Source organism: Phoenix dactylifera, chromosome 9 (genome assembly GCF_051530095.1).
Source record: "Phoenix dactylifera cultivar Ajwa chromosome 9, Ajwa_hap1_PhDact_Kaust_v1.1, whole genome shotgun sequence".
NCBI classification, from domain to species: Eukaryota; Viridiplantae; Streptophyta; class Magnoliopsida; order Arecales; family Arecaceae; genus Phoenix; species Phoenix dactylifera.
Window position 1 is genome coordinate 2,480,559 of NC_143198.1, and position 129,243 is coordinate 2,609,801.

General features: G+C 38.2%; 9 protein-coding genes, 1 non-coding gene and 1 pseudogene across 16 annotated transcripts; 6 read left to right on the plus strand and 5 right to left on the minus strand.

The window, feature by feature from the left end:
- Positions 1-16,114: 16,114 nt before the first annotated feature.
- On the plus strand, positions 16,115-18,450 carry LOC103704492 (uncharacterized). Its single transcript, XM_008787806.6, has 3 exons — positions 16,115-16,247; positions 16,343-16,606; positions 17,907-18,450. Exons 1-3 carry the CDS (start codon positions 16,211-16,213, stop codon positions 18,122-18,124), a joined length of 519 nt encoding a protein of 172 aa, XP_008786028.4. The 5' UTR covers positions 16,115-16,210; the 3' UTR covers positions 18,125-18,450.
- On the plus strand, positions 18,153-20,375 carry LOC149752778 (fructokinase-like 2, chloroplastic; annotated as a pseudogene). The gene is made up of 4 exons (XR_016396451.1): positions 18,153-18,195; positions 18,333-18,406; positions 18,518-18,982; positions 19,252-20,375. The product of XR_016396451.1 is annotated as a fructokinase-like 2, chloroplastic (transcript).
- Positions 20,376-21,077: 702 nt separating this feature from the next.
- On the plus strand, positions 21,078-38,935 carry LOC103704491 (Mitochondrial substrate carrier family protein). 2 transcript variants are annotated; one of them, XR_603619.6, is made up of 7 exons: positions 21,132-21,396; positions 25,786-26,167; positions 29,756-29,952; positions 31,632-31,773; positions 34,429-34,582; positions 37,230-37,546; positions 38,611-38,935. XR_603619.6 is itself a non-coding variant. In XM_008787804.6 (6 exons), the coding sequence occupies exons 1-6, from the start codon at positions 21,329-21,331 to the stop codon at positions 37,259-37,261; spliced, it is 975 nt and encodes a 324-aa protein (XP_008786026.4). In that variant the 5' UTR covers positions 21,078-21,328; the 3' UTR covers positions 37,262-37,745. The 2 variants fall into 2 exon arrangements, 1 of the variants encoding a protein (XP_008786026.4); XM_008787804.6 differs by lacking the exon at positions 38,611-38,935 and having other exon boundaries at positions 21,078-21,396; positions 37,230-37,745.
- Positions 38,936-40,884: 1,949 nt separating this feature from the next.
- LOC103704490 (Transducin/WD40 repeat-like superfamily protein) lies at positions 40,885-47,456 on the plus strand. Its single transcript, XM_008787802.6, has 14 exons — positions 40,885-41,694; positions 41,779-41,862; positions 41,961-42,085; positions 42,394-42,466; positions 42,903-42,986; positions 43,067-43,153; positions 44,279-44,349; positions 44,523-44,574; positions 44,682-44,739; positions 45,059-45,159; positions 45,310-45,464; positions 46,135-46,243; positions 46,869-46,925; positions 47,016-47,456. Exons 1-14 carry the CDS (start codon positions 41,596-41,598, stop codon positions 47,169-47,171), a joined length of 1,311 nt encoding a protein of 436 aa, XP_008786024.4. The 5' UTR covers positions 40,885-41,595; the 3' UTR covers positions 47,172-47,456.
- A 4,034-nt stretch (positions 47,457-51,490) lies between these two features.
- LOC148700436 (uncharacterized) lies at positions 51,491-53,047 on the minus strand. The gene is made up of 3 exons (XM_089925217.1): positions 52,717-53,047; positions 51,862-52,335; positions 51,491-51,773 (listed from the first exon to the last, which is right to left on the minus strand). The coding sequence occupies exons 1-3, from the start codon at positions 52,951-52,953 to the stop codon at positions 51,606-51,608; spliced, it is 879 nt and encodes a 292-aa protein (XP_089781343.1). The 5' UTR covers positions 52,954-53,047; the 3' UTR covers positions 51,491-51,605.
- A 3,916-nt stretch (positions 53,048-56,963) lies between these two features.
- Positions 56,964-63,998, minus strand: LOC103704489 (small acidic-like protein). The gene is made up of 8 exons (XM_008787801.6): positions 63,774-63,998; positions 63,597-63,679; positions 63,459-63,497; positions 63,318-63,370; positions 63,134-63,197; positions 63,001-63,043; positions 62,838-62,885; positions 56,964-57,400 (listed from the first exon to the last, which is right to left on the minus strand). Exons 1-8 carry the CDS (start codon positions 63,852-63,854, stop codon positions 57,239-57,241), a joined length of 573 nt encoding a protein of 190 aa, XP_008786023.2. The 5' UTR covers positions 63,855-63,998; the 3' UTR covers positions 56,964-57,238.
- A 769-nt stretch (positions 63,999-64,767) lies between these two features.
- On the minus strand, positions 64,768-92,550 carry SIK1 (Protein kinase superfamily protein). The gene is made up of 18 exons (XM_008787799.6): positions 91,489-92,550; positions 90,568-90,656; positions 88,714-88,821; positions 85,428-85,535; positions 82,892-82,982; positions 82,635-82,687; positions 79,557-79,619; positions 76,361-76,405; positions 76,129-76,164; positions 75,292-75,347; positions 74,328-74,409; positions 69,606-69,728; positions 69,401-69,518; positions 67,744-67,897; positions 65,873-66,113; positions 65,526-65,726; positions 65,339-65,424; positions 64,768-65,256 (listed from the first exon to the last, which is right to left on the minus strand). The coding sequence occupies exons 1-18, from the start codon at positions 92,153-92,155 to the stop codon at positions 65,157-65,159; spliced, it is 2,421 nt and encodes an 806-aa protein (XP_008786021.1). The 5' UTR covers positions 92,156-92,550; the 3' UTR covers positions 64,768-65,156.
- A 1,700-nt stretch (positions 92,551-94,250) lies between these two features.
- LOC149752779 (small nucleolar RNA snoR137) lies at positions 94,251-94,382 on the plus strand. The gene has a single exon (XR_016396599.1). It is a non-coding gene; the product is annotated as a small nucleolar RNA snoR137 (small nucleolar RNA).
- Positions 94,383-100,702: 6,320 nt separating this feature from the next.
- On the minus strand, positions 100,703-103,334 carry LOC103704488 (cytochrome P450 78A5-like). The gene is made up of 2 exons (XM_008787800.6): positions 102,299-103,334; positions 100,703-101,653 (listed from the first exon to the last, which is right to left on the minus strand). Exons 1-2 carry the CDS (start codon positions 103,220-103,222, stop codon positions 101,057-101,059), a joined length of 1,521 nt encoding a protein of 506 aa, XP_008786022.2. The 5' UTR covers positions 103,223-103,334; the 3' UTR covers positions 100,703-101,056.
- An 8,909-nt stretch (positions 103,335-112,243) lies between these two features.
- On the plus strand, positions 112,244-119,002 carry LOC103704486 (uncharacterized). Of its 3 annotated transcripts, none has more exons than XM_088703939.2 (11): positions 112,257-112,497; positions 112,796-112,983; positions 113,131-113,260; positions 114,674-114,812; positions 114,897-115,109; positions 115,199-115,343; positions 117,655-117,805; positions 117,878-117,987; positions 118,063-118,160; positions 118,305-118,374; positions 118,614-119,002. In XM_088703939.2, exons 2-11 carry the CDS (start codon positions 112,978-112,980, stop codon positions 118,698-118,700), a joined length of 1,149 nt encoding a protein of 382 aa, XP_088560065.2. In that variant the 5' UTR covers positions 112,257-112,497; positions 112,796-112,977; the 3' UTR covers positions 118,701-119,002. The 3 variants fall into 3 exon arrangements, with proteins under 3 accessions (XP_008786018.3, XP_088560065.2, XP_088560066.2); XM_088703940.2 differs by having other exon boundaries at positions 112,877-112,983; XM_008787796.5 differs by lacking the exon at positions 112,796-112,983 and having other exon boundaries at positions 112,244-112,497.
- A 1,180-nt stretch (positions 119,003-120,182) lies between these two features.
- LOC103704485 (protein SPIRAL1-like 1) lies at positions 120,183-124,527 on the minus strand. Of its 3 annotated transcripts, XM_008787794.5 has the most exons (4): positions 124,381-124,489; positions 123,880-123,924; positions 121,209-121,454; positions 120,183-120,494 (listed from the first exon to the last, which is right to left on the minus strand). In XM_008787794.5, the coding sequence occupies exons 2-4, from the start codon at positions 123,883-123,885 to the stop codon at positions 120,414-120,416; spliced, it is 333 nt and encodes a 110-aa protein (XP_008786016.1). In that variant the 5' UTR covers positions 123,886-123,924; positions 124,381-124,489; the 3' UTR covers positions 120,183-120,413. The 3 variants fall into 3 exon arrangements, with proteins under 3 accessions (XP_008786016.1, XP_008786017.1, XP_026659394.1); XM_008787795.5 differs by lacking the exon at positions 123,880-123,924 and having other exon boundaries at positions 124,381-124,527; XM_026803593.4 differs by lacking the exon at positions 123,880-123,924 and having other exon boundaries at positions 121,209-121,475; positions 124,381-124,503.
- Between the last annotated feature and the right edge of the window lie 4,716 nt (positions 124,528-129,243).

A 129,243-nucleotide genomic window follows, 5' to 3' on the forward strand; every position in this document is an offset into this window, starting at 1 on the left:
TTGCAATGTGGAAGTAAACCATATGACATTCCTTAATATGTCTAGCTCGTCCATTTGCAACATTCACTTTTTGGTCATAATGAAAGAACTTGAACATTTGGATCTCAACTTCAATAGATTTTTGATACTTTCAGCAAACAAATTGCAGATGTTGGAACAAATTTAAGATATTTAAATCATAGCAATACCAAGCTCACCACACATGGAATTTGTATATTGTTGTGCATTATTATTTTGGAATAGCATATTTTGCTTACTAGGGATGATTTAGAAAAACTATTCTCACTAAGCATACTTCATAATCTTAGTCACTTGGAAAGTCAGAACTTGAAGAGACGAGTAAGAGATGAAGCAATCCATCCCTTGGGATTCTTGAGGAGATTGAACTGTTTGTATCAGAAGAGTGATTTCCTAATGGATATCTCTTAACATGCCTAGGCATCTCTGTCAAACTTGAAATTTTTTGGATTCCATAGTACTGAACTGGCCATCTCTAGGTTTCTTCTATATATGCCTCCAATAATATTCCGTGTACTAGATTTGAGGGATGCTGACTCTTAACTAAGGATATTGTATCATCATTTTGGAGAACACACCCCTATATTGAAGTGAGATATGAATCTATTCAAATGATCCACACTACTGAAAATGTTAATTCTAGTTCATCCCCATTCCATAGAACAACCCAAGCACCAAAATTGAAATCAAAAGGGGAAAATATTCTTCATCTGCTTTGCTCTTGTTCTGCATCCTACCTTAATTATAATCATTATTTCTGATAACCAGCCCTAAAGTCGTCTTCCAAAATTTTTCACCATCCATGATGCCCTTACAATTGATCTTCCCCACAATTACACAAAATCTATCTATTACTGGATTTACTTGCAGATGATGAGCTTGAAGACATGGATTACAACATCTACATCACCTTATTCAAAGGATTTTTTAAGAAATTCAACAAGTTTGAAAATGAGAAATGAGAACTGCAAAATATATCTTACATGATAGAGTTGTTTCTTATTCTTGTACTTTGGATTGGTGGAAGGAGGTTTAGATTTGGAGAATAAGGCTTGGATCTGGAGAAATAAGCACCATTTTGGAGCTTTGGGGAGGAAAATCCAATGAAAATAAGCCCTAGACCTCTTTCTGAAGATAAATTCGTGCATGTCAAACCACAAATGGGTAATGGAGCAGAATGGAAGCTAAAGGATCTGACCTTAGGTGGGTTAAGTGCGGCATTTTGAACCATGGGTAGGCTCAGTGAAATTGGGTTTTCCCACATGCTGGTAATCTATAATGATCCCTAAAAAAAAGTAAAGATGATATAATATGTCAAGAGCATGACACTTGATAGGATGAGATATGTACCTTATATAATAGCTTTACAAAAAAACTTGCTACAAAATTGTGTGGCACAATATATATCATGATTTATTTTCTTGTATGCCATTATTTATTTTCTTCATCATATGGAGATATGTGCCATGCTTTGTTTTCTTGAATGTCATTATTTATTTTCTTCACCATAAATAAATATATGCCATAATCTGTTTTCTTATATGCCGGTATTTATTTTCTTCATCAAAAGGAGATATATGTCATGATTTGTTTCCTTTATCATAAGGAGATATATACCATTATTTATTTTCTTTATCATAAGAAAATATATGCCATTATTTATTTTCTTTAAAATAGAAAACGTTATTTTACATTGCAAGTTAGAGAATCAAATTGGGTGATAGGCCCCTATTATTGATGCAAACATTATTCCCACTCTCTCTTGATACCTTCCTCCAAACCATCTATGAGAGATCATGTGCATGTCGTCATGGTAGAGAGGTTGTGTTGATGGTGTATATTACTTATAATATTTGGTTGGCTAGAAATGACCGTATTTTTCAAAGTAATTGTTGGACTCCTAAATTCATTCTCTTGAAAGTAGTCGGTCAAGCATAAGAATACATTAATGCCACTGCCCCTGAGGTATCCTTGATAGTCGGGGAAAATTGTGTCTCTCCTATTGCAGATTCTTTGTTCCCTTATATGTGTTAATTTACTTGGGAACCACCACCTTCTAGTTTTCTCAAGGTTAAATTTGATAGTGGCGTGTTAAATAGTAATGATTTGGGTGGAGTAAGTTTTATTATTAGAAGTGCGAGTGGTGCGTTAGTTGCAGCAGGAGGTGTTACATTGTTGGACACTACTATTCCAATGGTGGCATGGCATGCTGCATAAGAAGGTATATCGTATGTCACAAAAATTTTGAAGGCTTCACATATTATCTTGGAAGAGGACTTCAATGCAGTTATTAGGTGGCTTTCAGCTGGTTCGACTATTTCAGAATTGTTAGAGAATGGTAGCAGCTCGTAGGCCTTTTGAAGTAAAATATATGCACAGAATGCAGCAGATTAGATAGCGTCATATGTTGCTAATCACACATGATCTACATTGTGGTTGGCGGTGATTTTATTTTCTGATCTCGCGAATGTATTTATTCTAAATTGGTTTAATATATCCGTTTTTATCAAAAAAAAAGACAGTTAAAAGGGTCTAAGTTTCTTAACCTTTCCTTGATCGAGACCCAATTAGATTAACAATGCAAAGGCGTATCATCCATCATCAAATCTCTGATTCCAAGTCCAAATCCTCTGCATGCATGGTCCAATAGCTAGTTAGGGATAGGATCTCCATATGTTGCCCATGTATTTTTTTAAGATGGAAGTTTGGCACATCACATGACAGTTTGTAACACAAAAACTTTATGTATGGTAGGGGGCTGGGGTTGGATGTTTAGACCTGGAGCCTTTCGATAATGAGTTGGGGCATTGAGATTTGGGAAGAATAAAGAGTAGATTAGCAACTAAAGGCGATTGAGGTGGCACGTGGTCACCACACCATTGGAGCAAAGAAGAAAAGGTGGTGAAGAAGAAAGAGGGGGAAAAAATGCAGGTCTTCACATGCCTGACTAGTAGATCTGCTTATCGTATTAGACGTACCTTTTGAATACAAGCGAATTTTAATGATAATAAATAAAATTAGGTCCTAGATAATTAGATAAATTCTTTATACTTTCTTTTTTTTAATTCATACTTGAAAATTATTGAAAAATAATTCCTATGCTCTTCTTGATAAAAATCAGATTGAAAATTCGCTTTTAATTTGATCAGAGTTTTTCTCCATTAAAATTGTTCATTCTTGTATAAGTTAAGAATATGTGTATCGACATAAATATTCTAAAAGAGCTTTCCCAAGAATTGTTGTGATTTGTAGAGGAATAAAGATCAACATATTATCTTTTGAGAAGGATGTGAAAGAGCTTTTGAGAAAAGAATTTATATTATCTTTTCCTTATAAGTTTTTATAGTTATTGTTAAATCTATATAGGATTGTCTCTTGCTTAATTAACATATCTTGCTTAAGGGACAAAGTTAATTAGTCCTCCATGAGACCAAATCACGAAGTATCTTTTACTTTTAGCTTCTTCTATAATGAATACTTTTTTAGTCTAAATTCTATAGCTAAAATTGGAGTAAATTATGCTTCAACCTCTTCCTCAATTGCACATTGCTTATCTTGTGCAGTCTGGCAACCCCTTGGGGGTTCAGGGAAAACTGAACTTGGATGGCCACAACAAAGGCTCCGAGCCATGCATGACAAAAGAAGTAAAGGCATGCTAAGGTTTCAAAAAGAACCCACCCATGGATAAGAATGGAGCCTTGAAACTCGGTAATTTTTGGAGCGAGATATGTGAGCTACTAAAGCATCATGCGTTGAGGTGATTTTGTAACTCGGGTTAACAGTTTCATGGTAAAACTTTATTGTAGGTCCATTATACTCTGGTTTGCTTGCCGATTCTACTATCTTTTTGACTTTGCTTGAGAGGAACTGCTTGTCTTGAAGTGTGGGAAAAAAGTTGCTGGGATTGTGACTTTTAGGAGGGCATGGTCCCAAGGAGATCCTTGGATGGTGATTTGGCAGCCAAGATGCTCCTTGCTCTACTTTTCTCTCCTCTTTTTGCATAGGTGTAACTTATGTCACTACGTATTTTAATTGCCAAAGAGAATTAGTAGGCTTACAGCCTCATAGACACAGAAGCTATGGAGCCTCTCTCTCCTCTGTTCTCAATGCATGCATGTGAGAGAGAGAGAGAGAGAGAGAGAGAGAGAGAGAGAGGGAGGGAGGGAGGGAGACTTATGGATGGCTTCTGTGGAAGCATGGGCATGTGGAATTAAGATGGAGAATATTATTAATAAACTTATCAATTTTAGAATGACCAGAATGTTTGTTATGCTTAGTGTTCTATAAGTTAATTATGTTTGTTACTAATAAACTTATCAATTTTAGAAACTATTTCTACTCTTTTAGTGGTTGTGATCTCGTGCAGCACGCATGTAACTAAGAGACTGGCGAGCTATAATTTTATCCTTGGAACAATTAAATGGATGGTTATAAACAATGGTTGAACTATTACCATTAAATTGGACTATAACAAGGGGAGAGTGACTTTTAGAAGGATGACATAGATAAAGAATTCTAGTGCAGCCTGAAATTACGTTAATATTTGAATAAAAGTCATAAGATGACAAGTTAACAATCTTTTCATGCTTAGCGTATCTTAGCGTATCGATATAATAAAACCATGATTTCGACATATGCATGGAAAAAGTTATGTAGAGTTGGAACAGAGTTTTGTCGCACTTAGATATCACATTTGACTTCCTTATGACACCATTAACAAACAAGAGAGAAAATTTAAGCTGGGAATCTCCATTACTGTATGACTTGTCAAACCTTAGAGTCATGACAAGCAGCATGAAGACATTTTGTTTTTTTGGCTACTCTTCTAGTGATTATCCAATACCAACCATGGTCACGTAGCAATCTCATCTTAATTAGGGGTTCAAATTGGACCCTTTTAATTAAGACTCATGACAATGGTATGAATGACTCTTGAGGGTTGATTCATACACCGTCCATCAAGGGAGGGAGAAGAGAAGGTGATATGGGAGAGGGTCGATATGGCACATCTACTCCATGCTCATGATGGAGATGATCGGGGTGGGGTGGCATGGAAAAAATGAGAGAGTGCAGATATCAGATACCTTATCGGAGGAAAAGGATAAAAAGTTCATGTACACGAGGGAAGAATATCCAAGTCCCCACCATGCCTGCGATCCATAAAATTATAATGAGGAAATGTTGGGTATTGCATGAATCTTCGTGGGCCAATCAATCAAATCCCGTTGCACGGGGGTCACTTCTTGTCCTTTTGTGCCTTTTTTATTCCATTTGGTAGCTGTCCTTTTCGTAATTTGGCTAATGCATTTATATGAGTGAGAGAGAGTGGAACATAAAAACCTGATTTCCCATGAGAAAATTTTTCAGCAATATCGTTCACAATAATTTTTTCTCGTGCTTTAACGGATAATTCATAATATACGAATACGAATACATACAATAAAATCAAAAAACACAAACTCGTGAATTACTTATGGCAGCTCCTTCTCTTCTGACCATAGAGTGTACCCTGAATGGTGGACCGCATAAGTAGCCATCCAGTCGTCCGCCTCGTTGGTTTCTCTGTATACATGCTTAGCGTGAAAGGCTATCCCATCCCTTATCATCATCTCTATGTTCCGAATCGGAGGGTGGTCCTTACTCTTGTCTTTCGGTCCTCTTTAAATCCATTCAATAATCGTGGCCGAATCGTTCTTCAGGATGATCGAATTGGCCTGCAGCATCTATTGTACATGTCGAAGATTTGCCCAAGCAGTCCGTAACTCTGTTTTGGATACTGACATGTTTTGGATACCATTCTAGAGTACGGACCATGCTTTTCGCTTGATAGGAGAGAAGATTAATCCCCACGCTGGATCAAGCAATCAACAAGAGACTGGCCGATTGCATGCTCGATTGGCACCTGCTGATAATTTATGATCAAACACGAATCTAAAGCCAACAAGCGATAAAGACAAAGATCCAGTGCTGCACCATTTGTCCTGCTTCCAATCATGACAAGGGGCACAACACCTAAGCATCCAAATGCCATCTGCCAACCACCATCCTAAATGATCATCTTCTCCACTGACGATCAACGTGCCAATCGCATTAATTAGGGGGGATCGATCGGTCCAAGTGAGTTGTGCCCATGAAAAGGACATGGGAGAAGAAGTATGGCAGGGTGGGAATGCGGTTAGGTCGCAGAGACGGACGGATGTAAGAATGGACGCAAGTGCGAGGCTGACTCACACGGTGCGGTCTCTTGTACGGAGAAGGAAAGGAGTTGAGTATAAAGGGACGAAGAGTAGTAGGATGTACATGTACCCGAGGGAGGAACGTCCACCCACGTGGCAATGCGTGCGTTTTCCTTCAATTAAAGCAAGGTGGTCCAATCTAACAGTCACACCCCACCTGCACGAGGGCCTCTCCCTTGTCTTCTTCTTTCCCTTGGACATGTGGGCTCCTCTCTTCTTGTCTCTCTCCCTCTCTCGCCCTTTTCCATCTCTAATGCATTTTAATAAAAGACAAAAAAAAAAGGAAAAAAAAAGTGTGCTTGTGTGTGGATAAATTATTGATTGGGTCGAATCCACCAACTCAGTCGTGATTGGACAAATTTACCAACTCAGCAGCGAACCTGATCCAACTAAAAATTTTATATATGTGTATGTGCATATGTCTATGAATGGACGGTAAAAAAAGCTTCCTTTTCGACTGCCTGTGCCGAGCTCAGAGCTGCTTGGCAGGATATTATCTTCGTGAAGTGTATTATGTGTGCAAACCGCATCATCCTCGAGAGCGACTCGGCTACGGTGATCGAATAACTCCGAAGTTGGAGAGATGTTGTGGAGGGATGGCCGCTGCTCCACGACATCTACAGACTGCTGGGGGAGTGTGAGTCCCACACAACCATGCATTCTATAGAGAGGCAAATGGCGCAGCTGGCTGAATCACGTCCTTTGCTGCCTATTACCTTAGAGATTTTGTATGGGAATTAAGAATCTCTGTCGGGGCTTCTTAGCGAGCTACTGTTTTCTGATTTTATTGGCTACATTCACATCCGTTATGTGTGAGCTGCGGTTATACCAAAAAAAAAAAGAAGAAAAAGTTTGCTTCTCATATATTACAAGTTGCAGCTGGCTAGCGAGAAATGGAAAATATTTGTGGATCGGCAATCTTTTCATTAGAAGAAAGCTTTTTTTTGAAAAAGAAATTATGGTTTAATTTAGTATTTCTGGAGTTGGTAAAAGACTTGATGCATTGTTAAAAGATTCAAGATCGGAGTACATTGAATGGGAGTGTCTATTTGAAAGCCTTTACAAATTAAGCCTGCACCTCATCTATATTATATGGAGAGTTATAGATAATTTCTACTCAGGAAAAACTGCAGCTCTTTGATCTTATCAAATTGATCCATGTCATTAATACTACACCGCATATTTGTTCTAATTAAGTATAGATTTTAGTCCCCATAAATTGCTAGGAGTTTTTTCTGGTTTCACTTTGTTATAAATGATAAAATTATACTATATCTCATGAAACCCCAGAAAATGGGTTTCATATGAGACTTGGGGTCTCACATTTTTCCCTTTAAAACATTAATTCTCAAGTCATTGAGATCTTGTGACCATCCAACCTATTTACTTCAGAAACCCAATATCTTTCTGTTCCATCCCTGCTCTTTCACCTTTCACAACCAGGTATATGTTTATTTTTATCTCTTGTTGTGGTTAAATAAATCATGGTATTAAGAGTATGACTTTGATTTTCATATGATAAGTGTTTTACATTTCCAAAACTACCATTGTAACATGGGTGTCTCAAATAGCATAATAATATAGTTTTTATAAAAAATTATAATGAAATCATGATATATTATAATTTTTTTCTTATATATATATTTTTTTGTTTCAGCATTAGCACAAACATTTTTTCTAGTTTCTTAAAAAAATATTTATCACCCACCTTAGAAAAATATAACCCTTGGTTTATTTTTTCACTCATTACAATAAACAAGAGTATTATCCCAGCTAAAAACTGTTAAAAGTATATAAATATATATAAAAAAAACACAAGGAGGAAATATAGTCATAGTCATGATCTAAGCTTCTGTTATGTGCACTATAACTGCAATCTAGTTGTATTGGATGTAATTAAAGCAAATAAGTGCTCCAACTCAATTCACTTGACATAAATCCAATCCAAAACTAGACTAGATTTAACATGAATAAGTCCAGATCCATTCCCTTTTACATCTTAGGGACCCAAACAATGAGATTAGCTTGGCCAAAATGGACAAAGATGGACTCACTCCCACCTTTCACTGGCCACTAAGCCAGCATCCAACTCCATCCCCATTTCATCTAATTTTGTGGTGCTCGTAGCACCGATGAGATATCTCACTATTTTCTTCCAAAAAATAAAAAAATCTCCTCTTTCATGCAGGTGGAGCCATTTCTCTTAACTATCCAAGTATTTTAGAGATATGGCTCCATAGAATGTTTATGCAAGCAGTAGCATCCGCCATCCATGTAACAACTTACGAAGAAATTATTAGCTGGACTGGATCCACCGTAGATCTAAAATGAAATCATTTTATTTTTTTCCTTTTTTCTTTCTATGTGTAATAGCAACATGATATAGGATGATGATGGACCAGGTCCACTTAATAACTCCTCTTCTCCAATACATAGATGCAATATTGACCAGAGAAATCTTATGGCACGAAGGCGAAGGGCTAGGGGACGAGCACACGTGTGATTCCCACGACCACACGTGCTTATGCTGTTCAGCCTTGGGTTCCCAACCCCCATAAAGTGTGAAGACGATGGGGGAGGTAGGCCGGCTGGGGCCAACCTAGGGAAGCAAAGGAGCACAAATTCCAATAGTTTTCGCCTCTTCTTAGCTTAAAAAAACCTCATCACTTCCCCTTTGTGGAGGGGTCCATCTTACCCTTGATGACATGGGTGACATTTGCCATGGCCCAACTTACTTTGGCTTGTAAGGTGAAGAATTTTTTGGGAAAATAAGTATTTCTAGTATGGATTTTATTTTTTTATGTTTTTTTTATTTTTTTTAAAAGATTCATTGTTTGAAATAGGCACTATACTTTGATGAGAACTTTATAGGAGATGGAATCGGTCTAACCTAGTAGTGGCATCCATTCCAAGTTGATTTTGTCGTGCTCGTGCATGCGGTGGTCTCTTCATGAGGTTTCTCCATCACATTGAGCATCGACATGTCGATTGGTGACCCAAGTAGTTGCGAGACATGTGATGTTTGTCCATTCCATAACAATTATATCTTTTGTAAATAAATCTACATCATGCTTTTATAAAGGATTCTCTGTTTGCGAAGGTTAATTATATAAAAGTATCAATAGTCTAAGCTATACTTGATATAAGACGTATAATTATGAATGATTTAAGATATTAAATTTAAAATACTTCAAATAAAAAATTTCATCATTCATAGTTGGGGAACCTAATGTTTAATGTTAACAGATAAGCATTATCTCATCAAATTATATAGGCCGAGTATGAATCATCAAAGTTTGAGAACATTTTTAATCAATTATTAACTAGTATTCTTTTGAGAACATGATGGTGCCCAAATTTGAAATGACTTCTCAGAGAGAGATGGATAGCTACAGGCCGGGCTAGCATTTGAGGAGAGTAATAAAGGTAATAACTTTTTCATGAAAAAAAAAATCAATTAGATTATAACAAGATCCTGGTTTTGAGTGGCAGGGACACCTACCTTTAGTATTATAATCCAAACTATGTTCTCTAAACTTGTAAAGAGTCCCATGGAAGAAAAAAAATACAAACATAAAATTTTCATATACACACAAAAACAAGTATCTTTGAGACACATATAAGTCAGAGAAATCGAAATTCAAGGTGCAACATCTGCAACGCTCATGATTATGGAGAAGCTTAACACACGGGATCAAGATCGGTTGAGTTGGTAGTATTTGCAAAAATGTAAGCTTGCAGCAAAAGAAGAAATTATCATTGAGAGCACAAGTAAACTAATGGGATTAATGAGCCATCATTTTCTTTTAAGGGCCTTTTATTAAATCTATTTTTTAGGTGATTTAGATATAAAAAATATACTGAAAAAGGAATTTTCAGAAGATAAGATTTGAGAGAATCATTAAAAAGTTTAAATCCATGATAATCAACTTAACATTCTTAAAAACCTTTCTTCTCAAGAAAGGGGGTAAAAAAAAGGAAGTATTGTTCACAGCCATTTTTTTTCAAAATCTAGAGAAATACCAATGCTAGAAGTTTGGACCTTATAGAAGTTGGAACAAGGTTTGTAATGCTTCCAGCCAACAAGTTACCAGAAGATCCTGTACCTGCCTGGTTCCACTGCACAAACACTAGAGCACACCCATGTCTTTAGGGCATCAAGACATTTTTGTGCTGCCAGAGCCCTGACCTTACTGATATTTCTGTTGTCTGCTCTACCTTCTTTTCTTACTAGCTCCATTTTGTTTCCCTTTTCCACTGTGCCACAGTGGGTACTCTTATTGGAACAATAATTAGCCCATTGTGGTGAGGAAAATGAGACCGCAAGAAGAGGATGTAATCCAGCATACAATGAACTCTTAGGTTTCACTTCATAATGCGATGAATTGATAATATTTCGAACATTCTGAGTTGTTGTTCTCCCATCTTACACTAATGGCTGATTTTTGTATTGGAAAGATTATAGACTTGTTATCATACCCAACCTGTTTCTGAAAAGTGATAAAAGTGATCAACTCTGGTCATTCACTTTTTATTGCAAATTATATTTTCTTTTATATATAACCTAATGCATTGCTAATCAGGCAGATACTTTTCTCTGTTTTTTCCCATTTTATTCACATGAATTCTCTTGGCGACGAAAGCTTTTGAAGATGAACCAATTTAACGGTATCTATTTATTGTAGTTTTTTTTGGTACAATCTATTTATTGTAATTTGATGTAATATTTAACTTGTTGAGATTCTAGTTCCAAGATTTATGAAAACAAGAAGAGGTGGTCTCATTAACTAGGCTTCAATGAACTGAGAGTGCAGTTCAAGATTAATTTACATTGAAATAAGCCTCAGATTGTATTACTTTTTCTTCCTCATCTCTGTCACTATTATCCAAAGCAACCTAACTCTTGCATTCAATTTATCCAAGCCATCCAAGCACCACTAAGGGTTTCTTTCTTTCAAAAAGCTTGTGCCTCACCACTCCAACAAGGGCCTATGAATAAACCAAAATAGTAGACCAAGAATCACAATTGGATAGCCATGTGAATCCAAAGCTAAAGCAGCTCAAAATTCTCGCAGTCGTGATTGAGGTAAGAAATCGCTTCTTCTCAAAAGGCAAAGACAACATCATGCCTCTAAATGAACAATAATAAGGTAGCTGAACATATGCCTGGAATTAGGGCAAAGTGCTACTTTAATATGTGCATGTTAGTAAGGATTAAATAATCAAAACTTAGCATAGAGCTAATTTTAAGACCGATCAGCCCTTGTTCTACGCTAATTGTCATTATTCATCCTATATCACTTTATCCATCCTTAAAATCAGCAAAGTCTTCACATGTGAAATAAAATAATGCAGCACCAATCTGAATGAATCACCGAAATCAAACTTTGGCTGGTCCCACTACAATTCTTTTAACACCTCCTTTTCTTTTCATCAACAAATGGTCTTTTGTCTGGTGATCACAGGTTGAAAGTCTCCATCACAATATTTGACTTTTCCTAGAATGTGTAATTAGCCCTGCAGCTTAATCCATGGGAGCATGGTTAACCACCTAATCATGAAATCACGAAGCGCGCTTTATCCGATTTCGATGCTGCTCACGACAGTATCCTCTAGTGGATGACTTTGTGTAGAAACTTTTCTATCTTTCAGCGTCTGAATACTGACTTAGATTTGACTGAAGCTAAGTCAGATACTTTTAGCTTACCTTCCCTCTCTACTAGGGGCCCCAACAATTATATATTTCCATTATAGCTAATAGTGCCTATATAGCATTACTCATTAGAAAATTGAAAAAAATAAATAAATAAATAACCTATATGGTAGGCCTTTGATGACATATGTTTGCATATGGCCAGGCATTAACAGCTCAATCTGCGCTAACCAAACATTGCTTCTGATATGACATTAAAAGAAAAAAAAAGCCTACATTTGCTAGATATAATTATTATTTTGATCTGTTGAGCTAAAGCTAAATGTCAAATGATAAATCCAACATAGATCTAAAGAAGATACCCCATTCCATACTGATAGGATCAGCTACAAGAATTAAGCTTTACAGTTGGTAGTTTGAAGTAGAAAATGTCCTTGAATCACTTTTGGCAGCTTCTATAAAAACCTCCTTAGTCTTTCACTCCTATTTCTTCAGGACTTTTAGGGGCACATTGTTGACTCACTGACACCATCCCTGTCCTATGTTGACAAACTAAGGCTATGTTAATCATTTTCCATTGAATTATCCTATCTGCTTAAATCTTCTATGAGAGAGACCCAATTTTAATATATCGACGACATGCTTGATACCGAACATGATAGAGATCAAGGCTCCCATTGGCTGTGCTGAGGCAATAAACAGAGTTTCTAGTTGGTCTCTGAGCTGTATGACAGATTTAGATCTAATGAAGCTTGCTTCTATGCTGAAAAAGAACTATTTGTGTGAGTACTTGGACCAGGCCTGGCCCAGCCCTTGTGCACTCCCTCTTAAGGACCACATGAGTTAAAACACCATCTCAAATAGATGAAAACCTACCTGACAAAGCACAAGGACCACATAAGATGAAGAAATGAATCTAGAATAGGAGTTTCCACCAAAAAAGGAAGAAAATTTTGCATCTATTTAAGATGTTATGCTGCATTATCTTGTGTTTTAATGCTAACATCGCGAATGAGTTGGCAAAAGTTGGGATCATTTAGACCGGCCTGAGTTCTAAGTGGAACATAATGTCACTCTTCGAGGTGCATCTATCATCCAAGCTGGCTACAAGTAGTAGTAGCTTGTTCTTGGATGTTGACCTTGATAGGAGGAGTATCACCCCACATTCATGCTTGTTCTTTGAGGGAAGATCCAGCGTTCAACCGAGGAAACTAGTGCATCAAGATGGGTCATATAAAATGTCCATGAATTTCTTAAATGGCTTTGGCTTCTTGAATAAAAAGATGGATGGTATAATAAAACTAGACCGCTCAATATTTACTTATGATTCATAATATTTTCATAGTAAGTGATATTTTGTAGTCCAGAGCTGCACTTTCGACGACTTCAAACATTGTTGCAAGCTAAACTTGGTAGATCAACATCACAATTGAAAATTTTGGTCTTCTTTGAAAAAAATGAAAATTTTAGTCAAGCATTCTGAACTTGAATCTAGGCTTATGTATACTACATAATATAACAAACTGATTACAAAAGGCTAGCCAAGGGTTAGATGCATAAAAAAGAGAACTGCACCATTTTATCGCGCCTCCATCAATCACATGGATTCGCACCGACCAAAGGCTAGCATATTATATGCGGTCAAGATACGCCAATAACACGAGCAACATATGCAGTTAGTTTAGAAGGACAAACTCAATGTTTATTTATGGATTTGCTAATATTTTTCATTTAACTAGACTTGTGCAAGTTGCTAAGAACCATTGTAGCAATTGTCAGCATTGCATCTCACAATTTCGACATAATGATCTAGAAATGATTCTAAAGCTATTATGTGAAGACATAAACTGTGGATTGAAGCATAAACAAGGTTTTTATATTTTTCATACACATCTCCAATGGCAACCAGAGAATGCCTGGTAGGTCTTTATATTTTTTGAGTAGAAAACCATCACAGATGTCATTAGTGATGAAATGGGTACAGAAGGATGAAACAAAGAAAAAAGAGAGGAAAACACAAACAAGAAAGAAAGGGAGCCGAGCTCAAAGTGCCCAAAAAAATCAAGATCCAGCCCGAATAACTCCAACCCGTAATTGCTCATGCACTTCAGTAGGCCCAACAAACCATGTACCCAAAGTGTCAGGGATGTTTAGAGGGAGATTTGATTGGTATTTAAAAATGAATCTTTTTGAGTTATACAATGGAAGGGGTGTTTTTGTTCATGGGAAACTCTGCTGGGTTTCTCTTTACCCATTGATGCTTTTTAATCCATTCAGAGAAATGCCATGAACTCTTCTTGCTGTCATTTTGCTATCACCCCACTTTATGAACTCTGTCACACAATGAGCATACGAAGTTTTGCTGTTGATGAGCTGACATTAAATTCTAACCATGATCAGCTTGCCAGAGTTTCTGTTTATATTTGAGATTACCATTCTCTTTATTCTTTTCCTTGTTTTTTCCTGATTCAAGGGAACATCTTTCTCTTTGAAACATCTTTTGGTCTGAACCGACTGGAATAGAGAAAACTAGTATTTTCTAACTTTTAGTTCTCCTCTTTGATCAATAAAATCTATCAGTTTGGAAGATTTTTTGTTTTTCTTGCAAGCATATAGATTGCACAGCCATGTACAAGTCATCTATACTTTCATTGCCAAAAGAACATTTCATTAAATACACACACACACACACACGCACACAAAAGGATGTAAGATGGATGGGAGGGACTCAACTGAAGAGTTTGAAGAAGCAGGCCACTGCAAAAGTGATAGGCCACTGCATTGGGGAGTTAGATCCAATGCCTGCAATCCCAGAGCTTTCTAATCTTTAGGAAGGACCAACCTTCAAAATTTCACCGCCAAGTTTTCAAGCAAGACATTGCAGTACTGGGCCTTCCCAGCAGCCATCACTGGGATCTCAGTGCTTGCAGTCATTTTGCACTCATGCAAGAAGTAATATGGATAGAAAAATTACCACCTTATCTCATTGCACTCCTGAATTAAAAGCACATTGCTCCTTTATTTCAAATGGATTCATCATCTCAATGCAAACTGCGAGTCAAGTGTGATTTTGTGATCAAAGTTAATACATCATTCTCAACAACAGCAATACTACTCAATACTAAACATGTACTCCATCATGCAAAGGACTGTCTGCATAATTATCAAATGCATGCAGCATCTTCCTAGCATGCAAAACATTATATTGGCTTCCTGTTCTCTCATTTGAATTAATGATCTTTCACTTTGCTGAAGACCCTCTTAGCCCTGAGATTGATGTTAGATGTAGAAATGGAGAAAACAATTGCTGCATACTTAGTTGTGTGATGGGGACATCATAGCCGTTCGTTCAGACGATCGAGCCATCAGAGCCGCTCGCTCGTGCCCGCACCAGGGGATGACATCATTATGGCTACGAGAGGATCTTGAGTTGGAGGGATTTTCCGGCACCATCTAATTCTCCATTCACTATATTAATAGTGTATTGGCCTTAATGTACTCGATCATCATTAGATCTTAATATTCAATGCATATTAAAAAATTGAAGTATTAAAACTTTTTATTTGATATATTTGTTATATTATTATAATATATTAAAAAAATAAAAAAAAAGTACCGCATGCATCATGCGAGGCTGATATTACGAATATTGGTATTAATGATGAAAATTTCTACTTGGCTATCATTAAAGTTGATTGCTTAATGTACAATAAAAAATTGGCTATTAAAACTTTCTATTTATTATAATATGTTGCATTACTATATTACATGTTAAAAATAGTTGAAAAAAGAGAGAGACTATCATATCATATGCATCACTTAGGCACATATTAATTCTATTAATATTAATGATGTTAGTTTCTCTACAAAGGCTTAGCTTATACAAAGTTTTTTTTGTTAGTCATATCAATGCTAGTATCAGTAACGAAATTTTTTTTGATTATTGTTAAAATTTATTACTTAATTTGCAATAAAAATTTAACTATTAAAATTTTCTATTTATTATAATTTATTATATTATCATAAATTATAATTAAAAAACAGTTAAATAAAAAGAGAAAAAAATTGAATCGCACAACTATATTAACATTTTTTTAAAAAAAATAATAATAATTCGGAATGGTTTGATTTGGTTCCATGCGAACCGATCCCTGGTCTTCGAATCACGCGCATAGCACGTGAACCATCCCACACCGCGAAATGAAACCTTATGTCACGTGCATATCACATGCGAACCACTGCTTTACAACCCTAGTCGGCCTCGGGGGAGAGGGACAAAAGAAGCCGTACGAGGGAGGACGCCATGAGCCAACCGGTCCAGAAGAACACTCTCTACGTAGGTAAGGCGTTCGATGCTATGCCTCTGTGAGCGAATCAATGGTTTTGTTCTTGTACCTTATTGTTTGTGATTGAAATTTTGAATATATCGACCCAGGAGGGCTGGCGGAGGAGGTGAACGAGGCGATCCTGCACTCGGCGTTCATCCCGTTCGGGGATATCAAGGACGTGAAGACCCCCCTGGACCAGGCCACCCAGAAGCACCGCTCCTTCGGGTTCGTCACCTTCCTCGAGCGCGAGGACGCCGCCGCCGCAATGGACAACATGGACGGCGCCGAGCTCTACGGCCGCGTCCTCACCGTCAACTACGCCTTCCCCGAGCGCATCAAGGGCGGCGAGCAGGGCTGGGCCGCCCAACCCAGTGCGTACTCCTTTCCCCCTTCCGTATCATTATTCTGATTGATTGCATTTGGATCTCTTTCTTTATTTGGATTCAACTCTATTGATAAGTTATTCGATTGACATGCACTATTGCCTTTTTTGATTCTTATACTTTCAACTAAGAAAAAGAAAAAAAAAGCCAGAAAGCTATATATAAATTGTACAGTCTATAGGATAATGATAAATGTTAAACCGGAAATTATAGAAATTAACGAACACTTTTTAGCCAAACCAGAGCATGATACATTGTAGAAGAAATTTAATAAGATTTTGTTATGTTCTTTTGGAACTTGGGGGGGGGGGGAGAGAGAGAGAGAGAGAGAGAAGCCAGTTGGGATAGTGTGAAGGAGATAGAGTGCTGCTGGGGTCAGGATTTCCTATTGAATTGAGGCAATTGTTCAAGAACATATTCTTGTCTTTTGAAAGAGTTGCATATTGCCACCAAGGTGGTAGCCTAGTGGTACTGGGCATAATTTCTATCCTCATTGTCCCAAGTTCGAGTCGCTGCGGCGTTGATTAAAATGTGGCTTCGGCCACTGCTTGGACATAAGGCATAGGAACGCTTCTTGGACCTCTAGTAGCCGGGGTATGAGTAAAACCGGTTGGGGTGCCTAATACACGGCCATTTCTGCCCGCATCGAACATTCTCCTGACGGGGCGGGGGCCTAGTGGGGGCTGCTACGCAGGAATGGGCTTGCCCCTTCCTCCCCCCTTCCCCTTTGTCTAGCAAAAAAAAAAAAAAAGAGTTGCATATTTGTGATGTTTGTGTCAGCTATTTGGCTTAAAAAAAAAGGAACAAAAGCAAAAAAGAGAAAGGGAGCCATGAATAAAAGGTTTCTGGATAATGGTTGGTTTTCTGATTTTGTGGGACTGTCATTTGGCACATTTGGTACCATCTGATTACACTGAAGTTTTGTTGATTGCTTGTAGTTGGTACTTGTGGTACCATTTACTTACCCTTTACTTGGTGCCTCCACAGACTGATGCAAGGTTGATGTTTCGTAAAATGAGAAATATTGCAGCTGGATGATTATGAACAAATTTTATACTATTAATAACATACTTAAATCAATTTTGTCATGGGAGCTTGACCGAACAGTTTATTGCCATTTTACATAAAATGGTATGTGGGTCATCATCAACAATTTACCAACTGAGACAAACTTATCTGGCATAACATACCAATACATTATCCCAGCAACTATGAAAGATTTGATTACTTCAAAGGAAATGATACTCATATTCTAGGTGAGTCTAATTGACATCTTTGTTTTGTTCAGTTTGGGCGGATGCTGATACATGGTTTGAGAGGCAGCAACAAGAGGAGGAAATGCAGCGTCTGCAGGCAGAACAGCAAGCCGCCATGAAAGCCGCAGAGGAGCTGCACAGGAAGAAGTTGGCTGAAGAGCGAGAAGGGGAGAAGGAAGAAGAAACAGAAACAAAGGCAGATCCTATGGCTGTGGCTGAAGCAGAGGCCTTGAAACAGCAGAACACTTGAACTATCTAAATTCACATTGAAGAAGACCATGTGGAAAGATAAACTGCTAAGTGCTTTCTACTCATTAGAATGTACAAAATCGAGACCCTTTTGTGTTTTCTTCCAGTGGGTTCTGTCATTACCTACTGCACATTGTCCTTACTTGCATTTGTAACTTCCATGATGGTGGTTGTTTTGACATAGAAAAGTGAAATTGCTGATTCTGCAGTTGACATTCTGCAGAACTCTGCTTGTGTAACATTGCTTATATTCGGTGACCCTGATAATGGTGTTTGGAACATGGTGGGAAAATAATAGTAAAGCAAAGAAAATTAATTATGAAAAAATACATGGTCTGAGGGAGAATGCTGTGATTCGTTCTGTGGATGTTGTCTAATCTGATTCTGTTTGCAGGCAAAGATGTTTTATTTTAATTCCTCATCGACCAAAGCATGAGATTGAGAACAATGCAAGCAGTCAAGATTTCCAAGAAATTTGGAGGAGCCATATTCTTTGATCTGAACTTCCTACTGCTGCTGTGGAAGTCCAGCAAGGAAACTAAGACATTCATTTGGGAAGCATGGAATGCTGCTGACATCATTGAAGTCACAAATCAGGAACTTGAGTTTCTTTGTGGCATCGAACCTTTGGAGAAATTTGAAACCAAAGATAATGATAAATCAAAATTCATCCACCACAAACACGAAGTGGTCATGCAGCTATGACATGAAAATCTCAAGGTCCTGTTTGTGACAAATGGAACGTCTAAAATACACTATTACACGGAGAAGGATAATGGATGGGTTCATGAAATGGAAGACCGACATATTACTCCATTTACTGGTGACATGTCAGTATCAGGCGATTTTATCATTGCAGGTACGAGATTTCGAGCAGACGACCTTATCAAGTGGCATAGTCATTTTTCTGTTCGAATAAAATTTAGTGAACATGAGGGAAAGAACATATCTCCTACAGGCAGTTTCATTTTGGGTCAGTATAGCTGTTTGTAGAATTGAAGGATCTTCTTGGGTTTCAATTTATAATTTCAAGGAACTGCCATAAGTTCATAAAACATTAATCTGATTGGCAATGAACGGTAATGAAATATTTATTTTGAAATATCTATTTTATTTTTCATATTTCAGCTCTCTTGAGAATGTTAACAGTTCAACCACATCTGCCACTGACAAGGGGTACTTGGAGCATATGATCAAGTGTGCAATAGACTGTGGTGTCATTGACCAGTGGATCCATGCAAGAATTTGTGGTTTCCCTCCTAAAGAAGGGATGGATTTCAGTATCAGGTCCATCACAGAGAGAGAATAGCATACAGTGGAAGAACCTGCTGCTTGATTCAACCATGTTGGCACCTTTTTATCAGCAACTCTCCAGTCCAGCTTATTATGGCCATTTATGAAGGATGTCTCAGAGAAATTTTGAAATTCCTGTGTGTGATAGCAACAGCAGCAGTAAACCTAAGGAGTTATACTAACTGCATGGAGGTATCAGAAAGTGCTTGTAATTCATGTTACGTTGTAAATGTAGTCGAAAAATAAGACGTATTCTGTGGCGTACAACACCTGTAGGTAAATTCATCAGCACCTATTCTTTTATATCTTGTGTGCAAGCCTTTTAGCATCATAAATGAAGTGGTATGTTCAATTACAGAGAAGAACATACAAGCGCTTTATTGCTTGCAAGCCTGTTTAAGTTACAGCTTGAGTTGGTGTGATAATAATTCACAATACCTGGCACAGAGATGTGCAAAGAATACAAAACTTGGTTTCTCTCAAATGTATATCCTCTAAATAGCAACATGTCAGAAAGAAAAATTCAGTCTGAGATCTACCACAAAACCTGCCATCTGTCTCTCTGTATATCATATTCCTGTCAGATTCTTAGCAGCAAGAAGGGCTGCAAAAGTCTTGTTCTAGGGGTCATTCTATTAATCTCCTATATTAATCCCCCCATCTCTCAGCCAGCACAAGTAAAAATTCCCCCAACTACCCCAGAAGAGCAAAAGGAGTCAAGGGACAGGCAGTAAAAGAACATCACTAAAATCCCCTATGTTTACATACAAATGCCCAAACATTGCAAAAGAAGATTTAACAACTGCTTTCGATCAGATTTCTATGGACTATCACCCCATAGAACAAGCTTTGAGGCAGCTGTGGCATCCAAGAACCATACCAACTTGCTATCAGATGTTGATGGAGTTGGCATGCTTGCGAGGCACAGGCATTGCAGAAGAAACAGCACTGAAAACATCAAACTAGATCGAAGATATGTTACCTTTTCATTTTGTAATTGATCTTAGTAAAGTATGTATTTCGTGAAGCCAATGGAGCTGCAGATTGGATGGCCAGTCATGCGGATGCTATCCTGTGGGTTGGAGATAGAAAGTTGTCCTGAGCACTTTGAGATATTCTGTTTTCTGATTTTATTCGATGTATTCGTACTTATCAGGTACGAGTTACCCATCCTAGTAAAAAAAAAAAAAAAAGAGCTTGTTCAATTTGTAGCCCTTAAGAGGATATCTCCTTAATATGATTGGAGCATCATTTTCAGGCAAGTTTTATTGTCATTGAAATATTCCATAATGTGATGGTATATCCATCTTATCAATGTATAACTTGATCTCGAATTCTATTATTATTGCTGTTATCATCGTTATTGCTCCATTGACACTTGACTCTTTGGCTCTCTACCCACGCAATTTAATCTTATTCTATCTATAAATTCGACCATCAAAAAAAATATGTAAATTCTTTTTTGAACATTAAAGTGTGCTTATGTAGTTGCTATCTTTTTTTTTTTCCAATATATATATATATATAATATTATTTATAAATTAAAAATTTTGAAAAATTGGTTTTTTTGATTTTTACTTAAAATAAAAAATTAGTGATCATGTCAAAACGGAACCTTAGGTTCCTCTTCTATATCTAGGAAAACTCTAGAACATTCCACTGGTAATCAATCAAATAGTATTCCCGTACGCCCGATATTCTTTTTCTTTGGGCACAAGGCAAAAAGGCGCCCCAGGGCAAGAACTCGGGAGGGCGGCGTCGGCTCGCGAAAAAGGGAAAACAAAAACGGCGCTCCTTTGAAACGGCTCCGCGATCTCTCCTCCTCCGCGACTTCTTCTTGGTCTCGAGAGGGAAAGTTAGGGGTCTCTCCTCTCCTCCGTTTTCTCTCAGAGCTTGGCCCTGTTTTAAAGCGATGGATTCGAGGGAGATCGCTCGTCCCAAGGTCCCCGCCTTCGATCGAACCGAGATCAATTGGGACAAGTAAGGATCTCTCTTTTTGGATTTTTGTTTCTTTGATTTTCTCGGTAGTCGTTGATCTTTGATTCATCTTTTTGAACCTTTCCTTTTAATTGCATGCTTAATTTATCATCATTTCTTGTTTTCATTATTTCCCTATTTATGCCTCTCCTTGTACGGTAATCTTCATTGAGTTTTAGCGGATATCAAGATTTTGACTGGTTTGGCGGATTGGGGGGCGATCGATTGGGGAAAGAAAGAATCCATCGTGATTTTATCTGTTATTTTCGGTTTTCTTGGTCGCTGGTAACTGCTGATCCGTTTTCTTGAATCTTTTATCATTTATTTAGATTTTGTGCTAGATTTTTCAGAGCGGTAGATTTTCCACTTTGGATCCTTTCTGATCCTTTTCCCTGTACGGTATATGTTTTTATCTTTTATGTTGCACGAAATTAGGATTTCAGTGGTTTATAGAAATTTCATTCATACCAGTTCGCTCATACGATAAAATTCTTATTGCCATTTTTTGAGTTTAAATTTTCTTGTTCGGTATGAAAATCTTGGTTTCGTATGTTTCAGATTGCTTATGCAATAATGCCATTGTTGGTTAGGGTTCGATCATAAGAACAGATTTGTTTTTATTTTTAAATTTTAGTTATCATATACTTTGGATTATAAGAAGTTGCTACTTTGTCGGATTTCAGTGACGATTCTTTCCCAATTTACTTTTCGCTTGATGCATTCGTTTGTTGTTTAAGCTGTCGAGTCTTTCATCAAATCTTATTTTTGTTTTCCCTTCATTGTTTATTCTCTTGTGTCGAGTATCCTGTAAGTGGTATCTTGTTCATTGCTTTGTTTTTTCATTTCTTCACATCTGTGAACCACTAGGCCACCTTTTATACTTGTTTTATTAATCACAAGTGATGAAGAATAATTGAATGCTTTTAGTTAGGTTAGTTAATTGTACTACAAAATTATAAGTTTGCTTTAAGATAAAGTGTCGAGAGCCTGTCCTTTTAAGTAGGAATAGTTGATTAGAAGCAGAGAAGACTTGTAGAAATTTCACTCATCTAATGCTGGTGTAAACTTAAAAATATCTAACTAGCTATTTTCTAATCATTAGGTTCAGCTTTTTGAATATCCATGCTACTTTACCACTTTGAAACAAATTTGAAAATGAGAGTGGGAGAGAGATCATAGGCTATGGAAAAGGCAATGACTACTTGTTGCATGTAAACTTAAAAATATCTAACTAGCTATTTTCTAATCATTAGGTTCAGCTTTTTGAATATCCATGCTACTTTACTACTTTGAAACAAATTTGAAAATGGGAGTGGGAGAGAGATCATAGGCTATGGAAAAAGCAATGACTACTTGTTGCATGGATTCGAAAAAGGACAATAATTATGCCAATAAACTATGATATAAGCATGTTAAACGTAACCAGAAAAAATCAAGGTTAATTTGTTTCAAATAATTGGATAAAATAAGCTCAGAAAACAAATGAAATTAATGAGAGATTTTTAAACTAACCAGATAGTTGCAAAGATCAGTGATGTCCAAAAGACAAAAGCCCTGTAAAGGCAGGCATGCAGAAGCATCTGCAGCAGCTTATTAGGATGAAGCATCTTGTCTTAAATGAAGACCTACTTTTCATCCAGAAAAATGTCTTTTTGAACACACTTCCATCCCTTTTGGCCAAAGCAATGAAATGACACCAATGGTGGTTCATCATAAGTTCAGTGGTCGGTTTCATTTTGCAAGGATAATAAAACAATGTTGCATAGTATGTCCACTTATCTTGTTAATCACTACTCCCTTAGACATCTCCCTTACACCGTCCTAACTCATATCCGAACAAATATGCATTTTTTCAGAATTAACTAAATGTAAGAGTTTTCTTCATTTCTAAACCATGCAGGAAATTTTTATCTGTTCTTTAATCTTTTCTCACCAAATTGTTAAGGAACAGAACTTTCTTCTTAAACTTAGATATTTGTTTTGGACCTTTGGTACTTATTCAAGTTGACCGAACATGGTCATTTGGTGGGTTGAGTCAAAAAGGACCACTTTGCGGTGCTTTTGCTTGAGATTTGACTAACTTGGTTGGGTAAAATTGTGAACCATATCATATGGTGAATCCAAAATTTACCTTGGGGATTGATCACATACATACATACATATATACAGACATGCATACATATGTACGTATACATATACATACATATACATGTATATACACATATATGCACATGTGTTTGTGTGTTTTGATGCTTATTCAAAAAGGAGAAACTTAAAGTTACAAACGCTAAGTTGCTAACAAATATATTAATGGAATGGCCATGAGCTTGCAAGTTGTTTAATTTATTCACTAGGGACACTTGGACTTACTTACTGTGTGTTGAGATACTTAATTGATAACCAACTGTGATACACTTATATTTAAAACATAATGACATTTTGCTTAGAGTGTTCATATAATTATGGTAGCTTTATATTACAAATTATAGTGACTTTTTCTTGAAATATGCATATAATCTTGATAACTTTATATTAAAAACATAAGGATACTCTGCTTGAAATGTCAATAAAACCTTAGGGACACTTCACTCAAAGTGTCTAGCACGTAAACCTAAGAGTTCCTGGCATGACACTCCAAAAAAGGCATCAAATGTTGGACACTTTTTGCTGTTGTTAGCAGGATGCTTCAAAGTGGAGTGTCCAATTGTATTATGTTATGTCACGCCATGTCCATCCAAAAGTGTCAACACTTCCATGTAGCTTAGAAATGGAGTGTCTGGTAATGTAGATTTACACGCACACATACCCATAAGACATATGCTGGTTTTATGACCAATCCTTGCTGTTCTTTGTATTTGGCAAAGGAGCATAAAAAGTTCAAAGGTAGTACAATCTGGAAGATAGAGAATATTTTGTATGCCATTTGTTTGTTGTGTATTTTGTTGAATCTTTCTTCTTGTGTCATGGTCAGGGGCCATAAGCTAATTGTTTAAATGCTGTGATTTTTTTTAAACCCTTTCATATTATCTGACTTTAAGTTTTCGAGACCAAGAGCAGGTGGGTCTATGGGAGCAGGGAAGTGTAGCATTCAATAAGACTCGTGTCTGGTAACATCTAGGCATCCTTTGTATAAATCAATATTCGTTCTTGTAAAATGATGGAGATCTACCTATTTTTGGTACTCATGTTTTCAAAACATAGATGACATATTGATTCTAGAAATGTAGAGCTATGAATGTTATGTGTTAATGTACTAAGATTGCTTTTGAAAGATCCTTGTTTTTAGCAGGGATGGAAGTGTTAGCATGTGGTTGCATGCTCTAGGTACTAGATTTTGGCTACCAAGTACCACATATTTTTCGAAATAGTTGTTGAAGGTATAAACTTGTTGCCTTCTTTTCTCTTTGTGAAGAGTGCTCGATTCATGAGCTTGCTATTTGTAACCAATGAGGTAGATATGACTTCCAACAAACTCATCCATGATGTTGCCCTTCTCTTGCCCAAATATGCTTAGGCAAAGAATCTTTCACCAACTCAAAAATGAGGGATATAGGTTGTGAAATAGGTTTCTCAGACATTCTCCAACCATGACATTATACTTTGTTTAATAGTGCTGATTCTACATATTTGGTGCAAGACTTGGTGGTTAAGGTTCAGCTTATGCTTACAAGTCTCATACTTAGCTGTCTAGAACTGACCTAGTGACTTCATTATTTAATGAGGTTATGCCTGTAGTCATCTTGTTCAAGTTTATATTGTTTTACTGGTTTCGTGCTTAATTTTAAGTTTTGTAATTTCTATAGCAAATGCTCTCTGTAGTTTATAAACTGCTGCGGTGCTGCCCGGTGTAAAACTTCACTTCTTGAGTTAATAAGATCACTTTTAGCTATGCCCTTCTGTTTCATGCTACTTGATGTTTATTTTATATTTATTTTCAAAAGACTATTGTCTCTATTTACCTGTCAACCTTCTAAATCAGTGATTCCTTTCAGCCAAATGATGAAAGAGCTCTATAAATTGGTGAAGGATGTAGGGAATGTTTTTTGATTGTTTAGTTCCTCCCTATTTGAGATTCTGCTCTACTTTGCTTCTTGATGTGCATACTGTTGCGATATTGTTGAGAACAATCAGGAATATCCTCAGTGCTCTATTACTATTTTTATCATATTTTGCTTATTTTGTTGTACTGCCGCTAATAATGAATCTTCACAGAACTAAACTACCACGTAAATACTCTTTGAGCTTATACTATTTATTTAAAGGTCTTCCACCAATATTTAGAATATTTTCTTTATAACTGAAATCAATGTTTATGTCTCTAATACCTGTTTACGTGCAACTTTTGTACTTAAACCAAGTCTATATGCTTACTTATTCCATCCAATCCTGCAGGCTTGACAAAACTAAGTTGTATGTCGTAGGAGCTGGCCTCTTTACTGGTGTTACTGTGGCCCTGTATCCCATCTCTGTCATAAAGACCAGGATGCAGGTTGCTTCAAAAGATGCTGCACAGAAGAACGCATTTGCCGCCATGAGAAATATTCTCAAAGTTGATGGTATTCCAGGCTTATATAGGGGGTTTGGCACAGTTATTACTGGTGCTGTTCCTGCCAGGATCGTTTTCCTCACTTCTTTGGAAACGACAAAAGCGGCTTCACTCAAGCTGGTCGAACCATTTAAGCTCTCTGAACCAGTACAGGCTGCCATCGCAAATGGCATTGCGGGCATGGCAGCGTCTCTTTGTTCTCAGGCTGTGTTTGTTCCTATTGATGTGGTATGAATGTAATCTTTTTGGACAATTATGTGTTTTAATTTGTTTTGAAAATTCCTGAATTTAAGCCAATATTTTGTCTCTCTATCAAGGAAACGTAGCAGGGAAGCTGAAAACCATAGTCATGTATTTCAGCATGAAAACTGATCTCGTTGAATACAAATTATTGTTAGTCTAGTATCATAATCAATTCCTTATCTGCATTTAACTACAAATTGGGGTATATTGCAATCTGTTTCTTGCTGTGCTCAGTAAGTTGTAAATGTGCTGAATCATAGTTTTGATTTTTCTGAGAATGTAGGTTGATTGAAAGCCCCACCTAATAATAATGTGTTGAATCATAATTTTGGTTATAGAATACAAGTAGGCATAGTAGATGCTAGATTGCTTTACGCCTATAATTGTTGTAACCAAAGTCCGCCAAACCGGTACCGGAACCTGTACTGGTCGGCGGATGGGTTGGTACGATACTGAACCTGGTATCGTATCGATATATGGTACACTTGGGCATGCAGATTCCATACCGGCACGCCAATTTTTTTTGGAGTTTTTCAAGTTGTTTTATTTGTTATTTAATCTTTTTAAACTTTTTCAATAATTTTAAGTCTGATTTAGTATTTTTTTTATTTTTTTTAATGTTAAATGATCCTAGTTTAAGCTAAATGATGCTTATTGTTTTAAAATGATTAGGGGTGCAAATGGGTCGGGTCGGGTCGGGTCCTAGGTGACCCCGATCCGACCCGGTTTTTTGTTCGGGTCCCAATTTTGGACCCGGACCCGACCCGGTTGAAGATCGGGTTGGGTCAGGTCGGGTCCGAGTCGGGTTCGGGTCGGGTCCGGGCCTGATTCGGGTCGGGTCCGGGTCCGATCGGGTCTAATTTTTTTGTACTTTTGGGAAAAAATTTGGACAAATCTAATTTGGTCATACCATAATTATGAGGTGCTGGGTGACCCATGACTTGAAAGACTTTGCAATTGAGCTCCAGTCAGAACAGATGACCCATGACTCACTAACTAAGTCGGTCTACAAGCCAAATTTCATATCACACTATTTTTTATCTATATGACTGATTGGACGGAACTCGGTGTCTCCCAGCTCCCCTCTCACGAGGACAAAAAAAAATCCCAGACCTTCTTCCAAAATCCAATTCCATTACAGAAAACTGGCACATGACCCATATTCAGTTGCAGTGTTCCCTCACTTTCTCCCTTCAAAAGTTAAAAGAAACAAAAACCAAAAAACAGAAGGAAAAAAAAAAAGGCAGCTACACACCAGAGGTCTCAACAGTGTAATAGATCGAGAGAGAATCCTGAAGGGCCGACGTTCCTTTGGATTCTGTGAACCTATGCTTCTTGCTAACTTGCTATCCTCCCACACTGACCAACAGTACCACAACCCACGCCAAAAAAAAAGGAAAAGAAAAAGAAAAAGAAAAGACTTTCTTTTGCTTTTCCTCTCTCTCTCTCTTCGAGTCCATTCGGGTCGGGTCGGGTCCGTTTGGTAAACCCAAACCCGACCCAGAAAATGATTCGGGTCCAATTTTAGGACCCGACCCGGACCCGCGGGTCCTAAAATTCGGGTCGGGTCGGGTCGGGTCGGGTCTACGCGGGTCGGGTCGGGTCGGGTCACGGGTTGACCCGACCCATTTGCAGCCTTAAAAATGATACAAAACATAAAATAATTAGTGAGATGTTGCATGCTACAAGAAGCAACATGAAATATCTTCAATCAAGTAGTGTGGTAAAAAATATAAAATAATACAATCAATTATATATATTTAAAGTACAACATACATACCGATATCTAAAATCTCATCGAGTGGCGATGCTTCTCGTAGATATTCGGATCATTAGTATAATTAGGAGACACATCAGCCCACTCCTCTAACCAAGCGGCACAGTTTTGTATATTCATCCCATAAGGATAATTCGCACCGGTTTCGAACGGTTCTGGCCGGTTCCAGGTTGCTTCTGGCCGGTTCGGTCTGGTTCGGGTCTTTTTCAACCGGTTCCAGTCGGTTTGGTACCGGTTCCGACCGATTCGGGGCCTTTCCGTCCAGTTCTGGCCAGTTAGATACCGATTCCGGCCGGTTCAGAGCTGGAACCTTGGTTGTAACCATAGCCTGAATTCCTTCTTTATAATGTACGAATATTCGACTTGCTCATTTTATCCAAGATGCATCCTCTATAACAGCAGTCCTTGACTCCTTGGATTAATGCTTAAAATATTCTGTTCTTAGACATTGCGTTGTATTCAGAGAACATTCCTATCGGGCACAGTAAAAAGATATTATGTTTACATTTTAATTTACAATGAGCTATTTTTATTTGATAAGATGCAAATTATGCCCATACTAATGAGAAAATCTCTTTTTATCCCTTATCATCTTCGAGCAATTTATGAATGTTTATCTGGTTTCATTCTTTCTCAGATTGTGTTCTTTTGTGATGTTCATCTGTTACTGTTCTGCATAACTTCAATTATCAGTGTCTTTGAGAATGGGAGAACATTTTAAATCATTTCTTCTTTTGAAATGGAGGTTTTTACAAATATTGTTTTGTTTCTTATCAAAATGCTTATCTTTGGTAAAATTGTATGAATTATTATTACATTCGAATTTCAATAATCATTGTAATATACTTCCTTTAATTCAAATTGTAAGATAATTATGGCCTACATTTTCTAATATTTAGTATTTTCCTGTTAATCATGGTTCTTTTTTCATAAATGTGTCCCAAATAGTTAAGACAATGCTTAAGGGTTGTCGTTCATTAGTACATCATCTTTTGGCACCTGTTTTCGCATTATGCAACTTTTTTTCCAGTGCAATACAAATTTCTTGTCAAAAATTGTAGGTCATCAATAATTTTCTTCTATATAAAAATATATTGCTGTATCCATGTCTATAACCATTATTAGAAAGTGTTATCCCTGTTCTTGTTTGTACATGCGTACATGCATGATTAAACTAATGAAAATATTTGTTATTCTCTGAGTCCTGACGATGCTGCACCGTAATACTATTGACACTTTTTAACATCAATTGCTACCCAGCCATGTATTGCACATATACTGGATGAGATTTGTTCTGAAAAAGTGGGGCAGCAGATCTGTACATTGTAGAATTTTCCTTTAGATCCTCTTCTCTATGCTTAATGCATGTATCGAATTCTGATATTTGTGCTTGTTATTATAACTCAAAAGACTTATTCTGTAACTCTGTGTATATTTGGAAATTGGAAGCATCTCAATTGCATCTGCATCCTCATAACAACTCAGCTCCTTTAACAATATCTTTAGCCCATTTAGGTACTTCAGGTGCTTCTGACCAGGTTGTAGATAGCTAATTGACACAGACCCTGTTTCTGTAATATGTTCTCACTGGATGTTGTTCTGGAGAAATCAGCTTTAATTATGAGGTGATTTTGTGAGAAATGCTTAGAGAGTTAATGTAACTGGATGTCTGCTAGTTTTTTTAAAGTTGCTTCATTGGGTATTATGACATGTACTGCAAGGTTAATAATATATGGACACAAAAGCACAATTTAGTATTCAAGTACATGTTTGTGATCACGGTGAACTTGTGTTAGGTTAGCCAAAAGTTGATGGTGCAAGGATACTCAGGTTATGCAAAGTATAATGGTGGACTGGATGTTGCTCGTAAGATTGTGAAGTCGGATGGAGTCAAGGGTTTTTACAGAGGATTTGGCTTGTCTGTTATGACATATTCCCCGTCTAGTGCTGTATGGTGGGCAAGTTATGGATCCAGTCAACGTATAATCTGGAGGTAAGACACCGGACTTTCTCTATAAATAGCAAACACCTAAATGGTTGGAACAAGTGCACATGCTGATGTATAGCATATGGTTATAAAAGTTATTTTTCCATTATATACTTGCTGTTCTTGATCATTCATCTACTTCCTTACTGGTTGTTATGATATTTTTGGAAGACGACTGTTTTCACATATCTTGTATGTCATAACATATGAATTTGTGGCATTTTGATAAATAACAAGTGATACCAAAGAAATTTTTATTGGTTTTCTGTTTACAGACATGTTTCCTGTGCTGCTTCCCCTGTCTTCTTATGGTTCTAAGGTCTTATTTAATCGACCAATTTTGTTAGCAACCTTTTTACCAGATATTTGTTTTATGTTCGTGGGAGAAGAATGCATTGCTTGGTTGTTGCTTGGTATAGTATTTATAATCTCTGGATACCTTCGATGCAGGTACCTTAATCATGTGTAGGCTCCGTATTTCGATTTGGCTGTTCCTTTTGTACAATAATTTATTCTTGTAATTTAACCTTAATACAGGGCATATATATCTACTTGGGGCTCATTTTTTGGGAGTTCTACTATCTTAATATCTTGGTATAAAGCATTTTACTTTTTATGGGTATTTAACCATTTTTTCAGTTTTGGATTCTTTCCATGTGGAGAATATCTAATGTAAAATATTTAAACCTGAAGTTTTTTAATGTCTAATCCCGTCAAACCGGCATGAAGTTTAATTTTTTATAGTGTTCTAAAAAGAACATATGGATCTAAGATGATGACTTTCTTTGAAGATGAATAAGATGAAATACTACACTTCCTTGACAAATCAAATATGAATCTTTTTATGACTAATTTGCTAACATTTTTATGCCAGTCACTCTTTGCCATCTTTATCTATGAATATAAAATTTTCTTCTCATTATTCTTTTAGACCTTCCCCTCCCTAATAGTGATCCTTTTACTGAAACACTTCTTGTTCAAGTTGTGTTACTACAAACTTTAATCCTGTGCGGCATGCCTGGTACATGTTTGATGATGTTTTCTGACATCTAGGCATGGTGTAAACTTTGTTTTTAACACAGTAAGATATGAAGTACAAAGCCAAAACATTTATGAGGCATCAAAAGAAGGTGCATGATCAACTTCTTGCTGATAGGTTCTCTGGTTGAAAAATTTGCAAAGATGTGATGCACATAAACAAATATTGTGGTCTAGAACCAACTTAATATGTTCAAACTATTCTTTTATTTTCCTTTCTTCCTCCTCTCCCTCCTCCTCCTCCTAACAAAGTTTTGTAGTTCAATCTCCTAAATTTCTTTAGCTACAAGTTTCATAAATTTACTGTTTTGCAACCTTATTCTGTACAGTGTCGTGGTAGGTAACTGCAATGCCAATCTTATTTGGTGGACAAGGTCAGCTCTAATAGTCAGTCTGATAATTATGTTCCAAACATTAGTAGCTTGAAATATGAATATGAGTAGATGGTGCTGCAAGTTATCGTAATATGGTTTCCTACAAGTGCCATCAATTCCTTTATTAGTATTCTTGTAAATGTAGCTGGCTAGCTGCTGGAGACACTTGTCTCATTAGAGGCTCACAACCATCATTATTTTCAGTAGATTATAACCCTATAGCCTAACTATTGGAAAGCTTCTCACCATAATTCTCTTTATTGTCTCGAATAGGCTCTTAGGCCATGGGAATGATACGGAAACTGTTCCTAGCCAGCAAAAAATAATGTGCGTTCAAGCTACAGGTGGAGTTGTTGCTGGTGCGGTGGCATCTTGTATCACAACCCCTTTAGACACGATCAAGACTCGATTGCAGGTATATGCTTAATCTTTGGCTATCATTGGTTTTGCTCGTTCTCTACTTTCTGCATGCAGTTCCTTTCCTCTCCAGTCTGCATATAGCCTGATGTTTCTTGCATGTTCATTTTGAGCAATTCTAAGTTCATTCTGTTATTGCTGGTGCGGTGGCATCTTGTGTCGCGACCCCTTTAGACATGATTAAGACTTGATTGCAGGTACATGCTTAATCTCTGGCTATCATCTGTTTTGATAGCAGTACAAATATATAACATGTTGGCAGCAAACACGGGGTTTGTATGCTGACATGGATGCCAGTCATGAAAGACTTACATAGAAGACACATTGTTTTAGGGATCTTAGACACTATATTAAAATTGTTCATTTGGATCAAAATGGCCCTAATGGTCTTTGGTTTGGATCTCCGGATTGGGATCAGATTGGATCCTAGACAGAAACCAGGATCATAAGATCCAGATTACGAAGCATACAATTCTGAATTTTAAGATCCATATCTGCATCATGTCATTTTCATGTTAAAGCAATTTGAACATCTGTCCTTTTGATTAATTTAAATTTTTTAAATTTTAAATGAGCAATTCATCATTAATAAGCCTCTGAAAATATTAAAAAGAACCTCTTGCTATTTTAAACTTTCGAAAGTAAAGAAAAAGAGATTTGGAAGCATATGGGCGCATTTTTTCAATTTTTGAAAGTAAACCTATATATGAGTGTCTCACTTATTTGCATGTTCTCATATCTTTGCAACTGTTTTTAAAATCTGCTTACGCTTTTCGACAACCTATTATTTCAAAGGAGAATTGAGTCTATGCATTTGGGGCAAAGGTAGCTTGCTTTGTTCGTTTTTATTCATGATTAGGGTTAAATATGTTGGTAAAGGTGAGAAAACTCATTTGTTGTTGTATAATGTTCAACTGGTGGATGGGGGGGAATTCATTGTTTATTCCTCAAGAAGCAAAAGTAAAAGGGGTTAAATTTGTGTCTCAAATCCAACAAAGATGATGTTGACGATGACAACATATTATTTATACTTATTCATCTTAATCCTATTTATATATATTTTTGGGGGTCAATTAAGATATAATATGGACTTATATGGTGGCTTTTAGTCATATGGAATAACATAACTTTGTTTTCATTTTTGGAAGTGGTAGACATGGGCTTAAGGTTGTTGGAAAGTAAACTCCTTACAACCATGTATGATGGTTTCTTACTTTTAACTCCTTTAAAGTTTTAATTTATTCATGTCCTTACTTTCATAATTTTACCCTTTTTCTTCATCATTTAAATGAAGTTGGAAAGAATCTTACAACCTAAGATCTAATCTACGATCCAATCTTATCTGGTCCACTCTACATTTATGGTACAACTCTATCCTGATAACATTGGTAAGATAGGACGTGTAGAAATATATATGCATGTACATCCTTGTAAATGGAGTAGCTAAATTCAAAAAAAAAAGCAAGATGAAACTAACTTGTCATTATCTACCAGTGCTTGAAAGTCATCGAACCATATTTACTCACTACAGCATCCAGGTCGTGGGTTCCTGACTTGACCATGGGTCCAATTTGACAGGCTCCCACATGAAATGTTCTCCTCCTTCACACTCCCAGCTGCTATTCTCCTACTTCACATATCCTCAAGATCCCAACCAAGCCATCCTACTCCCAGCATCTCCCCCTCCCCCTTCCTTATCAAGCCTTGCTGCTTACTAGATTTTATTACTCTACCTTCGCTGCCCAGTCGATCTGGCCCGATTTGGTCGCTCCGCCTATGCTCCCTCTTGATCTTAGCTGCCTCTACATCACTGCCACCAGAATGGGTTCCATTGTCTCTGATCCCATTGGATCTGGTCATGTCACTGCCAGTTCTAGCTCACTAGTTCCTTTCCTACTAGATGGCTATTTTTTCCACAAGATATAGCTGTGCCACCTCTGTTGAATAGGAAGAGAAGGGAAAGGGAAGGAGAGGAGCAACTGTGAACTTGTTTCTCCACCTTTTCAAGTGATGGTTCCATCTGACCTGGAAGGGTTGACACTGGTTTAATTTGGGTTGTTCAAGCAATACAATCATCTGGGTTAATCAACCTGATCCGCAATAGGTGTCAGGTGGCAGGTCCTCTACTATAGGTACTTGGATGTGGAGGTGGAATGAGAAGATATTATCATCTTGTACTCTTGGGATCTATATGCAGATGGCGTAAGCATTAAAGCTTGTCATTTTTCACAACCTTTCATGTGGACATATATGTTGAGAGGATACTCACTTGTAAGAACCTTGCTACAAGGGGAGGCTCTTTGGTCTGTGAAATAGAATTTTTGTCAATGTTTGTAGACTGTCTTCGCATAACTTATTTGTATCTGTAATTGATCAAGTAGGCTTCTGACTCCCTGTATAAGTGCTATGAACTTTTGGTTCTTAGACTGGAGTCCAGTAATAGGAGGCATGGTTTTTCTTTTTCCCTTTTTGGTGGATGTTCATCTTCTACTTTGTGCATTTTTTCTTTTTTATTTGAGCCCTTAAGTTTTCACTGTAGCTTTGCCGCTAACAAGAGAAAGAAAGGCTGTTTGTCATTATTCTTGGCATGCAAATTTTAATTCTGCCAACTTTTGATTGTCTATTGTTTCATTTATTTATTTTTCGGACGTAGGTTATGGATAATAAACAGAGACAAACTGCAAGACAAGTTGTCAAAAGATTGATTGCTGAAGATGGATGGAAAGGGTTCTACAGAGGATTAGGTCCAAGGTTTTTCAGCATGTCAGCATGGGGTACCACGATGATAGTAGCATATGAATATCTGAGTAGGGAAACTCTTCCTTCTTTACATATAATATGTTACTTTATGTTATCAGTTTGTTGTTTCATTCATCTTTACATGCCTTTGATCTTTATACTATCATATAGTATGTGTCAACTTCCCATTCTATGTAGAGCCGTTGGTTTTCCCTTTTTGTTGAGGTTTACCTTTTAGTTCCCAACGTGGAAATAAAGACGATTCTGTTACATTATAATAAGCAGTGAAGAAAATTGTGTATGAGTGAATACTATTGGCATAACAGGTCTATTCTAACTCAAAAACAGAAATCTTAATATAGTCAGATTTTATATAAGAAATGCACTTTTGTTCTCTGGTTATTCTGAGCAGGAAAGGAAAAGAATTTTAAAAGAATAATAAAACTAGCTCTGCTATACGGCTCAAGTAAACTGAAATGGAATTTTCACATGTATTGAACATGGAAAAAATATGGATGTGGATAAAGATATTTAGCAAAACTAAGGAGGAAGTTAGAAATGAGAACATTTAACTAAGAGAGATCAGTGAGATGCTTCAGTCATTTGCATTCAAAGGTCAGAAAAAGACTTGACAATATGGGGACACTTTTGTTTAAGGGGTCTGAAGAGCATGGATGAACCACCATGATACTTGGAGTGTCGACCCAAATTGAGAGGATTGAATTCTTTTGGTCAAAGTTTTTTTTTTCTTTGATCATTCATATCCTAGGATTCAAAGGGTGTCCACAAAGAACGGAAACCCAGCTGATGCCACTCAAATTAAGCAAGCTCCTTGAGCTTTTTCAGAAATTAATGTTCCCATATAGTTGCTGTGCAGCTCTGCTAAAATTGCTATGCAGCTTATTGATTTGTCAACGTTGCAATGCCTAATACTTGGTTCAACAAACATATGTCACCCCAAATATATATCAACATATATAATGAGTTTGATTAGCTTGGGCATGTTTATCAATGCTAATGTATGTCCTGTTTGCAACTTTCATGTTGAGCTAAGAACAATTCACTATGTAATTGTTTAATATTGACATAGTTATTTTAAGAAAGATTATCTAAGTACATTATTGTTAAGGAGTTATTTATGCCCCTGACAATGAAGGTAAACTCTTTGTTATCTTGAAGCTTCATGGTGGCATCTCAGATAAGCTATTCAGTCTGCATTTGTAGCTATGAGCAAATATGAACTTACACTACCACAGAAGGTTCCATTTTCCCCATGGAGTGAATAGATAAAATTTGTGAGTTCCTGCAATACTCGCGATACATTAGGCATAAATACAATTACGCAGCTGAAAGTATAGGGAACAAATATCGAACATTGATAAATACTATAATTTTGCAATTATAGTATTTATTGCAAAATTACTATAATTTGTGAGGATTTTTTTTCTCCTCTGTTTCCTTTTTAACTTATTTATTGTCAATTCTTGCCCTGCAAAAGATGGTCACAAACTGGTAGGTGGATGACCTTTTGTTTTAAAAAAAAATCTGATAGTGGCATGCTGTCATCATTATTGTATTTATTCTGACCTCCATACTTAGATCGAGATATTGGATATAGAATGCCAATCTTGAAATGAAAAAAAAAGGGTAATCAGCTGTGACACGTTCACTAAAAAAAAATCCTTTTGTAGCTAATCATTTATCGAGAGAAATTGAAAAACTCAACATGAGGGAGGAGAAAGAAATAATTATGAGTGGATTATTCCAGGAACTTACGTAGACATTACCTCCCTAAACCTATTTGCACTGTTAATTGTTAGAGCTAAAACTTCCTAAATTGATCAGTTACTATTTGTTATCATAATTATTATGTGGCTGAAAAAACATAAATGGCTTTCAGAGCTGATGATTATTTAGTATACCTAATTTTGCAAATTATAGTAAGGTTTCCGTTTCATTAATCCTGGCATATACAACCTTAAAGCCAATCTGCTCAACCATTTTTGCTATTAAGAAGAATCAGAGAAGGTGCTAGTTAATAATGAGCTATGGTGTAATAAAAATTAATTGGTAACAGGCGACAATTTTTTGAATGTATCTTATCCTTTTATTAGAGCACTAACTAAAGTAACTGGGCAAGTTACTGCTTCTAAAATCTGGCATAAGGACATTTTGTAGCATGCTCTTTGTTAATTTGTTTCAAACCATGTAGATAAGTATCTGCAAGTTACCAATTAAATGGTCCATGAAAATTCACTTAGTTTAACAAAATTTGTGGATACAAAGCATCATAGAAGAATTTTAAAAAAAAATCATAGAACTCTCTGAATTTCTACTAGAGACAAGAACTGCATATATCAAAGAATTTTCATCATATGACGGCAAAATATACGGCCATCAGGAAGTAGAGATTGTTTGTATGAATCTGTGGAGGTGTTGGACTTATGCTTGTCTAATATGGAGACTCAATTTAATGATAATTCTTAGGTAGATTCTGGAAAGCTTGTCTGATCTAAATTCTTGGAAAACCATGCAATGACTGTAGAATTTTCATGAATATTCTAGCATGTAAACAATTTGCAGTAATAACTCTGAAGGTGCCCGTTCCTTCATATATTTTTTAATAAATTGAATTCTGGGTTTGGTTCATCTTACCTTTTTTTTTTTAACATACTCTGATCTTCTAAATGTACATCATGTGGTCTTCTTTTTCAGAGCGGCTGTGTGCAAAAAGTGAAGAGATTTGATTTCTATATTCTACCATTCGAAGCAGATTTGCAAAACTGCAACAGTTTCCATAAATACCATAATCCATATTTGCAGTGAAGTGTAAATCAGGGAGCCTATTATTCACGCTGAGAAGCCCCATGAAGTGGTCGCCTGGACAGTCAGTGGCTCGGGTCGTTTCAGCTTCTCCTCAGTATTTTGAGGAGAGATGATATGATTCATTATATTTGAGATCACTTTTTATAGAACAGTTATTAAAACAGGTTGCCACTTTTGTTATTTGAAACTCACCATCAATTCTGCAGGTAAGATATTTGACCGACCCGTCCTTTTGTTATATGCCCAAATAGAGTTCGCCATTTTTTCCAGCCAATTGCTGATTCTTTCCTTTTAGAGATGTACTCAGTGGAATAATTCTTTGCATATTCTCATTCATATACACAGATCTGTGAGATAGTTATGTAATACTTATCAGTTAAGGCAAGGGCTTTAGGATTTTCAATATCTTACTGTGGTGATTTTCTATATCTTGTTGATGATGTTGTGCTGATCAGTTTTATGTTACAACCGTGGCGGTTTATAGGAGCACAAATTACTTTCAACGCCCAGAAAACATAGCAGCCTTTTTTCTTCTCAGTTTTTGATGTAAAAGACAGCAAAATGGCCACTTATTGCCTAATAATACACAAGCTGTACATCAGTAAATTCCATGCAGAAAAAAATAATATTCCTTTTGTAACAAAAAGGAAAATAGGTGCCAAACTTGTGTCTAGTGTGAAAAGCTTGAAAGATCATAGCATGTGTAGCTTTAGGGTAGAACAAAGTTCGTGATCCTTTTTGGCTGGCAGTCTGCTGTTTTGTAGGTCCAATATATAGATGGATTATAGTAAAGCAAGAAAGCAACAGAAGTTGTGCTATGTCAATTTTCTTCTTTATTCATTTAGTTTTATATTTTCTATGTATTGTAGGAACACTATATAAACCTGATATTGGAAATCTGAATCCAGGAATTTAGTGGATGTGAGATTTATTTTACTTGGTGGCAAAAGTATCCGCTGCAATCACCGAAATCAGAGAGATGTAACTTGTTATGTGAGATTCCTGCATAATACCCATGGATTTAGCAAAACTACATTAATCTGTACTGCAGGAACATACTTAACACACAATGTAACATTCATTGATAAACCTTTGATCTAGAGGCCTTGATGATGCCAGTTGAGAGGGAGCCCAAATAGAGTTAAAGAACTGTTTTACTTTTTGTTTGAAACCTTGTTGCTTTGTTGAATATAAATTTGAGTTGTTTTTGGTCAGCCATGCAATGCCTGTGCTTGGTAAAATTTTAATCCATGTTCGGCAAATGATGCAGGCAAATTTGTTGCTGGGCTCGCCAGCAAATGATGTACAGAAAACATATCTCACAGTCTGTAGCATATCTTCTCCCGGTTCAATGGAAACTCGTTGTTTCCACCATGCTATGGATGGAAACTGCACCTGTAGATTTGATGTCTAAAACTCTAGTGTTGGTATGCTTCACGCATTCATCAGCATGTGTAGTCATTTGGAGGCTTGCATGAAACATTCGTGGGGTCTGGAAATTGATAACTGAGACAATTGTAAATGATTTAACATTCATTTAGGTGCCCCTGAAAAAACAATCTTTCCTTGCATTCATATGGAACTTATTGTTTTGGGAACTGGTAGATGAGTAGCCGTCAATGCAGGAACCTATATAAGGTGAAGTCGGCATCTTAGCTGAGTTCACGTGGAACAAATGAGGGAGATTCCAAGTAATTTGAGGAGTTCCCGTGGAACAAATTAGAGAGCTACAAGTGATTTGAGGTTCAATTTGGAATATCTGAATATTTATTCGACCTTAATCCATTTGCGGTTTCTAATGCGCATGACAGAACACATTTGAGTGCGATCAATTGAAAGGTCAAATTTATCCAGTCAAGAAAATGAGGAAAGCAAAAGGTACCAACTTATCCAGGTGAAAAGAACTTTAACAGCTGCAATACATGACTCATGATCTAATCCCATCTTTCACTGAGATTTGGAAGGATAGGGGTATCTTAAGAAGGGCTGTCCCTTGTTGTGCAGCCCATTATCTGAATCTTTTCTTTAAAAGAAATCTAGAAACTCAGTTGCACATGAATTTCGTTGACATGGTTTCCCATGATTGGTTTCATGTGATGCAAGTATACGAAGGTCTCCTCCAAAACATGCTACAGCTATATCTAAAATTTGGAATTAGATATATTTGCAGTATATGTACTGGGCATACATGGTGTGGCCAACATTTCATGAAAGTCGCCATGGGATATATTTGCAGTACATGTAGCAAGCGAACATGGGGTACACAGCAGGGCTAGCAGGGGCAAAACCCCATTCCTGAGCCAGAACCAAGATGATTGAAGGAGTTGTATCCATTTTTCATGACACCCCCTGATTTTGAGATCATCAAGGTCAGTTGACTCAGTTCTGTCGCCAAGGCTAATGGACACTCCATACTCAACCTCGTCAATGCACCGTTTGAGCAGTAGAACCACGACGAGGAATAAAGAGTGATGTTTATTAAGTACCTCCTGTTTGATATTCTTGGTATCGCATTCTCTCGATGAGAAACACACGAGGCTTATTATTTTTCTTATGCTATGTACCTCTTCTGTGAAATTCTGACATTTGCACATGTATCTGAATAGGATCATGCCATTGATAGGAAGCGAGCATTGTAAAATTCACAAAAATTGCACTGCATTGCTCATCGATGTCCCCTCTCACTAATTGTCTTTGTTAATGATAAACTCGCTATCAAGCTAGCATTTAGGATTGCCTATGAACAGAACACTCAAAGGTGTTAAAAGGGAAACAAGGGAAATCATTTTATTATCATATTTGCAAAAGCGATTTTTTTTTTCTTTAAATATGGTCCAGTTTGGATTTTAGCGGACTACTATTTAATATGTGCTTTGCTTGTATTGTGCATGTATTCATGCATGTGCTATATAATTTTAAAATTTAGCCCAATATTTCTTTTGTTTTTTCTCGTGATCTCGGATATTGATCTTTTTAATCATTATAGGAAGGATTGGATAAGGGTTAAGAGCCAAATCTGCCATATCGAAAAGTCAAATTATATATCAAATTTTTAAATATCTTAACTAGTCAATACATTGTCTAATTGAGATATTCTTTTTAATCAACTATTTTTTTCCGAGCTCTATAATGTCGCGCCATCCATAAAAATACGACATACCAAGTGATCAAAGCCAATTATTTAGACCCCAAAACTAGTCAGTCATTTTTTTTTTTATTGGAGATAACCGGATATATCTCATAATCCAAGAAATATTAAACAAAACATTTGAAGATAAAGTTGATTTAGAAAAAGAAATATCCTTCGTAGAATTTTAATTTTTTTATAATTATTTATAATAGTCATATTTATTTCAAAGGGCATATCTTATTAATATAAATAAAAATAATTTATTAATAGAAGAAAAAAAAAGGTTAGATTTTTTTAATCCAAAAATTGATGAAATTACTTCCTTCTCCCCTCGGATAATTGGGGCGAAAGTCTCTTCAAATATGATGAAGCAAAATCCTCCCTTAAATTCGAAAAACTTTATGAAGCATTTCCGCAACCGTCAATTTTGAACACAGCGGCTCCGATCTTTCAAAACAAGCAGGTCACGTCCTTTTCCATGGCCGGAGGGTTTCGCCGTGTCTCCACCGCCATCGCCGCTTTCCCTCCTCCGCCTCCGTTCGCCGCCCCCCCCCCTCCACCGCAAAACACCAACTTGCCGCCTCCATCGGCCGCCGGACGCCCTCCTCCGCCGCCCATCGCCAACCTCACCTCTTTCCACTTGCTTCCTGTTGCCGCCGTGGCGGCCTCCTCCGCTTCCATCATCGCCACCGTGCGTTCCTCCACTTTCCGAGCATCTTGGCCGGCCTTCTCCACCTCCAGCAGCCATTGGAGACCGGCTGAACAGGTGGATTGGACAAGTTTACAAGTATGCCCTTCCCTGATTAACTGCCAGGATGAACGGTTAGTATTAAATAAAAAAAAGGGCCAAAATGAAGTGCTAGGGTTTCAGCCACCGGCTCCACTGGAAAGGGGGAGTGGTGCTTTCGAATTGCTTAATTCGTCTCAGCTTGGGAGAGAGTAGGATCTGTCAGGGAGACAGGAAGAGGAAAAAGATCCGAATTTTGAAACGACAGAGCTTGTTGCAGCAAGCCCTAGCTCTTGGAAGAGCAAGCGTTGCATCAGATGGTGAAAGACTGGATCTTTATTTACGAATTCGAGTTCTTAGCTCGTGAGATGCTTGGGTTTTGAAGAAAAACCTCTGCAATGGAGTCAAGCCTGGAGCAGACCCTTCAGGATGGGAAGCTCCTTCGCCATGTCAATGCATTGATAGTCGCCCATCTTCGTGACAACAATCTCAATCTGGTATGTTCTTCTCAACTCTCCCTCCCAGAAGTTCTTGTTGAAGTCTAATTGATTCTTAGCTATTTAAAATGGTTCTACTTGCAGGCGGCGACTGCAGTAGCTTCGGCGACCATGACGCCGTTGGACACAGAAGTATCTGGAAACAAGCTTCTTGAACTTGTTGCGAAGGTATGGTTTTTACATTTAGTTTCTTTGAATTTTCTTTCGTATCCATTTTTTCAGTTTATTTGGCTTTCCGGAGTTGTTGGGTTCTGAGGTGTCAACAGGGTCTTGCAGCGGAGAGAGATGAGGCTTCAAGGGGAGTTTCTTCTGGTGGCCTCTTTGACTCTGTTGCAGGGGTACCTACAGGATATGGCTCAGGAATTCTTCCTACCAGTTCCATTGATTTCAGGTGATTAGCATTTGCTACATATCCTTTGGATACATCATTTATCTTGTGGCAGTCAGCGATGCCAAGTCATGCAGAAATTGACTATATACACTACTCTAATGCATATTTAGCACAAAAAAGCTGTTATTTGACATGTCTCGGCTTATGGTATCTCATTGTGAAATCCTTTTTGAATTTTAGGTACTGTATATGCTTTTTAGTTTGTTTGTCACCTTGTGGCTTATGACTATGACTTTAATGAACAGTTTTCTATTCTCTAAGGTTGTTATCATGCAAGGTGGCTGATATTTTTTAAATATGCAAATTAGTGCAATGCAGGATGTGAAAGGTTCATCCAAGAGTTTTCCAAAACACGAGACTAGACATGTTTCAGAACATAAGGTATGGAAAAGGTTATCTATCATCAAGTTATAATGAGGTCAAGACAGTGCACTTTGTTGTTATGTGCATTCTGATGAGTGGATTGAAAAAGTTCTTGAGAAAATTTAACATTAATTTTATTTTATGAATCCATCCTTAAACTTTCCCTTTTGTACAAAAATTGTAGTCTTCATAGTTTTAAAACATATGCACATCAACCTTTTTATCTTTGCTACAATCATTGATTTATGCTAGGACCTTATCACTTGGCATAGTGACTAGTGTAATGTTGATTCTCGATTTACTTACCAACATTCTTAGGGCAAATTGAATACCTTAATTTTCATTTTTCAAGTATTTGTTTGCATGCTATCTACTCTTGTACTTCCCATTTTGTTCTCATTTGTACTTGGTTTTATCCTTCAATTACTGGTGACCGATTGTCCTGGTTTTGTAGAATGTTGCCAGATGCGCAAGATTTAGTCTAGATGGGCGCTTTGTTGCAACTGGGAGTTCAGACATGTCAATTAAGCTATTCGAGGTTGTTCATTGACATATCATAATAGCTCCGTATTATTATGTACCAGCACCCGACTTCAATAAGCTTATTATCTCTTGCAGGTTTCAAAGATTAAACAAATGATGCTTGCAGATGCCAGGGATGGGCCTGTGCGCCCTGTTATTCGAACATTCTATGATCATTCACAGGTAACTTTATTTCACTTTCTGGAATGACTTCATCAATGACTTGCATGATTTTAGGATAGATTGATTGAATATGCTAACCTTTCCACATCTTATCAATATCTCATACATATCATGTTTTGAGGCAGCATCACCAGCAGACAGATGAATGCGCTTTTGTTCCGGTCATCAGACAAACTAAATGAAAACAAGTGTAAAAAATATCTTTTCATCTAAGCTTCTTAAAACAACCTGCTGTAAAGTTGAAGTATTTCTTTCCTTCAAAGCACTATTTATTGAAATTTTGAGGGTGCAAGAAAATGAAATAAGTTACGTTCTAAATTTTCCTAGTTAATTGTACTGCTTTTCAGTTGGAGCTGAAGAGAATCCTCACCTTGTTTATCCCCTAGCATATTATTGTGCTGAATGCATAGCCATTAGTGCCTTTGGAAGATTTAAATGGCATAAGTGTACTTCTCAATACAAGGGAATTTGATAGAGAGAGAGAGAGAAAGAGAGAGGCTAGAATTTGACTCTATAGATGAAGTGCTTATAGTCCAAGAGGATATTTCTTGTTGCCATATCCCCAACCACCATACCTTTTCTCAATTTAAAAAACAAAAACATATTTACTTTGTGCCCTATTTTTATTGGCAACAACTCTAACCTTCAATCAACTATTGTCTCATTACATCTTCATGAATATATCCTCGGTCAATGTTATATCTACTCTTAGTTAAGTGACCTCCTTTCTAACTATTTCCATTATAGTGGAAAAAACTTTGCTACTGCATTTAAACTTTCTAGAGATTTGCTGTATATCATACTTCATGTTATGAGAAAATCCATTTCAATGAAGATTTCTAGTTAGTATCTGAAGGACTTATTCATCTAGATTACTGTTTTCCCTTTTCTTATTTTGTCTTTTTGTTCAAAGAAGTGATCCAATTTTGCTCTTCCTTGATTTTATACATTTTGTTTTATATTTAATATGGGGCATGTTACCCTCGATTAGTTGTTATTGTGAAGGATTTGTATATACTGAAACTTGCATCTATTGATCATGGTAGGATCATTAAGATTTGATTGGCTCATGTTCCACAAGCATCCTCTTTTTATTTTCTATTTATTTCCATTGGTGCTTTGCAGCCTATCAATGATCTGGATTTCCATCCTCAAGGTACTATACTGATATCTGGGGCAAAAGATCACACCATAAAGTATGTATCTTCCAAGTATTTTAATGGATGTACATTGTATGTATGTAAGCATGTATTCTATATATGTATTTGTGCATGTATGCATTCTTGAAAACATTTATTTCTGTAATTCTGTGCATTGAGTAATTCATATATTGTTTAATTTCATAATGAATTCAGAAAGTGTTTTTCAGGTTTTTTGATTTTTCAAAAACAGCTGCAAAGAGAGCTTTTAGAGTTATCCAGGTTTTGCCAGTCTCCTTTTATACTTCTAAAGCTTTACGCATGGTTTTCAACGTGTTATATATTAATGATATTAATGAGGTTACATTTTGGTTCTGTCATGCATACAGGATACTCATAATGTGAGATCTGTATCATTTCATCCTTCTGGGGATTATCTCTTAGCAGGTATCTAATATCTTCTTGGCGTTAATTGTTATACAACATACATCTTGTGGATGCTTTCAATTAGCATCAGCTGAAGAATATATGCATCATATGATCGCTTCGTGTTTCTTTGTCTATAAAATTAATATTTAGTTAATCTTGTTGTGGACCATGTTTGGAACTGAAGTTTATCAAATTTTCGACGTCTAGATGAAAATATAGCCCTTTCATTAATAAGCTTGGTTTCATAGTACAATTTGCATATCCGGAAGTTTCTATTGCAAAAGAATTTTGCATTTAATTATAATTAATGACTGATGAAAAGATGACCTATTTACAGGGACAGATCATTACATTCCACATTTATATGATGTCAATACTTTTCAGTGTTACTTATCAGCACACGTGCAAGAATTAAATGCTAATGCTGCCATCAACCAGGCATGTTGGTTTCTTCTGTTTGCGTTGTTTCTTGACTGAACAACTAAGTCTTAGAAAACTTCTAGCCGATGTTTCTTAGAGTGAACCTGGTTTTTGAGTTAATTAAGATAAAGGTTCCTTTTATGACTAACTTCATATTTTGCTGTGCAGGTGCGATATTCGTCAACAGGTAGTATGTATGTGACAGCTTCAAAAGATGGTTCTGTTCGGGTATGGGATGGGGTAACTGCACAGTGTGTCCGACCCATAATTGGGGCACATGGGTCAATGGAGGCCACTAGTGCAAGTTTCACAAAGGACCAACGGTATAGAATGCACTCACACGTTGGAAACTTTTTCCCCTTTTCTTTTTGTTTTTTCTCCTCATTTTCTGTTGCCATGAAGTTTATATGTCAGTCTCCTTCCTCAATACTGGTGGCTGAATCTTAGTAGCAGGAGCTTATACCTAGGATAATGTACCTGCTCTGGAAACTCCTTAAAAACTATGAACCCCACCCACTTCCTAAGTGCTGTTGTACTTGAAGTGCTTTTATGCTTCCTTGCACCTGCACAAGTACCTCCTCTTGATTCTGGCAAGTAAGGGCTGAATGTAATGGGGCTACTGGGTTAATATAGTGTGTAGCCATGCAGGAATGCATATCCATGCTTATCTTACTGCTGGAACTCATGCTTAATAGCTTGAAACTTGAAATTGGGCAACAAGGCTGTGCCGCTCTGACCTTTTATGGACGCCTTATTTTCACTTGCTTATGCCCCATCAACTACAACTTCTCACTGCCTAGCTTACATTATATAACACGTACTAATGTAGGATGATGGTATCTGCTTTCCACTTTGCTTAGTTATTTGGCCTTTCTTTTCGCATTCCAACTCCTATCATGCTAGCCACATCCAGCACAACTGTAGTTATTTTTGTTCCTGTTTTACTTTAGTCCCATAACCATTGCCATTCATTTCATAATGTCAAACAACTAGGTTCGTTCTTTCTTGCGGGAAGGACTCCACCGTGAAGTTGTGGGAAGTTGGCACTGGAAGACTGATCAAGCAATATTTGGGTGCTGTTCATACACAATTGCGTTGCCAGGTTGGTTAAAACTTTGTCTCTTATTTCCAAATAGTTGAAGTGAACATCTGTATGCTTTCTTTTAAGGAGAATTGTTGTGAAATCTTTACATATCCTTCCGTGTAAGTTTTATTTGTAACTAGGATGTTGGCGACCATTTTTCTTTTTGGTGACAGTATTATTCTTATGTGCATTTGTGAGATCAAACTTCTGCATTTGCAAGGTGTACTATGAAATCCAGCTGGCGGGGGGGGGGGGGGGGGGGGGGAGTGGATGGGCGAAACTTCTTATTCCTTTTCTTTTTGGGACAACAGCGGACACTTAAACTGGCTTTTCACAATATTCTATGCAGTGCTTGTAGACTGCGCTACTACTGCACAGCATCTTTAGTTATGTTGCCTGGGACATTCTGTTTGCATAAGTTGGCAGCCCTCAAAAGTCTTTCTAAATTGAAGATCATATAAGACATTATTGCTTTTTGTGATAGGTCACAAAAATGAGCATGGTTTTGTATGTTGATAACCCTCTAATTACTAGGTGGTTCTGATACCACAAGGTTGTAACAAACTTTCTTCATGCCTGAAACAGAAGTAGAATTTGTTCCTATGTTTCATTTAACTGATTTCAAGAGCGGCTTTGGTTGCAGGCTATTTTCAATGAAACCGAGGAATTTATTCTGTCAATTGACGAACCAAACAACGAGGTCAGTTGTCATTTATCCAAGGCTTCTGAATTGTTTTATGCATATTATTGGTTCATTTGCTAGGTTTGGCTAAAATTCAATGAGCTACAGGTGGTTATTTGGGATGCACTCACTGCTGAAAAGGTTGCAAAGTGGCCATCTAATCACATAGGTGCGCCACGCTGGGTAGAGCACTCTCCATTTGATGCAGCCTTCATTACATGCGGGAATGACAGGTCGGTCAGATTCTGGAAGGAAATCCCATAGGATGAAGTGTTTTAGAAGAATTTTTAGTTGTTCCAGGAAATTAGTCCACAAACGTGCCAACTCTAGTGGCACAGGACATGGTTCCTAGTTTGGTTCAAACTACTGGTTACCTAGGATTACTTTCTTTTTAGTTTTCTTGATGAAACTTGCAGAATTGCCTATGTTCTGGGCAATCTTTGTTGTTTGAGTAGCCAAAAATGTCATCGTTTGTCAAAATAATGTTTTTGAAGTGTTTTATTGACCAATATATAATGAAAGTGTAGATAAAATTTTTCTTTAGAAACACTCACAGCCTTTAAATCTAATTGAAGAAAACCTGGTCACCAAAACTACTCACTAAGTGATCTCCTAAAATGACTATGCTCAAAAAATCAGAGGAAATTCATCACCAAATTATGGCTATAGCTTTGGCCGCCTTTTGATTCAGAAAGCATCGGAATCTTGCCAAGAGGCATGAGATATCAATTATAATTATTGAAAGATGATTTTTTTTCCAGCACACTGAAATATATTATGTCTGCAAAAGTTTGTCTTTTCAAAAATTTGAAGAAAATTCACCCTATTATGGTTATAGTTTTTTACCGCTTCTTGACCTATAAACTATCAGATTTTATCCAAGGATGGTAGTAATATTAATTTTAGATACAAAAAAGGACATTCTTCAACAAGTCCAAAATCCAAATTCATCAAAATGTGATATTTTCATGATAAATTTTGCTTTCTAAAAGATTACTGGATCTATATAGATTATGTTATACCCTACATGTTTGTTTTCACTAATCTTCCAATCTATCCTACTTTGTCGCTTGTGAGGCATACTTGATCAGGGAGGACTACGATCCCTGATGGAGTGAGGTTATTGCCTACTGGACTACGTTGCTGCTTGGCTTTAAATTACGATGCTTCTTTAATGGGAAGAATGTGCGAAACCATTCGCCTTGTTTGGATATACAGGGAAGAAGAGACAAGAAATGAAATGAGAGAAGAAAAGAGAATGGAAGAGAATATTGGAGCTGAGTGAAGAGAAGATGATGGAAAAGTTAAAAATGTGGACATGATAGAAAAGAAGAGGTAGAATCTCTTCTCTCTCTCTGAATCTCTTCACGAAGTCCACAATCTCTTCAATGCTTTTCCCTTCCCTCCTAACTTACCATCGAAACAAGGGGTGGTTCTATATACACCCCCCCTATTGCTCAGGACACCCCCCAAAAATTAAAAAAAAATTAAATACTCTCTACACCCCCCCATTTGCTAAGGACACCCCTAAAAAATTAAAAATTCCTAACTTACCCCCCACCCTCCCCACCCCCTCACCTAAATTGCTCTCTACACCCCCCAAACCCCCCCCACCCCGCTCTTCCCCTCCAAAACACCCGCCGGCTTCTCCCTTCCGCCCAAAAAACCTCGCCTCAAGCACCTCGCCGGCGGCCAAACCCCCTCCGTCTCCCTTTGAACTGTTCCGCCCAAAGCACCTCGCCAACGCCCAAAACCCCCCCGTTCCCCCTTCTCCCTCTCGTCGCCGGCATTCTCCCGATCTCCGACCACCTCGCCGGCTTCTCCCGGAACCACCTCCCCGGCCATCTCCCGAGCAACGAGCACCTCGCCGGCGCCTCCACGACCACCTCGAGGTAGCTCCCCCCCCCCCCCCCGCCCCCCCAAATCGTTCGGCACTGGTTCTTTGAACCAGTGCCTTCGGTTCGGCCCCATGGGGCCGACCCGCTGCAATTGGGTCGGCCCCATGGGGCCGACCAAAATACATTGGTTCGGCCCCATGGGGCCGACCCAATGTATCTTGGTCCCCATGGGGCCGAATCCAAATTTTTTTTTTTTTTTCTGTTGCTAGACTAAGGATTATTTTTATTCCCAAATTTTAGCCTAGATCACGTCCTTAGGGTGAATTGGATACCCAACATCAAGGACAAGTTTTTCATTACTAGATTAGATAGTAATTTGAGAAGTAGGGACAAAAACTAAAAACAAAAACTAAGAACTGCGGCATAGTTTTAGGTAAAGTCTATTATTGAGTTATGTCTTGAGTTTACGAGTCGTATACTTTTGAATTATCATTTATGTATGCAATTGAAGTAACATTGAATTATTTATCACAAAACCCAATCATGTAGATTCCAAGAAGTAACTTGTTTCTTTTTTGGCTTGTTTTATCATTTATCATTTATGTATGCAATTGAATTATTTTCTTTGATATAGCCTAACATTGAATTTCTATATTTTCAGACATGGATCCCGGTCCCTCCAGAGTTAGACCTACGGCGTCAGCTAGGAGACGTCGTGCTAGGATTGCTTCTCCCGAGCCTGCTCATATGCCATCGCCCTCTCCTGAGTCAGAGCATGATGATATGCCCGCTAGGGGCGAAGACGATGAGTCCGTTGGATCATGTCCAGGAGGTCCAGAGGATGAGTCCGTCCTGATCAGTTTCAGGACGCATATAGCAGCTTCCATCTGGAGGCAACAGGTATTGTTTATTTGTTATAGCATTATATTTTGTTTATTGATGTTTTATAAAGTAGTAGTAATTATACATTTATATTACAGGAACGGGCTCCACTAAAGTGCATGAACCATACTGCCAAGGTTGGTGAATGGAAGTGGTGGTCTTCAAACCAACCAAATACCAGGTTCAAAGCACTATTGAGGCAGTCGGGCCTCATAGAGTTAGTACAGTGCTCTTATCGATTCACCGATAAGATTCTGATTTCGGGCTTCGTAGAGAGATGGCAGCCCGAGACGAACACCTTCCATATACCATTTGGCGAGATCACTATCACGTTGGATGATGTATCCGCCATTTTAGGGATTCCTGTCGCAGGTGCCTCAGTAGCAGTTTCTCCTGAGAGGATGAGTGATCGGGATGCTGAGGAGCTACTTGTGGAGTTGTTGGGGGTGTCAGCTGGAGACGCGCGTCAGGAGGTACTGTCATCGCGCGGTCAGTCTGTGAGGATGGAGTGGCTGAGGACTCAGTTTCACTCTGTATCTGATAGAGACAGCCAGCAGAGGATAGAGTGTGCAGCACGAGCCTATTTGTTATTTTTGTTAGGCTGCACACTCTTTGCTGATAAGAGTGGGACCAGGGTGCCTATAGCGTATTTGTGTTTACTGCGGGATCTGGATAGAGTGAGCACATATGCCTGGGGTACAGCTGCCTTAGCATATTTGTATCGGCAGTTGGGGATTGCGTCGAGGTCATCAGTGAGACAGATCAGTGGTTATATGACGCTTCTGCAGGCATGGATTTATGAGCATTTTCCAGCACTCAGTCCTCACCCGTCGCTTGAGTATACTGATGCCAGTCCCCGCGTGCACCGCTGGATGCCCGGTACTCCATCCCGTACCACGATGGACCATTTAGTGGTTCTACGTGAGTCATTGGACCTTTTGAGCATCGATGAGGTACGTATCATATTACCATTTGCTTGTGTTTGTCAGTACTTTTAATATGCGATGTAGTATAAAACTGAAATGGACCTTTTGTTTTGCAGGTTATTTGGGATCCCCATCATCGGCTTCGGGGAGATCGCCCATATGTTGATATCGCATTTTTTAGTGGCTCCATCAAGTGCCTTGATATCGTAGAACCCTATCATCCAGAAAGGGTTCTTAGACAGTTTGGTCGTATTCAGACCATCCCTCGAGCGCCACTAGCCCCTACGCGAGCCAACAGAGGTTCCACAGCAGGCTCGTACCGGATACATTACTCCTATATGGATCAGCTTTGGGAGCGGTGGGAGGACCACGTGCTGAGCCAGGCGAGCAGGAGCCACCCAGTTACCCGGCCATCAGACAGCGTACCGGGATTCATGGAGTGGTATCTCCGTATCACGCACGTTGCAGTTCAGCCTCCTCATCTGCGCTCGAGTACTCATTCTGGAGCTAGGGGAGGTCATGATGATGCTGACATGCACCGGCGGCGTATTGCAGATGCACTCGGTATCAGTACCGACATTGTACGGATGGGTCCCTCAGAGGCTACGTCACTAGGTGCCGGGCACCTATTTCATGCTATTTGTCAGATGCATCAGTTACTTCTGGGTGATGAGCCTGGCCCGAGTACAGCACCCTCTCATTCGGATCCAGCACCCTCTCATTCGGACGTACAGCAGTACACGCGTCGACGACGGCGTCATAGGGATTGATGATGGAGCCTTTATTTTGATTATGTAGCTTCGACTTTTTTTTTGTGTAATTTGAAACTGTTGATATTAATGAAAAATATATATTTTTGGTACATTTACGTGTAATCTTTGTAAAGCCTGGCCCATTCTATTTTACACAAATATAACAGTGCACATAACAATCAATCTAACAATGCGAAGACAGATATTTTTTGATTTATATTGATGATGGAGTTTCACAGTACATGACTCTAAGAGCCCAAAAAAATTTACAACTTTCAAAAATTGTACATATATAAACAATCAATCTAACTCTACTGTCTCGCTAATTATAACATTAGGTGAGATGCTCTCTTTGAACTGTTGAATCCGGGCTTCATATGAATTTTCCCATCCGGTAGCACAAGGAAGATGATATTTTCGCCAGTTGGTCGCTACTGGCGGAACGGGATGTCCCGGCAACAAGAACACCTTCAAAATTAGAAATAAGAAAATATTAATAGCTACAAAATTATAAATAAGCAAAATTAAATATTCGCAAGTGTTGTGAACGTAGTACCTCAACAAAATGATTTCCATTTACGAATCCGATAGCGATATCTTTGCGGGATAGAAGAGGTACTGGCACAGAACGGAGAGGTAGGAAGGTCAGACATTGTTGCAACGAGAGATGGTATAGGACAACATTATAGCAGGATGCTATAAGATGACCCATGTCCGGCATAGTCATCCATCTGTCATATGGTGGACAATCATCATAATATGATAATGCATGAGTGATCTCAGCAATCGTCCCTTCCACACTATATAATGTGCGATAGTGGTCCGAATGACATTGCAACTCTTGCAATAAATCCTTCCTAACACGCACCCAGTCATCTTCTCCAAATCCCAGTAAGTCAGCTATTGCCCTAAATCCGCAATTCCCATCAGCTTTTACATCCTTGATATGCTGGATGTATGGTCTCAAGGCAGAAGGAATAGCATCAATATAGATAATGGGCGTATGTGACTGGGCTCTAGTACGAAAAACCTGCAAATAATATCAAATGATAGAAAATATGTAACAATGGCAGAAATATCCAAATAGTTATCCGTCTCAGCACATCCCGTACCGGCACGGCACGGCACGTCCCGACATGTCCCGTATCGGCACATCTCGGCACGGCACGTACCGACATGTCCCGTATCGGCACATCTCGGCACGGCACATCCCGTATCGGCACATCTCGGCACGGCACATCCCGTATCGGCACATCTCGGCACGGCACGTCCCGACATGTCCCGTATCGGCACATCTCGGCACGGCACGTCCCGACATGTCCCGTATCGGCACATCACATACCGGCACGGCACGGACCGTCCCGTAGACGTTGTGATACCTATTGTAAGGAAATAAATATTTGGTACTTACCTTTTGCTTGGGCCGCCTCTTTTGAATCTGAGTAGATGGATTGCGGATGGTAACTTTCTCAACACCAGGTGAATAACTATCCTGTCCAGATAGAACCAACTCAAACGCAGACGGGTCACGTCGAGTAGACGTATCAACCTTCATTGAAGCGCGCCCACGTGAACCGGTCTTCCGTTTTGCAGGCTCTAAAAGAGGTGTACTATCTGGACTTGCAATCTCTCGTAACTTCTTGATCATCTGCAATTGAGAAGCCCCATCTAACTTCTTGAATCGTAGCGCAATCAAATCTAACTCTGCATCACAACTCAACTGAATTGGCTGCACGGGGGGGGGGGGGGGGTAGGCACAATATCAAGTTTCCTCCAATGAGGATCTATGCAGTCGAGAGGAATGGGCCGACCTTCCACCCTGTACCGCGCAATCTGGTGAGCACATGGTATACCATGTGTGCGTCGAATAGCGCACCCACAATTTGAATCATCAAACCCAACTGAATTGGCTCGTTTCGATTGGGCGAGGACATGATTTAACGCACCTATAGATATGAAACCTCGCAACTCTTTGAATTCAGCTGGCTTGAAGTTGTGCTGCACTACCAATAAACTCTTCTCCAATGAGGCTTTAACGGAGTTGTGCTGCAACTCAATCAATCCATGTATTCTAGTCCAAGATGACTCGAAACTTCCTTGGCTTGATCCAAGCTGCTTTTTGAGCTTTGCATGTGCACTCTCGACCCTAGTAAACAAATGAAAGTTAGATATAACAATTGAGGCAAATTAAAATTAAATGAGTCTTTATTTGTGATACCTATTTGTCGTCACATTTCCGTAGTGCCTGCATGTATCCGTCCACGCCGCAACAAATCTTTCCTTGTATTTGCTCAGCCAAGTATCTGACACATACTGTAGTGCATCTGGATAGGTACCGAACTCTCTCTGCAGTGCACTCCAGCGATCATTATACTCGTCTTCCGTGGAGGACAGCACTAGTACATTCCAACTCATAATAAATTTATCCCATTTCTCCTTCAATTCGAAAAATTTTTTGCACTTGGCCAAAACATTCCTACTAATATGCCATCTACATAATAAATGTCTAGCAGTAGGAAATACTCTATGAATTGCATTCATCAAAGCCAAGTCTCTATCTGTAACAATCAACTCAGGCAAAACATCATCAGCTATGACACTGCGCAATCTCTCTAATGCCCAAGTATAGCTTTCTTCCCGCTCAGAATTTAAGTATACAAAAGCAATTGAAAATGTCATCTCAGTAGATGTTACCCCCACAATCTCTAAGAGCGGAAGACGATACCTATTCGTCTTGTACGTGCAATCCATTATCAACACACGGGAAAATGCACGGAACAAATCAATGCTGCCAGGGTGTGCCCAAAATAAGTCATGCACAACATCCGTATTAGTACAATTCCTATGCCACTCAATATATTTAGCCTCTGATAATTTACCTAATAGATGTTGCATTTCAGACCTCCCGGCTTTCTCTACAACCTTAAACCGTTGACGTACATTGTAGATAGTCTTGATAGTCGTAACATTGAGGGCATCTCTTTCCTTCAATGTGGATAATATGTCCTTTGGACGAACCAAACTCTTCGACATATCCACTAACAATTCCGTCTCCTGCTCAGATAATCTCCCTGCATATGAGTGCCCCTCCAGATTCTCTGCAGCGGGATGATTGTGCACTCCACATACGACCAGTAATATCCAATCATCCGCAGTATCCAATTTCTTTCCTGTTAATGCAAAAGGGCATCCACACTTCTTTGTCCCACAGGCAGTCTTTATTCGCTTTTCTTTTTTGGTTCGGTACGTCCCACCCCTCTCACAACCTAACGTAATTCTGGGTTTCTTAGAAATGGTACCTGCATCGGATGATTTGATTACAACAACAAAACCATTTCGCCTCCCAGCTTCACGACACCAATTACACAAGTCCTCTCTACTCTTGAAGATCTATACATTAAACAATTTATGTAAGTACACAGTTGTAAAAATAGCTCGCTAAACTAATACAAAATTGCACAATACATTATAATACCTCGTAAGTTGTAAATTCGCTTGTGTAATCCAGTACAAATCCTGATCCAATTATACTCGATTCGGTTGTAGCATAGCCCTACATATAAAATAATTTATCACCAAGAATTAATGAATCAGAGGATCTGTTCGGCACAAAATTCAGCACGGCACGCGATTTGGCACCAGAAGGCTTCTGTTCGGCTGCACAGAGCCGGACAGAACCCTTCTGTTCGGCTGCACAGTGCCGGACAGAAGCCTTCTGTTCGGCACTGTGCAGCCGAACAGAAGGCTTCTGTTCGGTTGAGGGTTGCCGAACAGAAGGCTTCTGTTCGGCACTGTTCAGCCGAACAGAAGCCTTTTGTTCGGCGATCCAGTGCCGAACGGAGCACGAACCGTGAAAAAAAAAAAATTTCGAAACAAGGTGGAACACGTACCTTTGCGGCCGATTCTTCGTCCCAAATCACTAGTTGCTTGTCCATGCTTCGAATGGGGCTTAAATCTCCTTCAAAGATCGCCTAAACGATGTAAATGGATCGAGGGGTTTAAGGGGGGTTTGAGGAGTGTTTTTTTTTTTTCTTTTCAAAACGAAACGGAGGAGGAGGAAGGGGGGGTGTACTGAGAAAATTTCAAGGGCAATATGGTAATTACACTAAAGGTTAGTTTGGGTATTTTTTTTTGGTTTTTGGGGGGTGTCCTTAGCAATAGGGGGGGTGTATATAGAACCCCCCCGAAACAAGGGACTCTTAACTCTATTTTTTCCTCTCTTATTAAATTCCTTACCAAAGGAGAGAATGGATTTTCATTTAGCCTCTCTCTTAACCTTCTCCTCTTCAATTCTCTCAACCCGAACAGTATCTCGGTGACTCACAAGATTCTATAGTGCCTTTATGGGGAATGTTAGGGGTGCAAAAGAGGGCTATAAACCTTTAGTCCCATACTGCTTGAGTAGTGAAAAGGATTGTGCTTATAAGGGGTCTCCATCATCTTTTCCTCGCGAGGTGTCTTTTGGACAAAGCTGTGAAAAGTATCTCCCGTCCTAAAAATACCTCGTGATGGGATGCAACCTCTTTTCCTGCTCTAACAAGGAGGTACTTGGATAAGATCATAGAAGGATGATTAGATGTTTCTCAACAAAGACTTCACGATTAGATATTTCTCTACTAAGACTTCACCACATATCTCACGTTTAGAAGATGATGACATAAGTTTTTCAGAACATAAGCCAATGTAGAATAGGGTTGGCAGCATAATTTGTTATGTGGAAATCTCTTAGGCTGATCAATTTTGCAGGCTTACAAACAGAGGCTCCCTTCACATCCTTGATCAAACACCAGAGAAGGGTTGATGCTTTCACGTACGCCGGGGGCGGTTGGGATGAAGAATTGAACCAACAATCCCAAGGGTGAATGCTTGTCACGAGCAGCAAGAATGCCATCCCAGGTGGTAGACAATGACGCTAAGATGATCATAGTGAGGGCTGTGAAGAAGAGGGAAGGGCTCAAGTGTAACAGGGGCTGGCTCCTCAAGGGAGGCTGAGGATGGATGGTTTCTGTATTTCCTAGCAAAAAAGGTCCTTTTGTGGGAGACCGTCTTTCCTTCAGCCTTCTTAGTTTTCATAATTTACTCTTATAATGATCGTAATTCCAATGTCAGCTTCGAGATCTTGAATTTGAAACTGACCAAACCTACGGGACTACTCATAGTCCTCTGTTTATTGGCTTAATCTGGATGCATCACAGTTTTCCTAAGGATTTATTATTGTACTACACCAGTAGCCCTGCTCATATTTGCTTTTAAGAAAGGGGAACTGCCTGTAATCCTGCCAAACTGGGTGCAATTCAGCTACACCATCCTGCTAGTAAACAGCTGGTGGATTTAGTTCTCACTAGTTGACATTGTGCTGAATGCTGGTGATCAAGCTGTCTGTGCAAATTTGTAGAAAAGGTTTAAACATGATTTATCAGGCTGTTAACATGAAGATGGTCCCAGAGTATTAACATCATGTCAGCTATGCTCTCTCTTAATTGATGATTAATTTGCTAGCAGCAATAGTATTGTTGGTTTAAAATGTTAGTCTTCTCATGTTCAAGTTTTGAGCAAGCACCATATATGCTATTGCAACCAGGAACACAATGACAGCAGATGAGAAGAAGTTTGGCAGTAAGCTCTGCCAATCTCCCTTGTGCATACCACTCTGATAAATTGAACAATGCAAAAAATAAAAATGGATTTCACAGCTCAGGTGATACAGGCAGTGCATTCCTCTGAAAACAAAGACATACCGCAAATTCAATTTTTATCTTCCCATAGGATACCCATAAGTGGACACGACTCAGGAACAAATAGGATCTCAATTTTCTTGGGTGATCAAAATAACAATTAAATAAAACATCGCTAAAGGTTTGTGACTGATATAACCAATGGTTCACAGCAGGGCACCTGATGCAACTCTGGGAACTTATAAAATTTTCTCAATCTCAGTCACATATGAAATCGTCATCCACTTCCTCATTGCTATCATGCTGTTGGCTAAGTTCAGCATATTCATCGATTGATGTCGCAGCAAAAAGCTCACCCTCTCCACTTCTGTCAGCGATTTTGGGAATTGATGCTCCTTTGCCAGCCTTCTCCTTGTTCATCTGTCAGCAGAAAATAAAACATTTTAATGAGTACGCACAGATAGAATGGAACTAAATCACAAGGACCATTAAAATCAAAGCCAAAACAAAATTCACAAAAAGGTACAATCAGTGCAAAGAAACATCATATAAGTTAGATAAACAACCAAAATGGCAATCTTCAAACATGGGATTTGAATCACCACAATGTCGGTTGCAGTGTCAGGAAAAAGAAAAGGTGTAAATTTGTCTGATGCTATCTCACCAAGCCAATTAAATAACCAGTTAACTATTTGACTAGAGAAGCTCGGGCTATTGATGCAGCAGAAAAAACCTGCTACAGGATGAAGACCTGAACTAACAATACCGAGAGCATTAATAAAAAGCTATTATATCATGTTCAACACTAGTGTTTAGGGTTACTTAAAAAACTACTTAGCAACTTTTAAAGCAAAAAAATGCATCCTAGAAAATAAGTATTGGTAACAATATATGAAAAGTGTTCTGCAAGAAGAAAAAAGTTTAAAAAGTGCCTTTAGGAGAGGTGTGATATTAGTTAGGAAAAGGACTTTTGCAACTTTTAGAGCAAAAAAGTGTTGTACCTTTCAAGCAAAAAAGTGTTTGCTAGAAAAGAAAAAGATGTTTGGTAACAACATACAAGAAGTGCTATAAGAAGACAGTTCAAAAGGTGCTTTTAGGACAATAGAAAACCTAACTTCTGACGTTCCCTTCTGTGAGAACAACTAAAATGGAAGGAACACCAGAAATGCCCTAGAAAACCTAGTTGTGGCTTCTCCTTTTATGAGAACATTTTCAAAAGTAGACACAGCACCAAATACGTCCGCAACTTGCATTCCACATATTAGGGTTGGCATGTTCAACATTTTGATAGATATTTTAAACTGTTGTTTGGTCTTCCTAATGGAAGGGAGTATCCTACTCAGTTCATTTACTACATTGCATTTCTCCCCACGGACACATAGCCCAAAAGCTTAAGCTATTGGGAGGAGGATCAACTCAGGCTATTAAACCCATGTGGCACCTCTTTTATTAGTCAATGTGGGACTATAACAATCTCCCTCGCCCAATCTTGTGATGCCTACTCGAGATGGGGGCCCCACCCATGTCCTGGGTCGTACTCAACCCTACTAAGTCCTTCTCGACCCTAGTATCCCCCAGTGAGGGGCCCACATAACTAATAAAGGTTGTAATGCATAATGAGTCTGGCTCTAATACCACTTGTCACAGACTCACACCCTAAAAGCTTAAGCTGTTAGGAGGACTGGCTCAAGCCAATAAACTTATGCGGCAACCTTTTTATTAGTCAATGTGGGACTATGACAAGGGTGATGGATGTGACTAATTTTATAGATATTTGTGACTTCATCACATGTTATGTATCTAGTTGAATTTGATTTGAAGTTGTGATCACATGATATTACTATCATCCTTTTACTTTTCAATGCAGCCATGTAGCACATGATTCCATGGATGGCTGATCTCATACATATGATGCATGTGGTATTTTAATTTAGGGTGAACTATCATGATTCGATTAAATATTCATCAATTAAATTCTCCTTAAATCATACCTAAGAGATATGGCTAAAAGAAAAAAAAATTAAGTGCATTTATTGCTACAACAGAAAGAGTGGAGAGCAAACCGGGAAGAGTAAAACAAAACTCCCTTGTGTGGAGTTCAGAAGCAGTGAAAATGTGCGGGCACTCCATACATATGGTAATATAGAAATATAACAATCAAATGTTAACTGGAAGTTAAAGCAGTAGATCCAAAGGAGAAGATTAACATATTAAGCCAAAATAACTGAATGAAATCCAAATAGAAGAATGGATGGTCATTATTTTTTTCCCATATTCAAGCAACTTTTTCCTTTCATAGACAGAGAGCCTAGTTGTGTCATGTAGCTTCGTTTATTTCTTCATGCCTAATTCAGTTATTTATGCCAGATGTCCAGACAGGCATGCAGCCTTTGTAAACTATGTTCCCCAATGTTGTTTCTCATGCATCAAACTAAGTTGCTTGGAATGCATTGCCAGCCCTGATGCAGTTTTTCTTTCTCTTTTTTTTTTATACTTAAGGCATTTTATTTCTTATGTCTAAGTAACTTTCAGGTTTAACTTTGTGCCAATTTCCAAGTTGGTCACACCAATTGCAAGTCTCATCATGCAACTTGTAAGTTGTTACATGACTACTTAATCAGTCATACGAATCTTTTAGTTTTTGCCTCAAAGCTAGGAGTCCTATCTTGAATAGCAAGTTCCTAAGCAAGATCTTTATAAATAAATTATTAAGTTTGGAAAGTTGTATCTTATTAGGATTGAATATGAGGTCCTCATATACACATGTAATGGGAACAACAGTCTAATCGAGAAGTTGATGTAAGTTTCCAAGGCTTATCAATTTCCTCTACTCTAAAGAGAAGACCCTGATGATAGAGAGTGTTTATGCCTTCTATCATCTTGGCGATCACAATTATAGAAGGCCTCTGACAGACCTATAATATATGGACTTGGTACCCGTCAGGTGCAGCTATGTGCCTATCTTCAGATCCTTCTGGTGTTTGGAAGTTTCTTCTTCTTATATCCAAGTGTCACACCAACAGCCATGTCCAAGTGTCGAGTGTGGGTACTTAAGACTAAAGCAGAAAGTCCAAGTAGCAAAAAAGACCTCTATGCGACATTCCCAGTTCCCACAAATCCGGATGGTGATAACTCTGTTGTTTATCCCTCATATTCCCTGGTCTGTTTTCTGTATCACAGTAATTCCTTTCATCTTTACTTGAATATGGCACACTTTCCAAAACCCACATAAACCTGTAAACTTAGAAGCCATACCCAGACACTTATATCTAAGATTAAGAAAAGTGAAAAAGTATGTTGCATTCACTTCGTAGTTCACTTGATAAAATCCCCAGACTGCCAAACAGTTTTACTAACTCTTATGTTCTTTCCTGACATTTGAAAGTCAAAACCCTTGGACAATTCAACACAGCTTAACCCATCTACATTAGCATCAATACCTTGAAAACATAGACCCAATCCAACAAAATCAACTCTCTCCCATATATCAATTTTGGTACTGAAGCTGCTTGTCCTTACCAGCATAAAGTTTTCTTGTGAAAGATCAAGTCTGTCTCGCCATGATGGTCACCCACTCAATAATGTATTTCTCCAAGGCATCTGTGACCGCAAGACCAGCCATAGGTGGCTCAGCTTGAAAGTAAGTACTGAAGACTTTAAAGGCATTCAAAGGCACTTTCCCTTATTTCTAACATTTACATTGAATGTTATGTCAATTTTCAGGTTGATCATGCAAGTTGCAAATCTTATCATTCAATTTTTTAAGTTGTTACATGACTACTTAATTTGTCATATAAGTCCTTTAGTTTTTCCCATGCTAGAATTCTTATCTTGAGTATGAAGTGCCTGGGAAGTCCTTTATAAACAAATTATTAAGTTAAAGATAGGATCGAGTATGTCCTCCTAACATATGCATGTCATAGGAGCGACAATTTGATTCCGAGTTTGATAAAATATTTCTGGCTTATCAATTTCTTCTTTTCTCTAAAGAGAAGACCCGAATGATAAAAAGCACTTATGCCTTCTAACCCATCTTAGTTACTATATCTATAGTATCTCTAACAGACCTATACCCCATGAACTTGGGTACCAGTGTCTGGTGCAGCTATGTGTCTGACTTTTAAATCCTTCTATTGTTTAGAAGTTTCTTCTTATGGACATATATCAAAGTGTGATACAAACAACCATGACTAAGTGTCAGAAGCAGGTACTTGAGACTAAAGCAACAAGTCTAAGTAACAAAAATGACTGACAATTCCCACAAATCCGGATGATGACAACTCCATTGTTTATTCCTCATATTCGCTTGACTGTTCTCTGCATCACATTAATTTTTTCATCTTTTAATTGAATTTGACACACCTTCTGAAACTCATATAAACCTTAAAACTTTGAATCTACGCTCAGACACTTCATATAAGGTTAAGAAAATTAAAAAATTATATTACTAATGCTTTGTTTTTCCAGTCGCTAAACCAGAAAGTTTTACTAACTCTCAGGTTCTTCCCGAACCTTTGAAAGTCAAAATCCTTGAACAACTTGGTACAATCTATCCCCATCTAATTAGCATCAACATCTTGAAAACAGACCCCATTCAACAAACCCAGCTTTTCCCATGCATCAATTTTGGTATTAAAGCTGCTTGAAGTCTTTACCAGCATAAAGTTATCTTATCAAATATTAAGTTTGTTTCACCATTATCAACACCCACTTAATAAAGTTTTTCCCAAAGGCATCCACGACAACAACGCCAGCCATAGGTGGCTCAGCCTGAAAGTATTTATTGAAGATATAGAAAGCACCAGTAGTCGAAAAAAAGGGGGGCTCAGTAGATGAGAATGTGACAAGGATGGTCTTGAACCACCTATGGTACCATGCAAACTCATATTCACTACAATCTCCTTCCATCCTTGTGGAGTATTTCCCTCAAAGTGTCATGAAAGTAGTCTAAAATGTCAGGTCTCTTCAATCTACAGTCATGGTAACACTTGACTTTTGACAGTCTGAAGCTCTGAGAACTGAAGGGTCCAGAATATATCGTTTAATCTAATCTTTTCTAATTTTTGTTTCAGCTAGAGCACCTAGAACCTTCTAGACCAATGCTGGATCCAATAATATTTACATTACCTGACTAGTGATTTCGATCATTTATTTACTGCTTTGTTTAATTTTTATTGTCTCAGCCATATACGCTGGTTATAAAATATCCAAGTTTGCGCTTTTAAATGAGAGTTTGTGATCTTCGTCATACCTATTTATTCTCCACGAGCATTAAGAGGAACACACGTTCTATGAGTGCCACTTGACTTTTTTTGGTATAAAAACAGTATATCTAGAAAATTCAATATCAACTATTGCATGAATATCTTTATTAAACGGTGACTCATCTGTTCTTATGTTAATTATTCTCATCCCTTGCTTTGTACTATTCCCTTCTTTTTCTTTTTGTTGTTTCTGAAGAAACATGGTGGAGTCACCACCAACGCTAGTTGAACTCAGGACCTCCCCTCAGCAGAAAGGGGGTGCCATCAGCCAAGTTTAGTTCGTTGGACTTGCATTACTCCCCAGATTGAAAGAACAGAGGAGGCAGAGCACCAACAAGTATTGTTACATACAAAAAATCCTCTACAGCAAAGGTGAATAAATTTAAAGCACAAGCCGCTGGAAGGTCATTCAAAAGCTTGAATTGTAAAATTGGGCATTGAAAACCAATATTTAAACGTTATTCCAAAGTAACCTTACTGCACTCATTCTGCTCCTTAAACCCAAAATTCTAAGCAAGCAGACTATCAATTGGGGTATAAGGCACAAGGCATGAAATATCGCATATGCCAAAAGTTGGGAAATGAATTCTTACAGCACGAAGAAGAGTCCTTCGATCCCTTTCCCGAGCATTCTTAATCGCCTACAAGAAAATTCCAGAGTCATAAGTTCCAAACTTTATCGCCAATCACCCCCCATTAAAAAAGTATTCAAAAAAAATAAAATAAAATAAGAAAACAACAGGAAAAGAAGCCAACCTCTTCAAGCGACCTGCGCTCTGTCTCCACCTCCGAGATATCTCTGCACAAATAAAGACTTATTACAAGGGAGCACTCCAATGGCCATTATCTCGACAAAACTTTGGGGTAAAAAATATGGGCGCAAAAAGACCTTCCGACGATCTCATCAGTCCGGGAGCAGCACTTGGCGCACACATTAAGATCCTTAGCACATGCTGAAACAGAACTCAATTACAAACACATCGCATCAAAAATTGATTTACAATTAAAAAATAAGGGGAAAAAAAACACATTTTTGACGTTTTGAATAGAAGCAGAAGCAACTAAGATGTCACCGGAGCAGATGTTGTGGTAGGCTTGGCGAACTGCCCGTTTCCCGCACTTCTGGCTATGATTACAAGAAATATAAAATAACCAAAATGGTGGGGAAAAAACACATATTTAGGTAAAAGATTTAAGAGCGGGCGTTTGAGTACCATTTGGCAGGCTCCACGAGAGGTTTGTACTTCCCGTACCTATTCAAAATAAACAGATGGCTCTACTAGGATTTAAACCCTAAACCCTCAAATAACAATTGAAAGAAGAAAAAGAGAGGGCGAAAAGAGGATGTTGACCTTCGTTTCCAGTCGATCTGGTCTTTGCAGCGGGGGCAGACGCAGGTGATATCCGAGTAGGGACGATACTTGCCTCCCAATTCCTGGCCGTGCAATAACGATTCCCAATTTCTAGTATCAAAATCTAGAAAGAGATGAAGGAATAATAATAATGATACATGGTTGCCGATGTGCTACCGTTTCATTCTTCTTTTGGCCGGCGTTGGGCTTCCAGGCGTACCGATTCTGGTGCTTTGGGGGTCCGCGTCGGCTCGACATCGCCTCCCCCTCTCGCCGTCCACAGGAACCGGTGGCGGAAACAGCCGGCTCCTGCCTCAATTATAACCAAGGGAAAAATACAGTTTGCCCCCTCCAGTTTTTATGTATCGCACTTAGACCCATGTTGTTGAGTTGGACGTGATCATCTCTTCTCGTTCAAATTGGGCTCGAAAGGTAAAAGAGAGAGTCGGGGAGAAATAAACCTAGGGAGCCCAGCATCATGCTCGGGAGGGGGCAATGAAAGAGAAAATTTTATTAATAGAAAATGAAGCGAGATTGCCATGGAAATGGGATCGACCCAATAAAGCAACGTCATTGGCAACAAGAGTTCTTGTGCTATGATTGACCTCACCTTAAAAGCAACATCATTGGAAACAAGAGCTCTTGTGCTCTGATCGCCCTCACCTAAAAACGTGAAAAATATTTTTTAAGTTTTTAATTCTATATCCCAAATATTTTCGACAAATAAGCAATGTGAAACTAAACACAAGCCGATTAAAAATTCAAATCCATTCAAATCTAATTACAAGCATCACGAATAACCATAATCGGCCTCTATAAACTCGTGTTATACCATCTCCTAGACCATGGTGGATATCATTTGTCACAAACTAAAACCTTATCTAAAATGACTAACCAAAAGATATATTTTTAAATTTCTTAATCCTATTTTAAGTACCCAAAATTTCTTCGATGAATAATCAATATGAAATTAAACAGATGTCCACACGGATCCACGTGAAAAGTTGAGGACCCGAGCAGAAACTACTACGAGATATGTAGAAACATTGTTAGTTGCCCCTTCCTAATTTTCCTTGTCCGATTTTTTTTTTCTCCTATTTTGTAATTGAGGGAATGTCTCGTCTGCTCCATTTTCCCGAGAAATTCATGATAAGATTTTCCTTAGCAGAAATTATCAAGAAAAGAGGATGTTGCATCTGATGTATAAACCAAATTACAGCCCGTTCCATCGGCAATATAAACTTATGGTACCTATCACTTTAATCCAGCAGCTTGTTCCATGCACTTTGGAAACTATAACTACGCCCTAGGCAAAAACTTACAACATCCATGCAGCTTGTTTTCAACAGCACATTTTTTGCAACGCTGAACTTACAACATAGGAAACATCTACTGACTGTAAGTGACCATCTCTGATCAGAATACAAGTGCACGACCTCTGAATTATTGAGTTACTTGCATCATCAAATCAAGACAAACCAAGGAACTACACAAGCCTTGATCCTCCTGTCCACTTTCCACTTTCCACTTTCATCCGGTTCTCACTTGATCAAGGCATGCCTACAAGCGCAATATAGTTCGGAGTGTGTCACAAAGGTTTTGAATAGTCTGCTTCTCTTGGGCTGCTTGTAGCTCTTGGAGAGGCATATCCTCATAGCACCTACAAAAATTGAAGCATGAGGGATGAATTCAACAAGAACAACATGGAAAAAACTTAAACACAGGTAACCAATGAGTCTCACATTTTATGGTAGGCTAAAGCCTGAGCTAGATTCATCAGTGTTGGACTTGACATCAATCTTTGATGTACTCCTGGAGGAAGCAGCACCTAAGACAACACCAAGCAGCAGGTGATAAGTTTGAACATTAATAACAGCACTACATGGTTGATATGAGAGGAAAAAGAAAATGCAGAATGTCCCCGGAAACCTCATTTGCCCCTTTTCTTCCCTTCTTTGTCTGTCCATCACCACTGAAAAGCTCCTTAACTGCTTCCAAAGCAGCATTGCCACTTGATCCTGGCGCTCTATCCCCAGGCACAACGTCTGACACCAGAGCTAGAGGAGAAATGTCAATTGCCCTCAGGAATGGTATGGGTATCGTATTGCCAGCTGCGTAAATAGACCGAACCTGGGAAAACAACACAAACTCTTAGATTCACTATACGAGGGAATAATTCAGATACTATCCCAATATAGCGATATTTGGAGGTATTTTTACTTGAAGGACTTGTGAAGGAGTATTACAGGAAAAGATGATTTGCTTCAAAGAAGTACCTTATCTTGCACTGAAAAGGCTTTATGGCTAATAGTAGCACTCTTTAATGTGCTGTTAGTATCATTTCCAGTACCAGCTTTAGTGCTGTCTTCACTCTGTCTCTGCAGTATGCCATCTGAATTTGGTTTCTTCTCCACTGATTCAAATGAAGATGGCACTGATGCCTGGATTGTCTTGTAATCAGGCTTTTGTTCTACATCTGGTCGTTTACTGATGACAGTACCAGTTGCATTCTCCACCCTGACAGAAGGCTCCAATGAATTGCATTCTTGATGATATTCAGCAGAACAATGCTCTAAAGACCAATAAATTTCATGGCACAGAACTCTTTAGGAAAAAGAGAATTAGGGAAACATAAAACAATGATATATAAAGTGGATAGTGAAAAATGTCCACCATCTATTATTAGACACAAGGACGGACTTATGTCAAAAACGCCAGAACATAGCCAAAACCACGAAACCTTGTCCAACTAATTGGGATCAGCAAAAGCTAAAGACATGATCAAAAGATTCATGATATCATTATCCATAGTACCTACCCACTGCCAAAATTTAGCTAATGTCAACAGAACAAAAGGTTTCTTTTGGCAATTCAATCTGATCTGCAGCATCAAAAGAGGTGCAATCTCATTCTATTTGGTATAGGAGAAACACCATTCATACTTGCATTCGTTATGATAACAGTAGTTGTTATAACTTGAGATTCACCAGTCAATATACAAATTTGAAAGCGAGGGAAAAAAAATAAAAAAGAACATTAAATCATGACAATGATTATGGAAATTCTGGGTTTTCTATGTAAGGCAGCATAAAGAATCACAATAAATCATGTATCTATAATGTTTCTGAAAGATCGATCTTAATGTGGGCATTAGCACAAATGTTATACAATTATTAACAATGAGTCCCAACCCATAAACAAGTAATTCCACGTTTCCCTTATATCTATTAAATATATGAAGCATGCATAAATTGTCAATTGTATGCATATCCACCGGATACTCGTGTAATTGCATTAGAATATTTGAGAGGGAGGGGCTATGCCTATCTTAAGTGTACATATTTGGATTGAATCCATCTGACGCTTGCTTCAAAAGCTATGAATTATTGAAGCACATTCACCCTTTCATTTTTCATCTAAGAGAATCCAATTATACTACCTCAAGGTCCCCAATCAATCTTACTCGTTTTGATTTTGGATATTAAACACTTGGCATTGCATAGGTAGGATTTAGAGAATGCTAACTACCTTAATGCCCGCGGCTTCAGCTAGGTCTACCTTATCGTATGACCAATATGATTTTCATCATTATTGGTTGGAATTTTAGCATTAGGATCTCAGTATTGCAGAAAGCTAGCGCGAGAATATAATCTGTAATGATAATCCCCTTGGTACTTTCATGCAGCATTTGCATCCTCACACTGATGAGAAAACTGGTTTTGTTGAGAGAAAGCATCATTGCATTCTTGATATAGTTTAATCATTTCTACTTTTATGCCCCCAGTTTCTAGCGACAGTCAGCCATCAGGGTGAGAGGGAACTGATCCAGTTAACACTGACAATGAAACCATGACAGCTTTGTACAGTATTAATTCATAACATAAAGGAATCCAGATCAAACAAAATCATTGGTTTTACCTGATCTCCTGGCAGTCCAGACATTACAGATAATTATGTGCCATGTGACAAGGTGAGAACCTATGTTATGTATATCATTGGAAACATTCTGAACATACAAATTTAAAGAAATGTAGCAGAAATGACCTGTTATGTATAGGAACTTCAGGAGATTGCCAAAGATTAAAGAAGAGACAGTGACCGATTACCTCAATGAAGGAATAGGGTAAAATTAAAGTTTAAAGCATACCAAAGATCAGTCAGCTTGTTCCTCTGTGGATCATGTGTGAAAGAACTGATATGACCGAGGCCGGGTATGAAGTCCGTTATCATGGAGACAGGTGATTCAACAACTTCATCATTTATTCCAGTTTCAGGGTGAACTACAACCGTACTAAACTCACCTACATACATAGGAACATCAACATATAAAAGAGCTGATCATATATGATTTTATATTACTGCTTGTTTAGAAAACATTGACATAACTTATACACATGCAAGCATTTGCTCGACATATAAAAAACATATATTGAACATCTTGCAGACTTAAACCATAGGAACATTAATAAACTGCCCCTCTTTATTAGGTTGGCCTCTTCAGTATAACTGGTACAGATGGTTCATCCTGGACTTCTTCGGTATACATGATAAATTCAATATTTTGATGTTAAATGATTCTGCAAACATGTACTTCATAAGTCAAGCCCAATTAGCATTTGACTCATGCAATTTTTGCATCTATAATCTAAGAAAAGAAGGGCGTCCATGATCCTTGAAGCATGAGAATTGGGGTTAGGAGGATGTTTGATGTGGTTGAGTGATAGCAATTGGGTTGGTGATTGTGGTCACTCAGGAAGGCAGGATATATGTGTGATCATGAATGAGAACCATGGATGAATAATTGTGCTGTCTCATGGTAGGATGGAGAATAATTATGAATTCTATAAGGGATGAGGATACTTACAGGACCTGTATGGATGATTGATCATATTATCTATGCAATCCTACCTGCTGATGCCAGGGGGAGGCTTAGGAAAGGAAGTAAGAAGAATAGGAAATTGAGGAATGGAGGAAGCAGTTGACAAGTGCTACCCTTAATTTATCTGATGGAATAAATCTGCTACATTAAAGAAAAATATAGAGAAAAGCTCTATTCACTTTTCTCGGTTGAATAGGCAGAACTATCTTTGACATACAAGGATTGCAAAATAGTTTGTGCAATACAAGTTTGGTGGCAAGTGGATCTAAACTAAGTCCAGTTACTGCAAGTAGTGACTTTCAGGTGGGGCCATGGAAGCAGAGTTACCAAAAGACCATCATTAGGTGCACCTCTACTTATACTCAAACCAATGCTGCCTTCCTAGAAACAAGTGCTAATGAATAGAATTTCTATAAAAGACATCCCCTGCTTCAGTAAACCCCCAAATCCCCACCCCTTTTCCCTTTTTATTCTTTAGTCTTCCTACAACTTCCTTTCTTTTTCTATGTCAGCCTCACCAATACCTGCAAGTGTACAAGTCCAACATGCAACCAATCAGGAAAACTGCAAGTTGCGATGCTTTTAGCTGCTTGCAACTCTGATTACTTAGCAACTTCTTTTACATACAGCATAAAGTCCTTAAAGGCATCTGGGAGGTTATAAATCCAACACAGTACACAAGCATTGATAGTATATACTAACAAAGCCAAATAAGATCTACAATTAGGTGGATATCAGAGAATAGCTAGAGAGAAAAAAACACGCAGTTTTATTAAAACCTATGCTTATTTATATTAATAGAGGACATATTGAAGCATATACACTATAAAGTATTGGAGTAAATGAAAAGCAAAAGTATCATAGCTAACAAAAAATCCATAATTAACTGGACCAACTTCAGCAATACAGCGTATGTGAGGCTTACCTGTATCGGCATCTTCATGAACTCGACTTTGTGCTTCACGAATTGGAAATTTCTGAGGTTTGGAAGGAACAGTGTCTCCATAGTTTTCATTAACACGTGCAGTTCCCCCTTGAGCTGCCTGCAACATTCATAAATTTTAGAGTTAGAACAAAATCAAAAGTTAAAAGAGTGTCCTGGTAAAAATAGAAGACTTTTTTTATCATACGCTATCAGTTGCTGGGAGCTGATTTTGTGCTTGTGCAGCCATTGCAGCTCTTAGTTGCCTTGCTTTTTTGATCTTTGGTAACATCTTTGAAGCTCCCCAATTACATTTCTCAATAAACTTGTGCTGTGATTCAATTAAAAACACATGATTCTTATAATCTAGCAAGTATTTAGAAACAATAATCAAATGCAAGTTAATATTTTTTTTTAAAAAAAGAGTACCCTAGTGCACAAAGCTCCCACCACTGCAGGGTCTATAGAAGGCAAAGATGTACAGAGCCTTACCCCGCGTGTGAAGAGATTGTTTCAATATTTCGAACCCATGACATCCAAATCATAATAAAGCAACCTTAATATTGCCCCACGGTCCGCTCTTGAGTTGATAAAATTTAATTTAACAACAATAATAGCACCCTTTTAGACAAGAAATGTGGAGCCGTCCCTAACCACCCAATTCAGGGTGTACCGAGCCGTGCCAGTGGCAGACCAGATAATTCCAACGTTCAAAATGAAAAACCGGCAGGAAGGGAAGAGGGAGAAGAAAAGAAGGAAAAGAGAGAGAGAGAGAGAGAGAGATGGGGAGGAAGGGAGAGGGAGGGAGGGCCGTCGGAGGCCGCAGAGGGTTGGAGGAGGGGCTCCGCCCTCCGGACCACGGACCCTTGTTTCTTCCGGTCCACTTTTTTATTTTGGAAATTCTAAGTGAAGTCGGCACATAAAAAAAAGGGCCTAAATTTTAAGTGAAGTTGGCAATCCCCTTGCCGATTTCACTTAAATTTTTTAAAATAAAAAAGAAGCCCCGACAGACCCCTGTTTCGAACGAAAACAAAACAAGAGTCCGACAGGCGAAGCCCCTCCTCCGACTCTCTGGTGGCCTCCAGAGCCTCGAGAAACCCTCTCTCTCCCTCTCCCCTCTCTCTTTCCTCTCTTCCGTTCCGAATCGTGCCGCCGGCCGACCGGTATGAGCTCCGGTACCAGCAAGGCGAACCTTGCTTTTAGACAACCCACTGCTACTACTAGAATGAATAGGTTGTCTATCAACAAACAACAATATTTTGGTGTTTTTAAATATCGGAGTGAAGAGGCAGGATGCAACATGAAGCTGGAGGAAACTACAAAGTGCAAATAGCAGTATTGACAAAGTCAACAACCTGCCTTTTAAGAAGATAAGTTGTATGTGCACGGCAATCAAAGTATTAAAAATACAAAACTGATTATAGAAAATAACAAATAAGAAGAACCTAACATAAAATAATACTAATAATAAATGAACTGAAAAATAAAAAAAGTAAGAAAAAAATAAACAGAAAATAAATAAAAATAAAAATGAGAAAATATTTGATGGATTGATGTGATCCACTTAAACATTGATATATTTGAAACAATCCAATTACTTGTTTGTGTATGTGAATTGCTAAAGGTACCCCTTTTATATTGACTTACCTTTTGGTATCTCTCTGAAGAAAATTAAGAATAAAAAAGTAGTGCATATTATGTGATCTTAATAGGTTTTTGAATGGAATAGAGACAGAGGCATCTATATTTATGATAACAATAGATATTAATGAAATCTCAGTTAGGCATCATATTCTCTTCATTCTTTTTATTTAGAATGTCCATGAGATGAGGACAAAATAGACGATACACCAATGGAATGTTTAGCAAGCAAGATCACAATTACCAAATTAGCTACAACTGAAGTGAATTGCAAACCATGGCTCATCGTACTGCCTAATACCAGGCATACCATACTATACCAGCAAAGTATTGGTACAATACTAGGATACAATATTGCGCAAGGCAAACCAGCATATACCAAATTAAACTGACCTTATGCCCGATTTCGTGTTCTGCAGACCTATACGGCCCGATTTTGGGCAATACAAAGAATGGGGATGAGAAAAGGGTCTCTCACCCTATGTCGGTACGGGAGGTGTACCATATTGGTACAACACCTGGCATCGATACAGTGATTCTTTTTGCAAGATCTAGAAAGAAGTAATTCTTAATACAACTCAATCCAATATGAAGAAATGAGCAAATTAGGAATGTTATATAAATATTTATTTGGATAATTTCAAAATATGCTAAATCTTCTAACCATCTCCTTCTCTCTTTTGTAACATTAAAATTAAAATAGCATTTCGTACATATTTGATGAATCCAAGCTTTTATACTTACAAAAAATCAAAATAAATTTTAATGTTAAAAATGTTTATAAAGATAGATTTTCTCATCCTACCCCAAGCAAAGGTAATTTAAAAAAAAAAAAATAGCAAAGTGGAAATTATGAATCCAAACCAACCCATGTGAATTGCTAATGGCGAGTGACGTTGCACATGGAGATTTGATAGGGATTCTCTTATGGTTAAATGTATTTTGTGAAAGGTAACTGGCAAACAAAATGATGCAATATTCTGAAATTCAAAACTCTTATTTCTTAATATAGATTCAATTATACTCTATTGGATGTCAACACAAGGCATGCATTATATAACCTCTAGGAGAGAGATTAATAAAAGGGAGGCATACTATCAATTTAGAGGAAAAACATTGGCGTAATTTTTCTCATTTTATATGCTCAAGGTTGGATAAATGCACATAAAACCCTTGCGCATCGGTATTGCATGGCTTCTTTTCCTTTATCAATGCAAGGGCATGTTTGGTGTTGCTTGTACTTTCTAAAAAGTCATTTTCAAAAATCATATACATTTAAGTTCTTACATAAATGTATTGTTTGTATATTTGTCCTCTGATGTTCACATATTATAAAATTACTTTCTATAAATAAGCTCACCGTAGTTGAGAGCAAACTTGAACCAGTACTTCACCGGTGCAGGTTCGGTCAGTACGGTATGCCCTCGTATCGACATAATATATTGGAGTAAGCAGAACAGCTATACAATGTGTTGGTAGCATATCGAGCCCATTATTGTAGTAGCAGCATACCAAGTCAAGTTAGTAGTTTGTGTGGTATCAGCCTGTGCGAGTCGATACTTAAAACCTTTTGAAAGATAAGGAGCAATTTACCAAAGAAGCTAAAAGTACTCGCTACTAAGGGAAATAAGAATGGGAAAACATAAGCAAGAGATAGAAAATGATGGTTGAAAATTTTTAAAACAAGAAACATGAAATAACATTATGTAACATTTTATATATGAAATGGAAAACTGTTATATATTATATCTTATACATATTATATAATATTATATGGAAATGTTATATTATTCACGAACATAATATGGTAGGCTATATGAATTGTGGGCAAGCCACTAAGAAACCTGTTTTAGTCCACTTATTTCCATATGAGTGGGCATTTCAATAAATAATGCCAATCTCTTTAGTCATTTAAGATTTTTCCTATCTTATAGATTTGATAAACAAACTCCATTCTTCATGAAAAGGATCATTTGATTACATTCTTTTGTCATTTCTCACGCAAAACAAGAGGATATTTATATAAAAATATTACTTATTTGTAAAAACTATTTGATTAGTTGAGAAAAAATCGGATGTTTCTGTTCTTGGTCTTCTCAGCAAACTTCCCTTATTTCCCTTTTCCTAGGGTTTGAGCATTGTGTTTGGGAACAAGTGAGAGAAACAGCATGCTCCCCTCTCTCTCTGATCTCCATCTCCTCTCTCCCCTCTCTTCTGTTTCTCTCTCGATTGATCGCAACAAACAAGCAGTCTTCTCCACCTCCAATTCTTGCCATGGGGCAAGCGAATCACATTCATTTTCCAAACTCCATTCCTAGGAAACTTAATTTGGACCAGGAATCATGTTTCCCAGCAATTATGGTTTTTCTAGCTTATCCTAGAACCATTTTTTGACTTCTGCTTCTTGTAGAAGCATTTCTTTGATGATATTACCAAGTATTTAATTTTTCCTGTTAGTGCTTTATTTACTTTTAAAAGATACCAATGGACTTTTCTTAAGCAAAATGTGCCTTAAGTATCTTGCAGAAGTGATAGCATACAAACCAACAACTTGATCACCCATTTGAACTCCTTTAGCCTAAGTAAAAAAATTATCAATCATAACTTGTGCAAAAGTTCAACTTGTAAGTAAATGAAAGAAGTTGACGAGTATGCTAATCTAGGTATTTCTGTACTAAACCTAAATATGAGTTAGATGTACTAAACCTAAATATGAGTTAGATTAACAATGCTTAACATCCAAAACAGTCTATATCATTCTTTTGATCCAAATCACAACCGTAGCAAAAAAATGACAGGGAAAAGGAAAAGCCCAATTTCGTCATCCACCAAATGCAACAACATCAGAAATAACTCACTAGCTACCAGCCACCAGTCCAGTTTTTTTAATAAAAAAATCCTCCTTTTCATTCTTTGTTCATGTTTTTCTCCTCCTTTTTATTAAATTTTTTCCTCTTCTTGGTATCTTTGTTCTCCATTATTTTTAAAAAAATCTTATAGGACGATAAGTGGAAGCCAAGATAGTCGAGGGACTAGCCACCTAGGGTCTGCCTGGACATCTTGACAACCTTGGGTTCGCATCACACAACTAAGGTAAAGAAGATGATTAATAGAATTAAGGTTATGCTCATACTAATGCATTGTGTTAGACACTAATTTTGAATCAAGTCAACTAAACTGAATTTTTCTGTTAAAAAAGCATCATGAAAGCTTGACAAAATATGGCCTGCAATGTAATCTTCTGCTGAAACAAAATTTGATCAAAGCATTCCTGAATAAAAATGGGTACCTTCAGCATCTCCGTTGCAGTAGGACGTACACGGGGATCTTTTGTCAAGCATTTGGCAATAAAATCATGGAAAAGAAGAGACCTACAAGGGAGAGAAAGGGTGTCAAAGAACCAGAACCAACTAGTAAAATGAACAGCATAGACATAAAATATATCTCAAGCCCTTTATTGTGTTGACATTATGAAATTATAATTTGACATTCAGTTCTCAATCCATTGCTAGCAATAATCTTCATTGCTTTCTGCACAACATCCGCATAGTTTTTATTTCACCTCGCCTCAGACTTGGACTCTTAGACTCAGTGAAGTTTCCACCTTACAGGGGCAGCCTCTAGGCAACAGAAGGATTTGTCATTTACATAATAATATATGTAGACATAATGAAGGTCAAATTCTTCGAAAATATGACTCGATATGCTAGAATGCCTAGTGATTTGTTTCGGAGGATGGCAAGAAACTGAGCTAACATTAAAGTACAAAGCAATAACCTGTTGCTGCTATAATATGACTCACATCATTAATATTGAAATTCATCTATAATCTTGCCAGCTGTTAACTCAAAAAAGAACACTGCCAGATGGACTAAACCAAAAGTAATAGTTCAATGCCATTCTTACTAAAACACAGAGAAGGAAGAAGGGAGGGAGACAGTATTCAAAACCATTTTTTGAGTTAACCATAAGAATATTTTACAAAAGCATGGAAGCAAGGTGATTGATTCTAAAGGAGTTAGTTATATGTTTACCCTCCACAGGAGGAAAGAGAAATCTATTTGTATTGCCAAATCATATGTGAACTGTTTGACTGGATTTATGCATGCAAGTAACAGAGTAAATTTAGTTCAATGTAAGTAACACGGTAAATTTTGTCCAAAATAGCAAACAATTTCAGGAGTGTATCTTTACATATCTACAAATACATAAAAAGTTTATCAAATGATTCTAAACAAGTAATGAAGCTATACCACTTCTCTTTATCCTCAAGCATCGGTGCAGGTTCACTAGATATCATAAATAGCACCTACCAGAAATGAAAATAAGTAAGATAACAAGAATCACTAAATCAGTTACAAAGAACAATATGACTGATTTTGGCAGTTAACAATATTGCGGGAATTCTAAAATTTCAATTGGACTAGAATGTTCTCACAATTAAATTTCTAAAATTAGTTAATTGAAGGTGCCTATTAAATCATACTAGTCTGGCCACAGAATGAATTTTATTTTTAAAAATAAAACTGCATCATCTGGAGACAGGAAACAAATGCTTCAACTGCTTGATTTTATTACATAGGCTTTTCCGCTATTATCTAGAATGTGATGTGAAAATAAACCCGCAATGTATTTCAAATGCTAGCTATTCATTATGACTTGCTGCCTAAAAGTAGGCAATGAAAATTCTTATTGCCCGTCTTTACTAAGCAAAGTGTAACCCAGTCAGCATACTCAATCCAATTATTATATCACTTGCCTAACATGCATTTAAGTTACTGGCAGTAATCAGTTTGCAAATTATTATACATTTCTAGTACAAAAAACAGCATGTGAAAAACAACATAAAAGGGGCTTATTTGATGGGACAAAACAAAAGATCATGGCCCTCTTTACAGAAATACCACTACAAAAAGATAAACAAGCTTTGCAGACAAAAACTGGGATCCGGTATAACAGATTAACATCTAATGAGAGATTGAAGCTTAATAAAAAGATGGAAAAAGCATATGAAACCAAACCCCAAAAATTAATTTGTGATAGCAGCAGAAAAATGAAAATATCAACAAAGATCAAAGATATGTACTAACTCTCATAGGATGCACAGTGGCTCTTGGAGGTAGTCCCTGAAATTAGTGAGACCAAGAAATATTAGTATAGAACTATACTCGAGCATGTACTAGCATATTTACAAAGTCTATATATGATGTAATGATTAAAGGTCATGGTATGTACTACAGAAGAAAGAAAATAGCAACACACCCAGCAACTCCAACAGTTAAGAGAGAATGCCCGAGCTTATTATCTATGCAACCAACATACCTCTGCCATCTCAATTGCTGAAACACCAAGAGCCCACACATCTACCTGGAAAATTAGGAAATCAAAAATTGGGGATAGTTCAGCAAGGAAAGTCATTTAACCATATTACAGTGTATGCTATATCAGAACTAAAAGAAAAGGTAAAAATATAAAGAAATTTGGATTATGGATATGAAAAACAGCTTCATGAATAGTCAGGAACTAATGAATTAGGAAGAAGTTTGTGAACTATTCATAATAAAGCAAGGATGTTAAATTGTGAGTTTTGATATGAAAAATAAAGTTTCAGAAGTTAGAAAGCCATTTGGGAGTGTTTAATAGAACAGGAAAGAGGCATGCAAGGACATGAAAGTACAGAATTGTTTGTAGCAGTGTGTATTTTATATTGAGGAAATCTGGATGCCATGGAATAGCTGAAATTCTCCTAAACTTTATGCATGTCCATGAAAGAATGGAAACTAGCTTTGCTTAAAATTAAATAAAAACATGAGGCAATGTAAGTTTGGACTTAGAATAGTAATTTCACTTATCATCCTGCTGTTACCAATATCGATGTTCAAGGTGAAATTGGATGAGAGAGTTTCTTTTCCATGATTTACATAGAAGGAACTTTTATAACTTGACAACTCATGCAAAACCAGGAATGACACTAAGTCTAATAAGGTGAACATGTTTTATTGTGCTTAAAAATTGTAGTTAAAAATTTATACTTGCAGCCTAAAAATCCATCAGCCTAACCCAAAATATGATACCATTTATCGATATGGTAGTGTAACAAAGGCCATACTAAGTATTGGTTTGTCATTGATATGGTGTTATATGGAACCGCACTTTAATCCTTACTGCCATGCATTTCCAGAAACTAGCAATATTGGTAGCACTCATCTCTGCAGTCTGCACTCACTTGATGAATAGGTTAGAGATCCCAAAAGGTACGGATTTCTTAATTTCTAGACATTTTCTGAGGTTTAGATCAAAATCATTTTTTTATGAAAAATTAATAAATTTTACCACACAGTCACGAGCAAGCACACATATGCCTACGCATGTATGCATCATGCACAAATGTGCCCAATAGATGCACCCACAGGCACACCCATAAACACCCACCGCATGCACATAAGCATGCACACACTAACAGTTGTGCACAACTCACATACACCATATGCATGCATGCACATATCACACCCACCAAATACGCAAGCAAATGCATGCATGTACCCACTCATCCACACACAATATGCATTTATGCATGTAGGCACATGTGCAGGGACGTGCACACATTAATGCTAAACCTTTCCACAATAGCATAGCAATTCTATTCAGTACAACTTAAGAAACTTCAATTGGGGCTAATGCTTAACTACCTAGTACTATGCATACAGCATATGTTTATGTTGGCGGCTATAATGATATTGTCTCTCTTCCTAACACAATTATATGGCATTTGTTCATTTTTGTCTGTACCAAAACAATATACCTATGAATTTTTATGCAAATATTTGTACATGTAAGACCTAGGACCTCACCTAAAAAGGCAAATCAAAAGTTATTAATCAGGATCCTTTCCTGCTTAAATGCTGAGGACCTATGTGGGCATATATTTCGTCCCATATTAGTTGTACATTAAGAAGATCTTGGGTACCTAAACAAAGCTAAAGATCGAATAAATAACTTATGGCTAGCCTTTTTGAATGAGGTCCTAGGTTGTACCAAATGGTATTAGAGTTGACCCTACCCACAACCGTGTGTGACTTGGGGACACTGCAGCATGGCTCTTTTAGCACTGACCATAAGCCGATCATTGTGATTGCAATTGGATCCTTCTCCCAGCAAGGACGCCAAGGCTTAAACAAGGAGTGTGAGGACCCATGCAGACATATGCTTAGTCACACATTAGTTGTAGATTGAGAAGGTCTTGTGCATGTAAGCTAAGCCACGAACCCCAATTAGTAGCTTTTGGTTGGCCTTTTCGGGTGAGGTCCTGGATCACTACAATACATGTATGCAATACTAACCAATCTTAACACAATGTAAAGTCGTAAACTATAATATAAATTTTTATAATTGTAAGATGTCTAGCTTTTCATGTGCATTGCCCTGAAGTCATCAGCTTCACACCAAGAATGACCGAAAACCATTTACAATCTAAAGTAGCATGCAATTAAGTTCATGTGGTCAAATTTGTATCTCTTATACTTCCTAGTCTAAAAGCAACACCATTCTCTCTTTCTTGTTTCCTGCCAAATTTATGCAATCAAATTCAAAACATACTTTCTTATTCCCTTGAGCATGAAAAGAATTAGCAAAAATTGATGGCAACACTTGCTCATCCTTCTCAACTTATTTTAATGCATGGCCTATGTAAAGTCAGTGAACTAACAAAATTGATTGTTACTATCCTCATCCCACAAATTGTTGAAATGTCAATACTTAATCGACAATCGCCAAACTGACCCAAACCGGACGATTCAGCCCATACCCAATCAAACCGACGCTGAATCAAGACAGTTCAGCAAGTTGGGTCGGTTCGGTTATAATATCCTCCGTCCCCCCCGGTTCGGCGATTTGAGAGCCTTCAAGGGCTCTCTTGTTCGCTCTCTCTCCTCTCCGCCGGACATCGCTCGCTCCCCCCTCTTCGACGCTACAAAGCCGTCACCAGCAAGCCTCCCACCTCTCTCTCCCCCTCCCTCTCTCGCTATCCGACACCATTCACTTGCCCTCTTTGATGCTAATAAGCCTGCCCCTCCTTCTCTCTCCGCTAGATGTTGCTCACTCCCGCCCCCACTCTCCAACACCACGACCCATTGCTAGTAAACCTCCCTACCTCTCTCCCCTCTCTCTCTCTCTATCTCTATCTCTCTCTCTCTCTCTCTCTCTCTCTCTCTCTTCCACCCTCTCCTTCCTCTCCCTATTTACATTACACCCCAGCATAGCACGATACAAACCTGTACCATACCAAACCAATCGCTGGCCCTGATACCAGTCCAGCAAATCTTGTTTTGAATCTTTGCTTCATCTCTTCTTGGCAGAAATTTTACTTTTATGTAGATTCTCTACACGATATTTAATTTGTGCCCATAGTATGAACAACAAAACAATAAGTTGTACTAGCATCTAACATATAACCATGTAGCATGTACAGCATGATTTACAAGAAAGGTGAGATAAGCAGCCCAATAGACAAATACATTACCTTTCCATCATAGCGGCTATATTGTATAACTTCTGGAGCCATCCAATGAGGAGTTCCAATAAACTGAAAGAGAAAATAAACATTTAAAAAGCAATGAAGCTATCAAATCAAAGGTATTCAAAAGTATTACTAAATATTACTAAATTTTTTATTTGAAGAAAGTAAGAATCTTTTTCCCTAACAAACCACAATTATAGAAGGCAAACCTTATACCAAGACAATTAGTTTTTTTTTTCTTTTTTTTTCTTTTTTTTTGTGTGGTGAAAACGGCAGTTCATATAACTCTAACTTGAGTACATCCAGCCATATCAAAAGAAAGACAATTAGTTTATTATCATTCATATTATCATCAAGAAACCCACAACAAGGTTTAAGAGGGCATAGAGATGTAAACTAAGACAACATTTGCAAATCATCCAATCTACTGATAATGGTGCTCAGAAGGCCCTTTCACTTTCTAAAGTCTAAACTATGAGCTCTAAGAGAAACATTGACATTCTGGATGATACACAGCTCTTCAACTTGAAGCTAACCTTAAAGCAAAACTCAATGATGTTCAATTAGCTATGGTTAGGTGTTCTAAAGTAGCTTAACCTAGCTGAATGATAAGCCACACAAAAGCATAACTCTTTTCCTAATGTTGAAGATGTCATCTAAGAAGCTGAATGTCTTGCTAGCAGAAGGAACCCAAAGCACATGATGAATTTCATTATGAAGTGAATTGACTTTAAGGAAATGAGACTAGGGGAGAGCCCTGACTTTTAGGTTGCTCTATTAGTTATCGAATGGACAGAGAAGTGGAAAAAATTAGTATATGATTAAATGGATATAAGGACTAGACTAAAAGTTCATGCAAGGATTAAGGTTTTGTCCATACCAGTGGTACCATACCGGATTAGAGAAACTGGGTCCTAGGATACATCTGCGATCCTAGGTGTCTCCAAACTGGGTCATCCTGGTCCATCTTGACACTTGGGATGGCCTAGCATCCTGGAACACCTTTTTTCAATTTACGTTTTAATTTTTTCCCTTTGTTCTTGTCTTTAGTGGTTGTTTAGGACCATCTCTCCACCGTACTGAATCGGTCCTGGATTGGGACAAGCCCTAGTATAGGGGTTTAAACCCTTGCTTCATGTGATTAATAGTTGTTATATCTTGATGAATGATTTTCTTGGTTGCACACAATCATCATAGTCTGCTGGCATGCATTGGATATAACTCGTACCACAAACAACCTCAAGTTCCTTGATTAGTGATGGATTACCTTAGAAGTATTTGCCAATTATCAGAAACTATAGAAGGAAAAGACAGATTCTTCATTAGAAGCCAACTAGGGCCAAGTAAACACATAATGAATAAACTAAGAGTTCAATGAGTAGAAGGCAGCATTAAGCTTCACCAAAATAGAGCCCCATGTACCGACATGCATATGGCACTCTAACATATATAGTAAGCAAATATAGTTTTTCTGATAAACAGTTCTGCAAGAATTTCATGACCCAACAAAAGCACATCATTCTAGCAATAGTACCAAATACATTAACTAGTTGATGAAGAGCATTTTTAATAACAACCTCCTCACAAGTTGTTTGCCTTTCAAGAACACATATCAAGATACTTGATCAATTTGTCCACTATCATAGAAGTTCAATTGTTCAGGAAGAGAGAACATCTTCATGCAATAGTTATTCATGTCAAGAGTTTGCATGGAAAACAAGGAAAAAATACTTTATGCAATCTATTGACTTGTTGGCAAGTTCTGTACATTTGAAAGAACACAACTCAACAACTTCTTCCACTATGGAAACTCGTGTTTTCACATTCTACTTAACACCCTCCTTCCGATTCTTTTCACATACTCTCATTATGATGTGAAGCAACACTGACTCCAAACAAGCATAATACCCTAGGCAAAAGATTTAAGTCCTAAACATTCCAGATAGTATAAATTGATTTTTCTCATTCATAAAGATTATAGAAATCCAATGCCTCTGTGGTCAGAGAATTTCATAGCTATTAGCTAACATCCCAAGGCCTTGATTTTAGGCCACTACCGTATTTTGTATATAGCAGCATGTTTTAGTTACAGAAATTTACATCAGATCTTCATTTTATGAGACTGTTATCCACATATGCCATGTACAAGTGAAAAAGATGTCCTGATAGTAGCAACTACAGCATGTAACTAACTGCATGTTCCTTTTTGAACAAGTGTTTAATTAAGTTGGTTTGTTTTTTATAGCACACATCAATTAAGACTTAAGCCATAAAACACATGATCATTGCAGAGGTAAAAAGATCGCCCTCAGTTGCTCATTTCAATAAAATTAAAATTTGATAGAGAATAAAATAGATATTCTAAAATAATTTGATGTCAAAGACTTGCAAAGTGTTCCTCTCTCCTTAGCATTATTTGTACAATATCAACATTAAAAGTGCCATTTGAACCAAAGGAATCAGGATATTTACTATTGCTTCACCCCTTTACCACTACTGGTCCCCCTACACACACATCTATTTTCTTTGTGTTTTTTTTTTTAAGCATCAATCTTAAAAATATATGAACCAAGTACCATAAGAGCCACCCAGCACATTATTCAACTAGAAAATTGAAAACCAAGGAGACATGCACATACAAATTCCCACCCATCCACACATGTGCAAGCAATTGAAAAAGCATAAAAACAAGAGGATAATGATATATTTCACAAGCTGAAAGAGAAATTCTATGTGTATTCCAGATCTGCTATAGAAATCGCCCTTTGATGCAATCTAGTCCACCCTTTTGTGGGACTAACCAACACAAACTGGAAGCAGTGATGCCATGTAGCAGCAAACAGAATGTGCTTGAAAGCAGTACTGACAGCACTCCTGATGCCTGCATAGAGATATCCATACAAGCATCTGGAAGATCTCAGTGTCACAATGAAACTAGGAGATTCGGCATCTATAAGGAAAAGGAAATAAATGAACAACTGAAAGGCTTATAAGCAATGTAGAAAGCAACAAACACTGGTTTTCAGGAATGACTCATGTCTAACAGTAAAGTCTGACAATTGATTAACCAAGATAGAGTACCGTGTTGCGTTTTGACATGGTCCTAGTCAGCTGGGCAGCAACTCCAAAATCACCTGTGCAAATGATCAAATGGTAATAATGCTATGCTCAAGTCAGAAGCAAGCCTGGAGATCATGTTTGAAATTCAAGACTTATACTGCATATCAACCAAAAGGAAGTCCAAATGCATGTGGAACTTCACTTATGAGTTGTGGATAATACTGTATGTTATTCTATTGCAGAAAGAATGAATGTGCTATTCTAAGGGTTGTGCTCACCCAACTTTACCTCTCCCTGCTCAGTAAGCAAAATATTGCCACCTTTAATATCTCTGTGGACTTTAAAGATTGAGTGCAAATAAGAAAGACCCTGCATCAAGAAAAGTTAAAGGCTTGATATGTAAAACATGAAAAAACTTAAATGAACCATATGATAGTGCCAGTTGGGATGCAAACCTAAGCGACAAGTATTTAAAATTTAGTTATTCTGCTTTTTATCAGATAGCAGATGTAAGTCTTGCATGACAAATATATATATTTATACTATATTTGAGACAAAAAAGAAGAGGGGACTCCGTGGGTGTTTTTTGGGGGGGCAGAATGAGGGAAGGACTCAGCTCATGGGTCCATCAAGTTTAATACTACAAATGCTATCGGTTTTATAAGTAGAACATTATTTAAAGAAAACATATTCTTGTGGCGACATATTGGTGCAAATTGTAGAAAAATTTATGTCCACTTGCTTAACTACATCTTCCAGTTTTCTATACTTGGTTTTAACTTATCTCTTTCCAAACTCTTTCCAGACTGATTAAGATTGTCTGATACATCTTTAACTTTTTGTTATAATTTGTGTAAGTATCAATATACAAGTTAGTATAAGAATGAGTTGCATGATCTCCAATAATGTGTTTGCTTATTCAAAATCATCAGATATTAACTACTTTACAAAGTATCAGAAGGTTACATGTCAAAAAAAAGTATCAGAGATTGTGCATGAAGTGGAGTTAATTCAAAATAAAATTATTAAGAAGAGAGGGCTATAAAATGTGGATGAAGGACCACAGATGAAAACCAATGGCTGAAGAAGGTGATGATCAATAAAATCTCTTATAAACCTTATGCAAGATGATGAAGAACTGATGTATCAGGTAAAACAACCAATATGGGAAACATTAGTGGCTGTGTACTGTTTATACATAAAACTGATAGGTAGAATTGCATTGTTTCCCAAATCAAATATCCAGTAATTTCTGCCCCCATTCATGTCTGAAGCAGAGCTGCAAAATACTTTAATAATAAAAATCAAGGGATTGAATTAATGATTAAATCATATAGATATAATGCCAAGGCAATAAGGAACAAATGCTCCACATCAATTAGGGCAGCTGAGAACCTCTGGTTGATGGGTTATAGCTGACAACAGCAGAAACCTGCAATATCTGAAAGATCTTCTGATCTCAAGTGAATCCAAGAGTCATTATCGATTTTCCCAACCAACACAAACATGCATGCACGCACACATGCACATCAAGGCACACATATGAAAGGAAAAAAACCCTCAAAGTACAATAATGATACAATATAAGGTTAGGATCATCGTTGGCCATACCACTCCGAAACCTCCCAATTCAGGGCGTACCGAGCTGAACCCTACACCAAACACCCCCCCCCCCCCCCCTTCCTTCAGGGTTCAATTAAAAAGAAAAAAACTGGTTCAATTAGACACCCCTCCCCCCAACCTCCGGCTTGCAATTTCTAGAGACCACCCCCCCAACCCCGGGCTACTCGCAATCGTAGCACCCCTCAGCCTGAGCTCACAACCGCTCGAAGCACCTTCGCCACTCGATTGACACTGTCCCCCCACCCCCGGCATCACCAATAAGCGTCTCTCTCTCACTCCACTAGGGTTAGGGTTTCCCTCAGCCCTCCCCCTTCCTTCCTCCCTCCTCTCCCTCCATCTCTCTCTCTCTCTCACTCCGCTAGGATTAGGGTTTAACCCTCGGTCCTCCCCCTTCCTCCCTCTCCCTCTCTATCTTCCTCTCTCCTTCCTTTTCTCCCTCTCCCCCTCCCTCTCCCTATTTTCAATGCGCCCCAGAAAGGCACAGTATGGACCCATACCGTACCAAATCGGACGTTGGCCGATATAACCTCCGATACCTTTTGAGCGAACCTTGGTTAGGATGAAAACATATTTTGTCAATAAGAAGGATGCAATGCATCATCCACTAGTAAGGAAAATGTCTAATATATGTGCTAGTATAAATATCATGTGGGAGCCATAGCATCACATATGTTATGGTACAAAGAATACCTGGAGTGCAGAGATCATGCATAATTACATATAATGTAAAAGAAAGCCATTTTCCATTACAAGATATTAATAGTCGGATTAGGTTGTCAAAAATAAGAATATTGTAACAAAAATATCAATAGGATTATTTTCAATTATAGTTCTTTTACCTTCCATACATTCTTATAAAAAATTATGTTAGCAATCAATACTTAAAGCATTAGAGTAAAAGCAATGCATGGTTATAATTTAATATGGCTACGTTATTAGACCCAAGTAAAGCCATAATAGGTTCATTGTACATGCACTGACAAGGTCCTTGCCCTCAAATTTATCTTCTCTTACACAATTAAATTTACTTGCACTTAGCCACTCTTTTTATAAAGCTATGTTACTATGAGAACTAAGGATCTTTAACCATCCTATCAATTCTATGAAAAATTCTTATTTGGTATTAACATTCTTCAACTTCTCCTAGTGGCGTCCATTTTAGAAAATGATTACTTGAAAAAAATGCAATACCTTCAAAGCTTCTCTACAAATGTATGCTATCTGGGATTCGTCTAAAGGTTCCTCCGTAACATTCATCAAGTCAGCAACGCTTCCACCACCACAATACTCCATCACTATCTGCAAGCAAATGAAAATCCACATTTGAATTAAAAACCACATATACACTGAAAATCAAAAAGGTGCAAAAGTACATCCTAAATGTGTCGATAGTGCTATATAATAATGCTCAATAAATTTAATATGACATGGAGACTCATGTTACATTTAATGCTCGGAGCCTCAGACCAATTTTGTATAAGACAGAAGAAAGCCAACTTCCACCAACAGCTTAGCATGGATTTCTAAAGGCTGACTGATCTAGTGTGATTTATATATTCTAAGAAGTCACTGCAAATTTTGACACAGGCAGACACATAAAGTGCAGTGATCTTAAATAGCCACCTAGGTGTTAAATAGATTAACAAAAGTACAAATTACAGCGTTTTCCATCCCCTTTATAAAATATTTTTCTCGGATTTGAGAATTTTTTCTATGAAATAATAAGCCTGCAAACAGCTTCAATAAGAACATAAAACATATACTGAGTAGCTGAAAAAAAATTACGACATAAATTCAGTCACCACATATCTAAAGTTGATGTCCAATTAGGGCATAGTAACAAACAACTGAAAAGTTCATAGTGATGGCTTCAGCCATGTAAGAAAATTACTTTGGCTCATTCAATTCTAGCAAAATGAAGTAATGCAGGTTCTTCTAGAAAAGTTACAACAATTGCACTATAGGTTACACAGAAATGATTACATGATCTTCACCGAAAGGTTTATTACCTTCTAATTCATCTACTTCCTAGTAATCCAATAAATTCTCATGATTCCTGATGAAAAATAGTAATAACAAAAATAATAATTTATAACTGAGATGCAATTACTTTTAGGCATGTCAAACAATATTTATTAGAAAAACATGAACTAATGGCAAAGCACAAATTGCATAATTTTTGGGTGCCCCAAACAAGTCTACTTCTTTCTCAGAAGCATAAGAAGATGGATATTTGTCAGCTCGATGCATGTGGACACGACTAGCAGAAGCTAACTTACATCCAAAATTTCTTGTTTAAAGTTTTAACCATGTTATGTCAGGTCTTCGAAAAAATTTGCTCAAACTCTGGATGCACTAGATGTTTTGAGTCTTTTTAAGCGTCTACATTTTTGGTTCTGAAGTAATTAAATTTTAATTCCAGTGAAGTATTCTTAGAATTTTCTATTTTTTATGTACAAGATAATAATTAAGTGGTGAAATTAAGAACTAACTGTGCTCTTCAAAAGTTCATCTTTCAAGGTGAATTCTGAGAATTATTAAAGTAGCTACTGAAATTATTCACCTCCTTGTGGTACTTCCTTCTAAACATATTTTCAGCCCCTCGCCTTGCAGAGAAACTTGCTAATTCGATAATAGATTTAAATGCCACAACAAGCAAGGAAAGAGGGAGTATTGGAACAAAAAACCTAGCAAATGTAGACAAGGAACCCAGCAAATACTGACTATGATGATGAACGAGAGCTAATATTTTCCTCTTGTATGTCATGCACAGGACTGGCACCTTCACTGATTTAGAATTGGCTAGAGTACGGAGACGAGAAGGATCTCAGACATGGTTTAAAATTTCACTAAAAACTTCAGAAATTTGGATGGTTAATTCGATGCCTGACATATGAATTATGTGCTTACTTCTTGGTCCAAGTTTGCTTATTTCAGCTAAAACCAGGAGGCAGGAAGTCAGGAACAGATTTGTTCACTAACATATGACATCCATTTGTCGACCCGGTCCATTCAGCAAGAGCTCTGGCTTCACTTTTGCAGTGAACACCTCCAGTAAATCAAGCAGAGCTCATAATCTAGACTCGGTGTCAGCAGACAAAAGTATTTTTCTTTTGCTGTTCACTAATTATTTTTTTTTTATCTTGCCGTACTATGGATAACTGGAAACTATGCATGATCACCAAGTCCAAAAATTTGCCTAGTTTAAGACCTCGGGTAAAATTTTGTTTCTCCATCAATAAATTTTCTTGGAGGAAAAAATCAAGATCAAATTACAAAAACCTCCCTGAGATTAGGGGTAAATTACATGCACACCCAATAGCTTGAAAAACCTACAATTACCCCTTTGAGGTTTATTTTTATTCAACACTTTAGCCCATAACAGAATGTTAGACAGACCGTTATCCTTAAATGGACCTAAATACCATATTAGAAAAAATTTCAAAAATTGCCAAAATGACTTAAGTGACATAACAACCACGTAAGGATATAAGAAAATATGTGCATCCTCCTCCCCAACAAAGGGCGATTTCAACTTCTCATATGAGGTAAATGGTTTCACCAATGCCGTTAATTTAGCTAGGTGTAAGTGTAGGTTTTACAAACTATTGGGTGTAAGTATAATAAACATAAACCTCAAGAGGGCTTTTGTGATTTACTCAAAAATCTATTGTAATATATAAAACTTTGTGGATAGCATGCGTATCATAAGCATTTACACAAATTAAAGCAAATGGTTCTTGATATAAACCGATCTATCTCTACTTGAAAATTAAAGGGGAATTTACATGTTTAGAACATTCTAGCATCACATTAAGGAAAAACTGATCTAAATATACTCTTATGAAATGTTAGTTTCAAGGATTTTACTGTAATAAGATCATTTGGTGCATTCAGACCATGATGTCTAATGTTGTTCAAAGTTTGTTATATAAATATCAATTTTTTTTATGAAAAGGTATCATTTTTACGGAAATTTATGAATGTACTAAAGGTGGCATCTTTCCATGTTTCCATCCAGATCACAACATTGTATACACATAGATTTATACAGTGCATTATATACACATACATGCAATAAATGTGTTCTTATGTATCTTTATGTATATGATGTTGTGATGATCAAGACAGAAGCAAGGACGAACATAAAGTAGAATTTATTTGCGTAAAGAGAAAACATGCATGAGTTAAGTTTGATAGATACTATACTTGTGTCAATCCAAGATTCTAGCATTTGAAGAACTAGATAATTTTAGACCTAAGAGCATGGGTTAGATTTACTAATAAAGAATCTACTGAATATCAGATACGAAAAAAGGCCACTAGGATCATCAAGGCATAAGTGGTTGATAGATTAAGTTGAATAGTTCATGTTGCACTTCTAATAGATGTCACACAAACTATTAAAAAGCAAAAGGAAATTATCCATGTCAAGAGTTGAAAAGTGTGCAACATATGTCATAATCTATGATCATACCCAAAGGTACTCCTCTCCTTGGTAGCTTCCAAAGTAGCGAACCACGTTGGGATGACTACACTGCTGCAACATCTCAATTTCTCCTCGGATTTCTTCGTATCCCTCTTCCTGAGCACAAATTTACCCATATATATAGATCATTGTCTGGAAAACAGCTAGGAGACATTTTCTTGCATTATCCAATTTATTATCTTCATGAAACAACTATTAGATAGAATTGTAACTATTTTGTCTGATGAAACATTTTAAAAATAAGCTCATGTAATCGATCACTTGAATTTAATATATCATATGCATTCATCAGTATGTTGGTCATTAATTTGAAGATCTAAGGTTGATGAAGACCCATAAATGAAGCAATCTGAAGCATTAGAAAAAAGGGAGAGGGGGAAGAGATTTGTCAGTTCTGTTGGGATAAGTCAGATATACTGACAAGATTGCTATTGGATATAAAATTGCTAATTTCTTTCCATTCAAGTTCCAAATAAATCTTTCTTCCCAGATAGCCAATCAAAAAGGATATTATGTAATGTGCCCAACAAGGTTCGTCGTCTCTATTACAGTGTCGGTACATGGTGCAATATGAGATGGTGAGGCATACCAAGTGTCAATATGGTACGAGACTGCATACCGGTTGTGCTAGCACGATATATCCAGTACAGTATGGTGCCGACCAGTACGACAAATCTTGGTCCGCAGTTTAACATTCTAGCAATTCTTCAAGGACACAAACTGTAGAAATACTTTAGTATTCCAAGGCCATTGGTCGAAAGTTATAGAACAATCAAGCCTACAAACCTCAACTGAAAATTTAAGAGGGTACCTACCAATTCATTAATATGGTCTAATAACTTAGCTAACTAATTAAAATATTTATAATAAATAGCATGAAACATTTCACTTTACAGTTTAAACTTAAAAACATGACTTGTTGACTAACTCTAGGTTTAGCTTCAATTAAAGGTCCAAAGACCACATCTGATAGAAAAAGGTCCATCAACTTAGCAGAATATCAATTTCTTTACAATAAGACATCCATGGCCCAATTCCAATACCACTTCCTGACATCAAGTATCATACTTTCTTCCCAATATCAAGTATCGTATTTTATTCTATATACTGTAGGCTTTTAAAATGCAATGGCTAGCATCCAAAGTTGTACTTATTATGAGGAGCTACAAAGAGCCTAAGTCAAATAGGCTTTTGGTTTATGCTAAATTCATGTTTGAATCAGGTGAAGAAAAAAAGAATCTAAATTAAATTTGAATTACTGCTATTCAGGCCACATTATAGTGTCCAAGATTTGATTTGTTAATGAGGTTTTTCAGGTCAACAACAGCTGGAACACAAAACCACAAGAAGCATGTCTATGTTGAATTATTTACTTGCAAAAGAACACTGGAAGAAGGAAAAAACAATTATAACATATGAGCATCATCAACAACCCATTCTGCACAAGATCAATGAACAACTACTGTCAGTTACCATTAACAATGGAATAGGTGATTAACTAGCGTAAAGTTATTAATCCCCGCTAATTTGTCCCTTATACTCAAAGACGGCGAGATTGAGTTAGCAAAGTATATTGTATTAGTATTAAGTTGTTTAATGTTCAGATTGGCTCTCATATGATCCATATCAGATCCATTCTAGAAACAGGTAATTTCCTTTTTTTTTGATTCAGGCCTAGTCCAGCTGGTTTCAGTTGGACCAGAACATTTTTGGGACAGTTAAACTGGAAACAGGTCAATTCAGCGCACTTGCAGCACTTCCATTGTGAATCATGGTTTGGCACTATGCATGTAGAAAATGATAGCAGGAGTTTCAAAGAGAAATATGAAATAAGAAACATACCCCTTCAGTCAGTGATATGACTTTGACAGCAACAAGCTCTGAAGTCTTCAAATCTCTAGCTTTATAGACTGCACCATATGAACCCTTTCCTGCACCCCCCCCCCCCCCCCCAACCCACCCAAAAAAAATGCAAAGCCAATCAAACAGGACAGAATATGAACGAACAAGCAATCTCATATCTAAATCAAACCCATTATAAAATTCAGATAGTTCCTCATTGAACACTACTAGGTGCACATATGCAACAAGTTCAGGGCCTGAAAGTTTTATTATCTGACAGCATACATATGGAAAATGAATTTTGAACGAGAAAAAATAATCCATCTCATGCCTTTCTTGTACATTTTTTTTAACCGCATTTATGTGAAATAATGTCAAATGTCAATCAATTTGAAAAGATGTACTCAAAATATTAGAAAGATAATCAAGAGGATAGCAGCGAAAATTGAAGAATTGGCTCTGGACCTGAGGAAAATAGACACTTAAATAGAAAAATTCCCTGAATAGTGCAGCTTAGTATGTCTTAAGATAGAAAAAGAAACCTTTTTCCTATGATAAGCGGTTTCGATTAAAGGAAGTTATTTTCATGGCAAAGGAATATTGGCAGGACATGAGGATTCACCAAGCTCAAGGAATACTCCATCCTCCTGAACTTGGTCATAGTAGTACAGTACAATTATTTATCAAATGGGAACCACTTCCAGCTGAAAGCATTGTTCTTGCGAGACTACTGTCGCAAAGATTGCTCCGTTCCCGCAAGAATCAAGGAAGAGTCTTTCCTCCTGAACAGGGTCATATGCTTTTAACTATCGGAATTAGAATCCAAGAATGTGGAGTGGAGGTAACGTTCTCGGAACTCAAAATAACCAAGCACAAATAACAAAGTTTTCCGCCTTTCCAAAAAGAATTCGAAAGACTCACCGAGCTCGTGAAGCAGTTCATACTTTGTGGATGGATCCTCCTTGGCGAGGCTATCAGGGACAGAACTCACCGATGCCTTCCTCCTCGCCTGCTGCTGCTGCTGCCTCCACTCCTCCCCCTGGAACTGGCCGAACCCACCCGGCTCCCCCGCCCTCATGTTCTCCACCACCCCGCTCATGAACGGGGACCCGAACCCCCCTCCGCCGCCGCCGGCGGTCCTCCGGACGACGGTCCCCGACACGGACTCCCTCGGGCTCCCCGCCCTCGTGGTGGACCGGATCAAGAAAGTAGAGTAAGGGTCATCGGGCTCGGACCGGCTCCGGGGGCTGGCGCGCTGGAGATCCAGGAAAGGGGAGCGGAGGGACCGGCGGGCGGTGGGGGAGGGGGAGGGGCGGGCGTCGCGCTTGACGATGACGGTGCCGGAGAACCCTAGCCCCGAATCCTCCTCCTCGTCGTCGTCGTCGTCGACTGCGGCGCCGAAGTCCTTGGGTACGCGCTGGAGGAGGGGAGGGAGGGAGGAGGCGTCCTCCTCATCATCATCATCATCATCCTGCGGCGGCGAGCCGTCCTCGGGGTCGGATCCGTCATGGATGAGGACCGTTGAGTAGATGTCGGATCTCCTCCCACGGTGGGCCCGAGAGGAGGAGGACCGAGGAGACGAAGCCATAAGAGAGAGAGAAAAGGGCCGACGGGGTATTTATAGCCGAGTCGAACTTACGAGCTGAAAACGGTGACTCGGGCCCTGACTCGCCGCCTCCCGGCTGGAAGACTGAAACCTATGGATCGTCCAAAAAGACGTTACACGGAAGCCCAGCTGTCAATCACTGACAGAAACTTTCAGGAAACTCAAACTCCAGCTGGAATCTGATGACATAATCTCTACCAAGATTTGAGAGTTTTTGAAGAAGTACAGATATTTTCTTGGATTTTTTTGATTCTCCGCATGAATTGAAGAGGTTCGAATGTTCGATTCTATCGGACAATGATGAAAACAGAAACCGAGACATGTCCCCAATATGACTTTAGAAAGGATCCATACTCATTCGTGGCAGTATTAATTATAACAATCCAATGACTGGATAGTTGCAATTAAGCTAGAGGATGAATTAATGGTGCTCTTAATTGTCTCTAAAGCAAGAGGTTAAGCCAATAAAAGTACTTTTATTAAAATAAAATAGGGATATGTATAAGCAGGGGTGACAAATGATGAGATTAAAAACTGCCTATCTAAATCTCATACATTTGCTGGACAGGCTAAATATCAAAAATCAAATTAAGCTCACACTCACATTTCTATTCCGCCATAAGACCACTAAAGCAGACAAGAAGAAAATATGAAAGGGATCCATTTAATAAATAATTTATCGGCTTGCATAATCTGTTTATAAAAATTAGTAAATTGGGTTGATTTTTTTTCATTTGTTTTGTAAATGTTATTTATCATAAATAAATAGATTTAAATAGATAGTAAACAAGTTGATTTGACTTAATTTGATTATCAAACAGGTGCCAACAGCTTAATTATGTCAAAACTTTAATTAAACTCGATTTATTTAATAAACAGTTTGGTCTAGTTCAATTTATTTATGATCCGAAATCATTTATATCAAACTTAAACCTGTGTATTAGATTTATTTCAAATAAAGTGCATTTGAAATGGACAGTAAACTCATTTTTGTAGTATCATGATCAAAGTTGAAAGCTTGTAAACGAAGGGCCAAATAGTTTGCTTCATGATAATAGAATATCTAATGCACCTAAATTGAACTAATTTTTTTTTAAACCATGATAGAGGAAAAATTGGTTTCTTTTCCTTTCATTAGAGCATATATACCCTTCGCGGCCTATTGGCTTTTATAAGAGAAAAATTAGTAAGTGCTCTAATCAATCTCAAAATTGGCGGAATAGAGGTGATTTGTGATGATGAGCATAAATACAACCTACTCATATAATTAAAACAGAAAACAGCAGATGAAATGATTATTTCTTGGTTTTTATATATTCAAAAGAATTGGCTTTTAAGCTAGTTCGTGTCCCAATCCTTCTTGATTAAGGGCCAAATCATGCTTTAAGTAATCATTTTTTTGGACATAAGCTCTAATTAACATGCCTCCTAAAATATTTATGTTTGGTCTTCTAAATCATTCAAATACGCCCCATGCCTAGTCATCCAAAAGAGAGGAGCAAGACCATAACTTGCAGCTATTTAAACTAAGAATAGTGTAGACATGTTGTTTCATTTTTAACCGAACTGCTTCTTGCCACAAGGAATGGCTAGTGTCAGCTGTGACGAAGGAGATTTTTCTGGATGAAAATCTCCTTAACTTGTTGGAGCAAACCAATCATGTTTGTAAATTCCTAAGTAAACGTCACATAGAAAGTCCTTAGGTGTTGATGGTTCTTCTTGAAAGTTCAATCCTTTCAGGAAGTTCCTCCACTGGATGACGGTCTCATATTCCAGCTCCTGGAGGAGCAGCATTGCTGCCATTACTTTTTGGGACTGGCCATGAGACAAACATGCACTTTCTCTTTTGTTTCTTAATTAAACTAATCACCACCAGATGCATGCTGTTTACCACCTTGCTTCTATATGCACGTCTGTTTTATGGTAACTTGAAAAGCAATTTAAGTAGCATAATGTCTTATTTTTAAGTCTTCACCATTGTATGTTTAACAACTTTTGGACTCTTGCTTGTAGGCCCTACGGTTAAAGAATGTCTTGTAGTTCATCACATTCTTCATTCGCTTCTTATGTTTTTGAAGTTGCTTCCCTACTGGATGAGTGGCCTCCATTGGGTCATTTCTCAGTGAGAAGCATACATTTAGCATGGCCAGTATTAAACAGCATGGTGCTTTTTATTGTTGCATTGTGTTACCTGTCTCCTGGTAAATGTCAAATTAAAGAAGCATACATATGCTGGCTGTTTAAACTTTAGGCGGAAAGCACTTTGAAGATTTCATGCAATTTAAGTACTTTGTGTCCGCTGTTACTTCTTGTTGGTTCGGGCATTGGTGTAATTTGAAGTAAGCATTTATTCTTTTGATATTCTTGCATATATATATCTTTCAGTAAAAATAACTTTACTTATTTAGCATAGATACTCCTCCAAAAGTCTTGCATATATGCCTTCTCCATAACATAGAATTTTTACCCTTGAGGAATTTTGTATCTACACTCTCATGGTACTTAATTTATTATTTCTGTTGAAAAATGAAAACTGCTCGTACAACACCATGAACAAGAAATTTCAAAATGTACACCTTAAAAATTTTAAAGATTATATTGCAGTAGGCAAGAGGCCGCCTTCATCTTTACTGTTTTAGATCGGAGGGATTCGGAGCTTGGTTCCGGACCAAGACCCTGAATGTAACCAACCATTCCAAATCGTGGCTTCATATGATCCAAGTAGCTCACTGTTGAGCATTCTAGCATCTCCCCTGCTTAGTGCCTAGGTTAAGTTGGTCCACGCAACGGTCGACAAGTTGGATTATTTGTTAGCAGGACAAACTAGGCTTACAATGACAAAATTATCGCATCACGATACGCGGGGTTACATGCAAATTTCTTCCTATTGAAGATATGTGTTTTTATATTTTACTATTTTTCGAGATAATTAAGTAAATAACCCCTCAAAACCTATTAGTTGGGTTGGACCTTCCTCTTGAGCAGCAAAAACAAGTTCTTGGGGCCTAGCCTGGATAAAGAGTTGGGCTCTTTCACTGCCTTTGATAGAGATTCGAGACAGACAATTGCAGCATCTCTATTTTGACCTGATGACTTGGACTCCCAATAGAAACTCTTGGTTTTCTATGTCAAATGAGTTATCCAGGTTCATTTGATACTGTAAGGCAAGTATATTGCAAGCCTAATGTTAGAGTTATCTTTCGAAGTTTTCGCATTTTCTCATGGAAGTAAAATCCTTTTGACATGGCATCGATCGCAGTTGACATGCGTGTACTAAAAGACTTGAGGATTATGGCAACTGGACTCTGCTTCAAGGAAGGTTGAGTCCATTGAACTATTTCATTTATGCATTTGCTCCAACGCAAAAAAGATAAAGATGTTTCTACTCTGGCATTGAAAGGCAACAGAATTGAAGCTTTCATATTCATAATTGAGCATGATTTATCTTTCATTGCACTCATTACTAGAACTTCTGATATTTTCTTATTCAGTATATATTTCAAATTCTCAGTGGTATTTGAAGCAGATCCTTGGCCCCTCTGATTCTGTACATTTAGCACCAAGTTTCATTTTTCTATAGGACTGCTCAATGCCTTTAAGAGGTAATATAATGCTTGCTATAATCTGTATCATATAAGTATTGCTTCGATAATGTTTCTATGTACAGAGAAAGATATCATGCATTGCTTGTCCGGATGGCATTTGTTGACCATGCTGTTTAATCTTTAGACATTGCATGATGATGGACCCTTCTCCTAACTTCAAGCTATCTGCTCCTAAATTCCCTCGAAATCGATGTCGGTTGTGATGCTGAAACCCTTGATTTTCCTATTTTTGTTTGAGATTAAGTATTAAATCTCTTTCCAGGGTTCTAACATCCTAATTGCCTGGAAGGCTTCTGGTTGTTGTCTTAATACTATACTGTCAGAAACGCCTTGACACTATCAAATTTTGTGGTCTCCAATGCAAGCGTCAATAGTTGCCTCATGGAGACAACTAATAGCAAGGACAAAGGCATCACAACATAGAATCTTCTTATGATAAGAATGTTTTGATTGGTTCTTTTATTAAAACAAAAATCCAATCACAGGATTAGCATCCAGGAATGTCATCTGAAAGGAAACATATTATTCTTTCTTCCTAGAAAGTAGATTACATAGCGTGAGTCATCTTCTAGTGCCTGTTGTTTTAATTGTTCTTGATGGTGAGACCTCCATTCATTCCCTATATCCATAGATCCAATAAAAGAGGTATGGCGGTCGGCATCTCTATTCCCTTCTCTACCGATATGCTGATGCATTAGAATCTTGTACTATTCTTCGCAAGTAACAAAATAGACCAAAAAAAAAAAATCAAGGAGGATTTTCCAAAGAGGTGCATGCATCCTTTAAGTGTCTAGATCACTAACCACCTTGGAGCCATCCTCAATGCCTAGATTGTGACTCGCACTGTGTCCCTTAGCAAGTGTTGCACCTTCTCATAAATTATTCATCTAGTAGAAGTTTTGAAGGCCCAAGACTTCAAGGAAAGCAACCACTAGATTTCCTGCTTCATCATCCCCGCAAGCAATCAAGACACAATGATGCCAAGATATAAATAGTATTGGATTACAACTCATCAATTACACATGCCTTTTTGGATAGACCATATCCAAAAATTATGTTTAGTGAGATGCAATGAATAGTATATCATATCGCTATCTTAGGGATCTCTCAAGCTTTGCATAAATCTACAATTTGATCAAGACATGGTGAGAGACATTATCAAAGGCAATGGCTCTTTCAAGAGGTATCAACCTCGGCTAAACAACCCTAATAATGTCATATCTTTCCGGAAAATCAAAAAATTCAATGTTCAAAAAATAGAACAAGAATATCTATTGTGGAGTTCCATAATATAGTCCCAGTGTGGTTGGCTACGTAAGCAGCCATCCCATCCACTACACTATTAGCTTTTTTGTAGATATATAATACCTCAAGAGAGAGCAATTAATGTGACGCAACCTAAGACCTCACCCAAAAAGATTAACCTAGATTTCCCACTTCATCATCCCCACAAGCAATCAAGACACAATAATGCCAAGATATAAGTAGTATTGGATTACAGCTCATCAATTATACATGCCTTTTTGGATAGATCATATCCAAAAATAATGTTTAATGAGATGCAATGAACAGTATATCATATCACTATCTTAGGGATCTCTCAAGCTTTGCATAAATCTACAATTTGATCAAGACATGGTGAGAGACATTATCAAAGGCAATGGCTCTTTCAAGAGGTGTCAACCTCGGCTGGACAACCCTAATAATGTCATATCTTTCCGGAAAATCAAAAAATGCAATGTTCAAAAAATAGAACAAGAATATCTATTGTGGAGTTCCATAATATAGTCCCAGCGTGGTTGGCTACGTAAGCAGCCATCCCATCCACTACACTATTAGCTTTTTTTGTAGATATATAATACCTCAAGAGAGAGCAATTAATGTGACGCAACCTAAGACCTCACCCAAAAATATTAACCTAGATTTCCTGCTTCATCATCCCCACAAGCAATCAAGACACAATGATGCCAAGATATAAGTAGTATTGGATTACAGCTCATCAATTACACATGCCTTTTTGGATAGACCATATCCAAAAATTATGTTTAATGAGATGCAATGAACAGTATATCATATCGCTATCTTAGGGATTTCTCAAGCTTTGCATAAATTTACAATTTGATCAAGATATAGTGAGAGACATTATCAAAGGCAATGGCTCTTTCAAGAGGTGTCAACCTCAGCTGGACAACCCTAATAATATCATATCTTTCTGGAAAATCAGAAAATGCAATGTTCAAAAAATAGAACAAGAATATATATTGTGAAGTTCCATAATGTAGTCCCAGCGTGGTTGGCTACGTAAGCAGCTATCCCATCCACTACACTATTAGCTTTTTTTAGAGAGCAATGTGATGCAACGAAGGACCTCACCCAAAAAGATTAGCGAGAAGGTATAATTTGAGTTCCGTGATCCTGTATAAGCATCCAAGATTTACCCAACGAATAACTGATGTGGGATTAAATATACGTCTGCATGAGTTCTCAGATATTCTCCCAATTTAATCTCAGCTCGTGATCAGCTCAAATATACTCATGCAATAACCCCTAAGTCCATATAGGTCATGAGCCGAGTCTTAGGTTGTTACACAATGTGCACACGATTCATGTATGTGCTAGTAAATTTTGTGTTTTCGTGTATGTAATAATGTGTATATTAAGGTAAAAAAAGGTAGCAAATTGGACATCAGCATTTAGGACTTGTTGAATAAGACTCAAATTACTATGTAGCAAATTGCTGACCTGATTCGTTGTGGGTGCTGATCTCCAACATATTTCTATTCGAGGATATTTAACATAGGAACATACTAGGAAACAGGTTGACGGATGTGAGGCAAATATAATACAACTCATGGTGCTGCTCCCTCAAAAAAGCCTGATGGTAGTGCTAATACTGGATTTGCTACCCCTTGTACGACTCAATGATTCATATCATGATGAAATCATGATGTGAGATAATAAAACCCGCGGCTACTTTAATGAATGCTATGCAATGAACTTGGGCACTAGTTCCAACCGTTCATGCCACTTGGTACTAAAAAAAAAATTGTGATGTTCAGGAAAAGAGAATAGCGTTAACTTGTCAGTTGGATCTTTCAGGAGCCCACTGGAAATGTAATGGAGGATTAGAATTCCATCTTTTCCATGACAAAGGAGTTCTCCAATGCTTCCTACCTTAAACATAATGATGATTACATGATGCATGACTCTTTCCAAGTGGACCATTGTGTCAGTGATGATTTCCTCATTAGCTTCAGTGTTGCTGAAACGTACCCCACATCCCCTCTCATTCTAAGCTTAGCGAGGAAAGAGACTTAGATCAAACCTACCAACTGTGGTATATTTAAAGATAAAGCTAGGTTTTGAATCCTCGAACGCCATCTCTGATGCCTGCTAACGTTCAAGTGCATCAACATGCTTTATACCAGTGGTCAGAAAATGCATTCCATGGGCCTCATACCATGGTTCAGACAAACCATATAAGCTCAATGGTTGCTTGATTGTGACAATAAAAACCATCTAGTTGCTAAGGTAGCATCTTAGATCACTCAACACTTCAACTACCATGCGCATGCTTCAAAAGCATCACCTTGAACATGACGTAAAACCAGTGCTAAAGTAATGCTCCATCAAGTAGGGTCCTGCTCTCCTTGTTCATTGCTGACCCATAAGAAGATTGATATAAGAGTGGAGCTAGGTGTATTGAGAGAGAATTCAGTTGGTGGCTGAGGGAATATTCTCTCCTCGACCAGGACTAAATTCCCTGGCTTTCCATTCCAACACATGCACAGGTCAAAAACAGTAGAGATTCTCTAGATCTAATATTGATCATACAAAGATCTCTACAGATGTTGATAGAGGAAGTCGGAATAAGTAGAGATAAGTATTATAAAACAAAGGGGAAAAATGAGTGGCAAGTTGGATTTGTTTTGTTGGGCGTGCAGATAGCTCAGAGATTCGAATCTCATGTAGATGTTCCTCTTTTCCATGGGAAGAAAAGGAAGCAAGCTTTCCAGAGCCTCTAAATATTCCATGGGGGATTTGTGTACCAGAAAATATGCATCTAGGAATCATATCAACTGGTGTGGGTTCTTATATATTCTTCTATAAGTTGGTGTCGTACCGTGAAGTGCAAAGCAGCAAATGAAAGAAAACCTAAGAGTCTCATTAAACAGTAGAGTAATGGATAACGACCCACAGCCCATCCTTTGAATCTTATTTTATTATGTGGAGCCATGTTTTTTTTATATAAAGCAGGGTCAGGATAAAGAAAGGCATATGAGAAAGAAGAGCATAAAATCTTCAGAGTTGGATCAGAATTGTAGTTGTCCATCAGATAAAAGGGCATTGTTTTCATGCTTCGACAGTTCCAAAGGATGATATATAGAAATATGGAGCAAAAACAGATATGAGATATTGATAATAATGCCAACAGATAACTGGTGATTCCAACTTTGGTTAAGATTTTTCCAAGAACTAGCTTAGGTATTTAGAGACATGTTAAATTCTCACAAAAAAAAACTCTGTCCTAATAAGCTCGGAGAATTCGATTCTTTTTTCCGTTATATTAAAATAAGAAAACGCCGGCATCAGCCTATGCAAAGAATTATTGGAAATTAAAATATGAATACAGGCTCAAACATATTTAATGAGCTAAACACTAATTTTCCAACTTACAATATTGCATTGCATGGGTTTTTTTTATTTTTCTGAGAGTTAACCAACCTCCCATGAATTAAGTCCATTCAAAGAACACATGAGAATACCAGACATCTAGCTCTAGAGGATTTTGGCCATCAAAAAAGCGATGCATCATCGCTTGTTTATGTTGCTTTCAGGTCTTGGACAACCATAAGAAAAATTCATCATTTCATGTGACATGACCACCTACTTGCATCATCATATATGTTTCTATGATCAGATGTAGGTGCAAGCAAAGAGAAACTTATGATTCCATGTGTTCAAGTCAAAAGGATGTATACATTCCATGACAACCTGCTTACATAACCAGCAAAGACAACACATTACACCCTACTACCAAACTTTCACCTATATGCACATCACTTGGAAACTTAAAAGAGTACTAAAGCAAGCATTAGACATGAACAAAAGTGCTTAACCAGAAACCCAGGTAGCAAACAAACTACAAGATTACAAAATTTTGGAGATGACAAGATCAGCATATCTCCAAGGACCAAGCTTCCCTGTCGCACACCCAACAAGAACTGCTGTCTTCAATACTAGTCACTGTCCAGGAAGAGACCAACATCCCCACACATCACCTTGGAAGAGCCCTACAGACCAAGGGGTTCTTCATCTCAAGGGACATGTTCAAGCACTCGGACAAGTCTACCCCACCATTGGAGGGCAGCCACTGGAAGCTCTGAAGCAGCTGAGCCAGCCAGAGATGAACGGTGGCCAAGCCGAGGGCTTTCCCGGGGCAGACCCTCCTCCCCGACCCGAAGGGCGCCAGCCTCAGGTCAGAACCCAGAACGCTCACATCCTCCGACATGAACCGCTCCGGCTTGAACTCGTTGGGTTCGGGCCAGATGCTCTCGTCGTGGGTTATCGCCCACATGTTCACCATGGCCGTGGTCCCTGCAGGAACGAAGTGATTCCCAATATGAACGTCATGGATGGCGAGGCGAGCCCAGGAGAGGAGAGGGCCAGGTGGGTGCATCCGGAGGGATTCTTTCACTATAGATTGGAGGTAAGGAAGGTTAGGAATGTCGCAGTCCGAGACAAGGCGCGAGTTTCCTACTATAGCATCAATCTCAGACTGGACCTTGGACTGGATTTCTGGGTGCAGCACCATTCTGGCGATGATCCATTCCAAGAGGATGGCCACCGTGTCGGTTCCTCTAAATATCATTTCCTGACACAAAGCCATGCAAGGGTGGCTGTTAGCATTCATCAACAGTTTCCTTTTTTTTTTTACACTAAAGATTAGCAAACCATCAACTCAATAAAATTGAGCTCCATATATATATATATATATATATATATATATATATATATATATATATATATATATATATATATATATATATATATATATATATATATATATATAAAAGAGAAACTACCAAAGGAGGGCACCGTAAGAAAAGAACAACTAGAATCCAACAAACTAGTAGCTGCCGTTATTGCACTAAAACAAATCACAAACTGATAGATCACCTACTTTAAGATAAAAAGCATTAATAGCCCCATCAAATGAGCAATAGCTTTAAGGTGTCGACATCTCAAATTGAAATAGCAAGATCATTGGTCATCACAGGTCATACTAGATAAGGTGAAGGGTTGTGACTCATCCATACAAAAGGAGAAGGGCAAATTCAAAACTTTTTAAGCAGATATCCAGATCTAACCAACACAAAAGGGGAAAAAATATATATCACAAGAAACTACCTAGCAAACTACCACTCAACCAAAAAGATCCTAGTAACAAACCAAGAATAACAATAAAATAATCAATATAAAATAAAGAGGAAGAGTATGGGAAGAAGAAGATATATACCCAGAGAACAGCAACCATATCAGAGTCAGAGAGCCTCTCCTCCTTCTCCAGATCCAGCAGCACATCTACAAAGTCCCCAACCCCATTCAGACCACCTCCATCAATCCTCCTCCTTCTGTGCTCCTCTATGATCTTCCCCACAAGCACATTAACTCTTCCAGCCAACCTACGACACCTCTTTCTCACTCCTTGGAGATCCATCCACCCCAACAAGGGGAAGTGGTCGCTCCAGTTGAGCATCCCAAGAAGCTCATATCCTTCTTTCACCAGCCCTTCCAAATCCAGCCCTTCCCCCTTCGCAAAATCGAATCTTTTTCCGAAGACACTCATCATAACGTTGTTTAGAGACCCGAAATGAAGCACCCGCTTCACCTCCACCACTCCATCAGTCCCCATCAGAGCTCTTACCTCCCCCACCATCTGCTCCCCGATCGCCCAACGGTGCTCGCCGAAGGCGGCGATTCTCCGGGGGCTGAACAAATGGGTGGCGGAGATTCTCCGCAGATTCCTCCAGTACTCGCCGAAGGGCGCGAAGCCCATGGCGCGGTTGAAGAGCAGCTCGTAGGCGGACTCCTTGATCGGCCGGTCGGCGAAGGCCGAGCTGTTGAGTATCTCCTTCGCGGTGTCGGGGTGGCTCGACACGATGAACCGGGTAAACCCGACGGAGAAGGCCATCAGGCGGGTGGCTCCGATAGAGCGGGCCAGGCCGGCGAGGGCCCGGTGCGCGGCGGTACCGGCAAGGGCCAGGACGACCCCCGGAGGGCCGGGGATCGAGCGCGGTGCCCTGGAAAGAGCCCAGGCAAGCCCTCCGGGGCTGAGCCAGACAGCGGCGAGCGCAACGATGGCGAACGCAATGACCGGAGAGAACACGGTTTTCGGGACGAAGAAGAGAAAAAGAGCGGTTTCGAGATCGAAAGATGCCATTTTGAAGCGGTGGAGAGGAATGGAAACAGAGGAAGCAAGCAAGGAACTGGATTTCCGAAGACTCGGAAGTAGTACTCCGCGGAGAGGCGACGGGGGCGGGGGGTGGAGGGGTGACGACGAAATGAGAGCGTGAGAAGGCGGTTATATAGCGGTTAGGGAACATGAGTTAGGTTTAAAATTTAACTAGGGTTAATTTCTTTTCGTTTTTTTTAACCCAAGTTAAGGGCGTTAAAAAGATTGTGATTTCTACGACGCTGCCACTACTTTCCGACGATATTACAGATTTGCCCCTATGTGTAGGCTGCGGGCATCGAATGACGAGATCGCCACCGGTGAACAGCTGGGCAGTCGAGATCCGTACGGGGGCATTTCGGTCTTTAGGAGGCGGGGAATCGGATCACCGGTCGGTGAGTTAAGCTGCGGTGAGCGGCGCGAATCATCGTAGAGCGGTGGGGACGGGGACGCGTGGCGGAAGGGGGCAGGGCCGCGCGGATACGGCACTGTGCTGTGTGGGCTGCCCGCGGGCAGCCCACATCGGCGCCGCCCGGGCATGGGAAATCTGACGGCTCGGTGCCGGGGTCCACCGTCCACGGCGAGGCGACCGCCGTACCGAGGCTCTCGCTGGCGGTGGGGCCCGAGCCCCCCTGGTTCGCGCCGTCAACGTACGGCACGCTCGCCCCGCACCAGCCCGGTCCGTCTCCCCTGCCGTTACTGCTTCCACAGTAACGGCGGGGAGACGGACCGTCCGGCCTCTGCCGCGGCGCTAAAATGCCGCCTAATGCCCTGAATTATGATGAAGCTTTTTTTGTGTGGATGCCAGCCATGACACTGCTTCAACTTTGCATTCTTCTCTATCCATCACAAAAAGCAAGTGCAAGATAACTTTGCATTTAGCTTCCCTTATCGTTTTGCATGCATTGCCATTCCTATACAAGCTTCTAGAGTTGATTAGAAGTGTGTATGTAGACAAATATGCAAGGATATAGAAGATCTCTACTGGCCAATTGGATGTCTTTGTATGGGAACAATGTCTTGCAAGCGTATGCAACAAAATTCTTGTGTAATCTTTGATTGATAACTACTTTGTGTGATGTGGTAATGAAGTCATTTCCCATGCTTATATATGACATCATGTAAAAGTTAAAGAGGACACACATGCAACTTGCAGCCAACCACGGGTGATATGTTTGGCAAGCAAAGATGATGAAAGATTCGAAGCCCACAAAAAAATTCCCTATCAATATACATCCATGGGTGGTTGCTAGCTTTTCAGAGACGCACCATCCAAAATCTATGCATATCGGCTTGAGGCTAATTAGAGGTGCAAGTCATATAGCATAAGATGCAATTTAGAACCTATATAAAAATTTTATGCATGTTACTGGAATATAGTTTAATCATTATTCTTTCAGGACACAATAATAGTCTAGTGACCCGTATAAAACTTTGTGTCCAAAGTTTATCACTAGCTTGCAGTCATAAAGATCTTATAAGGTTCTCCAAAAATATCGTGTAGTATGTAGATCTAAATCACTAAGAAAAATTCAAGGTGAATTGGGACTATTTTAGTACAAGGAAGATGCAATAACAACTTAGAGGATTAATTGTTTGTGTAAAAGAGAATGAAGGTCTAATTATAAATATGTAGAATTAACATGACAAGTTCATGTCACCGATACATAATGTATATTATGCTCCTATAAGGGGGATTTCCCTAATTCTTCTACTTAATTGGGTGGGATAGAATGGCTCTTGTTATAATATCTGGTGCGCGCACCAATACATTAAGTTTTCACAAATCCTACAGCAGTAAGAATTTCTATTGTATTTTTTAAATGGGTCTATAAATATCTATATAGGCATCATAATCATATTAAAATCACTGTAGAAGAACCTTATCATCTACTAAAGGTGAAAGGTCGAGACCAAGAGATAGATTAAGAAGTTGCTCATTTGAAAGACAGCATACGCCTCGATCTAGAGATGAGACGACATCCTAAATATGCTTCGAATGGTCTTTGAAACAAATTGTTTGATCGACTATTTCATTCGATTTTATTGAGTCATTTCATCTCTTCACATCTCAACATGGCAATTAAAGATATGCAAACGAATAAAATTCTTTAAAAGTGTAAACCACTACTTACCGGAAACTACATAGAATTGTTTGTGTATATGCAGCTTGCTATTTTAATTGCATGGTAGCTGTGAATTGGCCTGTTTTTTCCCCTTAGCATATGATATATATGACATCATTTCCGGGCATAACATAGCATGATAACAAATCTGTTGAAAGACATTCATGCTCATAGCATAGTTGCTTTTCTTTTTTCTCCACCAAATCCTCCAATAAAAATGCAATCCAAACCCAAGAATCTTGACATGGCTGCCAAATTAAAACTGTATTAGCTTGGTTGGGCAGTTCCTTGATTCCTTCCATGACTGCTTTATCTTTGCTGATGTCTAGAATACATTTTCGAGAATAGTAATTTCCACGGATGGATAACTTAAAAATATCACCCACTTGCCTTATTTTTATCACTACAAAGACAACTACCTACAAAATTATGAGGTGACTTCCATCCACGAGGTAGTTCACCATCAAGCTAGCTGACTTCCATACAAGTTGATGAGTTGACTAGCCCAGAAAAATCTCATAATATATATCACCAGAAATCAAGGAGCTAGTATGATTTATATAAAACATGCTATAATTATAGAGTCAAGATTACGGGACATGATGACATGATATCAGATGAAACGCCAAAAATATTTGGTGATGGAACTTATTTAAAATGTACTACATGAATATATAGAGCCAAGAGTATAACAATCTACGACTTTATCCAAAATAGCTAGTCGAAAAGTATTATTTGGATTCCTTATTCTTATAAGTATAATATCTACGACTCTACCCAAAATAGCTAGTCGAAAAGTATTATTTGGGTTTCTTATTCCTATACTTATTAAACACACGCTCGCACGAGTCCTCACATACTTTCTTCATTTAAATCCTAGTATTCTCGTCAAGCTAAGAGTTCAAATTCATTCAAATCTAATCACATCACCACGATAGATCCGTGATTAGCTTTTATTAACCCGTGCTGCAGTATCTCCTAGTCTAAAATCGGAGTCTAGCTAGCTCCGCCCTTGCCCAGTCACTATTTAGATTGTGGCCCGAGAACTAGGGGAAACTGAGAGAAAGGAAAGTTTTTTTTGTCTAAGTTAAGTCGAGATTGGATTGGTGTTCCGTGTACCTTAGTACAAGATCGAAAAGAATTCTTCTCATTCCAAGTGAGATGCCCAAAGACTCCCATGCCTTTCTTGGTAGAAAAAAACCCACAACCATGATTAGCTGGAAGATATTATTTGGATTTCTTAGTCCTGTATAAATATCCAAATTTTTTTTAATAAATAATTATTATAAAACTAAAGATATGTCCGTACGGATTCTCATAAAGATATCGAACGACATGGTTGTGATTCACATTGCATACATGTGATTTCTGCCCACATACACATACATATGTTTAGAAGAGTGCAGACTTGGCACAATACTCTGTGCATTGACAAGGAGCTAGAGGTAGCATCCTGTTTCACTGCGTGACATGTACTCGGATGCTAATAGTTACATGTACAGGGGAAGAGGGAGGAGGAGAGAAGCTAAGGCAGCGTAATGTGTCATGCTGACCCAAGCTGCCACTTCTTCAGTGGAACGCTGGTCCAGTCGGGGTACCCGGATGGAATGCCTCGTACTCTCAGTTGGAAGATGACAGCCATCTGATCACAACGGCCAGGATCATGATCGAGATGGACTTCCCATTAATTGCTGCACCATGGACCACATGATATTATTGTTAATTATTCGAAAAGCATTGGATCGATGCCTGATGGCTCTCTCTCCGGAGCCCTCTCTCCTCTCGGTGGAGAGGAATCGCCCACCGGCGATGGTCCCCGGCCTGCGAGCCCCATGATCACAACGGCCATCGAACACCTAGCCTAGCCTTTCCGGAGAAAGCGAACCGTTCTTTTTCTCATCATGATGCCGACCGATCTTGCATCGCTGCGCGTGCAACGCTCGCCCCGTGTGTCAGTGTCGGATGGCACGTGGTAAGAGGGAACCCCCGCGCGACGTCCGTATCCCACTTTGACGTGACAAATGGAAGGTTTTCTAGGCCTCTGTGCCACGCTGCGAAGCTAAGGTGATAGCTAGGCCTAGGCCTACCTTCCTTGCAATCCCGGCCTGGCCCACATGCCCCTGGGTTGCCAACGGTTGTGGGCCCCTTCTTCGAATATATCGAATAGAAAGGTGCTGCCGCCTTATCTTGCAAAACTTATATTAAAAAAAAATTACTTAATCTCCATTAGTCAGTCTCCTTTGGAGCAAGGGGCATAAAAATTAATGTATAAATAATGTATAACTTGAATGTTAGTAGTTGGAGATGAACGATTTTCAGACAGTACATGTGTTTAGAAAGACAAACAGAACAACAGATTGGATTGCTTCTTTTGTTGCTTTGCATGTCGGAAATTTTTTTTTGAACTTCAGCGGTGGATATTTTTTCCTCTTTGTTTCTCTTACTTTCTAGTGATTTGGGAGCAGCGGAGCATTCATCTTGTATAAAGAGTTTTTTGATTTGTTTTTTCTATGGTTGGGTTCCTTTGGCTTAGGCTAAAGGGAGAGATTTTAACTGTGAATCCGTCCTCAGCTTGGGGCCTCAATTAGAAATGTTTAGAAGAATTTATAAGGACGTACTGATTCGCTATATAAATGATGAGTGGATGATTTTGGCCGTACCATATCATCTTAATATTTATTGTCGTAACAGTTGTTAAACATGAAAGTTGTCAGTGATGGGACCGATGAGGGAGCGACGGGGGAGTCATTTAAACTCTTTTATGCTTGCATTAAAATATGATATCATGCACAAGATGGCAGTCATTTAGATGGATGGCCAGCTTTTAATGTTCCTGTGGGCCATGAACAGGGCATTTACAAATCTATTTTATTTCATTGTGGGTGGGAGTTAGTTTCACAATGGACCCGAGGCATCATGCCATTAAGTTAGCCTACACGTGTGAGCCATTGCACCCTCGAGCCATGGTTTGGATGTTTGACACGCCGCACGTACGCATTCCAAACTCAATGAAACCAAGTAGCTGCCAGCTTGCACGAGAACACGTGAAGCATCAGAGCTTTATATATTTGATAGGGCTCGTCCTTTGGGTTGGATGCACGCATATAAATGCTGATGAGAAGAACGCTGCTGAATCCCCTCTAATAAGATTAGAGTACATTAAGAGAAGACGCAGTGAGTTGGTAGGAGCGACATGGAATGCAGCCAACCATCACAGATGCATGCATTTCCTTGGAACAGCTTTCATTGGGTGGATATATATGGGTTTAATGAGCCAGATAGGTTAACCATGCATGAATAATGGCCTTCCAAGAGTTTGAAAAGGTGTTCCCTTAGACCTATGTAATGAGATCCAAGGTGGGAACTGATCTCTTTGCTCTCACCTCATCAATTTCTTCTTGTTGTTATCTGGCATGTGAACTCCCATCACCATTCACCACCCAATGCATGCATGCCACCATCTCCTTCTGTCCTCTGACTTTGCTTCCCAATGCTTAACACCTCCTGCAATCTTTTGGAGCCATTTGTTGCATCAGCCCTGGGAGCCTTATCACTGTTCTTACACAGGCCTACAGCTTGCCACCTTGCTCAATGACTCATGGCCAAGGACCAGCACCACCACACAAGAGTAAACTGTGCTGCTGCTCCTGCTTTGACATCTCCAAGGTCCTTTCTGGGGGCCTCCTGCTTGCAGCCATGATATGATAACTCATACTGCTCATTGAATTCGGTTGTGAAGAAAAGGAGATGAGAAGTACGTACGTTGCGTCATGCACGTTGCATTTGACTCGTTTGTCGTCTTTAGGAGGGAAGCGGAGACATAGATCCTGTCGCACAATTAATTGGGTCCTGGATACGATCTAGATATGGGAGAATACATTAGAAGGTTGTGGTGGGCTCTTCAAATAGTTTTTGATCTCCCGTTCATAAACGGCGTGCTTCCTCGTAGCTTGTGACCATACGTAAGAAGAATGTTGGCCCCTTCCATTTGTGACACTGTTCCACGAGAGACGCATGCCATGTGTAAAGAGAGAAAGAGAGGGAGAGAGAAAAAAAATGGGCCCGAGTGTTGTCGTCTCACATCATATGGCTGTTTTCTTCTCCTTGCTAAGGAGGAAAAACTTGAAAAAAGATTAAACGGAGACATCCTATTGTAATAACTAGCCCAAGCATTACGAGTCTGATGTCAGAATCTCATGTGAGTCATATGCATATGGCATGATATATATATACCTTGCATGTTGTACGTATTCAATTATGTACATAATGCCAAGGGTGAAAGTGTGGATTAATTGATTTTTTTTGGATGGACTTTATGTATTCCAAAAATTTTTCTAATCCACACCAATAGTTCGGACTCGATGTGGTATGTTGATCACAAGTAGTCCTTTTTGTGGTTGTTTTTTTGTTTTTTCTCTAACTTATTGAAATTTTTAACCGACCTGAACTATACCTAACCAAAGTTGAAATCAAGCTGAATAGCTATAATTTAGTTGATCTAGCTGTCCCAACTTGATGTCGTGGTCCCAACTTATAAAACTTAAATTTAGTTTTAAACCTTAAATATGACAGAAGTGTTTTGCATGAGGCTAGTCTGTTGTTTATCAATGACTATATCTCTGGTTAGCAGTGCATTAGCAATTCAAAAATCTCTAGGGGACTCTCGGGGTTATTAAAAAAAAAAAGAGTTGAGACAGTAGAGAAAGAAGATACATGTGATATGAATTACTCCATATCTAAAAGTGCTTTCTTCATGGATTAAGTCTTAGTTGACTTCAAAGGATATCTTTTCATTTCTACATATTGCTTAGTTGAATAGTTCGAGAACAAAGTCCTTTTTTTTTTGTGAAAAAAGTAAAAGAAGAAGGATCCAAGAAACAAAGTTAGCTAAAACAGTTTCTTGAGTAGTAACATTTGCCAGACTTTGTACCTAACTCATGCCAGATTATGAAGTGAATGTGGAAAATATGAACGAAAACACTACCAAAAACGAAGAGTTAAGGGAAGTGCCAAGACATGCATCATCAGGTGAACCAGTGGGGAACACAAGAGGAACAACCTCCACAAATCCAAACCTAAGCATTTGTTCTACCACATTCGAATGCATGTGTTCTTCATGTGTTCAATAGCATTGACAGGGAGAAATCTGAAGCATGTTAGCCTGGAGATGACAAGAAGCCCTCAAAACAAGTTTTTCTGAAGCAATGTCGTTGATTACTTGGAACCATTTTAATTTTTTAGTATTTTGGTAGTTTACGTCTTTAGTTAATACTGGGTCCAATGAGCCACAAGGCCAGTTCAGAGTCCAATTTAGTATCTGAGTTGGTTAAGCTGGGTAAGTGGGTCAACCCTATTGATCACTTTGGATAATTTAGTCCCCTAATCCAGCCATTTAAATCATGCTAACTAAGGGCCAGAAGTAAATACGGTTGAGGTCCGGGAGACCAGTGGTTTAGGTACGATTATCGAATTATGAGAGTTTTAGTGGGTTGTAAATGCTTTTCCTTTTTATCGAATGGATCCGTGAGTGCCTCTCTTAGGTGAAGCTAAAAATGTGTTAAAAGAGTTCTACCATCGGCCTTGAATCAAAATTTGGGTGAGGCGGATACACTACCAAATATAATTGGATACAATATGGCATAGGCATGTGAAAAGTCTTTGTGGTTGATAGTGGCAATCCTAGAGCTAACCCAGCAATCTGAGATGCAATGAACTCATTTATTGAATAAGTTGAATTTAGGTTTAGAGGCTTGACTTGCTTGGCCTAGATTAACTTATGTTATCGCACTTTTTTCTCCATGGAGGAATAGGCGAGGGGTAACAAGCCTGATTGGTAGGTCGAGCACAAGTGTGTCGCGGGTATCTAGATAGCCGAAAAGGAGATAAAAGAAGGGTTGCGATGATGATAGTAATATGGATGCAAATGTCATAATCTTAAAGGATTATGAAATACTGTATCTCCCAAACTACCTGGTTCGAGATATACCGAGTGGTACTGGAGGTGGACTAGCATGGTTCCACCCAGAAATTCAATAAAACGGGAGCAATGGACGAGAGTGAAGAAAAGAGAGAGATGGTTCCACCCATTAGTTCCCCCTCTCCTTCAACCGCACGAAAACAAGGGCAAAAATATAAATATCATGTATCTCATTTGTTCACAGGGTAGAGTTCCTTAGATTGTACTCTGGACTGTTCGGTAGCCATGGTTATTTGCAAACATATGCCAGAACAATCAAGCAATCTAGACAAACCTTAATAATTGCAACAGCCATGGTTAAATCATACTGGTCAATCTGGCTAAGAACTCATGATAATTACATATTTGTTTGTTCTAACTGTTGCTACCGTCACCTTTTCACTTAGCTAACTCTATACGAAATCTCTCAAGCAAAAAGAGGATATGTAGGAGATAATTAATGAATTAATCAATAATTTTAAGTATACTAATACTCGTTTGTTCCATCATTAAAAGTCTGAATAACGCTGCCGGGCTCTTGCATGAAAAAAATTATGGAATTTGGCACAATAGACATGATAAAGAGGATGAGACTCAGTAGAATAGTAAAATTGCTTCATTATAACTTAGAGATTATATAATCTCTTTATATGTAGAGATAAGATTGCATACATCTAATTCTCTCCAAATCTTGTATGGCGTTTTAGAGCGAAGAAAAAAGAAAAGTATTAGGCCCATGAAAAAATTTGAGGCCCTTGGGCTCAACCTAGCCCATACGCGACCATTGTCAATTGCCCTATACCTTCCCATATTCGAATGTCCACCGTCCCCCAACGGTCCACTTCCCATGGATCTCCAAAATGGACGGCAGAGATTGATAGCCATGTGGGACACGGAACATAGGGCGTAACTTAGAAGGTGACTCGGGGGGCCGCCGTCCGAACTCTTCCTCGTCGGCTGGTTCGCGGGAGAGCTAGGGTTGGGGTCTTGTCTTGGGGTGTCCTCCTCCGAATCCTGGTGCTCGTCCCGTGACTCCGAGCCTAGCTTTTCTTCACTTTTCTTGGATTCTCCTCCATCCCCGGTCCAAAATGACGACGATCGTGGCTACTTCGGAGGACGATCCGGTACTCGCCGTGGTTCGGTTCACGTCAGAGCTCGCCTGGGCCGATGCAGGCCCCGAGGTACGGGAACTTGGGGACTTAGATCCATTTACTCGAAAATTTCCATTAAATTTTCCTTTTTTCTAAGGGGTTTTGGGGATTTATGTGCTCCTTTTAGAAAGGGGCCGGGGGGGGGGGGGGGGGAGGATTGGATTCAATAGTTGCTTGGATTATACTACGAGTAATATGGGCGGTTCTAATTTCGTAAGTAATTAGCAGCTCCGAATTTTTCTTGCTTTTTAGGCTTTATTTTGTTTCAATGTAGAATTGGTCAGAAAACAAAACTAAAAATTGCATCTTTTACATATTATTTGCATAGGTTGATGTATTGATTTGAGGTTAAGGCATCTGGAATCAGTTTCTAGGCATTAACAGTTTTCGTGCTTGAAAAATTTCTTAGTAGCGCGAGTAAAGTATTCGGGCAAGGAAAAGCAAAGATGTACAGGGTTCATGCACCTACTGTCTCGCCAATGATCTTTAGAGGTTTCCTTCAATGGGCTGATGGGAGTTAATGTATTGTTCCAAGAAATAAATACGAGTTGTTGTGTGATTATTGCCATTTCCTGATGGTTTTTGCCTTTTGTGGTTAGGAGAGGAATGTTCTCATTAAGAACTGAAGCATCTGATGGTGCACTTTTTTTTATTTTTTGATAGGTCGCAGAACTTCAGGTGACCCGACTTTGTATTGAAGCCCAGGAATGTATGATTACGAGTAGATGGTTGGATCTGGCATCTCTAATGCTTACTTCAGCAGACTTGATAGTATCACGAGTGTCAGAGAAAGGTATGCATCCATCACTTGTATTGTTCAGCAGTTATAGCTTATAGGTGACTACTGTATTGCTTGGATGACTGGTAGTTGGGATCTGTAGCTCATCATTATGTTCTTTTTAATATTTATTGCCTTTTACCTGTGAAATTTACAAGTTCTTAGGTCAATAAATATTAATAAGGTGAATGATCATCATGGCAGTAAACATGCTCTACATCCTTGTGCTCTTGTATTTCTCAAAATCTGATGGTCTGCTGAAATTTTGGCTTATTATAACATGCTGTGAGATGATGCTTATTTCCAACTAGGATTATTTAAGAATGTCTCTTTATTTGCTGCTTTTGGCACAACAATGTCCTGATCTGTGGGATTGTTGTCCGATTCTTAGCATGCACTGAATTGTTTTTCAGCTATTATTTTGAAATAGCATCAGTGTTCTTGTGTGGTATGTCTCTGAACTTTAGTTCTTCCTTGGAACAAAAACATGATAGGATGTGCACATATCCTGGTCATAATATGCTGTTTGAATCATCTCTTTTCTGTCTTTTTTTTCTGAGACTTAGATGTTATGATTTACTAATAATCAAATCTAATAGTTCTTGATGCTGGAAACTCTTTAAACCAAACTAAGAATGCTTACTTTACACTGAAGATGGCTAAAAATGCAGTAATATCTCCAGTTTGTAACTAAAAAATTCTAGTATTAACAAGGTTTCACTATAGCTCCATAAGTTAAATATGCACAGCCGTGCATCACTTTTTGGCATATTTCCTGAACATTTACCTCATGAGTGGGTGGCTGTTTTGTGTCTGGAAGGTCAACAACTTAATATTTCAAAATCTATAATGGTATTTCTCCATAAAGTGCAGTAAAGTTTGGAAAAGAGTAACATGGTGAGCTGTGAATAACTATTTCAGATGTAACTGTGAGAACTTCTAATGATGCTGAGAATTTCATCATATTTCCTCCTTTATTGCATCTTATTTATGCTTGTTTTATGCCTGATTTAATTACTATAAAACTGCTGTAACAGGCATCACCTCTGCATTGCGTACATGATCGAATGCTTTTTTTTGTTCAGTTTTTAGGAGAATTATATTTTTTGTTCCAGTCATGCTTTATTGCTCAAGCTAGTTTAAATTATTGCAGTATTAGAACCTATATTTGTTCAAGTACCACACTGACCAATTTTTCAAGTAGTTTCTAAATCTTATGTCAACATTTACTGTACTTGTGTCTGTAACAACATATTTGACTTAATTGGAAGAAAATGAACTTCACTTAACTAAGAATTCTGAGTGCTCATAGCATTTGCTGGTGAGCTAATAAAATCTCAGATATTTGTTTTCCTTTAGCTGACATTTACTTGCTTTTTTGTTTATTTTGAATGAAACCTACTGTCTGCTCTTTTTTTCTTTTTGCAGACCTGGAATGTATTTTCACTGTTATCTGCAACCTTGTCACAAGAGCAAGTATTCCGGATGAAGCACTAGAGATGGCAAAGCTCATATCTGCAAAAGTTATCCAGCAACCAAATGATAAACCTGCTCTTCGCCTGAAGATGTAAGGCAAACAAACTATTGGTGCTTAAGTTCTTTTATCCCCCCAGTTGCAGCTATCTCTTACATGTCTGCATGATTCAAACAGGCTGTTCAATTTGTACAATCTGCTAGAGAATCCCTACGCTAGGTTCCTTGTCTACAACAAAGCACTCAATTTGGCAGCTAGTGGAAAAGTTACTGAAAGCATTATACCTTCATTCAAAAATATAGATAGTTTTCTGCAAGAGTGGAATATTGGAAAAATGGATCAAAGGGAGCTTTTCCTCACCATCTCTAACATTTTAAAGGACAATAAGAGGTGCACATTCGGATAGAAGACCAAGTTGTTGGGAATACTTTTTCTTGTACAACTGGATTTTTGAACTTTCCTTTTTTGTAAATCTGCAGCATGGCCAAAGATTCTTTTGCTTTCTTGACCAAGTATTTAGCGACTTTTTCTGGTGCTGGTGAGGAGTCATGTACGATGAATGAGGCCAAAGAGGAAGCTGTGCATTCCATTATAGAGTTTGTGAGGTCTCCAGACATATTTCAGGTATGCAAGTGGAGTATCTGCAATTTGGAGGCATTTAGCCTGCGAAATGAGTGATTCTAATTTTGGAAATCGACACTATTTTAATTTTGTGGATAGGTTGTGCGCCACAGATTTCTCTCTCTCTCTCTATATATATATATTGTTTACTAGTATATTGGCCATATTCTATTTGAATTATAAAACAGTCATGAAAATTCAGCAGATTTCCATATACCATGTATATATAGATGTGTGATAGTTCATTAAGTGTTGCTGTGCTATCTCTTTATGTCGTGGTCTGCTATCTCCTTATGTTGCATTCTGATGTTTGACCCTTCTTTCTGCTACATTTATACTGCTTGCAAATGTTCTTCCATTCTCTCTCTCTCTCTCTCTCTTTCTCTCTCTTCTTTTTAGGATAGATTATCATGTGGGAAAGGAGATGTGTAGGGCAGAGGCATGTGTTTCACATCTTGTACTTATAAATGCCTTGAGAGTGCAATTTTCTTTTGCATCTTTTAATTTAGTTTACTAGCCTTCATGTCCTTTCACTAAGTAGCTGTCAGCTAATTGAAATCTTTTGTCCTAAGAAAGATACAGGGAAGAAGATGGTCTGAACCTGAAGTTCTGGTTTTGTTGGACCAAGTCTTCTTTACCTCAGAAGAAGACAATATGTGTTGGTGGAGCCCTTGCTGGAGTTCTAGAAAGCATAGCTCTGTAGAGGTTCTAAGCAGAACAGTGAAGTGGACGGTGATAGCAACATTCCTTTTGAGATTGGTGATAGTAGGTCATTTAAGAAAGATGCTCAAAAACTAAGTAGATTATAGCACATGAATGCTGAGGTTGCCTGAAGCATGGGTTTTTAGGACAAATGATGCCCCGCCCTAATAACTTTGGAGTTGGTTTGACAATTGGATTTGGATGTGGCTTGAGAATTTGGAGATAATAAGTCCATGTTCAGGTATGTCTTGCTTGAAAAATTACTCTTGTAATCATGTTGAGACTTGCAGTGTTATGAATTTGGTTTTCTTGGACCAATCCTTGACAGAAGTGGTTTGAAACGGGTAAATCAATTCAGGCATGGCAATCTTCTAAATGGCTTGCAAATGTGTTTTAAGCATTGGTGACAATATCTAGGAAGATGCTATTTGTTGTGATTAGTCTCAGATAATCTGTTGTATGGAAAGTTGGATCTGTTTTGAGTAGGCTTGTAGCTGCAAGGAATCCATGTATTCCTAGTATGCTAAAGAAGATAGAAAGTTAATTTGTCAACTTGAATTTTGAATACGCTTATAACATAGTGGATCTAAATCATATAGAAGATATTGATTTTTGAAGTTAACATGATTACCAGGATTTGGTACTATGGTTTTTTCTCATTGGTTTATGATTCATTCCTTAGCTATGAATGCAAATTTCTTTATAATAACTGGACTTTTTTATTAATATGGATTTTTGTAAATCTATTGGAATAAGTCTTTTTTTTTTCTTTTTCTTTGGCGGGTTTCTTATACAATACGTGTACGAATACACCCAATAAAATAAAAAAACACAAGATCATGGAGTGCCCGAGGCAACTCCTCTCCGGCCCACAAGGTGCTCCCAGAATGACTAGCCACATAAGCGGCTACCCAATCCGCAGCCCTATTGGCTTCTCTAAAAACATGCTTGGCCTGGAAAGCCCCACCATCCATCGGAATAAGTCTGTTTTCATTAGCTCAACGGTATCCATTCATGGTGGTCTCCCTGCTTGCCAATTGCAGTTTGAGTTTTCATGTCATGCCCTTGTAACCTAATATGTCTTGAAGCAGTGCTGATTTATTTGTACAATCTTAGCTTGGTCTTGTCAAAGGGCTTGCTATAACTTCAATATGCAATAGAAATCTTGCTAAGGAATCTATGGCACCCTCCACTGGCATCCAGCTTGAATCTGGAAATTTCTCTTGCTGACAGCAGCATGAATGGGGTCAGGGCTGATCATGGGAAGACCCTGACAGGCCCTCATTCTCCCTTTGTTGGCTCTCGTCTTCACCCAACCACCCCAGATGAACTGATCAGGTCCAGAGGGCAACTTACACCCAATGTTTCATGAGTGGGTTGGGTTCGAGCTTACCCCAATCTGGGTGAATCATGAAAATGGTGACCTGAATATGGTTTCGTGAAGCATCCACTATCGGTCTTGCATTCTGTTGTAGCCTCTAGCTTATGATGTAATTTGTGGGATCTCAGTGCCTGCTCGCTTTCTCAGTGGTGCAATTATTTATTTTTTCTACTATCTTATTACTATTTACAATTTAGGGAATGAATTTTCAGATTTATGATGTTCTTGCAGTGTGATCTGCTAGACATGCCTGCTGTTGGGCAGCTGGAAAAAGATGGAAAGTATGCATTGATTTACCAGCTGCTGAAGATCTTTCTCAATCAAAGGCTTGATGCCTACTTAGATTTTCATGCTGCTAATTCTACTTTATTGAAAAGCTACGGTATGATGCATGAGTTTTAGTTTTTGAACATCCATAGTTTTATCCAATTTTCTAATGACAAGGGATCCACAGGTCTGGTTCATGACGACTGCATAACAAAAATGAGGTTGATGTCATTGCTAGACCTCAGTTCCAACGATTCTCGTGAAATTCCATATTCTGTCATCAGGGACGCACTTCGGGTAATGCATGTCCTTTTGCCTCACCTTTTTACTTTTTTTAATTGTTGCTTCTTGTTTAAGTAAGTTATCATGCAGATCACGGACGAGGAGGTAGAATATTGGATTGTCAAAGCAATCACCTCCAAACTTCTGGACTGTAAAATGGATCAGATGAATCAATTTGTGATTGTGAGGTAGTCATTGCTAAGTGAATGTTCTTTTCTTCTGTTTATTTTGTTTAGTGGTGTGGGGTGAAGAGGACAAGGTATATACCGTGCAAATGGAATTCAAGTCAGAGAATTATTTTTGATTCGTTAAGTTTCATGTTTGATATGCAGCCGGCATACTGAGCGAGTGTTTGGGCTGTCAGAGTGGCAAAGTCTTCATTCCAAGCTGGGAGCTTGGAGGGTATGTGCCAACCATGTTAATTATTAAACATATTAAGATTCCAGCTCAGCCGTGTGCTTCTACGTAGATGAGTTTGTCAGGCCTCAGCCTGTGCTGGTGGAAGACCTTATTAATGGTGCTTGTTTGGATGCCAAGCCCGTGCCTGCCTTCTAATTTCTAAAGAAAGCAATCTGAATGTACATATTCAGCAATGCAACTAATGTTATTCAATTGTTTATCTGTTGAACCTTTTATTTCAGGGAAATATTGCCAATGCTATCAGCACAATCCAAGCTAACAAAGTATCTGGAGGACTACAGGCAATGCAAGGATTAATGATACGCTGAAGTTTGTCAATTTTCCACAAAGCAATGGACCGAGTATTGAACGCTGACAAGATACTACATTTGATTTAGATGATGAGAGGGCATGTTCGATTCCAAAGAACGAGCCTCTTGAGTGAAATCCAATGAGTTTTTATAAGCTTTAGTGATTAGATTTTGATGTTATGGGTGATGGTTGATTGCCAAAAATTTTGTAGGGTAGCCCTCTATGGCAGTGTAGATTTAGTTGCGAGATCATTTCGGTCGTGACCCAAATGAATACAGATCATAACCTAAATATTGAGGAATTGATTTTTTTTTTTTTTAATTGTGGATGTTCTTGATGATGATCCTGGTTTGAATATTCTTTATCTTGATAGCTTAAAGAGTCCTGTAAAGCACATGTCATTTGGTGCGAGTATCAAACCTTTAATTAGCCAGCTCTAATTCGTTGGTTGCACCAGACGAACAAAAGTAAGGAGCAGAATTAACTACATGGGCAAATCTAATTCCATCTGAAAAATGCAGGGATCTGTTGTAAAATCAGAGGTCAATTGCAAAACCTACCATATGCTTTGCCTTTTAAATGGAGTCTTGTATACTGTAGGAGGGCACGCGTCGGTAGCACAAATCTAGATTCATGTAGACACTTGTCTGGGGTTGAAAGGAAATCTTAATAGGTGAGAAGCGAAGAATATATAAAACCTATTAAACAGGATTCACATTAACCCACACTACAGGTGATCATATATGAGACATTTGTAAAATTAGAGCTCAAATGAAAAGCAGTCTTCCTCAAAGAAAGAACATCTGTCGGTTTGAACCCATGGAAGATCTATTGAACCGCCGGGTTCATCAGCTGCCGCCAAATTTTAGTCGAATTCTTTTCTTGTAAACTCTTGAAGTTTTCTTAGCATCAGCCTTGATTTTATAGCTGGCTACACTGTTGAGGTGAACATTCTCCGATTCATTTCAATCAGGTTTTTGAATTCCTGCTTGGTTTGTACTTGAGAGAGACTTTCTTCATATGTGAATTAAATTCTGTGCTTAATATTGCAAACAGCACTGCAAACCGGAATTATGATGGGAAAAAAGAGTACAAAATGTTAATGCAAGCAAGCAGACTCTGAATGTGACCTTGATGGTTATGTTCATTAGCAGGGAGGGAGGGAGGGAGGGAGGGAGAGAGAGTGAGAGAGAGAGAGAGAGAGAGAATTGGTTGGCCATTGTATGCCATTTGAAGTTTGACATATAATCGAGTTTCCCACTCAAACCAACCGTGCATGTTATTGAGTTTCCCACTCAAAGCGAGCTGCGTCATCCTGTCTCGTGAAACCAACCTTGACATCCTTCTCACAGGAGGCCCATAAGTAGTTGGATCAAAACCTCATAGAGTCTTACCTGCTTTAAAGCCAGAGAAACATACCATGGAAAAGAAAATACCAAGTGTTAATGGTCAGGTAACAGTGCAGAACCATACCAATTTTAGAGAACAAATACGAATAATGAATGGAGAAACATGCTTTCATCTCAGGGATGAAGTTTTCTTGTCTATTCATCAGTTAGGAGAACAAATTCCCACCAAAACATCTTAATTTGTAGAGTCATATAGTACATGATCAATCTCCAACAACAGCATGGGAACATTGTTTATTTGGAACCAGCAGGTCTAAACAGTGATAATGTTTCTTCATTTCTTCGAAGACATTCTTGCAGTTCTAACCAGCAATGATTTCGTCACTTGCCACCATTGCCAAAGAGGTAATTGAGGGAAGAACCGCCACCAGGAGCAGCATGAACCTTAGTTGAAGGCCGGTCCTGCACAACAGAAAACCAGCATTATCTTTCCTGATATGCACAAAAGTACGACTCTTAACTAATTAATTATCATGTAAGAAGAACTGACGATCTCCTTCTGGGAACCCAGCAAAGCGGGTAGTGAAATAAAACCAGTATTATCTTTCCTCATATGCACAAATGTAAGAACCTAACTAATTAATTAACAGGTACGAAGACTGATGATCTCCTTTCAGGAACCGCACATAACGGGCAGTGAAATTGTTTTATTTGCTCCGCCCAATATGCATGATACAAGGGATTAGTCAAACTCAAACAGATCAATATGTGGAAGCTAGCTTTACCAAGAAAAGGAGAGATTGTTCTTCCATGTATAACAGTGATGTCCCTGTCATGACTAATGAAGATAGAAATGTCTAAGCATAAAAATATGCACCTGAAGCACAGGTGATGCGGATATATTTTTACATAACTAGGATGCATTTTTGTCATGAATTTGGACTATAAGGGTATAGAAATAGCTAAAGACGAATGGAGGAAAATGAAAAATAGGGCTCTTAGTTTATGGTCAATAATGGCCACAGATCAAGTTACAAGGTAACAGACAAATGGAGTTAAAAAGATAAAAGAGTATGCTAGGAATTATCAGTAAGGTTAAATGCAATGCATCAAACAGAGAACAGCACAGCAGCAGTATGTAGGGCATAGCCTAACTTAAGGCAATTGAGTTCTTACCGTAAGAAAATTGCCACAATTCTGGCCATCTGCACGGAAGTAGTTGTTTGTAGTATTCTCTTGGATGCCTGCTGGAGTCTGCTTGCTGACATCAACAGGTGCTGACGCCTCAGAAGGCTTTAGGGGTGGTGCAGTGTCATCAGCAACTGGAGTTTGATTTCCAGCAGGTTTAGGGGTCTCATCACTCCCAAAAAGGTAGCCCAGTGAACTCTGCCCTCCTCCACTGCTTACACCACGACGCATTCTCTAATAATAAAGTAGTCCAAACTTTCAGAAGATGGAAGTTTTCTGTTAATATATAATCATTTCCCAAATGAAGCATAGGAATCCAAGATTTACACACAAAACAGGTGCAAATGTAATGAAAACAAAATAAGATATTAGAATGTGCCAGCGCGTTATCTAATGGCAAATCAGTTTATATTAGTCTCAGTATAGCATGGTTCTGTTGTTGTTCCTGATCAAAAAAAGGGGAAAAAAGAAGCAAGAACACACATCCTTCAAAGGGGGTGAAAATATAATAGCATTTTCTATGAAAGGACCTGACCGGAAATAAAAATCTATTGATTCTTCTACCTTCTGCATTGTTGGGAATTTTATAATTGAGGCACAAGATTGCAGTCCTGGAACTCGGCAGACAGATCATTTTTGAGATCAATGTAGAAAACACTTATGACAGAGCTGTCTCATCCTTCCTGCATACTTATTTAGAAAGAGTTCTAGGTGATCCACTCTTGCATAGTTCTCTGAACTCAACAACTGTAAACAACAGAAGTTTCTACTTTAAAGAGCATAAATACTGCCAATAAGACTTTATAATTTGGGATTAACTTCATAAAACTTTTCCACTATCCATAGCAATAAAGGGCTAAGTTCTCACTGAAGCTACTGCAAATCCTTTGATCTCATAAAGAAACCCTTAGGTCTCTCTCTCTCCTCCCTTGTAATTATTCCACATAAAACCAAGCCCTTTTCCTGTATGGGTTTTCCATCAATCTTTGTCACAAATGAATGTAAGAAGATACTAAACTGGTATTGAGGGCTTTAAGGCACTCACAGATTCTTTTTCAAATTGTGTAATGTATTAGGGTATTGTGGGAACTAAATAGAAAGTTGAATGGTTCAGAGTGCTCTCTTATGATCACACGAAATATCATACAGATTAGAAATGATCCATTTATGTGTAGTAACCCGATCTTCAGTTATCTAAGAAGTTTAATAAGAATAGTCTAAGTTCGAGTGATGTTTTCCTATTTGGACCTTCAACTAAGAGCCTTTTCAACCATCCTTATCCGTTTGAAAATTTTAGTGTTCTAAACCAGTACAAGAGTTATTAGGAAAAGTAATAGGTAAGCACAGGATACTCATGCAAGAAGAGGCATAAAAGTTATTAGGAAAAAAAAACTGCAATGAAATTGAACATCAACACAAAGAATTATATGCAGCTGGATCGCTTAGGTGTAGAAGTCATGGATCTACTTTGTATAGGCTAAAGCTGACATTGATGGGCTCACCTTAGCTCAACAAATGGCTTAATCTGCACAATTCATTGAATCTTATTTAAGCTTATCTCACAATCAATGTCCTATATGTTTGTTTCCTTTCCTCTGAGGTATGAAATTTCCGAAGAAGATTTAAGAGTGGGAATCAAATTAATCGAAGAATCATGTTGGGAGCCTAAGAATATACAAACTGAAAAATTAATCTTAACATAATTTACTTCCATTAAAGGATTCATTAACTATCAAAAAAGCCAAACGATCTAGAGCACCATTTTCTTTTTTTTCCTTCTCTTGTTCAATCATATGGAAGGCCATTAAGTACCTCTAAGAGTTGATCATGCTTACAGAAAATAGAATTGGAAGTGATTGACTATTGAACAGATTAGGACTCTCAGATATAACAATTAGTAGTAAATTTGTTCATGTACTTATGACAATTTGGAATGGTTTTACATTCACAAAAATGGCACCATTTCATTTAAACAAGTGAGAGTGATTAGACAGCACCAAAGTGACCTTTCTACAAGCCTTACAAGATACAGAAACAATGATGAAGCAAGTGGTCTTGACGAGATAATGATTCACTGTGTGAAAGGGGTACAACAGGAGATATGTGTAGACAACAGGAAAAAATGAATATTTGTTTTTTCTTTCATTAAAAGGTGAGGTGGAGAGGAAAGTCAAACAATAGATTATAGACCTGTTTGGTTTGGACAATTAGGCTAGCTAAGATTCTCTTCTAGCAGGAATTCAGTAAAGTCTTGTACAATAATAATAGTCACTTAGCTTCTCAGACATGCGGAGCAAGTAGCTGACATAGAAAATCTCTAAACATCTCTTGAAAACACAGCCCAGGTGCTAATAAACATAGAATCAACAATAAACAATTCTTTATGTGATGGTGCACATCAAAACTGACTATATACTATTTATTCCATCTAAATTTAGTTGGGCAGCAGATCTGACGAACACATCATCAAGTAAATTCTAACGCATTGGCACCATTCCTATCTTATGATTGGTTGGATTTAAATTCTATGATAATTCAATCTCAATGTAAGAGTTCCAAAACGAGGACTTCTCAACTAAATCAAACAGATCAGGATGCAAAGATAAGAAGCAAAACATTTCAAGAACACAATCATAGCAAGATTAAGTATCAGAATTGCTTCCATTATAGGCGAATTTGAGCTGACGACCGCTCCAGGCGGTTGCTGCACAGTTTTCAAACGGTTCAACGGGGAATTTAGCATCAATTTTTTTAAAAAATAATCAAAGTTTCGACATAGTCAAACCAAAGATTTCTACCCATAACACAAATCGCGCCAAATGTCGCATTAAACAACAAGAAATACAAGAAAACAACCACCAAAGAAACAAAGGAAAAAAAAAGGAAATTCAGCACAATTTAACCTCAGAATGCAATCCGAAGATCCAAAATTAAACCAATAAAAGCTAAGCTACGAGCAAAATGCCGCGAGGATACATCAGATCGGGGATAAAGGAACCGAGATCCAAGTCACAATCCGAACCCAGAACCTTAAAAAGAAAAAAAAACCCTTCTTGGAGAGATTCCAAGTGAGATCTACGGATAAATGGCTGTAGAAATGCGGCGAATCGAGGAGGAGAAGTGCTTCTAAAAGCACACTTCTAGGATTAGGGTTTCTTACCTCTCTCTTTGGGTCGAACGAGAAGGGGCTAGAATCCGGAATTGGGGATCGGGAACGAGGAGCAACAGAAAGGAGGAAGGCGAGGCTCTCATATAAAGAGCCTAGAGGGACACAATTAAACCCCTCTGGACCGAAAAACAAATTTGCACTAAAACCTTCCTATTTTATAATTTAGCCGTCTCACAGGGTCCGAGAAGTATACGATTGAAAAACCAAGGACGTTTGTTAAATTTTTAGCCACCCTTTGGGTGCTTGTGTGCTGATTAGAGCCCAGAAGTCATGGTTAGGGATTAATGGACCCATTCAAAAACATACTTTTATATTATTTTAAATTGACTATCAAGTCAAGTTTATCTTAAATTTTGCATTTGTTTTGTGGTCAATGTCATCCTTTCTCACAACATAAACTTTATGCTGTCATATAATCAATCATAACAGCAATAATTATATTGCTTAAATCTGTTTGGACTGAGTTTGTTTGAGAATAAAATAATTTATTTTACTGCTTTTTATTGTTACAGTAGAAAATAACAAATAATAATAAAAATTAGCAGTATTGTTTGTCGAAATCATGGTTTACCAAATATATAAATATTTATTCCAACTAGGATAAATATTTAAGCTAATAATATTATTTCATTTAGATGAATGCTATAAATGTTATAGAATGGTTATTCTGAATACTCTTCCTTATATTTATTCTAAGACGACTAAAAAAAGAGAGACAAATACAAGAATAAATGAAAAAGGTTATTTTTACTGCCAAAAATGGAAACTGTATTGAACATATCTACTTTAAATAATGTTTGATTTAGTGGATCATTGGGAAAAAAAAAAGACAGTTAAGTGTATGAGACTCGTAGGATTTGAAGAAGAACAAATGTATATAACTTTACCTTCCCATATAAAGATTATTTTCATATTTCAAACCGTAGCATCTATATCACAATAGAATAACCTCATCATTGCACCAATCTCATCTTTTAATTAGGTTGATCGTCGCTATTTATCAAACATTCTCCTATTTAAAAAACATATGATACATATGCTAAGATACATGTATATGCAAACTAACAATGGCATGCGAACTTTTGGTTTGTGTACTTGTTTTGTGTATGAGCGCATATTTCACCATCCTTAAAAGCCCTTGGTTTAACAGCATGTAATTTCATGAGAATTAATATTCGTGTAGTCCATCTGAATAATTTAATGCCTCTAATTTGCTCAGGAAAAGTAATCGTGAGATCATAACGGCTCTTTTTTTTTTTTTTTTATTGGAGATAACGGCTAGGGTAGTAATCAACCCTTGCACTGTCAGCGACCGGCAATAACAAGTGGAAGTCACATCCCATATAAGCAACAGAAATGATTACCGCAAACAGTTAAGAAGCAGATCTTCTGTTAACTCATCAAATAATGAAACAGTTTTTTTTTGTTTTCCCTTTTATTCAAAGGGAAAACAAAAATAGTTAGAAGTAGTATAAGTTCATAACAACTACACATAGGCAGAATCCAGCAACCACCCTGTTGTCTTGCTGATATGTCTGAGAACCAAACTTATGAAAAGATCTGACATGGCACAAGAAAAATCTCTGAAAGCTCACCACCACAGAAAATGATTCAAAAACCCATTCTGGAACCAATATCTAAGCATGTCAGCAGGTATTAACAAGCTTGATATGATGCTGATAACTCAGATTGGTTTCTTCATGAAACTATATTACAGTCCAAGTTTAAAAATCTGCGCTCCTTTCTTTATGCTCTGTTAGTATGCCGATTTAAATGCTTATATAATTTTTTTTTTTTTTTTTTTTTGGTCATAGAAAGAGGTGTATTTTATCATTCAAACTGCAGAAGATCGACCAAGTGAAGGGAAGTATAAGAGGAGAGGAAATGGGGGAAGCGTAATATGTCACCTGCAGACAATGTTGGTGCCATGGCAGACAGATCTGAGAAATATATCAGAGGAGGAGACCAATGTGAAGAAGGAAAAGAAGGAAAAGTATGTTCCTTTGTGCAACCATGCTGGGGAAAGGATCTTAAAACTTCTGATGTTGTCTTGAGAGAGGAAAAAAAAGGGTGAAGAATATGTTGTACCATATGAAACTGAGGCTAGCCAAAGAATGCCTGGTGAATTAACCCCCTGTAATGCACAAGAAAACATTGCCCCGGTGTCGGAAACTGCATGAATGAACAAAGTGATTAAGAACCTTAAGGGAGCATACTTTAGGATGCCAATGGTTACAAAGGAGGGTGACGCTTCAAAAATTGCAGATTATGGTGATGAGAAATGGCCTGACTTATCTATCAGAGCGGATTATAATTCTTCACTGCAAAGATGTTCCAAGACCATTCTTGTGCTGATGGTATACTTTTATTGAATGTCATGGATATGGACTCCGCAATCAGGAAAGCATCTGGTAGTAGCAATCTTAATCCACTAGTAAGTAAGAATGTCGATAGTTTGACGGAGGATTTAAACGTGGTTTCAGTAAAGACCAGCATAGTGTCTGGAATTAATTGAAAATTACACCTGTGCAAAGAGAATAAAAAGGGCCACTTCAAAGTAGAAAAGTATCACTTGCAGCATATCTGAACCTACCCAAAAGGATGTCAGTAGCCCCTCATTTCTGTTGCTGAAAATGATAATTTTGCTGGTACCTCTGCGTCACTAGGAAATGCAGGCAAGCATCCATTGGTGACAGCTTGTTATTACAGACCAGGAAATAAAGTTCATCAGAAAGCAAAGATGATAGTTGTGAAGATGTGTGACATGCGACCATACATCGATCCGAAGTCCAACATGTTTCCTGAGATTAATTCAGTTTCTGAGGTTGCTAATAGTAATGATTCAGTATTACAAGAAAGCTGTAGGGGAGATGCATTTGCTGATGCAAATAAGAGCAACATGTTCGCTGAGGTTAATTCAGTTTCTGAAGTTGTTATAAATGATGATTCAAGTGAGTGTAATAAACTGAAACACAAAATGAAAAAAAAAGATTTTCAACTATTCTCAGTATAACATAGAAGTTGATTGGGATGGATTTGAGAGTTAAATGAAACGTTTGGCTTTGTGTTGTTGTGGGTATGATAGGAAAAGGGAGCTCGATAATCACCGGTGGAGGTCGAGGGGCTCTAAATAGTAGTGGAGGCTAGGCTTATCCTAGCCTCCGGCGGAGTTCGTCAGGGGAGGACTCTTCCTCCTTTGCCGCGATCAACCAGAGCTCTGCCCTGTTTTTGACTAAAACAGGCCTTCGGGCCGTGATTGGGTGCTGGGCCGGTCCAACAGGCCGGCCCAATGAGGCTGGGCCTCACACTTGAAATGCCAAATAACAAGAAATAGCATTCCCAGGATGTATCTCAGAAGAAAATCATAAAATATAACTAAAAGAAGTTTACAATAATCTGCAAATGGAGATTTACAGTTCATAGAACTTATCCTAGCTGCAATGCACTTCTTCTAGCTAAATCTAGGTTCATGACCCATTGGAGTTTATGTTCTCCTGATGCATGAAACTTCTTGGGTCTATGACCACAGGAAGATTATCCAGTCCAATAGAAAAAGTATGCCAGATATGGAGGACCAAAATTTGATTCGATTTAAACTGGTTTCTTTCAGTAGCAAATAGAGAGGAAGAAGATACTCCTCTCAGATCAAGAAAGAATTGATAAAGGACTGCAAAAGAGAAGGGCCTTAAAAAGTTCGAAAGGAGAGTATCTCATGCTCTAGACCTGAGTGATTGAAAGGGTGCTTTTAGTCACAGGTTGCAAGTAGAGGAAAGGTTTATGAGGGGTTGGGTAGAGGATGAAGGGTAGAGTAATTGAATAAAGATCTTCTCGCACAAACCTACTCCCAAGTTCCAGCTCCTTGAGGAATGCTGACCAGATCCTGTGGTTTGTTCGGAACAATTAGATAACTCGATTCTGGTGGAATCAAGAAAGGAATGTTGTGCTATTGTAGTGACAATGATAGAGATCTATCTATATGTATGCATGGATTACTCATGACAGGTGTTCAAAGCTTTCATGAAGGTTTCATGTCCATTCGCCATGTAGTAGTACATGATTCATGATAGAATGCACACATGCATGCACATCATGCTGAATATGTGTTAGTTGTATAATTTTAAAAGCTATTGACTGCCACCCTATCATTCTCGAGCATCAAGGTAGAGAAATAAGGGAGCAATGTGCTTCATTCAAGTCATAGCACAACTTTAGAAAAGCATTGGGTGCATTGCAGTGAAGATAGTACGCGTATAGATAAAGATAACTTCATTCTCAGGCGTTTGCTTAACCAAATGAGAAAACTACATTAGGTTGACTTCTGTGTCCTTAATCATCTTCTCATTGTCTGGGTTTTTTTCTGATAAATTGCTGAAGAAAGAACTTTGGTTCCTATGTATGGTTTAGGATGAGAAATTATGAGGCCTAATAGTCCAACATCGGAAAGACTCGTTCCAGAGTCTAGGCATATGAGGCAGGTGTCTTCTAATCTTGCAGACGCGTTTTGGGTGGAAAACAAAATCGGGGAGGGGTGAAGGATGCTTGCGTGAAACCCTGAAAACGGACAATATCTGGCAGGAGAGCCTTGTGTTCCTCCTCATGTGGCCCCCACGTGGGCATTGGATGCCTCACGTGCTCCGCGCAGGCGGGGGCGTGACATTTGGTTTCAGAGCCGAGGATGACTCGTCCGATGATGGAAAGGGTGTGAGGCCCAATAGTTCCATATCGGAAAAACTCGTTTCAGAACCTGAGCATATGAGGCGGATGTCTCCCAATCTTGCAGACGCATTTTGGATGAAAAACAAAACCGGGGAGGGGTGAAGGACGCTTGCATGAAGCCCCGGAACCGAACAATAT

Bases quoted from the DNA above. Each gene is read 5' to 3' on its own strand.
- LOC103704492 (XM_008787806.6), top strand. From the start codon at position 16,211: ATGAGCCAACCGGTCCAGAAGAACACTCTCTACGTAG. The intron at 16,248-16,342 runs GTAAGGCGTTCG...ATATCGACCCAG, and splicing joins GAAGAACACTCTCTACGTAG to GAGGGCTGGCGGAGGAGGTG. The intron at 16,607-17,906 runs GTGCGTACTCCT...TGTTTTGTTCAG, and splicing joins GGGCTGGGCCGCCCAACCCA to TTTGGGCGGATGCTGATACA.
- LOC103704491 (XM_008787804.6), top strand. From the start codon at position 21,329: ATGGATTCGAGGGAGATCGCTCGTCCCAAGGTCCCCGCCTTCGATCGA. The intron at 29,953-31,631 runs GTAAGACACCGG...TGTCTCGAATAG, and splicing joins AGTCAACGTATAATCTGGAG to GCTCTTAGGCCATGGGAATG. The intron at 34,583-37,229 runs GTAGGGAAACTC...CTTCTTTTTCAG, and splicing joins AGTAGCATATGAATATCTGA to AGCGGCTGTGTGCAAAAAGT.
- LOC103704490 (XM_008787802.6), top strand. From the start codon at position 41,596: ATGGAGTCAAGCCTGGAGCAGACCCTTCAGGATGGGAAGCTCCTTCGC. The intron at 44,350-44,522 runs GTATGTATCTTC...AGTGTTTTTCAG, and splicing joins GCAAAAGATCACACCATAAA to GTTTTTTGATTTTTCAAAAA. The intron at 46,926-47,015 runs GTCAGTTGTCAT...AATGAGCTACAG, and splicing joins TTGACGAACCAAACAACGAG to GTGGTTATTTGGGATGCACT.
- LOC148700436 (XM_089925217.1), bottom strand. From the start codon at position 52,953: ATGATCAAGAAGTTACGAGAGATTGCAAGTCCAGATAGTACACCTCTT. The intron at 52,336-52,716 runs GTAAGTACCAAA...TATTATTTGCAG, and splicing joins AGAGGCGGCCCAAGCAAAAG to GTTTTTCGTACTAGAGCCCA. The intron at 51,774-51,861 runs GTACTACGTTCA...CTAATTTTGAAG, and splicing joins ATGGAAATCATTTTGTTGAG to GTGTTCTTGTTGCCGGGACA.
- LOC103704489 (XM_008787801.6), bottom strand. From the start codon at position 63,854: ATGTCGAGCCGACGCGGACCCCCAAAGCACCAGAATCGGTACGCCTGG. The intron at 63,371-63,458 runs GTACTCAAACGC...TTGTAATCATAG, and splicing joins CTCGTGGAGCCTGCCAAATG to CCAGAAGTGCGGGAAACGGG. The intron at 63,044-63,133 runs GTCTTTTTGCGC...TTATTTGTGCAG, and splicing joins ACTGATGAGATCGTCGGAAG to AGATATCTCGGAGGTGGAGA.
- SIK1 (XM_008787799.6), bottom strand. From the start codon at position 92,155: ATGGCTTCGTCTCCTCGGTCCTCCTCCTCTCGGGCCCACCGTGGGAGG. The intron at 69,729-74,327 runs GTACCCATTTTT...ATTGAATCACAG, and splicing joins CTGCAACGGAGATGCTGAAG to CACAAGTTTATTGAGAAATG. The intron at 66,114-67,743 runs GTATGCTTTAAA...GCCTTCTGTCAG, and splicing joins AACAAGCTGACTGATCTTTG to GGTGGAGAATGCAACTGGTA.
- LOC103704488 (XM_008787800.6), bottom strand. From the start codon at position 103,222: ATGGCATCTTTCGATCTCGAAACCGCTCTTTTTCTCTTCTTCGTCCCG. The intron at 101,654-102,298 runs GTATATATCTTC...GCTTTGTGTCAG, and splicing joins ATATGGTTGCTGTTCTCTGG to GAAATGATATTTAGAGGAAC.
- LOC103704486 (XM_008787796.5), top strand. From the start codon at position 112,405: ATGACGACGATCGTGGCTACTTCGGAGGACGATCCGGTACTCGCCGTG. The intron at 113,261-114,673 runs GTATGCATCCAT...TTCTTTTTGCAG, and splicing joins ATCACGAGTGTCAGAGAAAG to ACCTGGAATGTATTTTCACT. The intron at 115,110-115,198 runs GTGCACATTCGG...GTAAATCTGCAG, and splicing joins ATTTTAAAGGACAATAAGAG to CATGGCCAAAGATTCTTTTG.
- LOC103704485 (XM_008787794.5), bottom strand. The intron at 120,495-121,208 runs GTAAGAACTCAA...TCTGTTGTGCAG, and splicing joins ATTGTGGCAATTTTCTTACG to GACCGGCCTTCAACTAAGGT.